We start from the raw sequence: 144179 nt of genomic DNA on the forward strand, positions 1-144179 counted from the left end.
ATTAAGGAGAGGAATATGGTGTCTGGAGCATAGGGCCAGATAGAGATGTAGCTCTGTGCTGGTTAGTTTGTATATCAAATGCATGCTCCTTTCTTCAGCCTTCTGGCCACCCTCGTGTCTTCCCCATGTGGTCCTGTGTGGCCTGCTGTGCCTGCTGTCTCTGGGACCTAAGAGTATAATAGATTTTGTGTTCCTGAGCACTAAGTCTCCCCTTGTGGCCTCACCTGATTGATCAACTCATAAAAAAATACAAAACCCAAACCAAGAGGAATGTCTGGCTCTCAAGACCGAATTAGAAACCACCTTGAGAAATGAGAAAAAAGGTGAGAAATTTTTTTACTTTGAGTGGAAGATTCTCTGAACATTGCTTATTAACCTACTTAGTGCACACCAAAGAGGTCTCCACTTTCATCATGCCTCTCCACCCAGCATGCTCAGAGTCAAATAAGACCAGGTACTCTCCTGCTGAATATCGTTCGCCTGCAATCCTATGGGATAAAGTTCAAATTTCTTAGCATGGCATGTGAAACTCTCCAGTATCTGGCTACAACCCAGTTCTCCAATTCCAATCCCAGCTCTTGGACCATCTCCAAACTCTCTCTTGCAGTCATTTGGAGCTCCTGGTAGATAGCTAGTCAGGCAGGAGCAGAGCAAGAGAGGGGTACCCCCACCAACAAGGAATGTCAGGCAACCATCAGATGATGGTCAGGCAATTGTCACATTGCCTCTCTAAAAGAATAACTGGTCACAGCCAGCACCAGAGAGAGGCAGCTTCCCAATAGATAAAAACATCTGTAACTGGCAGCTTTCAGGAATTGGGCGAGTGGGCTCAAGCATGCACATTAAGGGGCAAAATGGCAGAGTATGACCTTCCGGAGGCATTCCACCAGGAAACGGAAAAAAGCCTCAAGTGAACATGTATACAGCTCCACTAAACACACTGCCCATGCTCACCTCCCAGGTGCTAGTAGACCACCGTGCATGTGGGCAGCTTACCCTGAGGGAAAAATCAAGGGAAATGGGGCGCAAAATGCTGAAAGTTGGTCAGCATATGAAATCCTGGGTTCAAGGTCAAATGGGGCACTTGCCCTTCAAGTTGCCCACTTGGGCCTCTTCCAAGTGTACTTTCTTTCCTTTTGTTCCCACTCTAAAGCTTTTAAACGAACTTTCACTTCTGCTCTAACACTTGCCTTGGCCTCTCCTTCTGCCTTATGCACCTCAGATTCTTTCTTCTGAGGAGGCAAGAGTTGAGATTGCTGCAGACCTGTAGAGATTTGCCACTGATAACCTAGATAACGTCCACCACTAACACACCTGTGAGGGCTTATAGAAAATTGAGGCCAGGAGTAGAAAATTCCTTTGAAAAGAGTTGTTGGAATGCTATGACATTTCCCCTTCCATACCTGTTTCCCCTCCTTGTGGAGGGGAGAGGAATGAGGTACCTCTCCTTTCTCTCCAGCCACATGAGAAAGACTGCTCAAATCATATACAGGGTTTGACATGTGTCTTCTGAAAGAGCTTGGTGTCTGGAACATCCCTGAGCAATCTCATGGTGAGAGGTGCTGACGGCAACAACATGCCTGGTGGGAGAGCAACAAGAAAGAAGACGGCGCTAGGAGTGAACCTCCAATCCCTGTGTCAGGGCAAGGGCGCAGACACCCTTTTCATGTAGGCAAGTAAGCTGCAGGCAGGGCATAGCCTGGAGCCACTGTAAAACAAGCAGAAGTGATGTGGACCCCAGCAGAGAGAGAGGCAGAGCCTCAGCTCACACAGAGCATGCATTAGGGGGAATCACAAAAAGGCATCCACCTGTAGCTGATGAATTACACAAAGGTGTCCCTTTCTTTCCTGTGCAGCCCATTATTGGGGCACAAAACCATGCCTACCACTCAGCCTCCACTTACTCATTTGTCTGGTACCTTTATTCATGGCACAAATTACATAAACAGATTGGTAGCCCTGGAGGGGCCGAGGAATGGTCTTGTAAGCAGCTGGGCAGAGGCAACATCACTGGGCATGGGTTTGTACTCAGAGATCTTCCGCAGGGGAATTCCTGAGAAAACACAAGATTGTCTCGGAAGAAATAGCCAGCTCAAAATATCTGCTGAGCCCAGGGGGCCCATTGCTGGAGGACTCCAGCTGTAGAGGTGTCAGACAGCCACTGAGTCTGGAGGGCCTGGGTGTGAAGCTGGGTGAGAAAGGAGAAATTGATGGTACTCATTTCTCAGGCTGAAGGTGAAGAGAGCCTAACAATTAGATAAGTCAGAGGGAATCTTAAACTGAAATGGGAATATTCTGGGTGTTCAAAGTTATAAACCAGCCCAAGATTTCATCTGCACGGGCCCAGGGGAAAAAGCATCTGGGCATTGAGTTCAAATGGCATTGGAAAGAAACAAAGTTGTCTTCTGTTTGCACTCTGTTAGGTCCAGCTAATGAGATGCAGTTCAGTGAAGACATCTGTATTCTTGCTGTAAAGCACAGGGCTTGGCGCAGACCAAGGAATGACTCATAAGGCATGAAACCAGGTTCTTTCTTAGAATTTGGCAGTCTTTGCACTTCACTTTCTGCCACATCATTATTTTACAGTTAGTATGTAGAGCTGGAAGTGGAGGGCAGGACATTTATGTTCAAGGGTTTGTGGCAGGCCTTCCTGCCAGCTGAGCAGCTCTCTCCTGTCGAAGCCTATGGATTCTCTCTCCTTGTGGTGTGTGCATGCAGAGCCATGGGCTGGTTGAAGCTGCAAACGGATGAGCAGCCAACAAGTTGATCAATCTATTAATATTTATTGGACATCTGCTGTGTGTCAGGCTCAGGGACCAGGCAGCCGGGGATTCACAACAACATAAATGTATGTCCTTGTGCTCCTTAAATAGTTTTCCACCTCCACTGGGATTTTTACTGGCATTGAAATCTCCACAGTTTATTTTTATAAAGCCTTTTATGTGAAGTGTCTCAAAGCAGGGCAGAGAGAAACACAGAGAGAGGCCCCCACAGCTTCTTCCAAGCTCATGGTCCTCATCAACTCACACTTAATAGGGCTGAGTGTGAAGCATACCATTCCCAAATGAACCAGGCTGCAAAGCACAGGCCTGAAGCAGGGGGTCCCGTGAAGGGTAAAGTCAATGAAGTGATTATTTTTTTCTGTCAATATTGTTCTTAGTTATCTTCTCTTCCTGGGCTCCAAGCCTGAGTTAGAAAACTCTGAACTTGAGCATAGGCCTTGGGATCTCTCCTGAGGTCCTGAGTTCCAGCTATCCACTGAGGTCCTCCTGAATGCATCTGGGGACCCATGGCTTGGAGGGGAGTATGTTTGGCAGTAAGTTCTTATATTTGTAAGGAGTAGATGAGCCCCACCTCAGCAGAGAGCAGACATTGGCATGGCCCTCAAGGTCCACCTCAGAGGGCGTCTGGGTATCCGGATCAAGGCCAAGGACTGCAAAGACAAAAATTCCAAAACCAGCATTGCCTCCACGTGCTGGCCAATTCTCCTCCTCCAGCTGAGCCTTCTCAGTGTGATGATTTGAATGTTTGTTCCCTCCTACACTCATGTATTAATATTAAAAGAAATTTGGTTGCTGCTGTGGCAGTGTTAGGAGGTGGGAGCTTCGGGAGGTGAAAGGACCATGAGGACTCTGTCCTTCTGGGTGAGATTAATGCTATTAGAAGAGAGTGAATTTGGCTTCCTTTTTCCTATTTGCCCTCTGCCTTCTGCCACATGAGGACACAATGTTCCTCTCCTCTGGAGGATGCAGCAAGAAGACCCGCACCAGATGCTGGCACCTGATCTTGGACTTTCCATTCTCCAGAACTGTGAGAAAAAAATGTTTTGTTCTTTACAAATTATCCAGGCTCAGGAATTCTGTCATAGCAGCACAAAACAGACTAAGACACCCAGGGATTAGCATTGAGCCTCGGACCATGCAGGAAATAAGGAGGCGGTGTCTGGGGGCTGTGGTGCAGCAGGCGGGGGACAACCAAGAGACTTCCCAGCCTTGTTGGAAAGCGGATCTGGAGTGATGGACTAAAAGAGGCAGAACTGAGGCCTGGGCTGGAGGACCTGAGAGTGAAACTGGGCCTGCACTGGGGAGTGAGGAGGACCTGAAGCTGCAATGGGAAGCCCTGTGTGGCTGAATCCTAGGACCATGAGGAGAGGCAACATTAGCAACTAGGTCTCTGGCCTCTGCTTTTGGAATCACTTTTGGATTCACTTTTGGACAAGTGGTGCATGAACTCATCCAGACTGATGTGTGAAGGGCATCCAGCCTTACCCCTAAAGTATGGAGACTGTAGTGGTTCTGTTGCTCAGAGAGGAACTCCCAGAAACTCTGGGAGAGTCACAGACCTAGAGAAGCGTATGGCTCAAACCTCTTGAGCAAGAAAAGCAGTGTTCACTGCCAGGCACGGTGATGAATGCTTCTGTTTTTTGTCTCATTAAGCACTTGCAACTGTGCCCCCTTTTTTAAAAAGAGGATAACTGAGACACAAGTTGGGAAGTAACCTGCCAAAGGTCACCAGCTATTCAGTAGCAAGGCAGGGACTTAAGGCCAGGCTCGCAAGGCTCCTAGTGCTACCGGTAATTGGTAAGACTCAAGGGTTTAAAAAGGCCTCCAAAGAAGGGTAGTAAACTGTGATGGGCCCTAAACTTTATAGTTCTTTGAATTTTTCACAGGTAAAAGGACAGAAAGCCAAGAAGAGCCTTCTGGGTCAGTGGCTTCTGGGAATATTGTGTGGTCAAGCAGGAAGTCTGGGGGAGATGGAATGAGACTTCAGGGTCCACTCTTACCAACTGTTCATTTAGCCTCCATGCAAGGATTTCCTGGTGATGTGAGTGGGGGTTATTCCCTCTGTGTGTCTTGGAGCAGCCATGCTGCTCATGTTTGTGAAATGATGACCAGCGCACAATCTTGATGTTAGGCACTATGAAGAAACATTAGACATGGGGTCCATCTTTAAGGGGGAATCTTACCCTGGTGATATAGTTTGGATATTTGTCCCATCTAAATCTAATCTTGGGCTGGGTGCAGTGGCTCACGCTTGTAATTCCAGCACTTTGGGAGGCCAAGGCGGGTGGATCACGTGAGGTCATGAGTTCAAGACCAGCCTGGCCAACACAGTGAAACCTCGTCTCTACTAAAAATACAAAAATTAGCCAGGCATGGTGGCATGCTCCTGTAGTCCCAGCTACTGGGGAGGCTGAGGCAGGAGAATCACTTGAACCAGGGAGGTGGAGGTTACAGTAAGCTGAGATCACGCCACTGCACTCCAGCCTGGGCGACAGAGCGAGACTCCATCTCAAAATAAATAAATAAATAAATAAATAAATAAATAAATAAATAAATAAAATAAATCTAATGTTGAAATCTGATCCCCAATGTTGGAGGTAGGGCCTGGTGGGAAGTGTCTGGGTCATGTGGGTAGATCCTTTATGAATGACTTGGTGCTAGTCTCGTGGAAGTAAGTGAGTTCTTACTCTTTGTTCTCATGAGAACTGGTGGTGGAAAAGAGCCTGGCACCTCCCACCTCTCTCTCTTCCTCTGTCTTGCACACATTGGCTCTCCTTTGTCTTCTGCCATGAGTGGAAACTTCCTGAGGCCCTCATCAAAAGCAGGTGGTGGTGCCATGTTTCTTGTACAGCCTGTGAAACTGAGAAACAAACAAACCTCTTTTCTTCATAAATTACCCAGCCTCAGGTATTGCTTTATAGCAACACAAACAAACTAAGACATGGCAATGGCGTGGATTGCTTGCAGGGTACCTTGGCTGATGCAGAAAGAAAAAGTCTCTCCAGAGACTCACTGTCAGTGACTCATGGAGCAGAAAGCTGGCCTCAGAGCCTGGACAGAGGGTAGCTGTCGCTGCTTAACTGCTGTTCAGCTCAAGCATATGGCTCTCTGTGGGACCAGCACTGAAGGCTGGGGGATAAGTGAGGCAGGTCTTGTCACACCTTCAGGGTATCTGGATTCACCAAAGTGGCTCTGGTCTGGACCAGTGAATAGAGGTGTGTTCCTCAAGATAAAAAGATTCTGGCTTCCTGTTTCAAGGCAATGTCAACGATTGAATTCCCTCTACATTGACCACCACCCTTGCTGAAGTTGTCTTAATTGACCTAGCAGCCAACTGACCTCATATTCTGGCACAGGCTCTGACTCCTTTTGCAATAGACTATCTGCCCTGCTCTGATAGTACAAAGAGACCCCCCACCCCAGCCCTCTGGGGCCTCATTAGGGGCTTAGGGGGCAGGTGTGGGTCAGGCGAGCATTCCTGGAGAACACAGTCCTCAGTGGTTCAGGATATGAGCATAGCTCAGAGAGCTGTTAGCATTATCAGCCTGGCCTGGGAGAGGGGGACGCGCACAGGGTGGTGCACAGGGCCCGCAGGGAATTTACAGCGGCGTCCGCGGCGATGGGCTCTCAGTGCCTTGGAAGACCGGTAGAGGCAGGTTCTGTCTCTCCCGGCCTGGCAGGCACAGGGCCGCGGCGCAGGGCAAAGCTCCAGTGCGCAGGCTCGCGGGCGCAGGTGGGATTGGATAGCGACGAAGGCCGGCAGGGTCGGCGTGGACCCAACTGGCGAGGCTGCTGGGGTTGCAGCGGGGCAGTTGGGGCGGCCCCGCAGGCCCAGGTGAGGAAAGGTGGCTGGGGGCCAGGAGGGCAGGGGGCGTGAGGGAGTCCGCCGCGCCGGGCTGTGGGAGGGCGGGCGTGAGGAAGGAAGATGCCGTTGACGTGCAGGGGGCCCAAGGCGTGGGTTGTGGGCCTGAGCTGTGAGGTAGTGTCGCTGCAGCCCGAGGGCAGGACCCGATTCTGGCCGTGTGATGCCAGCTGCACTGTGACGCGTGTTGGGGCGCTTATGCGTGACGGGACCGGGACAGGAACCCTGTGGCTCTGTGGTAGGGGAAGGCCACCAACTCCCTGAGGAGCAGCCGTGTGGTATTATGATTGGTAAGAAGCCATCATCAGGCGCTAAGACAGCCCAGAACTTCCCAATGACTCAAGAGCCGGTGGAGGTCGAGGGACCTAGAAAGAAAGAACATGAATTCATCAATCCATTCAGCAGCTATTTTGAACGCCTCCTGTGTGCCAGACGCTGTTCTAGAAGCTCAGAATATCAATGAACGCGATAGCCAAGGCCACCATATGCCAAGGCCCTCATATGCTAGCCTTGACTCAAGGAAAACTGTAGGATGGGGTAGGTTTCATTTTTGGAAGTTGTGGAATCAGTACTTATGTTTTGAATGTGTTAGGTTTGAGATGCCTAGTAGGTTTTTCCCAATAGAAGACATAAGCATAGCTGGGAACAATTTTGCAGAGGACTCTAACCACCTACCACCTACAGGTGCCATGAACATTTAGCACATTTGATTTTTCACATTACCTATTCACCTTCTCTCCATTTATCAGTCACCTGGTAGTTTTTTTTTAGTATAGTGAAATATACACACATAAATTATCTAGTAGATATTTGGGTTGAGATATCAAATGTACTTTTTAGAAATTTAAATCTGAAGTCCTGGAGGATGTCGAGCTAGAGTTAACCTTTGGAATCGGCATCATATACTGTACATAGTATTTAAAATACATGGGACTGGTGAAGACATCTAGTTTAATAGTGTACACAAAGAAGAGGAGGCGAAGCCAAAAAAGGGAGGGAGGTAGTGGTCAACCATGTTAAATGTTACTGTATAAGATGACTTTGGTAATTAGGAGGATTTTAATCATTTTGACAAGAACAACTTTAATGGCGAAGAGGGGCCTTAAGTTTGGGTAGAGTTTTTTTTTCCAGATAGAAGAAAGCAGAATGTTTATATGGCAATGTGATTAAACTCGTAGAAAGGAAAAACTGCTGCAGATGAAAGAGGGGAACGTTGTAAAGGGTGGTTGTTGAATACCTGAGAAAGGAGGAGACCCTAAGCAGGTGAGTAGTTGGTTTTGAAATGAGCAGGGACACTTACTCTGTTGTAACTAGAGGGGAAGCTGAGATAACAGGTGCAGATACAGTGGGTGGTGGGAAAATAGTCTATTGGTACAGGCATCCATCAGCTGAGAGGGAGGGCAGCAGGGGACAGGAAAGGTGTGGGAACTTGGAGGAGAGATATGTGACAGAGTCCTAGAGAGGGTGAAAGTGAACGTACTAGAGAAATAGAATTGGATTCCCAGGCAGTGCTCAGGGCCCATTTGAGATGTGTAGTCATGCATTTAAAGTGATACAAACCAGTGTGGTTGTATCATGTTCAACTTTGGAAGGGTGTTGTGAGGATTAAAGAAGGTAATGCATGAAAAACATTTAATAGAGTGTCAGGCATTTAATGAATGTTAACGCTTTTTATTTGAGCCCTCATTTTGTTTTTCTTTTCTGTTTATACATATGTGACTGAGGAGGGCTGGCAATTACCACCCGACAGGCTGTTCTGGGGCATGTTCTCCCATCACAGAGAACTGCAGTTTGCAGCTACTCAGAAGTCTGGTTCCTGTTGTGTTTACATGTACACAGCCTGATAATTGAAGGTGTTTGCTTTTTAGAGCCATTGTCCTGGACTGTTTGGGCTGGGGTTTGTCACAGTGACAGTCCTTAAGTTTTTGTGAAAATCTTTTATGATTGCATTTCATATTGGATCTGATGTACTAGTAATCTATAGAATCTACAAATCTAACATTGGCAGGAAAATTTTCAGTTTAATAGATTTTCATTTCTCCCTGACCACTTGAGCTGTTTTAAAATACAAATAATAATAATGGCTGACAGAAAGCTCTTAAAAGTGCCAAGCACTTTTCTAAGCACATCACATGCCTAATCTTGTTTAATCGTCACCTCAACTCTACAAGGCAGGTACAATTATTATCCTGATTTTTCAGATGCAAAAATAGGCTCCAAGAGGTTAAGTAATTTGCCCAAGGTACCCATACCCTGACCTCCAGTTTCTACTGCAGGCAGTAACTTTTTTTTTTTAAACTGCTTGGCCATCACTCATCTGCATTGCAGTGGACTCCAAAGATGTTGGACTCCAAAGCCAGATTGCCTGGTTTCAGAAAACTGCCACTTAGTAGCTATGGGACTTTGGGTAAATAATCTAACTTCTGTGTGCCTTTGTTTCTTTTTTGACAAAATGGAAATAATAATAGTACCTGCCTGATAGGGCTATTATCATTGCAATTGAGAATCACATGAGTTAATATATTTAATATGCCTAATATAGTGCCTGGTTGTTTAAATGCTACTATTATCACCTGCCTGGTAGTACCACCATGGTGCTGTATATACTGATTGGTTTGATCTATCAAAGTAAGATTCCAAGTGTCCTGTTATTGTCTAAGCAGAGTTTTAAAATTGTAGCCCACTATATTATTCCCACCTCAGGGATCACTCCTGTTTCCTCTGAGTTTATCTTTCTGAGGGAAACAAATAGATAACGGTTTGCTTCTAGGAGCAGACAACAACTCAGATTTCATTCAGACTCATTTGACCAATAGAGTTCATTTCATTAATCCTGGCATTACATACCACTTAGCAAAGGGGAATAAGGCTTGGGGAGTAATGTGATTCCATGTTGCTTTTCCCAGATCAGCAGCCCATTTAGAGGAATTTGGTTAGAAATACCAGTGGGCTACATAGCCAGTATTTGGCACAGCATAGGGTAGGTGATGTGGGTCAGTGAGCTGGACATAAAAGTGTTCTGAAAAGATCTGTAAAGTCTTTGGAGTTACTGTGATGTATTGTGTCAGTTACTGATTAAAAGTAACTGGCAGGCTTGGCATTTGAGACCACTGAAAGTTTTAAATGATCTTTGCGGATATACAACACGTAGAGTAAATGTATGATACAAAGCAGTGGTTCTCAGTGCGTTTGCATCAGAATCACCAGTGGGGAGCTTTATGAAGATTTGCACAATGACAGGCTCCACTTCCACAGATTCTGAATCAGTAAGTCTCGGTAGGGTTCTGGAATCAATCAACTTTTTTAAGAGCTCCCCTAGTGACCGTGATGTGCAGTTAGCATGGGATATCGTTAGTACAAATCAGTGCTTTTAAGCCCTGACTGTGTTTTACAATTACCTTTCTATCAGCTTTTTAAAAAAATACTGATGTTCTGGAGCCACCCCAGGGATTCTGATTTAATTTGGCCTGGTGAGGTCTGGACATTCGTGTGTTTCTTTAAAAAAATTTCTCAGGTGATTCTAATGTACAGCTAGGTTTGAGAATCACTGGCATTGTCAGCTAGATTTCCCGCCATAGTTTATTTACTCTTGAAAATTTAAACATAGCTTCAGGCAGCATCTTACCACCAGGAAACTGGAAAAATGAGCATTTCTGAATTTCCCCAATGTAAATGTTCAATAAAATAATCAGGTAATAATGAAAAATGTGAATTGCTGACAGAATTAGCATTTCTTACCCTAAGCTGTGAAGATTTGATCAAGTTTCCCCTGGGGATGAGAATTTACATTTCCTGAGGCTTTGTATAGAATCTCAATATTTCAGCAGCTCTGGGAGGTATATATAATTCCCATTTTGTAGATGAGAATTTTGAGGCTAAGGGAGGTTAAGTAGCTTGCACACTCAGTTGTGTACATTTCCAAGGTCTAGGTTCCATTTTCTCAGTGATTTTCAACTTTGAGTGCACACTGGGATCACCTGGGGAACTTTAAAATTACCAGTGCTTGGCTGGGTGTGGTGGCTCACGCCTGTAGTCCCAGCACTTTGGGAGGCCGAGGTGGGCAGATCACGAGATCAAGAGATCAAGACGATCCTGGCCAGCATGGTGAAACCCCATCTCTACTAAAAATACAAAAATTAGCTGGGTGTGGTGGCATGCACCTGTAGTTCCAGCTACTTGGGAGGCTGAGGCAGGAGAATCACTGGAATCTGGGAGATGGGGGTTGTAGTGAGCCAAGATGGCGCCACTGCACTCCAGCCTGGCAACAGAGTGAGACTGTTTAAAAAAAAAAAAAATGACCAGTGCTGGTGTTCCATTCTCAGAGATTCAGATTTTGTTGGTCTGGTGTGGCCTGGAATTGGGATTTTGCAAAGCTCTCCAGCTAGTTCTAATGTGCAGCTGAAATTGGGAATCATGCATTACACCATGCAGCTTCCTGGTGGTCTAAATTAATTTTCTCTTATGCCCCTCTGTAGACTGCTGTGACTGGGTTCCTTGCCTTCATACATTCACTTATAGATATCTTAGTGTCTTTTCTTTCCACTCCTTCCTCACTTTTAATAAATATGTAAAGATTGCCAGATACTGTTCTTGGTGCCAGAATGACACAGTGATGACAGGACAGACCAAGTTGCCAGCCTCACAGTACTTATACTGGGGGAGATAGACAATAAACATGTGAGAAGATACATATGGACTTACATAGGTAAGCAAACTTTAAGGTAATAAAAAGTGCTTTTGGGAAAAATAAAGCAGGATGATGAGTAGAGATCCCAGCAGCAATGCATGAGATTCCATTTGCTCCACATCCTCACCAGAATCACTTTGTATTGGATTGTGTGTGTGTGCTTGATTTTCGCATTTCTAGTAGGTATGTAGCAGTATTTCGTTATGGTTTTCCTTTGCATTTTTATGTTGGCCAGTTGTATTAATCATCTTTTCATATATTTATTTGCCATCTATGTTTCTTCTTTGGTGAAGTATCTGTTCACATCTTTCGACTGTTTAAAATTGGGTCGTCCTCTTTTTGAGTTATAAGGGTCTATGTATTTAGGATATAAGTCCTTTCTCAGATGTGTGTTTTGCAAATATCTTCTCCCAGACTGTGACTTGACTTTGCATTTTCTTAATGCTGTTTTCTGAAGAGCAGAAGCTTTTGATTTTTTTGAAGTCAAGTTATCAATTATTTCTTTTGTGGTTTGTGCTTAGTGTCTTAAGAAATCTTTGTGTAATCCAGTGTCACAAAAGTTTTCCCTGAAGCTTTCATCCAGAAGTTTTAAAGGTTTAGAGTTTGCATTTAGGTCTGTCATCTATTTTGAGTTGATTTTTGTACATAATATGAGTATGGTGTGAAGTTCATAATTCTGTATGTGGATGTCTCATTTTCCCAACACACTTGTTGAAAGCACTATCCTATCCCCATTATATTATCTTGGCACCTTTCCCCTCCTAAATCAATTGTTGCTATGTGTGAATTATTCCTAATCTCTCTGTTCTTTCCTGCTGAGGTATATGTCTATTCTTATACCAGCACCACATTGGATGTTCCATTCACAATTTCTGTTCATTATAGGGAGGTCCTAGTCAGTGAAATAAAGGAAGGAAAAGATATAAATGTACACAGATTAAAAAGGGAGAAATAAAATTATCTTTATTTGCAGACAACATGATTGTTTATGTAGGAGCCCGAGGAATCTACAAAAAAGCAACTAGAAATAACATGACTTTGGCAAAGACACAGGATGTGAGGCCAATATACAAAAATCAATTGTATTTAGCACTGGCAATGAACAATTGGAAATTAAAACTTAAAAATACAATAGTATCAAAAACATGAAAAACTGAGGGATAAATCTAATGATGTTCTGTAATATTTGAATACTAAAAACTATAACACATTGAAGAGAGAAAGAAAACCAAATAAATGGAGAAATAAATCTATTCTACTTGATAATATTTTGTTAAGGGTTTTTTTGCATATATATTCATGAGAGATATTGGTGTATAAAGATATTGGTCTGTAATATTCTTGATTTTGGTATCAAGGTTAATGGTGGTCTCATAAATTAGTTTCAAGTGTTCTCTTTTCTATTTTCTGGAACATTTTGTATAGGATTGTTATTCTTCCTTAAAGGTTTGGTAGAGTTCAACAGAGAGGTATCTGGGCCTAGAGTTTCCCTGTATTAGTTTTATACCATGGACTCAAGTTTTTAAAACTATATATGGCTGTTCAGATTTTATATGCTACTCAGTTCTTTTTGAGTGAACTTTAGTACTTTGTGTCTTTCAAGGAATTAGTTCTTTTCATCTGTGTTATCGACTTTGGCATACAGTTGTTTGCAATACTTTCTTATTATCCTTTTAATGGCACTAACATTAGGATCTGTAGTGAAGTCCTCTTTTTCATTTAATTTCTGATTTTGGTTATTTGTGTATCTCATCTTCTCTGCCTCCCTCCTTCTCTCCCTCCTTTATCTTTTCCTCTTCCTCTTTCCTTCCCACCCCTTCCTTTCTTTCAATAGTCAATTCTAGAGCTGCACTGTTCAATAGTTATCCCTAGTCACATCTGTCTATTTAAATGTAAATTAATTTCAATAAAATTACATTAAAAATTGAGTTCCTCAGTCACACTGGCCACATTTTAAGTGATCAGTAGTCACAAGTGGCTTCCACATTGGAGGGTGCTGCTATATAGAATGTTTTCATCATTATAGAAAGTTCTACTGGACATTGAGGGTCTAGAGGTTAGTAATTTTTTAAAAAATCTTTTCACAGACCTCTTTTGGGTTTCATTGATTTTTCTCTGTTATTTTTTTGTTTTCCATTTCATTGATTTTTTTTTCTCTTTATTATTGCCCTCTTTTTGCTTGCCTTGGATTTAATTTCTTTTTTAATTTCTTAAGGTAGGAACTTAGATTACTCATTTGAGGCCTCTATTGTTTCCCAATATAAATATTTAATGCTATAAATTTCTCTATCAGCACTGTTTTAGCTGCATCCACTAATTTTGATGTTGTATTTTTACCTTCATTCAATTCAGAATATTGTATAATTTCCTTTGTCACTTCTTTGAATTGGGGTTGTTTAGAAATATATTGTTTAATTTCCAAATATTTGAGAACTTTAAAGATTTATTTCTGTTGATTTCTATTTTAATTCCATTTTTAAAAACGTATTTTGTATTTCAGTTTAATGTTTTATGGTTTGTTTTTAGGCCCAGAATATGGACTATCCTTGTGAATGTTCCATGTCCACTTTAATACTTATTTTGTTGTTGGCTGGGATGCCCTATAAAAGTTAGGCCAAATTGCTTCATGGTGTTGTTCAGATTTTCTGTGTCCTTATTATCTGTCTGCTTGTCTCCAACGTTGTTGTAGATTTTTCTGTTTTTTTTTTATTTCAGTTTTTATTTTATCACTTTGGAAGCTATGTTGTTGGATACACACACATTTAGAATTCCTATGTATTATGTAATGCCCCTTTTTATTTCTGGAAATGTTTATCATTTATTAAAGTCTATGTCGTCGATGTTAATATGGCCATTCTACCTTTCTTTTGATTAGTGTTTACATGGGTTATCTTTTTTCCATTTTTTTAGTTTATCAATGTCTTCATCTGTAAGGTGGGTTTCTTGTAGACAGTATATAATTGGATCTCACTTTTTTAATCCAGTCAGACAATCCCTGACTTTTAATTTGGATGGCCAGACCATTTACATTTAATATAATTATTGATATGATTAGATCTTAATCTATCATCTTGCCAGGTTTGCACTTGCCTTACCTGTTCTTTAATCTATTCCCTTCTTTTCCCATACCCTTTTGGCTTAAATGAGGCTTTCTTTAATTACTGAATTTTTTACTCCATTTTATCTCCACTCTGCCCTTATGTTGCTTCTGCTTTTTCTCCTCCATGCTTCTTCTCCTTCTTTTTATTCTTTTTTTTAGTGGTTACTCTAGGCTATGTAAGTTTGTCACAGTCTACCTTCAAATAATATATCATTTCACATATAGTATAATACATATACCGTACAATAGTATGCTTCCATTATTTCCCACCCATACTTTGTGTTATGATTGCCATACATTTTACGTCTACATATCTTATGAACTCTACCATATAATTGTCATTATTTTTCCTTTAGACAGTTATCTTTTAAAATTCTTGTTCTCTTTGCTCTTAAAAATCTTATTTTATAGACTACTTTTAGAACAGTTTTAGATTTATAAAAAAATTGAGTATATAGTACAGAAAGTTACCCTATACCCCCTCAGCCCCACGGTTTTCCCTGTTATTAATATATTGCATTTGTTTGGTACATTTGTTATAGTTAATAAGCCAATATCTATAGATTAGTATTAACTGAAGTCTCTAGTTTACATTAAGATTCACTAGTTATATTGTACATTTCTATGGGTTTTGACAAATGTATGTCATGTGTCCACAATTATAGTATCATACAAAATAGTTTCATTGCCCTAAAAGTCTTCTGTGCTTCATCTATTCATCATTCCAGCTCAACCCCTGAACTCCTGCTAACCACTGATCTTTTTGCTGTCTCAAAAGCTTTGCTTTTCCTACAGTGTCATATAGTTGGAATTATATAGTATGCAGCCTTTCAAATTGGCCTCTTTTCTTCAGAAACATTGATTTAAGCTTTCTCCATATCTCATTATAGCTTGATAGCTTATTGTTTATCATTATATAGATAGATATTCCTTGAAAGGGCCATATGTGCAAAATAACCTCCAAATACAGAAGGAGCCGAGAAATCAAAGAATGAGGCAGGCATATCCAGTTTATTGGCAGAGGGTGATTTTTAGGGGGAACTTATGGGCAGAAATGTGTTCTTGTAAGACAGGTAGATGTTCACACCATTACTCCCCGACTCAGGGCTTATATACCATAGGGAAAGAGTATATACATGCTCCATAGACAATTAAAGACAACCCTCCAGAGCAGAGGGTGCTGGGGGCAGGGTTCAGGGGATAAAGCTCCCCAGAGTTTCTATGTTTTGTGTTCTCCTACCGGGGCAGGTAGGGAAATGCCATCAGGTGGCAGCAGGGTTAGGCAGGTCTGGTTTCAGACTCTCCTTGGGTGGGGCTTGCTGAGGCCACTGGGGGGACTGGGGGTTGGTTCTCCAGCCAATGGGGTTATGTTCCATAGGGCACCTTGGCCGCCTCTACTGTATTATGTAGTTTGCCAGGGAAGTCAGGGATAGCCAGTAGCAAGAGGCCTGATTCATCTCCCATGTAGTTGGCAAGCCCACATATCCTGCAATGCCCCGCCCAGACCTTGCCCCTGCTCTGTTGGTGGCAGTTCTTGTACTCCTGCACTTGCTTGTATCTGCAATAGCTCCTGCTCCTTCCTCAGACTCCACCCCAGAAAATTTGTGCCCAGTCGAAATCACTACCAATTTCATCTAGGAGCTTTCTTCACCCCACAACACTTCTGCAGTTCTGCTGGTTGTCTTCTCTCAAGGGTCCCAGTGAGATATAGTCAGGGATGGCTTCCCTGTGCTAGAGCTGGAGACTGGGAGTGCATACAAGGCACTTCCTGCTGCTACTTCTACTTTCCTATTTTGTGTGACTCTCTAAATCCTTTCCATCTCTAGGTAAGGTTAAATTCTCTTGTGATCTGGATTTTCAGATTCCCAGTAGGGATGTGTGTTTGGAGGTTGGTTTTCTCCCTCTTACACTTTGGGAACTCACAGTTTTTCTCCTGTTTCACGGAATTTGCAGTGGCTTGCCTATTTTGCCAATTTTTAAATGTTGTTTGTTTTCTCATTGTTGAGCTTTAAGAGTTCTTTGTTTATTTTTTATCAGAAATTTTTTATCAGATATGTGCTTTCTCAAACATTTTCTCCTGGTCTGTAGCTTGTCTTTGTAGTCTCTTAACAGTGTATTTTGCAGAAAAGAAGTTTTTAATTTTAATAAAGTCCAACTTATCAACTTTGTTTCCTGGGTTATCCTTTTGGTGTTGTATTTAAAATCTCATTGCCAAAACCAAGGTCATGTAGATTTTCTCTTTTATTATTGTTGTGTGGTTGAATTTTATATCCCAAGAGAATATTTTGAAGTCCTAACCCCAGATACCTGTGAGTCCAACTTTACTTAGAAATAGGATCTTTGCAGATGTTAAACAAGTTCAGCTGTGGTCCTAATGCAATGACTGGTGTCCCTGTAAAACAAGGGAAATTTGGACACAGACAGAGGGAGAAATTCATGTAACAGCAGAGGCTGAAATTGGAGTGGGATGTCTATAACCAGGGAACATCAAGGATTACTGAAACCACCAAAAGTTAGGAAGAGACAAGGAAACATCCTTCCCTGGGGCCTAAGAGAGGGCATGGCCTTGCTGCCACCCTCAGACTTCTGCCCCCAGAACTGTGAGAGAATACATTTCTGCGTTTCTAAGCCATCCAATTTGCAACACTTTGTTATGGCAGCCATAGGAAATGAATACATATTTTGATACTAGGAAATCTTTTTCTGTTGGAATAAGTACCTAAAAATCATGGAAGTGGCTTTGGAATTGTGTATAGACTGGAATAATTTTTAGGTGCATAATATAAAAAGCCTAGACTGCTTTGAAAAGACTATTGATAGAAATACAGATATTAAAGGTGATTCTGGTGAAGGCTCAGTAGAGAGGGGAATTTTAGAAAAAGCATCTCTCATAGATTCTTTGCATGTTAGAGAATACATATATTGTCATGAACAGAATGTTACTAGAAATGTGAACTTTAAAGGTGCTTCTTGTGAGGCCTTAAAAAGGAAGTGGTGAATACATTATCAGACACTGGAGGAAAAGTGATCCTTATTACAGAGTGGCAGAAATTTGGCTAAACTGTGTTTTACCTGTGGGTGGAAAGCAGAACTTGTAGGCAATGAGCTGAGGAGATTTCTAAGTAAAGCGGGAAAGATGGGGCCATGGTTTCTCCTTGCTGCTTATAGTGAAATGCAAAAGGAAAGAGATAACTTGAGGAAGGAATTGTTAAGCAAAGGAACCAGCACTTGATGGGTCTGAAAGTTCTCAACCAATCCAGGAAACGTACTCCCAAAACAGGACTAAGGGTGTGGCTGAACAACCATTCACTGAAAAGATTACATGTGTGACTCATGGATCCAGACAGCCCTCTCAGGCCCTGGAAACCTAACGAAAATTTCCCTGCCATGTTTTGGACTTGTTTGAGACCTGTGACCCATTTTTTCTTTCCAGTTTCTCCATTTTGGAAGGGGACTGTCTGTCCTATGCCTGTTGTATTTTGGAAGCAGATAACTTGTTTTGTGGATTTCAGTGTCTATAGGAGAGAAATTTTGCCTCAGGATGGACCATACCCAGGATCTCACACATACTTGATTTAGATGATTTAGGAGATGAGATTTGGGACATTACAGTTGATATTTGGAGGCGATTTTGACTTAAGAGTTGATGCTGGAATGGGTCAAGTCTCCTGGAGATGTTGAAATGGGGTGAATGTATTTTGCACACAGTAAGGATATGACTTTTGGGGGATTGGAGAGAAGACTGTTGTGGTTTAAACTGTGTGAGACAGTTGAATCATGCTGTCCAAGGATTTCTGGCAATCACCAAAAGACAGGAAGAGACAAGGAAGTATACTCCCCTAGAGCCTTCGGATAGAGTGCAGCCCTGCTGACACCTTGATTTAAGGCTTCTAATTTCCAGATTTGTTTTCCCTTCTTTTAAGCCACCCAATTTGTGGTACCGTGTTACAGCAGCCCTTGGGCACCAATACAGTTATCTTCTAGAATTTTGAGAGTTTTTGTGTTTTACATTTAGGTCTGTGATTCATTTTGAGTTTTTTTTTGTGAAAGGTGTAAGGTCTGTTCCATTATCATTTGTTGAAAAAGAATATTCTTTCTTCATTGAGTTTTCTTTGCTTCTTTACTAAAGATCAGTTGACTACATTTGTGTGGATATATTTATATGGATATTCTATTGTGTTCCATTGATCTATTTGTCTATTCTTTCAACAGTACCTTGTGGTCTTGATTATTGTAGCTTTATAGTAAGTCTTGAAATCTTGTATTATCTGTCTTCCAACTTTGTTCTTCTTTAGTATTTTGTTGATTATTTTGGGTTTTCTGCCTTTTCATATAGACTTCAGAATGAATTTGTTGATATCCATGAAACAATTTGCTGGTATTTTTGTTGGAATTACATTGGCTTTATAAACCATATTGAGAAGAATTGAGGTCTTAAAAATATTGAGTGTTTCTATCCATGAACATGAAATATCTCTCTATTTGTTTAGATATTTGCTTTCCTTTGTCAAAGTTTGGTAGAGTTTCTCATATAGATCCTGTATATATTTTGTTATATTTATACCTATATATTTCAGTTTTGGGGAGCAGCTAATGTAAATGATATTGTGTTTTAAATTTCCAATTCCAATTGTTAATTGCTGGTTTATAGAAAAGGAATTGACTTTTGCATATTAACTTTGTATTCTGCAGCCTTGCTATAATTGCTTATTAAGTTCCAGGAGCTTTTATTTATTAATTTATTTCGAGATGGAGTCTCGTTCTGTTGCCCAGGCTGGAGTGCAGTGGTGCGATCTCAGGTCACTGCAACCTCTGCCTCCCGGGTTCAAGAGAATCTCCTGCCTCAGCCTCTCGAGTAGCTGAGATTATAGGCGCACAGCACCATGCCCAGCTAATTTTTTGTAGTTTTAGTAGAGATAGCGCTTCACCGTCTTGGTCAGGCTGGTCTCAAACTCCTGACCTCAAGTGATCTGCATGCCTCGGCCTCCCAAGGTGCTGGGATTACAGGTGTGAGCCACTGCGCCCAGCTAAGTTCCAGATCGTCGGTGTTTTAAGGAGAAAGTTTATGGACTTAAATAATTTTGTATCTGCAAAAGATCCATATTGCCCATAGCCCTTTTCTAAATCTTTTATTTTATAGATTAAGTGGCTAATTGTTTTTATTTATTCTTTGAGATATTTTATATAGACATTCATGTCATCTGAGAAGTAAGGCAGTTTTATTTTTTCCTTTCCAACTGTATGCCTTTTCTTATTGAATTAGTCAGAAGTTGTATATGATGTTGAATAGGAGTGGTGAAAAAGAACATCCTTACCTTGTTACCTATCTTAGAGGAAAGCCTCTAGTTTCTTCCTGTAGATTTTTTTTGTAGATATTTTTTTATCAAGTTGAGAAAGTTTGCCTCTAGTCCTAGTTTTCTAAGAATCGTTTTTTAAATCAAGGATGGAATTTGGATTTTGTCAAATGCTTTTTTGCATCTATTGATATGATTATATGAATTGTCAAGAATCAGTGAGTACTTTGCCAGATGTCCATTAAACTGTGAGCTCCTTGGAGGCAGAAGTTATTGCATCATCCCTGGATCCACATCTCTGATACAGTGACTAGCACATTGTAGACACTCAAAGCCTGCTGAATTGATTTAGCGTTTTACTTTTCACAGTCAAGAGATCACACACCTGAAAGACATATTTGTGACATACTCAGTAAGTGGAAGGTGTGGTTGCCAGGCAACCATACCCCAGCCTGGGTTGTTTGGTGACTGGATAAGGTATGGGGCTGGTGGTCTCCGAACCATCCTAATCACTTTCTTAGAACTACCTGATTGAGGCTAAGGGCATGCCACTTTCTGTTTATTTTTCTGTTTGTCCTTTTCTTCTGTTTGTTCTTGAATTAGTCACTGTGCAACTTTAGCCACTCACTTCTAAGTAGCATAGAGTCCCCCAAAACATGAGTACCATTTGCTATTCTTTAGGAACAGCTTTATTACCAGAAGTGGGTGGTTCAGGCATCACTGCCTTATCACAGGGAAGTATTTTCCACCTATTACTTCATATCTGACTGTGAGGACCACAAAGGAGTGAGAAGGTGGGGAAGGTGAGCTAGGAGAGGGAAGAATTTCAAATGAGGAGAACTTGCTGCTGCTGCTGCTGCTTCCTCTTTTTTTTTTTTTCCAGGCTGCAGAAACTCAGGGTCCAAACCATTAAATGATGAGAGGGCTAGAAGGTTGGTTTTCTCTTCTCATTATTAACTTATCATGGAGAAGATGTCTACAGAGGATAGAGGAGCAGGAACATGCCTTTTCTTTTTTCTCTGTTCGTGGCAGGGCTTCTAAAAGGAGCCTGACTATAGCTCTCAGTTCAGACAAGAATATTATAACCATCACTAATGGTCTTCAGTGTTTTAAGGAGAAAGTTTATGGACTTAAAAAATTTTGTACCTGCTAAAGATCCATATTGCCCATAGCCCTTTTCTAAATCTTTTCTAGATTAAGTGACTAAAGATTAAGGACAAGGTTGGCCTTTAGGCATATGTGGGCCCATGGATATAATCTGAGTAAGTCAGGAAGTTCTCTCTCTGACTTCTTTTCATTTTCTTAGTGCAGATGCCTTCCTTGTCCTTTAGGTGGCATATTGTTTTTTCTGGAATCCGTTGCGAAACTGTTCTTATCTACTTAATGGGAACTCATTTGAAGTCTGAGTCTTGAGGGAATAGGCAGAACAGGCATGTTGGAAGGAAAGTATGAGTCTCAGGTGAGTCTCAGGTGGGAGGGACAACTGTGTATTATAATTTTACTTGGAGTTTTCTCTGGTTTGATGATCTTTTATTGAGCTGTAATTTTAGTCCTTACTTATATAAGCCCATTGACTGCACATTATGAGACATTAGTCTGGAATTCCTCTTTTCATGATAGCAGAACAAATTAAATTTTGTTGGACACATATATTTTTATATTAAGAACATATTAGCTTGTTACTTTAAATAAATTTAGTGCAAATATGGTCAGATGTAGGTAAGCCTTGTATGCAAAATTATTTGCAGTTAAAAATATTGCAATATTACACAGTTCGTTTTTCCTTCTTTTGCAGAGATGGCTGTTCTGTGATTACCCTGGGATGATATTCAGGTAATGCTGTGTAGTTTTTTCTCTCCTAGGAAGTGGAAGGCAGGAACTTAGAAAGTGAGATGTAACTAAGAAGGGTCTGTTAATGAGGATGACAACGTATTTTCCCATGCTAGCCTTTGTCAGAGCTCTCTAAGACTACTCCCAGGTTCAGCGATTGGATAGAAGGATTCATAGGGTTCAGCAGGTAGTCACATTCCTGGCTAAGATATGGTAGACTGAAAAGGTACAAAGCAAAATCAACGAAAGGAAATCAGATACAAGCTCCCCAGAGTATTCTCCTTGTGGAGTCACATAGGATGCATTAATTTTCTGAATAACAAGGTATGGAAACTTGTGTGAAGTGCTGTCTCTCAGGGAAGCTTATCTGAGCTTAAGAGTTTAGGGTCTTTATCAAGGGTTAGTCATGAGCACAGACTGTCAGTGCGACTAATAGCAGTCACTGAAATTCCAGATACCTAGAAGGAAAGCAGATGTTTTAGGAGAAATGAGCTACTTTTCTCATTTAGAAAAAAATTTATATTAGTGTAGACACTGATTTTACCAGCCAAGTTTCCAGACACCAGCCAAGGGCCAGGCTTGTATGCAGGCATTCCTAAGGAGACTCGTCTTGGACCTGGTAGGTGAAGTCATGAATTTTTGTCTGCACACATATGTAATGTGTATACATTCCTGACTTACATGATCTCAGTTATGGAAATGGTTCAGCTGCACCCAGTAAATAAGTAGTTCTTTGGAGTATGGAAGCCAAGGTCCACGAATGAAACCGTGCCCCAAAGAGTTAACCAGTGGCAAAGAGAAATTCTTGAATTTATAGGATTGGTTGATAAAAATAAAAAACAAAAACAACTTTCTGAAACACTGAAATTCTCTCTGCTTTTAAGATAACAAAACTGGCTGAAATCAGTTGGAACCAGTACAGCAAACTAGAGTCTACACAGAATGAGCTTGCTGATGCCACAGCCCAAATTTCCACTGCGTTTCGTACTAACTCCCCCTGAATTTACATATGTGACCCATGAGATAACATGAAGAGATAACTGCACTTGCCCAAAGCCTTTTCAGTCCCCCCTTTCCTTCTGCCAATCTCCTACTATCCCCAAATTCTCTCTCTAAACATTTTCTAACAAAAATACTGCCTTAAAAACAGTACAGGAAGACAGATTTGAGCTAGACTCCTCTCTCCTTGTTGGTTGACCTACAAAAAAGTCTTTTCTCAAAAACCCAGTGCCGTAGTATTGGCTTCTAACACTTTGAACAGTGAACTCTTTTGCTTGGCAACAGTGATTGGAGGTACAAGAATTGTGTCTTTTGAAATAAAGCACCCTCTTGTAATTACTGATACACTTCCAAAAGAGAGGGAGAGGAATGTAGGCAGGAGGGAAGAAAAGAAGTTTAAACAGACAGATGGACAAACAGATGGACCTGAGCTTCAGGAGGTTGGAGGGAATATGCCAAAGCAATTTATATGGTGAATGAAACAAACAGTAGAAGGTTGTTTGCCTTGCACCTTAATAGCAGAGGCATCCAGGTAACAGAGTCATTTTGGAAAGATGTCTTAAGTCATTCATTACTTTTACTTGAACCATTCTAATAATTGATAAAGTATTTGCTCAGAATGTAGCTCGTGGCAACTGTATCATCAGTCCCTGGGTTTCAAGGGTGAAGCATTGTTGACATAGGGTTCCAGTGCCTTTGAAACCTTAAGTCTTCCATTGTTCCAATGGATGCTCACAGTAATCCTTAATGAGCTTGCTGCTAACACAGACGGTGACAGTTTGTTCTCATGTCTATGATGGGTGGGTAGCAACTATTTTTTAATGTTTAAACTTGCATTAATAATGATATTATCTTTATACAAGTGTTTCTATATTTTATTTTAATTGAAGTACATTATCTTTTTGTGGCTTTTTAAAAATCAACCTTATTGAGGTATAATTACGTATAAAGCTTTTAACCTTGCAAGTAAAGACGGTTTTATTTCTTCCTTCCCAATATGAATCCTTTTATTTTATTTTTCTTGTTTTGCCTGACTGCATTGGGCAGAACTGTCGGTGGCTCTGGAGGTAGCACTTTAGCACTTCACTTCTCCCTGCTTCCCTCTGAGCCCCCAGCCCTCACACTCACATACTACAGGGAATGATTGATTAAGAAACCATGGAATGACATTTCTTAATGGTTATGTTTATAATCAGAAAAAGCAGTAACACCATTCCTTATAAAAAACTAAGAACCATTATTAAAAGACATAAAACATGCCAAATAATTACTAGTAGTCTAAGAGCTTGTACTGAGAATTTAGTCACAGGAAATACAGATTTCAGAGGAAGGAACTCTTATCCCTGGGGTGCCTACAGGTTGAGACTTCTTTCATTCCCTTCTCTTCAGGCTAGTATAGGTCTCAGGGAGTAGTGTATGATAGAACTTTCACAAGAATTAGAAGTAACCCCAGCCCTGGTGCTGAGCATGTCATTTTACATTGTGTATTTTGGCATCTTGCACCCAACCCAAAGTCCACTGTGAAGAAATAATCTTTGTTAGCACCTGCTTCAGTTTTGAGAAAGTTTGAGATAGACTGAAAATAGTGTCCCAGCTGAGAATTTGAGAATATGTACAGTATTCAGTGACTCTCCAGTTATTTTACCCTGCCACCTGAGGAAAGGTGTTTTGCTTTTGTTTCCTGAGCAAACCAAACACTTGTAGTTTTTCTTTTTTTTATGATTAGATGGGATCGCTTTGTTTCATATTGGAGCTTTTCTTCCTCTATCCTCAGTGCTCTATCACAGAATAAGTAATCTTTTTTTAAGGATTTCCCTTTTATCAGGGCTAATTCTCTATTTTCTGTACTATTACACCTTCCCCAGGAGTTGGAGGGAAACCTTTATCTTGTGGACCTGGCCACTGGTCCCTCAATATCTTTCACAATCTTTCCCTCAGGGACCGAGTGCCTATCACTCAAGTGATACCTTTGTGACTTCTCAGAGTTCTTAATGTGGACATGCAGATTAGTTACCTGGTGATACGTACACATTCTTTATGGAGTTAACTAATTAGTACCTCAAACATTTCTTGCCATGTCTCCAATGTGTTAGTCTAGTGGCTGGAGATTCAAAAGTGAAAATGTTACAGTTTCTGTCCTCAAGATGCTTATGGTCCAACCCGAGGAGATGAGTCCAGAAATCATTATAAAACATGGAGCTTATAGGGGAAGCGCTTGCACAGGGGCTTACTTAGCCAAGCTTGAGGGGAGGTGGGAAATATGGTAAAAGCTTGCACTATATTTTCTGAAAAGTTTTCTTCTGCAAATGAAGATTTTTTTTTATCATATAGTTTACTTTTCTAGGCTACCTAAAATTTCAGTACACATGTGTTGATGTTGACTTGTATGATCTTATTACTGATTTACTACAGTAGCTGCAACTCAAAATTGAATTAAATGTTAATCATTTTAATATTGCTTTGTTTTGCCTATTTTAAGATATACTAGAAAACATGTCAGGAAAGGGAAATTTATCCAGTTTAATTCTTGTGTTTCTGTAGGGTTATCTGTGACTCACTGCACTGTTGTTTATTAAAATACTAGGATTAGGCATGCAGATGATCAAAGCTGTTCTGATGGAAAGTTTGAACAACTGACTGTTGGTATGGTTTGATATGAATTTTAGTCTATTCATCTGTGCACTAGAGAGGTCTTACTAATATGTGTGTGTATTTATATAAAGAGGATAAGTCATTGGGGTAAAGGACCATTCACATATTTATTTGTGGAATGCAAGGTATAGCATGTTTAAACCCTAGTATTTGAATTAGTAAGAGTGTCTCCAGTTATCAAGGGGTGTCTTGAAATTACTTGATAAAATTTGAAACAAAATTTATTTTGTCTTTAATTAAAATTGACTATTTTGTATCTTTTCAATAACATAGTTGATAGGCAGAAGCTTAGGTGTCATTCTTGGAGGTTCTTAGTTGATTCTGAGGTCCTTAAGATCTCATGTCTGCTTCCAGGGAAGGCTCCTCACTGAAATCTATTACCTCACTACCAGTCACGAGACCACTGCCATCCTTTTGTTTTTGTTTTTAATTGAGACAGAGTCTTGCTCTGTTGTGAAGGCTGGAGTACAGTGGCACAATGATAGCTTATTGCAGCCTCCATCTCGCAGGCTCAAGTGATCCTCTTGAGGATCCACTGCTTAGCCACCCAAGTAGCTGGGTGAGTGCCACCACACCTGGCTATCTTTTTCTTTTTTTTAATTTTTGGTAGAGATGAGGTCTCACTGGGTTGCTCAGGCTGGCCTCGAACTCTTGAGCTCAAGTGATCTTCCCACTTCGGCCTCCCAAAGTGCTGGTATTATGGGTGTGAGCCACTGTGCCTAGCCCTCCTCCAATTTAAAAAAGATATTCTTCCCCTTGTCAAAGTAGAGTTTTTTTAAAAATTAAAAATGTGACTCATACAAATTTGAAATGAAACTAGGTTAAACATTTTACTCAGTGTATTAATTAGTGAAGAAACCAGGAAGATGGCAAAAATAGTTCAAAGAACAGTTTGAGGATCTAGGTCTTTCACTGGCGTTTTGAACCAATGTTAGAGTAAGAATGCTAGATTAGATTAAGAAAACCTGGTTAATGCCAGACAGAAATAAATTATAATCTTTAGTGTTACCTTATCAGACAGAAATTATTTGTATCACTGCTGGACAAAAATCTATAGGTTACCTTGTAATTGCATTAAGTCTAGGACTTTTAATCAGTAGTAAACAATGAACTGAATAAATTAGTACAATTTCCCCACATAAGTAATCTTTGGGATGGCCTGTCATTATTTTATGACATTGAAGTGACATTCCACTTATCTTTTTGCCTTACTTTCACATTTTAATTTAATTTAATTTAATTTTTTTTTTTTGCCACAGGGTCTGGCTCTGTTGCCCAGGCTGGACTGCAGTGGCATGATCTCGGCTCACTGTATCCTCCTCCCAGGCTCAAGCCATTCTCCTACCTCAGCTTTTCAAGTAGCTAGGACCACAGGTGTGTGCCACCACGCCCATCTAATTTTTGTAGAGACAGGGTTTCACCCAGTTGCCCCAGCTGGTCTCAAATTCCTGAGCTCAAGCGATCCTCCTGCCTCGGCCTCCCAAAGTGCTAGGATTGTAGGCATGAGCCACCACACCTAGCCTTAAATAATTTTTTAACACCTATATCTCAAAGTTTTTAAAATAAATCTGTTTCACACATTAACTTTAGATTCAGATTACAATAATACCATTTTATTTGCAGATAGTTAATGGAAAGGTCTTCAGACAAAAAGTCTTCTTGGTTTTAACCAATGGGAGCAATGCAACATGGCCTTACAGGCCCCTTATAGCAAGAATTAGAAAAGAAAAAATATTTATTCTGTGTGAGAACTTTTTATAGATTGAACGAACAAGAACTTCTTGAAGACGGGCTCTGTAATTAATTCTTATTTATTCAGTACTGAATTCCCAGCACCTAATTTAGCCTAGGTGTGGCATTTAAATAATTGAGTTTCCATTGAGTGACATTGATTGAATTTGTGTGTGTGTGTGTGTGTGTGTGTCTGTGTGTGTTTATATAAAGAGATCCATCATTGGAGTGGAGGGGCCATTCACATATTTATTTGTGGAATGCAAGGTATAGCATATTTAAGCTCTGGTATTTGAATAAATAAGCGTATCTCCAGTTCTCAAGGAATATCCTGAAATTATTTGATAAAATTTCAAATGAAATTTATTTTGTCTTTAATTAAAATTGCACTGTTTTAAATATTTTGAATTGATGAGTAATAATATGTCAAAGCTGTGACAGCTCCAGTTGTCTAACAGAAAAATCTTTGGCTTTGTGTGTTTTACCAGGTGAAGAAAAATTGTTTGCTGGCCCCCAGGATACTAATTAGACCTTTGGCCTGACTCACAGGACACTAAGGCTCCTTTTCTGAAGAAGCTTTTACCAGTCTCATTTAGGGGATGGGAACAACATGTCTTCACCTAGGGACTTTAGAGCAGAGTCTGGTAGGTGCATCATCTACTTTTGTGGGTATGGGATCAGGAGGAGCTACAGCAGTGCCTCTCAGACTGTAGATTTTCATAGGGACCACTGGTGGATTATTATCCTGCATATTCTGATCCCCTGGGTCTTGGTGGGGTGGGGTAGGGGAGCAAGACTCTGCATTTCTAGTAAGCCATCACACTTAGAGTAACAACAATTAAACTCTAGTGTTTTACTTTACCCTTTTCAAATGGCATTTTTTTTTCCCTGATTATAAATGTAATATAGGTTTATTGTGAAGAATTTGGGAAGTACAAAAAAGCACCAAAACACAAAGAAAACAACAAGACAATAAAAACAACCTGTAATCTGCCACAAAGCTGTTTGTTTCCATAATTTTGTTAGATGTGAACTCAGGGCATATACATTTCTAAGGTTTTTGATACATCTACTAATGCAGTGTTTTAGTTAAATGTCAGCTGTCTCCCAGCTGACCCATATTGCCATTGTCTTGCTTAAAACGTTAGTAGCTTGCCATCATTTTTCAGTATGTCTTTTATGCCTTTTCTCATTCCTTCCACCTTCAGCCCAGCTTCTATTCCCTCTTCTACCCGCCCTCCTTGTCATTATTATTGCTTCCTCCCTAGAAGTGTTTTTCCAATCCTTATCTGGTATAATTGACAAAAATTGTGTATATGTAAGGTGTGCAAGTTGATGTTTTGATTTGTCTATATACTGTGAAATTATTACCACAATTAAGCTAACATACCCACCACCTCACAGTTACCATTTTCTTTCTTTGTGTGTGTATTACAAACATAAGATCTACCCTCTTAGCAAGTATCATTACAATACAGTATTGTATGTATTATGCTATACGTCAGATCTTCAGAACGTATTCATCTTGTGTAACTGATACTTGATACCATCTGACCAACAACTCCCCATTTCCTCCTTCCCCTATCCCCTGGCAACCACCATTCTGCTATCTGCTTTTGTGAGCCTGGATTTCATCTGTAAGTCAGATTATGCAATATTTGTGTAAGGTGAGGGATAGGAGTCTAAGTTTATTCTGCATAGGAATATGCAGTTTTTTCCAGGACCATTTATAGAAGATACTATCTTGTCCCCAATATATGTTCTTCGTGCCTTGTCATAAAACAGTTGGCTATAAACATATGGAATTATTTCTGGGTTCTCTATTCTATTCCACTGATATATGTGTCTGTTTTTATGCCAGTATCATGATTTTGTGGTTACTATAGATTTGTAGTATATTTTGAAGTCAGGTAGTGTAATACCCCAAGCTTTGTTCTTGTTTTTTTTGTTGTTGTTTGTTTGTTTTTATTTTGTTTTTGTTTTTCTTGGCTCAGAATTGCTTTGGCTATTTGGAGTATTTTTTGTACTTCCATATGAATTTTAGGATTTTAAAATTTCTCTGAAGAATGTCATTGGTATTTTGATAGGAATTGCATTGAGCTCTCAGATTCTTTGGTTATATTGTCATTTTAAAAATATTTATTCTTTCATTCCATGAACATACGATGTCTTTCCATTGGTTTGTGTTGTCTTCAATTTATTTCATCAATTTTTTATAGTTTTTATTGTAGAGATCTTTAATCTCTGGTTAAATTTATTCCTAGGTATTATTTTTTGTAGTTATTGTAAATGAGATTGCTTACTTGATTTCTTTTTCAGGTAGTTATTGTTGTATAGAAATGCTACTGATTTTTGCATGTTGATTTTGTATCCTGCAACTTTACTTAATTTGTTTATCAGTTCTAAGAGTTTTTTGGTGGATTCTTCAGGTTTTTGCATTTGTAAGAGCATGTCATCTGCAAACAGGGACGAATTTGACTTCCTCCTTTTCAATTTGGATGCCTTTTATTTGTTTCTCTTGCCTAATTGCTCTGGCAAGGACTTCCTGTATGGTATAGTTTGGATGTTTATCTCTTCTAATATTTTGAAAGGTAATCCCCAACCTGGTGGGAGATGTTGGATCATAGGGGCAGATCCTTCGTGAATGGCTTGGTGTTATCCCCCTGGTGATGAGTGAGTGTTCGCTCAGCTCACGTGAGATCTGGTTGTTCAAAGGAGTCTGGAACCTCCCCTTCTCTCTTGCTTTGTCTCTCACCATGTGATATGCTGGCTCCTCATTCACTTTTTGCCATGACTATAAGCCTCCTGAGGTTAGATACTAGAAGCAGATACCAGCACCATGCTTCCTGTACAGCCTGCAGAACCACAAGCCAGAACAAACCTCTTTTCTTTATAAATTACCCAGCCTTAGACATTCCTATATAGTGATGCTAACAGACTAACACACAGTATTATGGGTTTTTTAAAAAAAAAATTTTAAAAATAACATCTGCCTGATTCCCTCACTGATTAATGAATATAATAAAGGAACATGTTCATTTATATATCTGTATGAGAGCCGTGATTTTCTTTTTCTGAAAACTATCCTTTAACAGTTGCAAACTTTTATGAAAAAGCTAATTTTAATGCTAAATCAGTTATGTTAGAATATGGGAAAACATGGAAAGCTACCCAAACTTTTTTGTAGACTATTTTTTTCCAACTTTTATTTTAGGCTTGGGGGTACATAGGAAGGTTTGTTACATGGGCAAATTGCTTGTTGCTGTGGTTTGGTGAACAAATGATTTCATCACCCAGGTAGTGATTCACTTAAGATAATGGCCTCCAGCTGCATCCATGTTGCAGCAAAGGACATGATTTCATTCTGTTTTTGTTGTTGTTGTTGTTGTTGTTGTTTGTTTGAGACAGAGTCTCGCTCTGTCAGTCAGATTGGAGTGCAGTGGCATGATCTCGGCTCACTGCAACCTCCATCTCCCAGGCTCAAGCAATTCTTCTGCTTCAGCCTCCCGAGTAGCTGGGATTACAGGCGTGTGCCACCATGCCCAGCTAATTTTTGTATTTTTAGTAGAGACAGGGTTTCATCATGTTGGCCAGGCTGGTCTCAAACTCCTGACCTCAGGTAATTCATCTGCCTTGGCCTCCCAAACTGCTGGGATTACAGGCATGAGCCACTGCACCCGGCCATGATTTCATTCTTTTTATGGTTGTGTAATATTCCATGGTGTTTTTGTGCCACATTTTCTTTATCCATTCCACTGTTGACAGGCATGTAGGTTGATTCCATGTCTTTGCTATTGTGAAAAGTTCTGTGATGAACATAATGTGCATATGTCTTTATGATGGAACAATTTATATCCCTTCATATACCCAGTAATGTGATTACTGAATCAAATGGTAGTTCTGTTTTAAGTTCTTTGAGAAATCTCCAAACTGCTTTCCACAGTGGTTGAACTTACATTCCCATCAGCAGTGTATAAGTGTTCCCTTTTCTCTCTAACCTCACAAACAATTTTGTTTTTTTTTGTTTTTTTTTTTTGTTGTTGTTGTGTTTTTTTTACTTTTTAATGATAGCCATTCTGGCTTGTGTAAGATGGTATCTCATTGTGGTTTTGATTTGCATTTCTCTGATGATTAGTGATATTGAGCATTTTTTCATGCTTCTTGGCTATGTTTATGTCTCTTTTGAAAAGTGTCTGTTTATGTCCTTTGCCCATTTTTTAATGGGGTTGTTTGATTCTTGCTTGTTCATTTATAAGTTCATTATAAGTTCTGGATATTAGACCTTGTGTTCTGCCAGGTTTTGGTATCAGAACGATGCTGGCCTTATGGAATGAGTTAGGGAGGAGTCCCTCTTCCTAATTATTTGGAATAGTTTCAGTAGGATTGGTACCACCTCTTGTTTATACATCTGGTAGAATTTGACTGTGAATCTTTCTGGCCTGGGCTCTTTCTGACTGGTAGGTTTTTTTTAATTACTGATTTAGTTCCTGATTTAGTATCTATTCCATAGCCTAGAAATCATTGAGTAATTTTGAGTTTCATGTCTCATTATTTAAGAAACATTTTGTAAGGCTGTAGCTGCCATAGACAGTGATTCTTCTGATGGCTCTGGGCAAAGCAAATTGAAAACCTTTTGGAAATAACTCACCATTCTAGATGCCATTAAGAACATTTGTGATTTACAGGAGGAGGTCAAAATGTCAACATTAACGGGAGTTTGGGAGAAATTGATTTTAACCCTCATGGATGACTTTGAGGGATTTAAGACTTCAGTGCAGGAAGTACTATCCTAAGTTTTAGGCATCCGCTGGGGATCTTGGAACTAGGCATTCCCTGTGGGTAAGTGGGAACTGCTTTACCATTTCACATATAGTTGTAGGAACATAAGATACTTCCATTTCCTCCCATTTGCCTTTCATGCTATTATTGATACCAATTTTATTGTGAGTGTTGCATACCCTACAATAGGTTATTATTTTTCCTTAAAATTGAGTTGTCTTTTAAAGAAATTAGAACGTGTGAAAGAGTATGTTTTATGTGCTCATGTATTTTCCAGTTTTGCCACTCTTCATTCCTTTGGATAGGTCTACATTTTCATATTTTATCCTTTTCCTTCTGCCTGAAAAACTTCCTTTAACTTTTTGTTGTTGTTTAGTGCAGGCTGGATATTATCTTAGTTTTTATTGGTCTACAGAAGTCTTATTTTTTGAAGTATATATTTTCAGGGTATAGAATTCTATATTGACATTCTATAAGAATTCTATATTCTTTCAATACTTTAAAATGTCTCACCATTATCTTCTAGCATGCATGATTTGTGATGAGAAATCCATCATTCTTATCTTTGTTTTTCTATATTTAATGTGTCTGTTTTCTCTGGCGTTTTTTCTTTTCAGTAATTTGAATATGACATACATGAATGTGATTTTTCTATAAGCTCATATATTACACTTGTATTTTATTGACCTTCTTTGGTCTGTTGGTTTGTAGTTTTCATCTAGTTTGGTAACATTTCAGCTATTATTTCTTCATATTTGTTTTGGCATTCCAGTTACAGGAATTTTAGTTCACTTGATGTTGTCCCAGTTTGCTGAGCCTGTTCAGTCTCTTTTTTTCACTGCTGTGCGCTGATTCAAGCCCTATCCTCAATGCCCCCTGTATTACAGGGTCTCTTCATTCTGGCTAATATGAACTGTTCCTAGGAATTGTGTGGCTTGCTACTTTCCGGTGGTCCTTCCTGAGTGTCAGAGATTGTCCTCTTTCATATAAGCATATCCATATTCTGCAAAGGACTTGAGAGGGTTTCTTTGCAGCTACTTAGACTTCTCTTGTTCTGTATAGCTCCCTCCTCCCTGGTACTCTGCCCTACAAATTCTGGCTGCCTCAAGCCTCTCCTAACTTTCATCTTTTTCTTCTCAACTCAGTGAATCATTGGACTCTTTGATTCCTTTCCTGAGCTATAGCCTGCAAACTCCTGGAGGCCATAATCTGGGTCAACCAGAAGGCTCACCCCCTTCTCTCTGGGATCACAGTCTGTTGTTTAAGGTCTGAAAAGTATTGTTTTATATATTTTGTCCTATTTTCTGGTTGGTTGTGGTTAAGTCCTATTACAGTAAATCTCTCATAAGCATAAATGAAAGTCAATTGTAGGTTGTTTTACTTTTCATTTTTTGTTTGTCAGGTGAGGCTAGACTTTTTAAAAATACATTATTGGCCTGTAAGTCGCCTTCTATGAGTTGCCCATTTGTAATTCTTATAGACTTTTTTTTCTGTTAATTTTTTTTTCTAGCACTTGAAGCTCCTTCCTAGGTTTGCGGAATTTCAAAACCATTTGCATGAGAGATTTTTGTTCATTGAAAGTCTGATAAAATCCCATCTGGAAACCTGTTTGGGCCCAGATGCTTTTTCCTCTTGGGAGTGATATTTTTGATTATTGGTTTGACTTTTTAAATGGTTATTACATTATTTAGGCTTTCTACATCTTCTGGAGTAAATTTTCACAACTTATAATTCTCTTATAAAAGTTTCCATTTCATCAGATTTCCCTAAAGTTTCTCATAGTATTTGCTTATTACGTTTAAAAATGAGAATTGCATCTGTAGCTGTGCCCTTTCTCATTTTCACACTTGATCTTAGCCAAAAGTCCGAGAAGTGATCCTTTTTCATTTTTAATATTATTTGTGCACTTACTCTCCATTGATTTGTAGTGAAAGAGGGTTGTGTATTTTTAAGTTTTTTTTTTCAAAGAACTAGTTTATTGGATTTTGCTGATTATTCTTTAGGCTTATTTTCTGTTATTATATTTTTCTCTATGATTTTCTCCTTTGTAGTTTCTCTGGGTTTCCTCGGTTTTTCTTTGTCTTCTATGATTGAATACAAAACTTGTTTATATCAGCTTTTTTTTCTGCCTTTTTTATAAACACATTTAAACCTATACATTTTCCCTCTATCTAAATACTCATTTAGCTACTTCACATTAGTTTTGATATGCCATCCCTTCATTGATATTTCTTAATGTTTTAATTTATAAAATTAATTCATGTGTTATAAAGGTTCATAATTTCTATTAGATTTCCTTTTTAACACACATTCAGGAACACACTTTTTTATTTCCATAGTACTTGTCTACTATATTTTTATTGATTTTTTAATATGCCGTGCCACAGAATTTCTAAATCATAATATTTAAGGCTCCCATGGTATGAGAAACAGTACTCTGAGTGCTTAATACTGAGATCAGAGAAAATTTTCTCTCTTGGCTTCTTATCTGAAAGAGTCTGTGCAGTAAAATTAACACAGTAATTAGGAATAATCATATAAGAAACCCAGAGTTTCCTTGGGATGATTCATATTACATTATTCAACAAAGCCAAAAACAATTTTCTATGTAATTTAACATATTGCTAACTTATGAATTATAAATAATACAAGAAGTTAAAGTGTGACTTTTGTAACACAGTATTCTTTATTCAAGAAATAGACTCTGAAACACAGAAGACTGTATTCTGTAGATCCCAATGCATAGGTTCTGCAGGTTGTAAATATCTAGGATTTACTTTAGAGTACTTTCTTGAATAATATGGCAATGAGGAACAAAGGAACTGCTCAAAAGTCAACTCTCTGAGGATAATCCTAGAAGAAGGATCAGCTTTGCTATGTTGATTTTTTCAAAGCAGTGGGGAAAGAGATGATTACCATAGGAGATAAAGATGGGGTGTTTGGAAAACAGGAAAAGTAGATGAAAATTCCCCTCATGTAGCTTGTTTTTTCTCATTAAGGCTCCATTTTTCCTTCTGTGTAGTGTTTTCTATTTGATCAGTTTTTCCCCCCGCCTTTGTTCAGTAAAAGATTATGAGAGAAATGACTCTGAAGCAGAAGACCTGAATTTCAGGGAGACTGTGCCTTCATCAAGTCAGAAAAACACACCTAGATCAAAGGTAAGACTAAAAGGAGAGGGATCTCTACTAATTTTGGCTAATACCTAAATTGCTGACTATGGTCTCTGGGAAATGGGTATCTATTTGGTTCTCACCAAAATGATTTCTTAATTCTTTGTCACTGTAGTGTTGACAATGACCAAAATGGGGATTTGAAAGAGTGGAACTTTTTGCAAAGTTTCTAATGAATAGCATTTTCTAATGCTACTCTGGAAATTTTACAGGCACTAGTTTTGTGTTACTAATGAAGATACAAAATAAATGTCACATGAAGTATGAAGCACCTTTAGATGTATTGATTGTGGACTTTTTCATTGTTTGAGACAGCATGATTGTGTGTCTCCAAACTGTGGAAAAGTAGAGGGCTGTGAAAAGTCTGTGACAAAACCTCCTTACTTCAACACATTACCCCATTTGTGGAGATAGTGCTAGAGTTACAGCACAAAAAAAGGAAAATGCATTTTAGTCTGGTGAGTGCTTTGCATTTTTTTTCTCTTACCTAGTCAACTGGAGCTTTGGAACTGCCATGATGATGCTGGCCTTGTGCTCATTTCCTGTGAGTTACAGGAGTAATAGAGATAAAGTCAGTACATAGACCAAAAACTGCTTCTACCCTTCCCCCGTTCAATTGCCACCTCCACCTCAGGTGGGCAGGAGTGCAGCTTTTAAGAATAGCATTGTAACTTGGTTATTATCTCCTGTCCATTCTCTGCTGTACTTAAGTTGGCCACATCAAGGCTACCATCACATCTTTGGCTGGGAATCTCTGGCTGTTAGTGCCGTGTTGGGCTCTCCGCTCACTCTTGATTCTTTTCTCTGATCAGAATAGTTTTCTCTTTGAAGCAGAGACGATTTGAAAGGGAGCACCTTCACAGAATGGCCCAAGTATATCCTTTATATAGTCTTACAGTCTTATTTGACTTCTTCTAGAACTGAGCACATTTTGTGATTTTGTTTATGTTTTTACTTTGGGTTTTTTTTTTTTTTTTTTTGCTAAGTTACAGCTTGGCCTATCTAGGATGAATTCTGATATGCTTTAAAGTTTCCTTTCAGAAAAAAGGATCTTAGAACATTCCTGGATGGTTTTTAGAGTGTTGGGAAAATTACCTGATTTTATTAGAACTTGCTTTTCTTATATTTCATGAAACAATTTGATACTGTAGCCATTTTTATGTCCTTTCAGATATGATGCTGTCCCCTAGAAATTGTCTAGACTCATAGACTTGAAGTTGGTTAGATTTGGAGAATAAATAAATTTTTTTTTTTGAGACAGGCTAATTTATTTTTTGGATTTTTGGTAGAGACAGGGTTTTACCACGTTGGCCAGGCTGGTCTTGAGCTCCTGGCCTCAAGTGATCCCCCGTCTTGGCCTCTCAAAGTGCTGGGATTATAGGCATAAGCCACTACGCCTGGCCTGTTAAAGACATTTTTATGCCAGCACTCATTTTAGAGGTGAAAGCTGAAGCAATTTTTCTATGATCATAACTCTTGAATCACAGACTAGAAACCAGGCTCCTATCTGTGTTAGTGTTTTCACTTTGTCCTCATAAATCCTTGCTGCATGGAGTACGGAAAAGCTAACTTAGGCTCCTCAGAAAACATTTTCTAACATTTAAAAAAATTGATATTAATTTGATTCTGTGAGCAATCTCCAAAAGTCCTGCCATCTTGATAATTTATTATATCTCTCCTTGTTAGTTCTTGGTATTGTTAGCAAAATCACATTTCACTCAATCAGACATATGTTAGTCAGCCTTAAATTTGAATTGCAGCCATCTGGAACAGTTTGCTTCTTTAAAAAATAAATATAATCAATTTTATTTTGAACCATGACTTGAAACATGTCTCAGGTTTAAATTGTGTTAGGACTTCCAGATGTCACTTTTTCTAAGTAAATGAATTATATTCAAATGACTTTTAAGCATGTCTCATAGGATGGAAGTGGGATCATGTTGTGTAATAGCATGTGTCCCACTTCTTTTCCTCCATCCCACTGGAGCCACACTTTCTACATTTCAATTTTAATTATCCTGAAATTAATTTTTAGGGATTTACCAATCAGTGCTGATTTCAAAACTAGTTCAACTCTGTGAAGCTCATTTCATTTCATGTATTGTAGCTACATAGTTTAATGAGAAGGAATCTTAGGTGGACGTTTTCCTGTGATTTTAAAGTAAAAATTAAATATACACCAAGCAAACACTAACAAACTCATTAGTCAAAGAAGAAATCATAATGGAAGTTTAAAGTATTTAGAATGGAATGTACACAAAAATACTAGATGTAAAAACATGTGGTTTGTGGATTGAGCAGTGTGTAGCAAATAAAAGGTCTAATCTATGACATTACATTTACAATTGTGCCACTTAAAGTGTTTAGGAGTAAATCTAAGAAAAGGTATACATTGTCTTTATTGAGAATATTTTATAATGTTTTTTGCTGGATAGCTATATCATATTAGTGGATAATGATACTTACTATATAAATATATCACTTATTTCCAATTTAAATTAAAAAATTCATATTACTTAATTTCAATAATAGTCCTAAAGTTATTTCTGTGTGTGAATGAGATTTGATCAGCTGATTCAAAAGATGTTCTCGAGAAAATAGAAGGCCAAGTATGGCAAGACAGTATTAGACAAGGAAGGAAGGAAACGTGTATATGGTGGCTGGGGCACTGGCACTGCGAGTTATCAAGACTGAAGTCTCTCCAGTGCTAAATTGGGCAGTGGAATGTGGAGAAATACTTAGAATTAGTAGATTAGATGGTGCAAGTACTAAAGTAAAGATAGATATAGTGGCAGGAATTTTATATTCACAGTAAACAAAACATGGTAAACACTTATAAGAAAATTTCTTCTGGGCTGAAGTAATAAATCTATTTTTTCTCAAATGAAGCTTTTTAAAAATTTAGTTTTGAAAAATCACTTGAGCAATTCAATATAAATAACTTCTCTTTACATAGTACTCTACACTGTTTTGACAGATTGGAAAATATTTAATAGGGAGATATACAATTAAGTGATTTTCTAGGAGCAGACATTATACTCTGTGATTGTGGTTATAATTCCATTATTGCAAATCTTTTTGCTCTTCTTAAGTAGCTATAGAAATCACATTTCTTTTAAACTATATTTTTCTAAAACCAGGGCTATAATTTGTTTCCTTTCTTATGTCTGTAGGTTTTTGAAAATAAAGTTAACTCAGAGAAGGTAAAACTTTGTCTTCGGAATTTCCCACGTAATGATTATGAGGATGTTTTTGAAGAGCCTTCAGAAAGGTATAACTAATATGCTTATTTAGTGAGTTTTCTGTTTATGCTGCTTATATTCATAGCTAGCCCTCTGCATGGAGACAGTGAATAATGGCCCTCAAATGTTTAATTTTTCAAGATATAGCTTTTTGTAAACTTGATTTAGCTTTCTTAGAAATATGTTTATGATCTCTTAAATATGGTAATTAACATAAGAGAAAAGTATTCTTGAAGGATTCGATTTCTCTGTCTTCTCAATAGTTACATGGCGTCAAAGCTTTTGCAAATATGCTTGGAGCTTTTGAAGTGGTCAGTGTACTTGAGGTAGCATGAAGCTCACGGTACAGCACTAAATTTTATTAGAAATGTAATCTATTTTCAGAAAGAAAATTATATGGTATAAACAATAGGATTGTTAGTATGGTGAATTTCTGATAGTATATATTTTAAAAATTTAAAGTATCTGAAGAACAGTAAATTTCCATTAGGAAAACAAAGAAACACGTTTTCATGCTTATAAAATGTTCAAATTTAGGTGTTACAAGCAAAAACATCAAATGAGGAAACATTTTGTTAAGCCATATTTTCTTAGAGGTTTATCAGTAATATTAGCTACCCTCACTGGAATAGCACTGTATAAGAATATGTATATTCTTTATATTATGTGTTTTTGTATGCGTATTGTATGAAATTTATATGTACAACTTTCAGAAGTGCATTAAACAAATAATAGTAATTCCAAAGACATTTTGAGATTCTATGATATGCTAAGCACTGTACACAAATACAAACTACTATATATTTTTTGCTCTTTAGTTCACAGTTTAATTAGGGAAACAGACATATAAAAGACAAATTAATGTACAATGTAGTAAATATTATTTTAGAGTAAAAATCCAAAGATTGTGGGTACAGAAGATTGACTGTGCATGACGGAGGTTTCCCACAAGCTTCTTTGAAGAAAAGATATTTTGGTTGAATTTAGGATTTAATTAAATAGAAACCTAGCAGGTGAAAAAGAGAAGAACATTTCAGGCAAGAAGAAGAAGTTTGAGCGAGGGTAAGGAGTTGTGAAAATATCTTACTAATGGGGAGAAATATTAGGTGCCAAGAGTCGTAGGGTGTGTGTGAGGTGGAATGCCAGGAAGCTGGAGAAGTTGAGAGGTGGAGCCCAAAATACAGCATGGGCTGGAGTGGGAAGTAATGCCATATATGTGAAGCTGAGTATACATTTTATTCAGTCTGTTAAAATGAAAAGGATGCATACGGAGGGTCTTTTTTTTTTTTTATTCATGCAACTGTCTATTTATCCATCTAGAAGGAGGAATGCTGGTGGCAAGGTGAGGATAGCTGGAAGTGGCAGTCAGTGGAGATTAATTAAATGTTTACAGTAATCCAAGAAAAAAATGAGAAGGAGAAAAGAGTAAGGAACCCGAAATTCCTTACAGAAGTAAAAGAAAAAGGCATTTATTTTGCTAAGGTTAAAGCATACAGTGCATGTAGGAAATCAGTGGAGATGGTGATGAAAAAGTAGACAGAGGCCACCTGGCCATTATCCTAAACTTGGGTGTCTGATAAGGGGCCTTGATTTATCCTGATATTGGTGGGCAGGTGTAATTAAGTTTGTATTTTAGGAAGAATTTTCTCTAAACATTGAAGGTTAGATGCAGAAGTCAAATTAGGAGGATTTTGCTAGGTAGGGTTGCAAATGAAAGTGCAGCAAGAGCCAAGTTAATAGCATTAGCAAGTCAGTTGAGTATGGAGATGTTGCAAAGGAAACAGAAAGTGGGTATGGGCTAGTATTTGAAAAATCTGTTAACAATTAGTAGCTAGACAGAGTTTAAAGCATTTCCTATTTTTAAGATACAGAAAATTGAGTATTCTTATGATATGAAAGAATTTGTACATAGGGAGAGATTCATGATATGTTAAAAAAAAAAGTTATAGAAAAGTACCTTAGAGGAGGCAGAAGGAATCAGTTTAGAACATGGAAGGATGAATTTTGAACAGGCAGAAAGCAAGGAATAAGAAAGACATTGATCCATCTAAGTAAATGTTTTAAAAGATAATAAATTGAAAGAATTTCTATTTTCTGGCTTGCATTTTCTAGAAGAAGTTACATTTTTACTAAGTCAGAGAGAGTATTAAGATAAGGACTATAACAAGATGATGGCTTGGAATTAGCTGCCATGGAAGAGTGGTACAGGAAGCCAACCAGGGACATGCTGGTGTTTTCCAAACGGCTCTCTGCCGATATTAGAAAGCCCAGTGACCCGAGTACTTCCCTCCCACAGCCTAGGTAAAGGAGGGGAGAAGGTAAATAAGCGGATGGATCTGAGGCGACTAGTTTGCAAGGTAAAAGTAGTGGGAGGAGATGGAGTTTGTGATCAGACATTGGGATTTGGGAATTATCTCACAAGTGGACCAGTTTCAGGTGATGACAATGGGAGTGGGTGGCTGAATTGAAATGGAAGTGAATGTCAATTAAATAATCAATAAAAATGATTAGAAAGTATTTCTCAAATGTATATATTCTTTGAAACCATGGGCAAATATATACATTTCTTTTCTAGTAGCAGTGATCCCAGCGTGTGGACAGCCAGAGGCCCCTTCAGAAGAGACAGGTGGAGCAGTGAGGATGAGGAGCCTGCAGGGCCCTCACAGGCTCTCTCCCCTCTACTTTCTGGTATGACATCATCCTATTTGTAGTAGCAAGTTGAGGCTCTATTTTAGAGATATGCACAAAAATATTTCTAATACAAATGAAGGAAAGAGCTAGGGAAAACTTCAAAAAATAGGAAAATATGGTTTTCTAGGATTTTCTTTTAAAAATAAAAAAATGCAATTAAAAAAATGCTCCACACCCCATATTCAAAATGGCTAATTTCTATCCTTTCTTCAAGTATTTTAAAGTATTAAATATGTCAGTTTAGTAAAATCCGTTTTTTTAAAGCTAGGTATTTTATAGATTTGAAAAATAACAATCTGCTTCCTTATTTCCTTTTTAAAAATTTGTTGCACAATATATGCTTTGTAAGTAAAATAATAACATTTTTGGATTACAAATTATCACGTTTATAGTGGGAAAAAAGAAAATAACAAATATGTATAATAAATTATAACACTGAAGAATATTTCAGAACTTTTTGTGTATACGTATTTACATGTATATATAATATAAACATAATTAGAACTATGAATATATACTTAACATATATGTGTATGTGTATATATATATATATAATTTGTGCTTGTAAACTTGGGGGATCACAGGCACACCTCAAAAACCTTGGAGTTGGAGAGGATCTTAGAGGTGACCCATAACCAACATCCCATCAAATGTTGGAAACATCTTCTCTAATGACTTTATTTGAAAAATATCAAACCCAATTAAGAAAATATTACATTATGCAATTATTAAAATGCAGATCTCATACAAAAATAGTTTATAAGAATATGCTTTTATAAAATGAGGCATAATTTTTAATTAATTAAAACATGCTTAATTAAACAGGCATACAGTAAAATTTACCCTTTTAGCATACGGTTCTATGAGGTTTGACCAAGCTTTACCACCACAATCAAGGTATGGTACATTTCTATCTCCCCCCAAATTTCTCTTGTATTTTTTTGTACTTAACCCTTAACCCTACCACCAGTGCCTCGCAACCAGTAATCTATTTTCATTCTCTTTACTTTTGTCTTTTTCAAGGTATTATATAAATGGAATAATAAATATGTAGCATTTTGAGTCCAATTTCTTTCACTTAGCATAATTCTTTTGATATTCATCTGTGTCATTGCATTTATCAGTATTTAATTTCTTTTTTATTGAATAGTATTCCATTCACCAGTTGAAGGACACTGGGTTGTTTCCAGATTTTGGCAATTATGGATAAAAGTACTACAGATATTCACAAACTTTGTGTAAACATAAGTTTCCATTACTTTAAGGTAAATATCTAGGAGTGGGATTGCTGGGTCATAAATGTATAACAGACAAACTGTATTCCAAAGAAGCTGTGCTAACGTTACTGGTTGCTTTTTACTTTTTTTTCTCCTACTCTTTTTACTCTTTGTATTTCAGTTAGGTAATTTCTGTCAACCTGTCTTCAAGTTTACTGATTCCTTTCTTGGTTGTGTCGAGTCTACTAATGAACCCATTGAAGGCTTACAGTGTTTTTTATGTACAACATTTCCATTTGACACTTTCTTACAGATTCCGTCTCTGTTGTTAATGGGTTTTGTTTGCATTTTTCATAGAGCTTAACATGTTAATGATAATTATTTAAAATTCCCTGTTGGATAACTCTGACAGATGGGTTGTTGCTGATATTTTTTTCTGTGATTGCTTTGCTTTTTGACACTGGCTTCTGTTGTTGCAGCTGCTGTAGCTTCATTATGTGTCTTTATATCTGACTGAGTGTTGGTACTGGGTGTAGAAAAAAAGAGACTAAAGTAAATATAATTTATGCCTAGAAATAGTCATTCCTATTCCTCTGGTAGGCCATTTAGGACATGAGCTGGGTTTCGGTTTTGTGTTTCTCTCATTACCTATAGCGAACCATTGGCTTAGAATTCCTTAGGATTTAGCTTGTGCGCAGGGTGGCAGCTGGGGTGCTAAGGAGTTTTTATTTTTGGCCTCTTCCTGTTTTGTCCTCAGCTTTAGGCCTTCCTTGTGTGCCTGTGCTTTAGAAGGGCTCTCTCTCCTTCTCCTGCCCATCTTCCAGTAGTAGACTGGTGCTTGCTTGCCTGGGGAGGGAGGGCCAAGTCATTCTTTGTTGTCCTATTCCATTCTCAGCCTTGGGCAGGTCCTCTGTCCCTGGCTCTCAGTGACAGGCTTGGTCAGTGATACTACCCCTTCTCATGGCATCCAGATTCTGCCTGACACCTTTGGCAAAGTCTACAGTGGAAAAGGTTTCCTCCCCTTCACTTAGAGTAGTGGTAGGAGTTTTGTAATAATAATGGCATCAAATCCTGGGCTTAGGACTGTTTTCTGCACCTTCTCTAGGAATAGATGGGTTTTGTTTGCTCTGTTCCCAACTGCAGTGGATCTACACTTATACACAGCAGGCATTGCTGCTCCTCCTTCTGCAGTGTAAGGCTTTTGTTCTGGGAGAAATAGGTATAAGTGGGGCTTTACGCATTTTCGACCATGACAGTAGCTCCCCTCCTCCAAGCCTACCCTTCGAGGGAATGGTTCTTTCCGTTTCCTGCTCTGCTCTCAGTCTTTCTTATGAGCACCTGTTGGAGGTCTGTGAATTTGAGTCTGTGAATGTGTGCAAGTTCTTTTTGTGTCTGTGGCTTTATGCTGTTCTGTACTGTCACACTGGCCCACATCCAGCTATCAGCAGTGCATTACATTTTATGTCTGAATACTTCTTTCCCACTTGTATAGTGCCTGGTATCTCTTTCTCCCTTGAACTGCCACAGGAAGCCAGTGTTCATGTCCTGTCACTCCTTAGGAGAGTCTGTCTTTCCTTAGATTTCAGACTACTTGGTTGCCCTGCAACCTCAGCTGTCTGATGGGTTCAATAAAATTTTGATTTAGTGTTTTTTTTTCAACTTGTATATATTGTTAGGGTATGAGTGATGCTCATACTAGCTTTCTGTATTTAGGCAGAAGTGGAATTTTGAATATAAATATATTTTTAAAATAAAAATAAGAACACATTCCTTTGCAAACAGGAAATACCATGTCTTAGCTGTTAGAGTAAGGCCAGTTCCTAGAGAAAAGTAGATAGACACTGCTTTTTTCTTTCTTAGTACCCTCCTTTTCGGTTTCAGTTTAGGACTATGGTTAGGCTCCTCCTAGGGTCTGTTACAGAGGTCTATGCTCACAAAGGATTAATGCCTAGAAAATATAAAAAACTGCATATTAGTAAGTAAAAGATAAACAAATAGAAAAATGGGCAAAACACATTAACAAACATTTCACAGAAGAGAAAATCTGAAAAAGTGGTCCAACCTAATTTTGAATCAGGGAAGTGAAAATTAAATCATAGTGAAATAATAATTTACATTGACTAGATTGTTTCCATTTTTTAAAATGTGATAATAGTTGATATTGGTGAGTATGTGGCTTGATGGAAACCATTTTGGAAAATAATTTGGTATTTTTTTAGTGTGCACATGCCGTATGTCCTAGCAATTCCCCTCCTGGTTATTTAGCTTAGAGAAACGCTTTCCCTTTTGTACCAGAAGACATATGCAAGAATGCCCATACTAGGCTTGTTTGTAATAGACTTCAACTGTAAACAACTCAGATATCTGTCAACACCAGCACATATGAATTAGATATTGTATTTAATGTGAAGATGAATAAACCCAGATGCAGTCTTAGCAAAAAAGTCAAGATTTAAAACAAAATAATGTAATCTATATAAATTTGTGAAATATGCAAAACAGCATAAAGGGTAAACAAAACAAACAAAAGGAATGATAGTACAATTCAGAATAGTGATTATTCCCTGAGGGAGGAGGACAAGGAATGAGGTCTGGGCAGGGGACACAGGAGCATCAGGGGCTAATGTTCTGTTTTAAATTGGGTATGTATTGTTCTTTTTCTTAAAGATATTTTACTTAACTATTATTTTGTACCTATTTAACATTTAATAAAATATTTTAAAAGCCAGAATTTTAAAAAATTATAAAGTTAATGTATGCTAATATTTTAATGAAAGTCAATATAGAATGATACAGAGAAAAAATTAATAATTTCCTCCCATCATCTTGAATCCTGATTCAGAAGCAACCAATATAATAGTTTATCTAAGAATACACAAAGATATAAAAACAGATTTTCTGTTTAAAGTTTAAATAAAAATTGATGTGTGCTCTACAACTCTACAATTACTCTGCAACCGTAGTTTTTAAAATTTAAACTATATTATTACATAGGTTAAGACATATTCTAACATAGGATTAATAGTTGTCTAATATTTCATTGTATGGAAATACCATAATATATTCACCCATTCTCCAACTGACTTTTTCTGCAATATATATATTTACACGTATTTCCTAAGTACTGGTACTTTGATTTTGGTTAGATTCCCTAAGGTAAGATAGTTAAGTCAAAGTTTATGTTTGTTTTATATTTTAATGGACAATACCAGATTCCTTTCCAAAAGCTTAGCCACCATGCCCGGCTAATTTTTGTATATTTAGTAGAGTCTGGGTTTTGCCATGTTGGCCAGGCTGGTCTCGAACTCCTGACATTGTGATCCATGCCCCCCTTGGCCTCCCAAAGTGCTGGGATTACAGGCGTGAGCCACCGTGCCCAGCCATGATCGGCCCAGGATCAAGTATCTTAATATATGTTTATTTACTTCTTCTTGGATTTGCATATTTATAAACTTTGTTCATTGTTTTTCTTTTCTTATTAATTTGTAGGAACTCTTCACATGTTGGAAATCTTAACATGTTGTCTGTCTGACAAATGTGCTATAAATTGTAACCCTCAATTCTATACCTTAAGAAGGGAGACTTTCATGAACATTCTTAATTTCTAAAATGTTTAAAAAGGTCTTCTTTACAGGAGAAACATACAAATTTTCTCCTAAATTTTCTTCAGAATTTTTATTCATTTATTTTGCTTTGATCATGAATCTATCTGCAGTTTATTGCTAAATATTATAGGAGTATAGAAAACTATATTTTCTTTCATATGACTGGACAGTTATACCAGCACTATTCACTAAGTAAACCACATTTCCCAAATGAATTTATATATACTTTTATCACATACTAAGTTTCCAAAAATGTTTGATCCTTTTGTATTCTCTAAATTTTTTTACTAATTGACTTGTTTGTTCCTGTGGACGTATATTATTCTGTTTTGATTCTACTCATTCTAAATATATCTGGAAAGGAAAATCCTCCCTCTAATTTTTTAAAAAATACATTTTGGTAGCTATTTGGGCAAGTTTTTGCTACGTCAGTGATTTTAAATTATTTTGTTCATTCCTGCGTAAACTTGTTTGAAATTTAGATAGAATGACATGCCAGTTGTATTCATTCAGGTAGGATTGGCACTGTTGTGATTTTAAGTTCTTCCCTCCACATATAGAATGAGGGGAGTCAGGAGATCATCCACGGCACATCTGAGCACAGAATAGCTGCTGCCCCGTGTTCACCTTCCAGATTTGACATGAGAACCTTGCTTGTGCCCTGTTTTAGCTGGAAACATTCAGGGAACAGAATTCTGGGAAAAGTGGTCCAGCCTAGCCCTGTCAACATATTTTAAAGCTATCACAGTCCACCCTGTATCAGCCTGGCACCTATATACACCCTTTTAGTTACTTAATATCCAAATAAAGACAACCTTATGCTTGCATCTACAGTGATAAAACTAATCTGTGTACAACTGTACAACTGAAAACATTCTCTCCCCTTCTCCAAAAGTGCCTCTTTTTTGTCTTTAGTGATATTCTTTCTTTTCTAACTGATTCACATTCCCTTTAATATTTTTAAAAGAAAACAAAAATATATATATATAATATGCATATCAATAAAGAAAAGAATTCACAATATTTAATCCCTGTTTATGCAGCTGGTCACGTGGTTGTATCTGGTTTTGATCACTGCCGTCTTACACCTGTATGGTATTCTCTTTCAGCTCAGCAAACATCCCGTTTGGTTGTGGTTCCTTGTCTGATAGGGTGACCAAAACATTCATTCCTCAAGATCTAAGTCATTAGTAGTTCTGCCTAGATTGGGTGGTTGTAGTTTTTCGTTTACTTAATCACCTTGACACACCCTAGAGGGTCACCTGCATTGCAAACATATTCCTCCTTACTCCATTGGATAGCAGCAGCCCAGTTTCCCCTTAATACTTAGAATCCAGCACACTAGGCAGTGTAGTAATCCCCCTTTCCCTGATGATTCAGTAGCATATGAGGAGCCCAAAATGGCCTGGTGGCGTTCTCAAATTCCAGTTCAACGGATTTGTTGTTGTTTCTCCTGATGGAAGCATTCCTCACTCTGTTTAGGTCTGCATTGATTTCTTTCATCAGTGTTTGTTTGTTTTGCAGTCTTAACATATAGATTGTATATATGTTTTGTTAGATTTATATCTAATATTTCATATGTTTTGGTGCTATTGTAAATGAGACTTATGAAAAATATTTTAACTTTTTTGTTCATTGACAGTAGATAGAAATACGATTGATTTTTGTGTATTACCAATGTGTCCTTCAACCTTCCTAAATGCTCATTAATTCTAGGGCCTTTTAAATATATTTTTTGGAACTTTTTTATGTAGATACTCATGTTGGTGAATAAATACAGTTTTATTTTTCTACCTTTCCAATGTATATGCCTTTCATTTCTTTTCTTTCTTCTTTTTTTTTTTTTTTTTTTTGACTTATTGACTTATTGCATTAGCTAGGACCTTTGGTTCAATGTTGAAAGAGAGTGGACATCCTTTCCAGATTCTCCATTTTAGGGAGAAAGCATTCTGTTTTTCATCATAAAGTATAATGTTAGCTGTAGTATTTTTGTGAATGCCATTTATCAGATTAAGGGAGCCTTCCTCTTATTCTAGTTTCCCGGAGTTATTATGAATGGACTCTTACTTTTGTTAAATGCTTTTTCTGCATCTACTGAGATGATCATATAGTTTTTCTTTTTTTTGCCTGTTGATATATCATGAGTTACTTTGGTTGATTTCCAAATACCTTACCTGCTTTGCATTCCTGGGATAAGCCCAACTTTGTCATGGTGTAATATTGTTTTTATGTTTTACGATTTGATTTGCTAGTATTTTCCTGAAGACTTTTTTTGTGTTTATGTTCGTGACAGATATTAATCTGTAATTTTCTTTTTTTTGTGATATCTATTACTGGTTTTAGTATCAGAGTAATGCTTCCCTTATAAAATTATTTGGGAAGTGTTTTCTCTTCTTCAATATTCTGGAAAAGTTTGTATAAAATTGGTAGTATTGCTTCCTTAAATGTTTGCTAAAATTCACCAGTGAGGCCAACTGGACCTAGAATTTGTGAGGTTTCTAAATACATATTTGTGTTGGTTTTTAGTTTTTTTTTTGTGGGGGGGGCTTTTATAACAAAATATCCAAGAATGGATCTTATGGTTCTGTGGGCTATCAGTCAACACCAAGATGTGAGCAAAGTTGATTTCTTCTGAAGCCTCTCTCCTTGATTTGCAGATGGTCGTCTTTCCTCTGTGTCTTCACATGGTCTTCCCACTGTGTATATCTGTGTCTTAATCTCTTCTTATAAGGATACCAGTTATATTACATTAAGGGCTATTCTAATGACTTCATTTTAACTTAATCACCTCTTTATAGACCCTATCTCCAAATACGGCCACATTTAGAGTTACTGGGAGTTAGGACTTAGTACATATGTATTTTTTGGGGGGTGACACAATTCAGCCCATAACAATATTCAGTTTATTTAATTGATATAGGACTATTTAGGTGTCTCTCTTTTTTTTAATGAGTTTTGGCAGTTTGTATTTTTCAGTGAATTTGTCCCATTCATGTAAATTGTCTAACTTATGGGACTAGAGTTGTTTGTAATATTCCCTCATTAACTTTTTAATGTCTTATCTTAATTGATCACCTCTCTTTTTTTTCATTTCATAAAGTGTGTCCTTGTTCTGTGTTTCTTGATCAGTTTGGCTAGAGACTGTATCAAATCTATTGATATTTTCCAAGAACTAGCTTTTAGTTTCCCTTACTTTCTCATTGTTTTCAATTTCATTGATTTCTGCTCTTTATTATTTCCTTTTTCCTTCTTGCTTTGGATTTTGTTTTTTCTTAATTTATTAAGGTGGAAACTTAGATTATTGATGTATTTCTTTTTCATAAATACAACTGGCCCTCCATATCTGTAGATTCTGCATCTACAAATTCAACCAACTATAGATCAAAGATATTTTAGAACAAAGATAACAATACAACAACAAAAAATTACAAATTTAAAAAATATAGTATAACAACTATTTACATGGCATTTATGTTGTATTAGGTATTATAAGTAATCTAGACATGATTTAAAGTATTTGAGAGAGAGGATGTGCTTAGATTATATGCAAATACTATGCTATTTTGTGTAAAGGACTTGAGCATCTGAGGATTTTGGTATCCGTGGGAGGTCCTGGAACCAATCCCTTGCAAATACAGAGGGACAACAGTAGTACAAGCATTTAATACAACAAATCTTCCTATAAGTACTGCTTTAGTTGCATCCCACACATTTGGAGTTTTTTTTATTTTCATTCAATTTATAATGTTTTCTCATTCTAAGTAGCAAAAGGTGGAACAATTTAAACAACAATCTAATGTAGCAGTGGATTATGGTATGAAGTATAAAATCATCATCCATGGGTTCATACTGATATAAATAAATGATTAAATATGTTAATAAATGGGGAAGAAGAGACAAATCTCCCATGCAGAAGAATTCCTGATAAATTATGTTGATAATCAATTTTAAAGGAAGTGGATCATAATTTCCCACCTCTTAAGTGTGGGTTGCACATATTGACTTTCTTTCAAAGAGTACAGTATGGCCAGAGGAGTACAAAGAATAACTGCATAGTAGAGAAACCTAATAAACACTACTGCAGCCATGTGATCAAGGTCACCATCAACTGTCATACATCATGTTAATAGAATATACCCTTGATACTATGGATAAATATGGCATTCTACCTCTGTGATCTTATTCCTGAAAACCCATAACCCCAGTCTTAATCATGAGAAAAAAATTAGACAAATTTCAATAGTAAGGCATTGAAGAATACACCTGGCCAGTACTCTTCAAACCTAACAAGGTCATCAAAAACAAGGAAAATCTCAGAAGCCATCGTAGCCAAAAGTTGCCCAAGGAGACTTGACAACTAATTGTAATGTTTTATCCTAGATGGGCTCCTGAAGCAGTAAAAAGATATTAAGGAAATCTAAGAAAACCAAAATACAGTATGGACTTTAGTTAAAAAAAATGTATCAATAGTGGTTCAATATTAATGAATATACCATCCAAATGTAAAACATTAATAAGAAGTGAAACTTTGGCAGGGGATATATGGGAATTCTAAGTGCTCATTTTTTTCATATAAAACTTTGCTTAAAAATACAATCTATACATTTTTAACAAAATGTCTTCCTATTTCTCTTGTGACTTCCCCTTTGATCTGTGGGTTACTTAGAGGTATTTTCTCCAAATTATTTTTATGGTTGTAAACCTTACGTAACATAAAATTTACTATCTTAACCATTTTAAGTGTATATTTCAGTATTATTAATTATATTTTTTAAAATTTGTTTGTACCTTTGGAATCATTGCCAGATCCAATGTCTTGAAGTTATTGCCGTGATTTCTTGTAAGAGTTTTATAGTTTTAGCTTTTACATTTAGGTAATGGATCCATTTTGAGTTAATTTTTGTATATGGCATTAGGTAAAGATCCAATTTTATTATTTTGCATGTGGATATCCAGCTTCCCAGCACCGTTTGTTGTAAAGACTGTGTTTTTCCCATTAAATGGCCTTGACAATTTTTTTTGAAAATCACTGGGTTTTATTTCTGGACTCTTTCTTCTATTCCTTTGGCCTATATGTCTGTCTATGCCCGTACCAGACTGTTTTGATTACTGTAGTATTGTAGTAAGTTTTGAAATCAAGAAGCGTGAGTCTTTTTTGCCCCATATTTTTCAGGATTGTTTTAGCTATTTGTGGTCCTTTGAAATCCCTATGAATTTTAGGATGGGTTTGTCTATTTCTGCAGAAGGAGTCATTGGGATTTTGATAAGGATTGCATTGAATATGTAGATCATTTTGGGTAGTACTGATATCTTAATGATATTAAATCTCCCAAACCATGAACATGAGATATATTTGTTTAATTCTTTTTTCAGCAATGTTTTGTAGGTCTCTTTATACAAATCTTTCCCTTCCCCTTCTTGGCTAAGTTAATTTCAAAGTATTTCATTTCTTTTTATATGTTACTGTAAATGAAATTGTTTTCTTAATTTCATTTTCAGATTGTTCATGTGAGTATATATAAATGCAACTGACTTTTGTGTGTGACTTTGTATCCTGCTACTTTACTGAATTTTTTTAACTCTGTGTGTGTGTGTGTAAAATCCAATAATCTTTAGGATTTTCTACATAAATATCATATCATTTGCAAACAGAGATGTTTACTTTTTGCTTTCCCCAATTTGGATGGCTTTTATTTCTTTTTTTTTCCTAATTTCTCTGACTAGGACTTCCAATACTATGTCAAATAGAAGTGGCAAAAGTGGCATCCATGCCTTGTTTCTGATCTTAGGGGAAAAGCTTTTACTCTTTCAACACTGAGTATGTTTGCTGTGGGTTTTCCATATATAACTTTTATTACGTTTAGGTATCTTTCTTATGTTCCTAGTTTGTTGAATTTTTTTCTTCAAACAAATAGGCCAGGCATGGTGGCTCATGCCTGTAATCTCAGCACTTTGGGAGGCCAAGGAAGGCAGATCACCTGAGGTTGGGGAGTTCACGACCACCCTAGGCAACATGTCTCTACTAAATAAAAAGTACAAAAATTAGCCAGAGGTGGTAGCAGGTGCCTGTAATCCCAGCTACTTGGGAGGCTGAGGCAGAGCAGGAGAGTCACTTGAACCCAGGAGGCAGAGGTGGCAGTAAGCTGGGATCACACCACTGTACTTCAGCCTGTGCAACAGTGAAACTCTGTCTCAAAGAAAAAGAAAAAAGAATATATTCTTGAAAGGATGTTGAATTTTGTCAAATACTCTTTCTGCATCAATTGAGATAAGCATGCCTTTTTTTCTGTTAGCATATTGTATTACCTTGATTTTTATATGTTAAGTCATCTTTGCATTCTGGTAATAAATCCCACATAGTCATGGTGTATGATCTTTTTAATATGCCGCTAAATATTTGCTTTGCTACTATTTTGTTGAGGATTTTTACATCAATGTTTAAGATGGATATTGACCTTTAATTTTCTTTTCATGTAAGATAATTGTCTGGCTTTGATATTGGGATAATGCTGGCCTCATAGAATAAGTTAGGGAGTGTTCCCTACTCTTTAATTTTTTTAAGCAGTTTGAGAAGTATTGGTGTTAGTTCTCCTTTAAATGTTTGGTAGAATTTACCAGTGAAGCCATTGGATCCAGGGCTTACTTTTTTGGGATAGTTTTGATAACTTATTCAATCACCTTACTAGTTATAGGTCTGTTCAGATTTTCTATTTCTTTATGGTTTGGTTTTGGTAAGTTTTGTGTTTCTATAAATTTGTCTATTTCATTGAGGTTATCCAGTTTTTTTGCATACAATTGCTCATAGTACTCCCTTATAATCTTTTTTATTTCTTTAGAATTGGTAGTAATGTCCTCATTTTTATTTCTGATTTTAGTAATTTGAGTCTTTTTTCATCTTAGTTTATCTAATTAAAGGTTCATCACATTATTTTGTTGATATTTTTGAAGAACTTGCTTTTGGTTTTATTGATTTTTCTCTTTTTTATATTTTATATTTTGATCTCTGCTCTAATCTTTACTATTTCCCTCCTTTTGTTAGCTTTAGGTTTAGTTTGTTCTTCTTTTTGTAAATCCTTACGTTGTAAAGCTAGTTTGTTTATTCGAGGCCTTGTTTTTTTCATGTAAGCATTTATAGCTATAAATTTCCCCCTTAACCCTGCTTTTGCTATGTCCAATAGTTTTGATATGTTGTGTTATGTTTTCACTCATTTCTAAATGTTTCTAATTTCCCTTGTAATTTCTTCTTTGATCCATTGGTGTTTTAAAATTATGTTGTTTAATTTTCACAAATTTGTAAGTTTATCAGTTTTTCTTATATTTGATTTCTAACTTTATCTCTTGTATTTGGAGAAGATACTTTTTGTGATATCAGTCTTTTAAAATTGACTGATACTTAGTTTATAGCCTAACACATGCAAAATAGTCCGTGTGTTCTTGAATATGTGGTCTGTTGTTGCACAGAGGATTCTGTATGTATCCATTAGATACACTTCGTTTATTATATTGTTCAAGTCCTCCCTTTTCTTTCTTCTGTCTGATTGTTCTATCCACTAATGAAAATGGGATATTGAAGTCTTCAATTATTATTGTAAAACTGTTTCTCTCTTCATTTCTGCCAATTTTTGCTTTGTGTATTTTGATTGTTACTAGGCGCATAAATGTTTATCACTGTTACATGCTCTTGCTGTATTGAACCTTTCATGATATATAATGTCCTTCTTTGTCATTTTTAACTTTTTAAAATTAAAATCTATTTTATCTGATATTAATATAGCTATTCATGCTCTGTTTTTGTTCCTGTTTGCATAGAATATTACTTTTAACCTATTCATGTCTTTGGATCTAAAGTGAGTCCTCTGTAGACAGTGTATAGTTGGATCATGTTTTTATTTTTTAATCCATTCTGCCAATCTTTCTTTCAATTGGAGAGTTTAATTCATTTACATCTAAAGTAATTACTGATAAGGAGAGACTTCTGTCATTTTGCCATTTTAAAAAAGTATTTCTTGTAGCTTTTTTGTTCCTTATTTTTTTTTTTTGCCTTACTGTCTCCTTTTGTATTTAGTTGCCTTTTGTAATGAAATATTTAAATTCTTTAAAAATTTCCTTTATGTATTTTTAAGCTATTTTCTTTGGGGTTACTGTGGGCATTATATTTAACATCCTAAACTTATCACTCTAATTTGAATTTATGCCAGCCTAATTCAGTAAAATACAAAAAATTCTGTGCTCCTTCAACAGTTTTGACTCCATCTTTTTCATTTGTTATCACAAAATTACATTTTTATATATTATGTGTTCCAAAACATAAAATAATGTTTTTATTGCTTTAGTTTCTTATGTAGAAAATGAAATGTGGATTTACAATCTAAAGTTATGGTAATTTTTTAATTTTTAGACTAATAAATTTAGGAAAAAGTTCTCTCTTAAATCATGTAGAAAAGAAAAAGTGAAGTTACACATTATTGTTACAAGAATACTAGCTTTTATAATTAGTCATGTATTTACTGAAATCTTAATTTCTTTATGTTGGTTTTTCCTTTGATTACATTAAAGTTGTCACTCAATTGTCTTCTGGCTTATATTGTTTTTGATGAGCTTTTGGATCTGAGGCTCGGTGTCTTTCATTCATTTTGGAAAAAATTCTCAGTTATTATCTTTTCAAATATTTCTTCTGCCCAATTCTCCTTCTCTTCTATTTTGGGATTCCATTTACAGGTATAATATATTAGTCTGTTTGATACTGGCTTGTAGTTCTTGGATGGTCTCCTCTTCTCTGCGTCTGCCCCTCATCTACCTTTTTTCTCTGTGTTCTAATTTGGATAATTCCTCTTGATCTATTTTGTAATTCATGAATTCTTTCCTTGCCTCTGTGAAATCTACTGATGAGCTTATCAATAACATGCTTAATTTCTTACAATTTTTTTTACTTTAAGCATTTCCACTTTATTCTTTTTATGGCTTCCATCTCTCCATTGAAATTCTCCATTTGTTCATGTATGTTGTTTACTTTTCCCACTGCCTTTTCACACATTGATTATCACTATTTTAAATTCATCACTTGACAGTTTTAATGTATGTTATATCTCTGTCTGGTTCTGTTGATTGTTTTGTCTCTTGGCAACTTTTTTCTCTTTTTCTTACTTCTGTGTGTACTTGATAATTTTTTGGTCGAAAACTGGATATTGTATAGTCTGGAGATAGAAGTAAAAATGTCTTATCCGTGGTTTCACTCTTCATAGTTTCAGTTACCTGCAGTCAACCACAGACTAAAAATGTTAAGTGGACAATTCCAGATATAAACAGTAAGTTTTAAATTGCACGCTGTTCTGAGTAGTGTGATGAAACCTCACACTGTCCTGCTCTGTCCTGCCTGGGAGTGAATCATTGCTCTGTCCAGCATATTCATGCCCTATATGCTGCCTGCCTATTAGTCAACTAGTAGTCATCTTGGTTATCAGATCTACTGTTTTGGCCTCACAGTGCTTGTGTTCAAGTAACCCTTATTTTACTTAGTAATGGCCCCAAAGAGTAGTGATGCTAGCAATTTGGATATGCCAAAGGGAAGCTGTAAAGTGCTTTCTTTACATGAAAAGGTGAAAGTTCTTGACTTAATAAGGAAAGAAAAAAATCATATGCTAAAGTTGCTTAGACCTATGGTAAGAATGAATCTTCTATCCACGTTTTGCTGTTGCACATCAGAGTGCCAAAGTTATGGCCACATTGCATGATACGTGCTTACTTAAGATGGAAAAGGCATTAAAATTGTGGGTGGAAGACATGAACAAAAATATGTTTCAGTTGGTGACGATCAGATTCAGTACTATCCAGAGTTTCAGGCATCCACTGGGGGTCTTGGAACATATCCCCTGCAGATAAGGAGGAGCTATTGTAGTAATTCTTACCTAAGTTCTAGACACTGAGGTAAATAGGGATGGATATGACTCTTTTGTTGGTACGCGTTCAGTGTGAGGAGTTGCATCAGTTTACTCAGTAATGCAGCAGGGCTTGGGTTTGATGTTGCTATGGTTACCCTTAGTGCACCACCAGCTTCAAATTCGTCCAGTGTTACCTTACATGTAGAGGATTTGCCTCAGTGTTTACTCCACCCTCTGCCTTAGCTCTTCCCATTGTATGTGCACCTCGGAGAAGGTCTTCTCCATGATCTTGTCTAATTCCCAGCAGTAGAGAGCTCTTACTTAGGATTACCTTGCTGGCCAACCTGGTTGGGGGTGACATTGTCTGATGTCCTTGTTCAGCCTCAGTCTTAGGAAGGCCTCAGGTGGTACCTCCTTTGTTATTTTGTCCATTCTGCAGGGGTAGGGAATATCTTATGGCCTGGGTCCGGGATGCTCTTCTCTCTTCCCTACCCCCAATGTTAATGAGTCTTCATTTGTGCCTTGAGGATGACAGAGTTTCATGCCTTTTCCCAGCTTTGTATGCTTTTGGTCCATTAGGGAAATAGGGAAAAAGCATTCTGGGCATGCTTTGTGCCATTCCTTTGGATGCTGTTTTTCCCCTTCCCAAGCTTGCCCCACGAAAGAGGATTTCTCAATTTCCTCACCCTGTCTGCAGCTTTTCTCCTGAGCCTCTGATGAGGTCCTCACATGCATTATCTTTTCACTGTTTGTTTTTAAACCTTTCTTGTCTTCATTAATGTATGTATACATGCCTTTGTCCTATGGCAATAAGTCGATTTTCAACTGTCTGCTTTGTTTCTTGCAGAATTCGATTTAATTATAAATTATTGCTATAATTATGTACTTTTGAGTTTTACTTTTATTTTCTTAGGTTTATAAACTATTTTTTTTTTTTACCTAATTCTATTGTTTTCTTATCTCCTTGTGAACTCTTATTTAAAATAATTTATTTTCCTTTTCTTTCAACATGTTGCATACACAGTTCATTTTCCTTTTTAAGCCTATCTTCCATTTTAGAATAGATTTTAAAAATTATTCTGCATGCTATATTATATTATATTTTTTTTTCTGTGTTTCACGTTTTATTCTATTTTGTTATGAACATGTATAGCTTTTTCTATCTCTTCAGTTTTGTTGATTGAGCAGGAATGAATTCTTCCTGATTTCCATTTTTATTTGGATCTCATTATCTTCCCTTGTAAACTATGTTTTGGAGGGCTGCATTTTTTATTTTGCCTAAGGACAATGATAAGTGTGCTGAAGGGGTAGGGGCCAAGGAGCAGGATACTCAAAGGGCATGGTGTGGCTGAAATGTTAAGCAGATAGCACGGATGCCCTTATTCGATATGAATCACACCCTTCTCCTAGTTTACCTTCCTGTATGGCCCAGGCAGAAAAATGAAAAATTACATTTTCAAGACTTCCTGGTAGCTTATTTGGGCTTTGCCAATCATATGCACTTAGCCAAGATGTAAATGTGTAGAGAAGCATCCATTTTATTGCTATGCATCATAGCATGCTTGGTGTTCCTGGTCCTCATTATAGGTAAGGTGATGTGTTACTAGAGCCAACAGTTGTGGTAGTGACTTTCTCATTTCTCCATTGTTGCTCAAGTGGTGTCATCCAGGAGCCAGTGGCTAGAAAAAATGGTCTCCAACTTTCTCAGTTTCCTAATTGTGGCAAAGACAGAACTTTTCTTGGCAGACCATTATGCAGTGTTGTTCTTGGATCATAACGAAAGAGGCATCTGCTCTTCAAGCCCACCCAATGGTGATACAAGCACCAAATAGCTACATCAAATCCCTTTCAGTAAACTGGCTGAAATGATTCTCATGATCCACTGCTGAAACCCCACCTTTATACTTTGATTGGAATTCTTGGATCAGGCTACAAGAAAAAGAGACCAAATTCAGAATGATGTTAATGATAAAGGTATATATTTTCTACCATAATGGAAGTCCAGAGATAGGAAGGATTCCAGGTTCAATATGATCAGTTGCTAATGTCATCAAGAACATAGGTTCTTTATTTTTTTCACATTTGCTATACTCCTTCCTTTTATGGCCATAAGAGGGCAGACTATGATAATAGGTCCTTATGCTTCTTTATTTATGTCTGTACAGAGGGATGAGGGTAGAAGAGAACTTTGCTTCTCTTTTTTACAAGACCAGCCTATTTCTATGGTTGGCGCAAATCACCTACCTATTTCTGAATTATTCACTGGAAGGATCTTACTGTGGAATGATCACAAATGGCTTTAACTAACCAGAGGGGTAGAATCAGTGTTGGGGAGTCAACACCAGTGTTTGTTACAGTCATTCTACATTTTCATTTTTTTTCTCTCTTCATTCTCCCAGCTTTTGTACTAGCAAAGGTGGAACACAATGGGAAGGTCTAAGGGTTTTGCTGTTGGGGATCAAAGATGATCAAAATGGCTTCTACTCTTGTGGGAATTTTATCTCCCCTTCTAGCCTGCTCAGACCTCCTCTCATACTAAGGTTAGGGATATTTGTGAGAAATTTTAGGATTTCTATACCTGTCTATCCCAACCAAGAGCCCGCACTTCCAACCCTACAAAGAGCCTCTGGATATAGTGGAGTACCAAGGTAAGATGTGCTTCCCAGGAATGTGCAGATTCTTAGAAATTTCCACCTCTTTCTTTTGCTGTGTTGTTTTGTATATATCTTTTTTCTGGTATTAACTTGATTATTCACATTATTTGGCTTTGCAAAGAGATTATGAGAACTTGTTTTACTTGAACATGCTACCTCAAAATTTTGAAGCTTTTAAAATATTCTTTTACTGTTGACTTCTAGATCTATTGCATTTTGGCCAGTGGACTTGATGTATAAAATTTCAGATATTTGGAACCTTGACTGTCAACATGACCTAAAAGATCATAATTAAAAATAAAAAGATTGTATATGTGCTATTAAATATTAATAGAATGTTCTCCCCAATTATTGGTTACAAGTGTCCCTATGTATCCATTATTTAGTCTTATTAATTATATTGCATAGATCCTCTCCATCCTTGGTGTGTGTGCACGTGTGTGTGTTCGTGTTCAATCTGTTTCAGAGTAATGAAACAGGACATGAACTCTCCACATCCCCACATCTCAGACTCTAGGAACTTCCAAACACTTGGTCCCAGGGAGGGCAAAAGTTCTCTCTTTTTCCTAATCCAAGCCTTGTACGTTCTTACCTTGGCATAACTGTCAATCCATATACCCAATTCACATTATAAAACTGAACACTTCTCCATGTGCCATGTTGATTTCCTGCACCCATTAACTCGTCATTTAGCATTAGGTGTATCTCCTTGGCACATGGATACATATGTAACAAACCTGCACATTGTGCACATGTACCCTAAAACCCTAAAGTATAATAAAAATAAATAAATAAATAAAAAAAAACTGAACACTTCCCAATCCACAGCATCCGTTATGTTTATAGCACTGAACAGTTTTCTCCAAGGACAGTGGATTTTGTATAATTTCAAGGTATAAATAGCCATGATTTTTTCCAAAGGAAGCCTCTTTCAAAGTAGTAGACTCTTCACCCGTGGAAAAATAAACTTCTGTTTACTCTTAAATGGCTGTGCCTTTAAGAGAAACAGAAACAAAAATAAAATCTCCCTTCACATATATACCAGTAACTTACACATGTGAATTTTTCTCTTCCTTAGATACACACAAAATTGTTTCTGAAGGAGAACTAGATCAGTTGGCTCAGATTCAGCCATTAATATTCAATTTTCATGAGCAGACAGCCATCAAGGATTGTTTGAAAATGCTTGAGAAAAAAACAGCAGCGTATGATATCATGCAGGAATTTGTGGTAAATATTTTTCTTATCAAAGTCTATATGTGATTTCTTTTTTTATATCATTGCCAGAGGGTTTCTTTTCTTTTCTTTCTTTATTTGGTTTTAGTACATTGTTTTTACTTTAAAATATTATATATATTTTAAAGTAATAGATGTACATGGTTAAAAGAAAAAAAGCCAAATAGCATAGTCTTTCTTTCAAGACTTTCTAGGGCCCCTTTACACTATTCATTTTGTTGTTTTGTCATGCAAACTTTTAAAAAAATTTGTTGGAATGCACTTTACATCCTTAAATTTGTTTTCCTCCTAGATACAATTTCCAAATATATTATCAGCATGTATAGCAGTATCTCATTTTTTTAAGTGTTGCATGGTAATTATATGGATAAGTACCTTAATTTAATATTTAGTTTCTGAAATTAAGGTACTTATCCATATAATTAACTACCATGGAACACTTGGACATTTAGGTTGTTCTAGTCTTTGCTATTATGAACAGCAGTCATCTCTCTTCATATACTGTATGCATATATTTAAATATTTTTAGAACAAATTCCTAGAAAGACAATATTAATATTTTGGACTATCAATTATTTGGATCTCTTCTCATCTCTTAAATGACAAATTATTTCTTATTGATTATTTAATTGGTATTTATTTGAGAACAAAAGAATATCTTTCCATATGTTTTTAAGCCTTTTATATTTTCAGTGAACTGCTAGTTTCAATTCTTTGCCCCATTTTCTATTTTTTGTTTTCTTATTGGTTACTAACTCTTTTTTTTTTTGAGACGAGTCTTGCTCTTGTCCCCCAGGCTGGAGTGCAGTGGTGCGATCTTGGCTCACTGCAACCTCTGCCTCCCGGGTTCAAGCAATTCTCCTGCCTCAGCCTCCCAAGTAGCTGGGATTACAGGCGCCTGCCACCACACCTGGCTAATTTTTGTATTTTTAGTAGAGACAAGGTTTCACCATGTTGGCCTGGCAGGTCCTGGACTCCTGACCTAAGGTGATCTGCCCACCTCGGCCTCCCAAAGTGCTGGGATTACAGGCGTGAGCCACCGTGCCTGGCTGATTACTAACTCTTTAAGGAAAAAATTATGCCTTTGTGTGTCTTACACGTAGTATTTTTTCTGCTGCTGTTTGTGTTACACACAGGTGCACATGCACGTGCACACACATGCCTATTTACCATGAAGAAATAGCTGATTTTTAGTGGTCAAATATGGCAGTCTTTTCTTTTGGGGCTTCTGGGTTTGGGGCTTTCTGTGCTCTTTAGGAATGCTTCTTTTACTCTAGGATTGTAATAATTCATGTTTTTTTCTAGTACGTTTATGATTTTTTAAGCATTTAAATCTTTGATGCAGCTAGAATTTAATTTGGTATAAGATGTTTGATAGGGACTCAGCATTATATAGCTATCCAGTTGTCCCAAGAGTCTCCTGGAACTTCTCTTGAGTGGTGTAAAATGCCACTTTTATCATATACTAGAGCCTTACATGTATTTTAATTTATTCTTGGACTTTTTCTACTGATTTTCTTATTCCTTTATTGGTATTGTTCTGTTCATTAGCATAGCTTCATGTTATCTTTTAACATCTAATGAGACTCATCTGCCATCGTTATTCATTCATAAATGAATTTTTTCTCATTCTTCCTACAGATATTTTTCCAGATTTATTTTAGAATTGATTTTCAGAAAGACTTGATCATTTTATTGTACTACTTAAAACCTTCACAGGCTCCTTGTTCCTCATGGCAGTGGTTGCTAGGTTGGCTACACAAGAGTTACCCCAGAGCTTTGAAAATGTATAGATTCTCAGGCTTTCTCCACAAATATGCTAATAAAGTATGACTAGCTACCTCCTAATTTCATTTATATATGCAACAAGATCGTTTATAATTTTAGTCTGTTGTTGGACTAGATCATGTGCTCTGTGCTCTTATTACCATATTAGTCACAGTTTCCCAAAGAGACACGTATGCCTCCATTATTTCCGCCCCTTCACCTTCTCTCCTCTTTACTTCTAAGTACACACTGTTTTTCATATGCTAACTTCCAATGACTCACTAAGGCCCAGTTCAAGGGCTATTTCCCCTTGAGGAGCTTTTCTTCTTGACTTTTAGGTGCAATCTAGTGCTGTCATTTATACTAGTGTCTCCGTACATTGGTCACGTGGTATTTGATTACATGTCCTCGAACTACTGTGTTCACTCCTTAAGGATGAGGCCATTATCCAATTCATCTCTGTATTCCAGTATCTGAAACAGGGCCGGGTACCTATTAAATGCTTAATAAGTGTTTGTTGAATTCACACTTGATAAAGAAATTTTTTGAAAGGAAGGATTCTTAGCATCCTAACTATAATTTCTTCAAAGGGGAAGGATAAATTGTGAGACTGTTTGTATATATTTTTTGTTTATATGTTTTTGTTGTTGTTATTTTGTTATTTTTATTTATAAAATGATAGATCTGTGGGTAGGTTCTGAGAAGTGAATAGCCTGTATTTCCTTTTTTTTTGAAAGAAGAACAAAATGAAGTTCAAGTGGAAAGTATTTCCAGAAAGTTTAACATTTTCTTATTAACCAACTCATTGATTGGCATGTGAAACTTGAGATATTTTATATAGCACTTTTTAAATGGGGATCTAGCTTCACTTATCATACAACACATTAAATAGCAGGTCGTGTCATATAGGGGTTTAAGGATCATGAGCATTAAACAAAGGCATATTTTTTTCTTTTTTATTGGTTATAGTAAACACACAATTTATTTATTTATTTATTTGTTTATTTATTTATTTATTTATTTTTAACCTTTTAAAGGCTTTAGAACTTAAGAATCTGCCTGGTGAGTTCAACTCTGGGAATCAACCAAGCAACAGAGAAAAAAACAGATACCGAGATATTCTTCCATGTAAGCTAAAAATGGTTTTGATTATTTTCCTGTTTACATTTAGAAAAATGCAAAGGGCACTGTATGGCTTTTCGTATGAGACATTTTGGCCTGTGACCATGATAAAGAGTTCTGGTACATAGCACTGGGTGATCTGGGCATATTATAAGATATGTGCAAGATATGAGAGAGTCAGGTCCTCTGTTTTCTGGTACATCCTTCAGCCACTGTCACAGGGTCCTTTACAGCAGTCCTTCAGCCTTGTTCTCATATATTGCTGCTTCTCAGAGCATGAGCCTTCCAAAACATAAAATCCAATAATCTGAGTCATACACCACTTTTGGTACCCGAAGCCTTAACCACCTTCTCTGGGTATTTTGTTTAGATACACGAAAAAAGAGCTATTTGCATCCTTCGTCCTGGACAATAAAGCTATTAATCCGCTCTCCAACAGGAGGCTGCCTTTTCATTGCCTCCACATTGTCTCCAATGTTAATTGCTTTAACATTGCTTCCCTGTGTTGGATGGGAGGGTAGTGGCACCTTCTGTCCTCCCCACTCAGTTACTCTTAGGAGTTATCCATCTCAGCCCATTCAAAGAGCAGAATCAAAACACAAACAATGCAATTTTAATCTTAGGCAGGATATCTCATTCTATAATTCATATTCCTTTCAAAGTCAAAGTTTTTCAAAACTAAATTTACTATTTTACTTCCTCCACCTTGACCCTCTTCTTATATTCTATACCTTATGTAATCACCAAGTACAAACCAGAAAACAGGGAGTCAGTTGATTCTACCTCCATAATACCTCCGGGGTCCTCCCCCATCTCTAAGTTCCCACTGCTGCTGACTTAGACTGAGCCCATTTTACCTCTCAGCTGGTTACTGTCTTCTTTACTGCTTCCCTTTCTGATCATTCACAAAAGCTACTGAGATTTTCTTAAAATGCAAGTCAGAACATGTAGCTCTTATTTTAAAGCTCTTTCTTGGCTCTTTGTTACTATCACGGCACAGTTGTTTAACATGGCATATGAATTTCACCTGTTTGCCTCTCTAGCCTTAGCTCTCCCACAAAACTTCTTTTGGTATCTAGAATTCATAATTCTTGTGTTTTGTTTGTTGGTTTTTATGCCTCTTAACCTGCAGTTCTTGAAAGAACTACTGATCCCTTCTTTGCTGAGGCAGTTCCTGCTGTCTTTCTTTTTTCTTTTTTCCTTTTTTTTTTTTTGAGACGGAGTCCCTCTTTGTCGCCCAGGCTGGAGTGCAGTGGCGCAATCTTGGCTCACTGCAAGCTCCGCCTCCTGGGTTCATGCCATTCTCCTGCCTCAGCCTCCCGAGTAGCTGGGACTACAGGCGCCCACCACCGTGACCAGCTAATTTTTTGTATTTTTAGTAGAGACGGGGTTTCACCATGGTCTCGATCTCCTGACCTCGTGATCTGCCCGCCTCGGCCTCCAAAAGTGCTGGGATTACAGGCGTGAGCCACCGCACCCGGCCCTGCTGTTTTTCTTAACCAGCTCCAATAGGCTTTTCTTATTTTCCTCAAAGCTAGGTTTGGTGTTTTTCCAGTAGTCTCATAGCATCTTGTAACCACTCTCCCCTTCTACCAAACCATATTTTAATTATTTTTCACTTTTGTTTCTCCTACTAGACTTGAGATAGTTATTATAAAAACCAGAGTGAAACACAGTGACTGCTGTCACTAGATAAATACCTTCATAGTTGGTTTATTAAAATTGAAACTAACTTTATGATTATAAAAAACAAATATATTTCCAACATGGTTGAAATAATCTATTCTGTTATCTTCTGTGGGGAGAGTGTGGAGAAGTGCATTGATGAATACTTCTGAAATCAGAGTAATGAACCATGATTAGACACTTTAATAAATAATGCTAATAATTTGTTGCTTCTCCAAAATGTCAAAGGTCCAAATTTTATAATTTCTATTCCTGCATGTGCAGTTTTCCCTCAAGGAGACTAAAAGCAAACATGCCTTAAAAATTAGCCTCTCGGGATTGTAAGAAGCTCATTTTACAATAGAGGGTACATATAATATTTGATCTGACTTGAAGTTTTTATTCTGGATATCAAAAGAGTTACAACTAAGAAATTCAAAGATAATAAAAATAATGTTAAATCATTAAAGTAAGGGAAGTTATGTTAAACTTTCGGCTTTTCACAAAAGAAAAGAAACTATAGTTCAACCATATTCTATTTAAAGGCCCATTGGTACATCTACCTCATAACACAGTGTAATCTAATCTGAAACTCGGCCAACTTAAGTGGCCATCATAGAAAGCTCTTTGGTTTTTTTAATCACACATTTCTTGGCTTTATAGAAAAGGTTCCTGAAGACTCACATCAAGAAAGCTAAAGAAGTAATTTATTTGTCGTCTTCAAATGCTGAGAACACTAAATAGATGAATTCACACATCTTTGAACACTGCAAATATAGGGAGCCTTCACTTTGCATGGCCCCAATATGGTCAAATATCAATTACTGTGTTTAGCTAAATAACACCAGTCCCACAACAATACAATTCACATTTTAGTTACCATAATATATTCACTGCAAGTAATTGCCTAAAGCAGTAAGCGTCTTTGCTAGCACTTTAGTCCACAAGTCCCTATGTAAATAACAGATGTGCATCATGACCAATGACTAATAAATGTTACTTCTTTCGAAATATGTCAGTGATAGGTAACTGTGAGCCTCTTATTCAGTTCACACACAGCAAAGCATGTGATTGTGTTGTCTCCTTGTCTCTCAATGGTAAACCCCTATGACCTTTTACCAAAATATATAATCAAGAGAGAGATTTGGCTGAGAGAGATGAAACTGCAATAAAGAAACAAAAAGTGATAATGTTGGAAATGAAATTTGAATGGAGTTATAGAAGAACTAGCTGACCAGGGACATGCTGACACTGCTACTGCTCAAAAGACTCTAGAGCTGCAGCCTAAAGCACCTGTGGAAGGGGAACTTACCGACATGAATGACTTTGGGAGGCCGAGGCGGGCAGATCACGAGGTCAGGAGATCGAGACCATCCTGGCTAACACAGTGAAACCCTGTCTCTACTAAAAATACAAAAAAATTAGCTGGGCATGGTGGCAGGTGCCTGTAGTCCCAGCTACTCAGGAGGCTGAGGCAGGAGAATGGCGTGAACCCAGGAGACAGAGCTTGCAGTGAGTTGAGCTGAGATAGCACCATTGGACTCTAGCCCAGGCGACAGAACGAGACTCCGTCTCAACAAAAAAAAAAAAAAAAAAAAAAAGATCCTTTTGCATGGTTTCAACTTGCGTGGTCATATTTATGGCCCTGTACCATCATGCCAAGCAAGAGTGGCCTTTATTATGTAGTATAGGAATTTTTAGGTATAAAGACAATATCTTCCATTTCTTTACCATTTCACAACTTACAAAGCATTTTGAAGGCTAATAAAAGAGCGAGTCACACAGGTTCTCCAACTCTTGGCCTAATACTTTTTCTGTTACTTGTCTATCAGGGACCTACTCAGAACTAATAAAGGTAGTGACTTAGGTTTCTGTTAGCTTCTCACTTTTCAGAGCATGTTTACATATTTCTCATTGAGTGTTCTGTACGATCATGTGAGAAGAACAGAGAAGATGATAATATCTAAATTTAATGCAAGACAATAAGGAAGGGATAATCTTTCAACAAATCATCTGGACAGTTGCATATTCATGTACCAAAAATGAACTTTGATTCTTACCTCACAACTTACATAAAAATTAACTCAAAATAGATTATAGACCTATCATTAGAATTAAAAACATAAAACTCCTGAAAGAAACCATAGGAGAAAATGTTACTGCCCTTAGGTTTGGCAAATTTTTCCTAAATAGGACACAAAACCCTCAAATTGTAAAAGAAAAAAAATAACTTGGACTTCATCAAATTTAAAAAAAATCCTGCTCTTCAAGGCATATTATTATAAAACCAAAAAGGAAAGCAACAGGCTAGAAGAAAAATACATGCAAAACATTTATCTCACAAAAACTTATATTTATAATCTATAATTACTACAAATCAAGAAGAGGACAAATAACCCAACACTAAATGAGCAAAAAATTAGAGCAGACACTTCTCAAGGAAGATACAAGGTTGGCAAATAAATGCATGAAATGATATTTACCATTATAAATCATTCGGAAAATGCAAATTAAAACCATAATGAGATACCATTTTACACTCACTGCAATGAAATGGAGTTTGTTTCTAATAAAGTTAAACATATACCTACCATATGATTTAGCAGTTCTATTCATATGTTTTACCTAAGAGAAATTAATGCATATGTCTGTGTAAAGACTTATATATTAATGTTCATGTCAGCTTTACTTATATAGCCCAAAACTGGAAACAGTGCAAATGTCCATCAATGGGAGAGTGAATAAACAAATTGTGGTATGTCTACATAATAGAATGCAACTAGGCAATAAAAAATGACTAACAATGCATTGAACAACATGTGTGAATCTTAAAATAATTTTACTCAGTGAAATAAGCCAGTCAGAAGAGTATATACTGTATGTTATGAACCAAATTAAATTCTCCCAAAATTCATATGTTGAAGTTCCAACCCTTTGTACCTCAGAATGTGACCAGATTTGGAGATAGGGCCTTTAAAGTGGTAATTAATATAAAATGAGGCTCTTAGAGTGTGCCCAATCCAATCCATCGGGTGTCCTTATATAAAGAAGAAATTGGAACATGCAAGAGACATCAGGGATCCGAAGACACAGAGAAAGGTCCATGTGAAGACACAGCAAGAAGGCAGCCATTGGCAGGCCAAGGAGAGAGGCCTCAGGAAAAACCAAGCCTGCTGCCACCTTGATGTTTGTCTTAGTTTGTTTGTGTTCCTATAAAGGAATAATTTATAAAGGAAAGGGATTTATTTAGCTCATAGTTCTGCAGACCGGAAGGTTCAAGAGTGGGCATCTGGTAAGAGCTACAGGCTGCTTCCACTCATGGTGGAAAGTGAAGTAAAACCAGCATATGCAGAGATCACATGGTGAGAGAGGAAGCAGGAGAGAAAGGGGGAGGTACCAGGCTCTTGCAGAACGAATAGAGTGAGAGCTCACTCATGCCATTAATCTATTAATGAGGGATCTGCCCTTGGGACTCAAACACCTCCCATTAGGCTCCACTTCCAACATTGGGAATCAAGTTTCAACATGAGGTTTAGAAGGGCCAAACATCTAAATCATAGCATTTTGCCCCTGGCCCTTTAAAACTTATGTTCTTACCACATTGCAAAATACAATTATTCCTTCCCAATAGTCCCTAAAAGTCAACTTGTTTCAGCACCAACTTAAAAGTTCAAAGTCACATCTGAGACTCAAAGTAAGTTCTTTCCAGTTGTAAGCCTGTAAAATCAAAAAAGAGGTTATTTACCTCCAAGGTACAATGGTGGTACAGGCACTGGGTAAACATTTCCATTCCAAAAAGGAAAAATTGGTCAAAAGAAAGGGATAATAGGCCCCATGCAAGTCCAAAACACAGCAGGGCACACATTAAATCTTAAAGCTCCAAAATAATCTCCTTTGACTCCATCTCCTGCATATTGGTCACAGTGGTTTGTGGGGTGGGCTCCCAAGGCCTTGAATAGCCCTTCCCCCCATAGCTTTGCTGGGCGTAGACCACTGGCTGCTTCCATGGGTTGTAATAATGCTGCAGCTTTTTCAGGCTGAGGTGGAATGCTGTGGATAGTTCTGCTATTGTGGGGTTCCAGCACCTTTGTGGCTCCACTAAGAGTTGCCCCGGTGGGGACTCTAAGGAAACTCCAACCCAACATTTCCACTAAAGATTGCCTTGGTAGGGGCTGTCTGTGGTGGCTCCACCCCGCAATAGGCATCTGCCTGCTCTCCCAGGCTTTTTGACATATTATCTGAAATTTAGGTTAAAGCTGCCAAGCCTCCATGTCCCTTGCATTCTGGATGCCTGCAGACTTAACACCACATGAATGCCACGAAGGCTTACCACTTGGCCCCTCAGGAGCAGTGGCCCAAACCCTACCTGGGGCCATTTGACCCATTGCTGGAGCCAGAGCAGCCAGGATGTGGGGAGTAGCATCCTGAGGTGGCCAAGGGCAGTGGTGCTCCAGGTCTGTCCTCAAAAGGCCTTGGGGCCTATTAGGGAAGGGGTGACCCCAAATATTTCTGAAGTGCCTTTGGGCACTTTTTTCAGACACTCCTTCATATTCTTGTCTTTCTCTGAGCCTTCCACACACTTCCAGCCTCCGCTCATCGCCCAGTTCCAAAACTGCTTCCACATTTTCAGGTATCTTTATAGCAACACCCCAATTCTCAGTACCAATTCTCTTAGTCCATTTTGTATTGCTATAAAGGAATACTTGAGGCTGGTTAATTTATAAATAAAAGAGGTTAAGCTCCCAGTTCTGCTGTCCGGAAGGTTCAACATTGGGCCTTTAGTGAGGGCCTCAGGCTGCTACCACTCATGGTAGAAGGTGAAGTGGAATCAGGATGTGCAGAGATTACATGGTGAAAGAGGACACAAGAGGGAGAGAGAGAGGTGCCTGGTCCTTTTTAATAATCAGTTTTTGCAGCAGTGAATAGAGTGAGAACTCAGTCAACCCCGAGGAAGGGCATCAATCTATTCATGAGTGATTTGTCTCCATGACTCAAAACCTCCCATTAGGCCCCACTTCCAATGTTGGGGATCAGTTTTCAACATAAGGTTTGGAGAGGACAAACATCTAAACCATAACAATACTGGACTTCCAGCCTCCAGAATGTGAAAATAAATTTCAAACCTAGAAAACTAATATACTGTATGCTTCCACATATGTAAAATGTCAGAAAATTTAAACTAATTTGTATTGACAGAACTTATCAGTGGTTGCCTTGGGGAAAGACGAGAGCAAGAAGGATAGATTATAAAGAGGCATGGGGATAGTTTTGCACTGACGGAGATGTTTAATTATCTTTATTGTGGTGGTGGTCTCATGGGTGCACATGTATGACAGTTATACCTCCATAAACTGTTAAAAAGATGGTTTGTGAGTGCAAAAGTTATATTACACTTTAAAAAAATTTTTCATACACTTCAGCGTTATAATGTAGATAGATGGGAAAACAAGCTCTTTCAGGCAGAGATTTAACAAGCTTCTTTCTGTACTTCTTGAGGTTGCTGTATGTTTGTCTCTGTTACTACCACCCACTAATAGTAATAGTAGTAGTAGTAACACTAATATGTTTATTACTATTGCTTATTACTAATTTAAGTCTGTTATAGGTAGTAATATTTAATCCCCACAACAGCCTACCTCTGAGGTGTCAGTATGTTAGTGTCCTTGTTTTACAGAAAGGCTAAAAGAGATTAAGTAATTTTCTCACATTCACACTGCAAATAGCAGAGAGAGCTGGGATTCAAACCCAGGCCTAACCACCACTGTATTTATTGTCCTTTTTTTTTTTTCTATTTCAAGAAACCTTTTTTTTTTTTCTCCTTTTGAGATGGAGTCTTGCTGTTGCCCAGGCTGGAGTGCAGTGGCACAGTCTCAGCTCACCTCAACCTCTGCCCCCTGGGTTCAAGCGATTTTCCTGCCTCGGCCTCCCGAGTAGCTGGGATTACAGGCATGTGCCACCACACCCGGCTAATTTTGTATTTTTAGTAGAGATAGGTTTTCTCCATGTTGGTCAGGCTGGTCTCGAACTCCTGACCTCAGGTGATCCGCCCACCTCGGCCTCCCAAAGTGCTGGGATTACATGTGGGAGCCACTGCACCCAGCTGTTTTGTTTCTCTAAGAATCAGAGTCTACTCGGGGGTCAGGGACCCACTTTAGGAGGCAGTCTGTCCGTTCTCAGATCTCTGGCTGCGTGCTGGGAGAACCACTACTCTCTTCAAAGCTGTCAGTCAGACAGGGACATTTAAGTCTGCAGAGGTTCCTGCTGAATTTTTGTTCGTCTGTGCCCTGCCCCCAGAGGTGGAGCCTACAGAGGCAGGCAGGCCTCCTTGGGCTGTGGTGGGCTCCACCCAGTTCGAGCTTCCTGGCTGCTTTGTTTACCTAAGCAAGCCTGGGCAATGGCGGGTGCCCCTCCCCCAGCCTCACTGCCGCCTTTCAGTTTGATCTCAGACTGCTGTGCTAGCAATCAGCAAGACTCCATGGGCATAGGACCCTCCGAGCCAGGTGCGGGACACAATCTCCTGGTGTGCCGTTTTCCAGGCCCATTGGAAAAGCGCAGTATTAGGGTGGGACTGACCCGATTTTCCAGGCGCCGTCTGTTACCCCTTTCTTTGACTAGGAAAGGGAACTCCCTGACCCCTTGCGCTTCCCGAGTGAGGCAATGCATCGCCCTGCTTCGGCTCGTGCACAGTGCGCTGCACCGACTGTCCTGCACCCACTGTTTGGCACTCCCTAGTGAGATGAGCCCAGTACCTCAGGCACCCCCCAGTAGGGACAGACTGACACCTCACTCGGCCGGGTACTCCTCTGAGACAAAACTTCCAGAGGAACTATCAGACAGCTGAATTTGTGGTCTCACGAACATCCGCTGTTCTGCAGCCACCGCTGCTGACACCCAGCCAAGCAGGGTCTGGAGTGGACCTCTAGTAAACTCCAACAGACCTGCAGCTGAGGGTCCTGTCTGGTAGAAGGAAAACTAACAAACAGAAAGGACATCCACACCAAAAACCCATCTGTACATCACCATCATCAAAGACAAAAAGTAGATAAAACCACAAAGATGGGGAAAAAACAGAGCAGAAAAACTGGAAACTCTAAAAAGCAGAGCACCTCTCCTCCTCCAAAGGAACGCAGTTCCTCACCAGCAACAGAACAAAGCTGGACAGAGAATGACTTTGACAAGTTGAAAAAAGAAGGCTTCAGATGATCAAACTACTCCAAGCTACGGGAGGAAATTCAAAACAATAGGAAAGAAGTTAAAAACTTTGAAAAAAAATTAGACAAATGGATAACTAGAATAACCAATGGAGAGAAGGGCTTAAAGGAGCTGATGGAGCTGAAAGCCAAGTATCGAGAACTATGCGAAGATTGCAGAAGCCTCGGGAGCCGATGCGATCAACTGGAAGAAAGGGTAACAGTGATGGAAGATGAAATGAATGAAATGAAGCGAGAAGGGAAGTTTAGAGAAAAAAGAATAAAAAGAAACGAACAAAGCCTCCAAGAAATTTGGGACTATGTGAAAAGACCAAACCTACGTCTGATTGGTGTACCTGAAAATGACGAGGAGAATGGAACCAAGTTGGAAAACACTCTGCAAGATATTATCCAGGAGAACTTCCCCAATCTAGCAAGGCAGGCCAACATTCAAATTCAGGAAATACAGAGAATGCCACAAAGATACTCCTTGAGAAGAGCAACTCCAAGACACATAATTGTCAGATTCACCAAAGTTGAAATGAAGGAGAAAATGTTAAGGGCAGCCAGAGAGAAAGGTTGGGTTACCCACAAAGGGAAGCCCATCAGACTAACAGCTGATCTCTCGGCAGAAACTCTACAAGCCAGAAGAGAGTGGGGGCCGATATTCAACATTCTTAAAGAAAAGAATTTTCAACCCAGAATTTCATATCCAGCCAAACTAAGTTTCATAAGTGAAGGAGAAATAAAATACTTTACAGACAAGCAAATGCTGAGTGATTTTGTCACCACTAGGCCTGCCCTAAAAGAGCTCCTGAAGGAAGCCCTAAACATGGAAAGGAACAACTGGTACGAGCCACTGCAAAAACATGCCAAATTGTAAAGACCATCGAGGCTAGGAAGAAACTGCATCAACTAACGAGCAAAATAACCAACTAACATCATAATGACAGGATCAAATTCACACATAACAATATTAACTTTAAATGTAAATGGGCTAAATGCTCCAATTAAAAGACACAGACTGGCAAACTGGATAAGGAGTCAAGACCCATCAGTGTGCTGTATTCAGGAAACCCATCTCACGTGCAGAGACACACATAGACTCAAAATAAAGGGATAGAGGAAGATCTATCAAGCAAATGGAAAACAAAAAAAGGCAGGAGTTGCAATCCTAGTCTCTGATAAAATACACTTTAAACCAACAAAGATCAGAAGAGACAAAGAAGGCCTTTACATAATGGTAAAGGGATCAACTCAACAAGAAGAGCTAACTATCCTGAATATATATGCACCCAACACAGGAGCACCCAGATTCGTAAAGCAAGTCCTGAGTGGCCTACAAAGGGACTTAAACTCCCACACAATAATAATGGGAGATTCTAACACCCCACTATCAACATTAGACAGATCAACGAGACAGAAAGTGAACAAGGATATACAGGAATTGAACTCAGCTCAGCACAAAGTGGACCTAATAGACATCTACAGAACTCTCCACCCCAAATCAACAGAATATACATTTTTTTCAGCACCACACCACACCTATTCCAAAATTGACCACATAGTTGGAAGTAAAGCTCTCCTCAGCAAATGTAAAAGAAGAGAAATTATAACAAACTGTCTCTCAGACCACAGTGCAATCAAACTAGAACTCAGGATTAAGAAACTCACTCAAAACCGCTCAACTACATGGAAACTGAACAACCTGCTCCTGAATGACTACTGGGTACATAACAAAATGAAGGCAGAAATAAAGATGTTCTTTGAAACCAACGAGAACAAAGACACAACATACCAGAATCTCTGGGACACATTCAAAGCAGTGTGTAGAGGGAAATTTATAGCACTAAATGCCCACAAGAGAAAGCAGGAAAGATCCCAAATTGACACCCTAACATCACAATTAAAAGAACTAGAAAAGCAAGAGCAAACACATTCAAAAGCTAGCAGAAGGCTAGAAATAACTAAAATCAGAGCAGAACTGAAGGACATAGAGACACAAAAAACCCTTCAAAAAATTAATGAATCCAGGAGCTGGTTTTTTGAAAAGATCAACAAAATTGATAGACCACTATCAAGACTAATAAAGAAGAAAAGAGAGAAGAATCAAATAGATGCAATAAAACATGGAAAAGGGGATATCACCACCGATCCCACAGAAATACGATCTACCATCAGAGAATACTACAAACACCTCTATGCAAATAAACTAGAAAATCTAGAAGAAATGGATAAATTCCTCGACAAATACACCCTCCCAAGACTAAACCAGGAGGAAGTTGAATCTCTGAATAGACCGAAAATAGGCTCTGAAGTTGTGGCAATAATAATAGCTTACCAACCAAAAAGAGTCCAGGACCTGATGGATTCACAGCCGAATTCTACCAGAGGTACAAGGAGGAACTGGTACCATTCCTTCTGAAACTATTCCAATCAATAGAAAAAGAGGGAATCCTCCCTAGCACATTTTATGAAGCCAGCATTGTCCTGATACCAAAGCCTGGCAGAGACATAACCAAAAAAGAGAATTTCAGACCAATATCCTTGATGAACATTGATGTAAAAATCCTCAATAAAATACTGGCAAACCGAATCCAGCAGCACATCAAAAAGCTTATCCACCATGGTCAAGTGGGCTTCATCCCTGGGATGCAAGGCTGGTTCAACATATGCAAATCAATAAATGTAATCCAGCATATAAACAGAACCAAAGACAAAAACCACATGATTATCTCAATAGATGCAGAAAAGGCCTTTCACAAAATTCAATAACCCTTCATGCTAAAAACTCTCAATAAATTAGGTATTGATGGGATGTATCTCAAAATAATAAGAGCTATCTATGACCAACCCACAGCCAATATCACACTGAATGGGCAAAAACTGGAAGCATTCCTTTTGAAAACTGGCACAAGACAGGGATGCCCTCTCTCACCACTCCTATTCAACATAGTGCTGGAAGTTCTGGCCAGGGCAATCAGGCAGGAGAAGGAAATAAAGGGTATTCAATTAGGAAAAGAGGAAGTCAAATTGTCCCTGTTTGCAGATGACACGATTTTTTATCTAGAAAACCCCATCTTCTCAGCCCAAAATCTCCTTAAGCTGATTAGCAACTTCAGCAAAGTCTCAGGATACAAAATCAATGTACAAAAATCACAAGCATTCTTGTACACCAATCACAGACAAACAGAGAGCCAAATCATGAGTGAAGTCCCATTCACAATTGCTTCAAAGAGAATCAAATACCTAGGAATCCAACTTACAAGGGATGTGAAGGACCTCTTCAAGGAGAACTACAAACCACTGCTCAATGAAATAAAAGGGGATACAAACAAATGGAAGAACATTCCATGCTCATGGGTTGGAAGAATCGATATCGTGAAAATGGCCATACTGCCCAAGGTAATTTATAGATTCAATGCCATCCCCATCAAGCTACCAATGACTTTCTTCACAGAATTGGAAAAAACTACTTTAAAGTTCATATGGAACCAAAAAAGAGCCCGCATCGCCAAGTCAATCCTAAGCCAAAAGAACCAAGCTGGAGGCATCACGCTACCTGACTTCAAACTATACTACAAGGCTACAGTAACCAAAACAGCATGGTACTGGTACCACAACAGAGACATAGATCAATGGAACAGAACAGAGCCCTCAGAAATAATGCCGCATATCTACAACTATCTGATCTTTGACAAACCTGACAAAAACAAGAAATGGGGAAAGGATTCCCTATTTAATAAATGGTGCTGGGAAAACTGGCTAGTCATATGTAGAAAGCTGAAACTGGATCCCTTCCTTACACCTTATACAAAAATTCATTCAAGATGGATTAAAGACTTAAATGTTAGACCTAAAACCATTAAAATCCTACAAGAAAACCTAGGCAATACCATTCAGGACATAGGCATGGGCAAGGACTTCATGTCTAAAACACCAAAAGCAATGGCAACAAAAGCCAAAATTGACAAATGGGATCTAATTAAACTAAAGAGCTTCTGCACAGCAAAAGAAACTACCATCAGAGTGAACAGGTAACCTACAGAATGGGAGAAAATTTTTGCAACCTACTCATCTGACAAAGGGCTAATATCCAGAATCTACAATGAACTCAAACAAATTTACAAGAAAAAAACAAACGACCCCATCAAAAAGTGGGCAAAGGACGTGAACAGACGCTTCTCAAAAGAAGACATTTATGCAGCCAAAAAACACATGAAAAAATGCTCATCATCACTGGCCATCAGAGAAATGCAAATCAAAACCACAATGAGATACCATCTCACACCAGTTAGGATGGCTATCATTAAAAAGTCAGGAAACAACAGGTGCTGGAGAGGATGTGGAGAAATAGGAACACTTTTACACTGTTAGTGGGACTGTAAACTAGTTCAACCATTGTGGAAGTCTGTGTGGCGATTCCTCAGGGATCTAGAACTAGAAATACCATTTGACCCAGCCATCCCATTACTGGGTATATACCCAAAGGACTATAAATCATGCTGCTATAAAGACACATGCACACGTATGTTTATTGCGGCACTATTCACAATAGCAAAGCGTTGGAACCAACCCAAATGTGCAACAGCGATAGACTGGATTAAGAAAATGTGGCACATATACACCATGGAATACTATGCAGCCATAAAAAATGATGAGTTCATGTCCTTTGTAGGGACATGGATGAAACTGGAAAACATCATTCTCAGTAAACTGTCACAAGGACAAAAAACCAAACACCACATGTTCTCACTCATAGGTGGGAATTGAACAATGAGAACTCATGGACACAGGAAGGGGAACATCACACTCCGGGGACTGTTGTGGGGTTGGGGGGTGTGGAGGGACAGTATTAGGAGATATACCTAATGCTAAATGACGAGTTAGTGGGTGCAGCAAAACAACATGGCACATGGATGCATATGTAACAAACCTGCATATTGTGCACATGTACCCTAAAACCTAAAGTATAATAATAATAAAAAAATTAACTAGATGGAGCATAAGATTTAAATGTAAGAACAAAACTATAAATTTCTAGAAAAAAACACCTGTAAATATATCACCAAAGCATGATCCATAATAGGAAAATTGTATTGGTAGACCATTTTGTTTATTCCCCAGCTGATAGACATTTGGATTATTTCTAGTTTTTACAATTATAAATAATGCTGCTGTGAAAAAAAAAAAAAAAACAGAATCAGAGTCTACTTGGAGTGCAGTAGCACAATCATAGCTCACTGAAACCTCAAACTCCTGAGCTCAAGCAATCCTCCCACCTCAGCTTCCCAAGTAGCTGGGACTATGGGGATGGGCATGTGCCACCATACCCAGCTAATTTTTTATTCATTTAGTTTTTTTTAGAAACAGGGACTCTCGCTTTTGCTTAGGCTGGTCTCAAACTCTTGGCTTCAAGTGATCTTTCTGCCTCAGCCTCCCAAGTAGCTGAAATGCCTGGCTCTTGTCATTCTTCTTATAGATATGAAACTATGTTTTGTAGTATTTGTTGCTATTACTTCATTTTATTTCTCTTTTCCCTTAATTTGAAATCACTGTTCTGGTGAATTAATTGTTTGATTGGAGATGGCTATAAGTAGTTGATGCAGTCTCAAACTCTACCTTTATCTTTCTTTTTTTTTTTTTTTTTTTTTTTTTTTTTTTTATCCTGATAAATGAATATCCTTGTTGGTTTTAGGAATCTTGGGTTTTAGTTCTTTTTTTTCTCGTTTTTTTTCCCTGAGTGTTACTTCACTGTCCTCTTCCTTCCAGTGTTTTAGATGAGAACTGTAATGGCCATGTGACTCCTTTTCTTCATGAGAAATATGTTCTTTTATTTCAAAATCTTTAACTATTTTCCTGGAATTAAATAATGTTACCAGGTGTGCTTCATTTCCATCATTCTTACCTAGACAAACCCTTTAATAGATCTTCCTTTAGCTGTAATTTCTACTCTTCAGTGTACTCTTTTTTTTTTTTTTTTTTTTTTTTAGTTTCTGTGCATTTTAGGGTTGCCTCTTGGTTCTATCTTGTAAAACCTTTTCTCTTGTTACTTCTTCTACCTCTGTAGTTTTGCATGTACTTTCTCTATCTCTCTCTCTCATTTTTCTTCTTTCACTTGGTCTTATAGGAAACTAATTTCAGTTTTTAAAAAACTTTCCTCCTTCAAATCATCTACTAAAATTTTTAGCTTGTTTAATGGTTAATTTCATGTGTCAACTAGGCTAGGCTATGACACTGAGCTGTTTGGTCAAATATTAGTCTACATGTTGGTGTGAAGGTATTTTTTAAAGATGTAATTAACATTTAGATTAGCAGACTTTGAGTAAAGCTGATTAGCCTCCATAATGAGAGTGGGCCTCATTCAGTCAGTTGAAGTCATTAAGAAAAAAAGGCTCAAATTTCCAGAGGAAGAAGGAATTCTACCTCCAGACTGCCTTTTCACTCAAGACTACAATGTCAACTTTTCCCTGGGTTTCTAACCTGCTGGCCTGCCCTGCAGGTATTGACTTGCCAGTCCCCACAATCATGAGTCAGTTCTTTAAAATAAATCTTTCTCAGTGTATATATACAGCCCACTGATTCTATTTATCTAGAGAATCTAGAGTAACAGAATTTGGTACTGAGAGCAATTCTAGAGGAACAGAACTTTAAGGATGAGTTTTATGAATTACTTCCCTAATCTGATAAGATCTAAAGGCATTAATGACTTTTCAGTAGTGAATAGAGTATTAATATTTCATAGTGTAATGTGACAGTAGAGATATGCAAAGTATTGCCATTAGGTAATCCTATTCAGACACTTAGAAGAAGCAAGGTTTTGGGTGTCCATATTTGATACCTTAGAACATTTGTGAGTTCTCATGAGAACAATGAGATTGGCTAGTTACTCCTAATGTAGAGAAGGAAAGGATGATCTTAGGGATTAAATTTCCCAGCTCAAGTGCTGCATAAATAACCCAAAAGTTTCTCTTTCTGTTGTTATATATTTTATAATAACAAAACTGAGATTATTGAAAACTAAACCCAAAATCTCATCCTGAAAATGGCTGAATTACAGTGCAGATTGAATCCCCACCCTTTTAGGGTGTCTGCTGTTAAAATGAGGGCATTGACTGAGAAGGAATGGGATCTTGAAAATTGGAGTGGAGACATATGTGAAGAGCCTTATAAAGCTGGGTGTATCGAACCCCTTGACCCTGGTGAGTCTTCCTTGCCAGTAAAAGCAGCCATGCCACCCCCATCTGAGGAGATTAATGCTACTTTACCTGAGGAAACTTTTATTACCTCCCCTGAGTTTGTTGCCTTGCAAGACATTGCTGATTCTTCTCAAGACTCACAGCCACCATCCTTCATTGCTTCTAGACCTATAACTAGACTCAAGTCCCAGCAGGCCCTTAAAGGTAAGGTACAAAGTGTGACCCATGGGGAGGTATGTTACACTACAAAAAAGCTACATGATTTTTCCAATTTATACTGACAGAAATCTGGGAAATATTTGTGGGGAGGGATTTTAAGGGTGTGGGACAATGGTGGAAGGAACTTAATGTTTGATCAGGCTGAATTTATTGAAATGGGACCACAAAGAAGAGATTCTGGACTTAATATGTGGCTTAGGGAGTTAGAGCTCTTACAGTTTATTTTGTTGGTTGTATTAAATGGACCAAAAGGTAGCCCAGTCTAAATGAAGATAAAATGCCAGAACTGCCTCGATATACTATATATTGTGAAGGAAGGGATGCAAAGGATTAGGGAGATTGGAACATTAGATTGGGTTTATCGTTTAAGACCTGCCCACCCACCCCAGGAGGTCCAGAGGATATACTTTTCTCTTAACTGTGAGAAATATATTTATGAGGCGAGTCCCAGCATCCTTGAAGAATACTGTGATTGTTCTTCTCTGTAGCTCAGATATTGCAGTGGAAATTGCTGCCACTGAGTTGGGAAACCTGAATGCAGTGGGTATAACTGGATCCCAGAGAGATAAGGGCCAGGTGGTGGCGCTTGATAGCCAAAGGCAAGGTGAGTGTGGTATGGTAATAGACAGCAGAGTCAAAGCAGCAATCAGAACAGTCTGACTTGTAGAGACCAGTGGTGTTGATTAGTTGATCATGGTGTTCCTAGAAGTGAACTACATGGGACATCTACTAAATTCTTCCTTGATATGTGTAAGCAGAAGAGTTCTAGGTCAAGTGAGCAAAATTCTAACCTGAACCATAGGAACAGAGAATCACAACCAGTCAATAACTTCCCAGACTTGAGCCAATTTACACACAGAGAACACCTTGAATCAAAGGGAGGACCCTGGCACACTGCCAAAAATGTATACTGTTAATCTTTCAGCCTTCCCTAAAGGGACCTATAGCCTTTTGCCAGGGTGACTGTACATTTGGAAAAAGAAAATAGACCTTTCAGAAACTGCTGGACACTGGCTCTGAATTGACACCAATTCCAGGAGACCCAAAACATCACTGCAGTCTACAAATCAAAGCAGGGGCTTATGGAGGTCAGATATTCAATGGAGCTTTAGTTCAAGTTCATTTCACAGTGGACTCAATAGGTCCCTAAAACCATCTTGTGATTATTTTCCAAGCCCTGGAATGAATAATTGGAATAAATATACTCAGCAACTAGTAGAATCCCCACATTGCTTCTCTGACCTGTGGAGTGAGGAATATTATGGCAGGAAAGGGCAAATGGAAGCCAGTAGAACTGATTCTACCCAGGAAAATAGTAAAAAAGCAAAAGCAATACTACATTCCTGAAGAGATTGCTGATATTAATGCCTCCATCAAGGACTTTAAGGATGAAGTGATGTTGATATCTATCACATCCCATTCAACTCACCTATTTGGCCTACACAAAAAAGAAATGGAATTTGGAGAATGACAGTGGATTATTGTAAGCTTCCTCAGATGGTGACTCTAGTTGCAGCTGCTATACCAGATATAGTTTCACTGCCTTAGAAAATCAGCACATCTCTTCATACCTGCTATGTAGCTATTGATCTGGGAAATGCTTTTTTCCCTATACCTATTAATCAAGAACACCAAAAGTAGTTTACTTTCAGCTGGCAGGGCCAGCAATACACCCTCACTGTCCTACCTCGGGGTGTATTAACTCTTCAGCCCTATGTTGTAATTAGTTCTCAGGGATCTCAATCGCTTTTCCCTTCCACAGGATATTAAGAGGTTTATTACATTGATGACATTGTGCTGATTGGACCTAGTGAACAAGAAGTAGCAAATGCTTTAGTCTTATTTGTCTGTCAGAGGGTAGGAGATATATCCAACAAAAATTCAGTGGCCTTCTACTTGTGAAATTTCTAGAGGTCCAGTGGTGTGGGACATGTTGAGATAATCATAAGGCGAAGGATAAATTGTATCTGGCTCTTCCTACAAGCAAAAAAGAGGCACGATGGCTAGTGAACCTAGGCGTTTTGGAGGAAACATTCCTTATTTGGATGTGCTACTCTGGTCCATTTACTAAGTGATGTGAAAAACTGCTAGTTTTGAGTGGGGCCCAAAACAAGAGAAGGCTCTGAAACAGGTTCAGTCTGCCATGCAAGCCTCTCTGCCACGTGGGCTGTATGATCTAGCAGATCCAATGGTGCTTGAAGTGTCATTGGCAGATAAGGGTGCTGTTTGGACCTTTGGCAGACCCCTTTAGATGAGTCACAGTGCAGGCACATAGGATTTTAGAGCAAATTCTTGCCACCCTCTGTGGACTCTTTTTGAGAAACAGCTTTTGGCCTACTACTGGGCCTTAGTAGAGACTGCTTCATAGAGAACTAAGTAGACAATGCTTAACTATGGGCCACCAAGCCATAAAGTTGGGCATACACAGCAGCACTCCACTATCAAATGAAAGTGGTAAATACAACATTGGGCTTCAGCAGATCCTGAAGGCACAAATAAGTTACACGAAGAAGCTGCCCAAATGCTCACTGTTCCTACCCCTGCTACATTACCTGCTCTCTTCAGCCTGCACCTATTGCCTCATGAGGAGTTGCCTGTGATCAGCTGACAGAAGAAAAGACTTGGACCTGGTCTACAGAAGGTTCTGCATGATATAAAGGTACCACGCAGAAGAGGACAGCTACAGCACTACAGCCCCTTTTTGGAGACATCTCTGAAGGACAGTGGTGAAGAGAAGTACTCCCAGTGGGCAAAACACTGGGTAGGGCACTTGGTGGTTTTATTTTTTTTGTGCTTGGAGAAATGGCCAGAGGTATAAATGTGTACTGATTCATGGGCTATGTTTAATGGCTTAGCCGGATGGTCAGGGACTTTGAAGGAATATGATTGGAAAAATTGGTAACAATAAGGTCTGGGGAAGAGGCATGTGAATAGACCTTGCTAGATAGGCACAAACACAAAGATATTTGTATCCCATGTGAATGCTCACCAACGGTTGATCTCAGCAGAGGAAGACTTTAATAATCAAGTGAATAGAGTGACTTGCTTTATGAATATCAGCTAGACTATTCCCCCAGCCACCCCTGTCATTTTGTCATTGCCCATAGGTCTCATGAACAAAGTGGCCATAGTGGCAGGGATGGAGGTTATGTATGAGCTCAGCAACATGGACTTCCACTCACCAAGGCTGACCTGGCTACAGCTACTACTGAGTGTCCAATCTGCCAGCAACAGAGACCAACACTGAGTACCTAATGGGCACTATTCCATGGGATGATCAGCCAGCTAGCTGATGGCAGGTTGATTACATTGAGACCACTTCCATAATGGAAGTAGCAGTGCTTTTTTCTTACTAGAATAGACAGTAACTCTGGGTATGGATTTGCCTTCCCTGCACACAGTGCTCCCACCAATTTACCATCTGTGGACCTACAGAATGCCTTATCCACCATCATGGTATTCCATACAGCATTGCTGTAATCAAGGAACTCACTTTGTGGCAAATACCTCGTGTCAATGGCCTCACTGCCACTATGTTACCATATTCCTTATGCTCTCAAAGCAGCTGGCTTGATAGAATGGATGAATGGCCTTTTGAAGACTCAATTACAGTGAAAGCTAGGTGGCAGTACCTTACAGGGCTGGGGTAATGTTCTTCAGGAGATTATATATGCCCCATGTCAGCATCTAATATATGATGCTGTTTCTACCACAGCCAGGATTCAAGAATCAAGGGGTGGAAATGGGAGTGGCACCAGTCGCCATTACCCCTAGTCATCCATTAGCATAATTTTTGCTTCTTGTTCCTGTGGCCTTATGCTCTGCTGGTCTAGGGGTCTTAGTGGCTCTCTTCATTAATGTTGTCTGACACTTAGGCCTTTCTGTCTGCAAACTTGAGTCTTCCTTGATAGACAACAGAGCATGGAATTATTTTTGGACCAGAGTCTAGATTTACCTAGTCTGTGGAGTCTAGAAGATTGCTGCATAATATGGAACAAGTTACTTTGTACAGATTCTTTATTTGAAAAGTATGAATATAATAGCACCTCCCTCAAAGGTTTGTTTTGGAGTTCACAAGGTGATACATGTAGCATATCATGCTGCTTGAACCTGGTATGAATGTTTCACTGCATTCTGTTAGTACTTTTGCTTCTGTTAGGGAGCTTTCCTATGATCACTTGAATTATTTCTTTTCTGCAGTGAATTCCACAGTTTGCTTCTGAAATTCCTTTTTTATATTCCCCTTGTATGTGCTGCGTCTTTTAGCATTTTAATCATTATTGTAGGTTTTTTAAATCTTTTTTTCTGAGTTTTGGGAAAATTTTTTAAGCTGGTTTTCTAAACATAAATTTGTTTTTCTGTTCAATTCCTGCTTTAGGAGTTTGAGTTGAATGATTGTGACTTTTGTATGAAATCAAGCTTTTATTATTTTAGATTATTTAATTTTCACGTATTTAATCTCATTTCAAAATTTAAAAAATGCTTTTTTTACTCTGAAGTAATTTATACGGTTTAGATACTGTAATAACTACTGCTAACATTGTGATGAACACTTGCCACGCTTATTACTATTATATGACATATATCATCATATATCTACATAAATATGATGAAAGATCTCCCTACAAAGCCATTGTTATCGCTTTTATAATTTAGTAATATAACATATTTTTTAGTAAACATAGATATAAAGTATTGTTTTAAATAATTAATGCTCTCTTGAATTTTATTTAATATACAAATAGGAGTTTTTAAGGTGTTATCACCTTTTATAGAAAGGAGAATATTTGTTGTGATTTTTTAGAATGGGCTCCCTTTTTGAAATACTTGGGTATCTTTATATATCTAGCAATTTTTTTTGTTTTTTTGAGAGAGAGTCTCACTCATTCTGCCACCCAGGCTGGAGTACAGTGGCACGGTCTCAGATCACTGCAGCCTCCGCCTCCCTGGTTCAAGTGATTCTCCTGCCTCAGCCTCCTGAGTAGCTGGGATTATAGGTGTGAGCCACCGCGCCTGGCTGTTTTTTCTGTTCATTCATATTTACAAGGGAAAGTTTCTGTGTGCTATGTTAAAATTTGAGAAGAGTTCTGCCAGATATTATATAAATGCCTGTTCAGGTCTTGTCAGCATATTTACTAGATAAGTGGTCCATGTGATTCTGAGTAGTAAGGAGAGGTTATTGGTGAGAGAGCTGCATAGCAGAGAAGGGCCTCCTTTGCAGTGTGTGTTTCTGCTCTCAATGTGGGGATGGTGGTGGAACCAGAGCTTCAGATGTCTGTGTCAGGTGAAGAAGGAACTCCTGGAGCAGTGAAGCTTAGTAGGCCAAATAGCTTGTTTTCCCTCTTGTATTTGTTATAACAGTCCATGTTAGATGAGTCCCATATTACTTGGAGCAAATCCTCTTGGTAGCATCCTTTTGCCACAATATCTTTGCTTTGAATAACATGTCCCATCACCAGATGAAGGCTGAGAATGGACATAAAATATAGCTGTCTGGTTTGGGGACACTGGTGGAATTCCATTAATCCTAGAATTTGTCTGCAGTCAACTATCAGATTTTTTTTCCCCTGGCCCCTGCTGCTCTGGGTTTGCAGGTTTCAGATTTGCAGGAGAATATCATTCATTTACTCCCACAAAGAGTTTCTCCTCTGTTGTGTTCAGTCGCAAACTAGAGGATACTTCCCTTGACTTAATCTTGCCCATGCCACTTCTAGCAGAAATTTCCAAAAGTACCTGGATGCTAATGATATCATTCTGTATTTATTAAAAACTGATCTGAAAAATAAACATCCCATAATTGTATATTTCTTAGGTCATGCCAATAGTTTTCAGGGAGGAAATAATTTAAACTCATGGATTCAACCCTTTTGAAAAGAAACTCCTAGGCCATCTTCTGTATTGGTCAAAGAGTTATATGGATTTACGTGTGTGAAATCCTTTCGTGAAGTCTGGGTGTGATGTATCTCCAACCTTTATCTACCAGATGTTTCTATTTCTGTAATAGATGATTCAACACGCGTTCCTCTTGGAAAAAGCAAGGACTACATCAATGCTAGTTATATTAGAATAGTCAATTGTGGAGAAGAGTATTTTTATATCGCTACTCAAGGACCACTGCTGAGCACCATAGATGACTTTTGGCAAATGGTGTTGGAAAATAATTCTAATGTTATTGCCATGATAACCAGAGAGATAGAAGGTGGAATTATCAAATGCTACCATTACTGGCCCATTTCTCCGAAGAAGCCATTGGAATTGAAACACTTCCGTGTATTCCTGGAGAACTACCAGATACTTCAATATTTCATCATTCGAATGTTTCAAGTTGTGGAGAAGTCCGTAAGTTTTTAAACATCAGTATTAGATATATGTTTCACCACATAAGCAGATGTCTTAGAACTAGAAGTTAGGAGTAGGATGGAAAATAGATCGATGATACTTCTTAAGTAACTTTTTACTTGTCCCTGGTACCAGAAGCCACCACCACTTCTACTTCTCCTTAACCAGATTCTGTGGGGAAGAAAAAATTGGAAACGAGAGGTGGGGCAGGGAGAGTGACTGTTGAAGTTGTCTGATTCTGGGTTATACCTGCCTCTGCCAAGTGTGGCAGATACGTATTGAGTCCTTAAGGTATGGTAATCACTGGGCCAGGCACTATCAGTACTTACCGAGTAGTGGAGAGGTTGGTACACTCACTGATACATACCTAACTTACCGTGTTCAGTGATAATGTTGAGATCTGTCTTGGGCACTTTGGGGCTCAGAAGGTAAATACTTAGCTTTACTTGGGGTTTTGAGACAGGTTTACTGGAGGAGGTGGCATTTGTTTTGAGAATTATGCAAATGAGAAAGATGGAGGGAGAAAGTAGATGATCAAAATATAAAATAGCATAAGGTGTGTTTAGAGACAAATATAAGTAGTTAAGTGTTTCTGAAATGTAAAAGTTCAGTGCCAGGGAGTAATAAAAGATGAGATGAGGTTATCAAAAGTAAACAGGGCCCAGCTAGAATGTGAAATGTCTTAAATTTCAGCTAAGTAGCATGAACTTTATTATGAAGATAACTGGGAAACATTGAAGACTTTTAGTAAGTGACGTGATCAACTACGGCTGTTGGCATGGGGGTAGAAAGCACAGACGCAAGTGTTTTGCAGATAAAATTGGGAGACTTATACGTCACTTATGATTTATGATTTATAAGTAACAGAGGAGGGGTTGAAAATATGTTCAATACAGTAACCACATGTGGATATTTAAGTTTAAATTTAAGTTATTTAAATTTATGTAAAATAACCAAATTGAGTTCCTCACCTGCAGTAGCCACATTTCTAGGGCTTATTAGTCACATGTTGATAGTGGCTACTATATTGCCACTATTTAAGACATTTGCTTCAGTTTAGAAAGTTCTGTTGAGAAGCATTGGTCTAGAATAATTCATGGATTTCTTGGTCTAATAGAAAACACAAAAGGAATGGTCTATAGGAGAAAGCAATGAGTTAGATTGCTCTAGTGGATTCAGTTGGCAGGTAGGTGATACATGTGTTAACAGGAGTGAAGGGAATAGGAGTTGAACAGGAAACTTGTAGAGAATGGTGAGTTTTGGAGTCATCACCAAAGAAGTTGACTGGAGCACAATCACCAGGAAAAGGGTTGCTGAGTGATGCTGAGGTTTGACCCATACATTTGCAGTAGCAACAAAATATGTGATTATGTATTTTTTTCTAGCAGTATAACATTGAGATCCCTGAATACAGGCTATGGGACTGATCCAGAGAGAGATATTAATTTTAAGGAGTTGGTTCAAGTGATTGTGGAGGGTTGGCAAATCTGCAGAGTGGGAAAGTAGGCTGAAGACCCAGAGAAGAATTGCAGTTTGAGTCCAAAAGCAATCTGCTGGTAGAATTCCTTCTTGCTCATGGGAGGTTAGTTTTTGTTCTCTTAAGGCCTTCAGCTGATTAGATGAAGCCAACTCACTTTATGGAGAATAACCTGCTTTACTCAAATTCTACCAATTTAAATGTTAATCTCACCTAAAAAATACCTTCACAGAGACACAAAATAATATTTGGCCTAGTATCTGGATACCAGGGCTCAACTAAGTTGACACATAAAATTAACTATCACAAATTTCAGTCGACACTGGATTAGAATAGAGCTCTGAGCACTAGCATCTTTATTGAGGAAGCTTAGGAAAAAGAGGTGCATTTGGGACAAGCAGAGGAGAAGTGAGAAACTCATTTTGAGTTCTTCCATTAGGGTCCCATGTGTGGTAAAATAAGGGCCCCACACTGAGGAAAGGGTCATGATCCCTTTGGATGAGATATAGGTAAATTCAAAGTGCTTTATCTGACAATGCTGGTAAGAGTTTCATGACCCACTTCAAGGGGGCTCAGCACAACAGTGGGACCCACAATCTACTCTTATGGTCATTGACTACCCTATCTTCATCGCTGGAAGAGATTGGTGCCTCTCTTGTCAGACACCTATATGTCTTAATTAAATTTCATATGTCATTTCTAAACTAAGATACATTGCCTTTTGGTCTTATTCCTAACATGACAGTCCATCTCTCACTCTAAGCATTTTGAAATCTTGGTTTTCCTGCAGCCTCATGGTACAGAAGAATGATGGTAGATTAGAATTCAAGACACCTACATTACAGTTCTAGCTCTAAACGTGTGAACCTTCTGACCTAGCATACATCTCTCATCCCCCTCATCCTTAAATTTTCATCTGTAAAATGGAGATAAAATGGTGCCTACCTCACATGGTTGATGTGAAGATTAAAGGAGAGAATTCATGTGAAGCCCCTAGCATAGGACCTGCCACACAGCAAGTGCTTAATTTTTGTTACCTGTTAATACTGGTATTTTTATTGTTGTTACTGTGCTCTCCTTTGTAAAATGGAGAAAACCTCTCTTCCTAGCAACTTCCAGAATTCTTATAAACATCAAAAAGAGGTTTGAGTACTTTTTGAAAGTTCTATATAATACCAAGGTAATACCATATAGCCATTATTATTATCATTTGAATATTAGAAGTTGGTGTGAGGTCTCTAATATAAGAAATCAATAAATATCTTTCTCGCTCTGTTTCTTTCTCTAACAGACGGGAACTAGTCATTCTGTAAAACAGTTGCAGTTCACCAAGTGGCCAGACCATGGCACTCCTGCCTCAGCAGATAGCTTCATAAAATATATTCGTTATGCAAGGAAGAGCCACCTTACAGGACCCATGGTTGTTCACTGCAGTGCCGGCATAGGCCGGACAGGGGTGTTCCTATGTGTGGATGTCGTGTTCTGTGCCATCGTAAAGAACTGTTCAGTAAGTGTGTGAATCAAGCAGATAAACTGATGCTGTTGGTAAACACACTACATTTAACAGCCTGATCGTTTGGAAGACTAATATTTGGTCTTCAAAAGCAACTTAGTAAATTAAAAGCATATGAGCTTTGGATACCTGATTCTCACTGAACTTGCTGCAGGTTCCTGGGGGTGTTTGTGAGGATTAAAGTATGTAATGTAAATAATGGCTTAGGACAGTGTCTGGAACATAATAGATACACAGAAAATGTGAGTTCCATTTCCTTTTCCTTCCCTGTATCTTACACAGGGTGTTTAGACTCTTACTAGAGAATGTTGATGGAATGTGCCTGTTTTTAATGAATATAAGTGACAAGCACACATAAGAATGTGAGAAAAAAAATGTAGACTTCTGAGTTAATGAGGGGTCCCTGTTTGACTGCCTGTTTTGCCACATACTTTAGATTTTGGTGACTTTGGGTAAATTGCTCATCCTCCCTCAAATCTAGTTTTCTCATTTGCAAAATAAATATAATAATATAATTGAGTTTGAGTCAATAATTCACAGTCCTTTACTTTTCTTTTTAATTTGGAACCAGCTAAGAGATAGACACAGAAATCAGATGTGATGATTACAGTATTTCCTTTATGATTATTTTTATTCTCAAGTTTTATTTGTTAAAATGATTCCGTCTGTGTTGTTTTTCCTTTTATTTTTAGTTGACATGTAATAATTGTACATATTTGTGGGGTACAGAGAGTGATATTTAGGTACCTGTATACAATGTGTAGTGATCAGATCAAGGTAGGTAACATATCCATCACCTCAAGCATTTATCATTTCTTTGTGTTGTGAACATCAAAAATCTTCTCTCCTAGCTCTTTAAATATATACAATAAATTATAGTTAACCATATTTGCCCTACAGTGGTGCAGAACACCAGAGCTCATTCCTCCTATCTAGCTGTAATTTTATATTTGTTAGCCAACCTTTCCTCATCATCTTTAATACCCACAGTTCTACTCTCGGCTTCCATGAGCTCGATTTTTTAGCTTTCATATATAAATGAGAACATGCAGTATTTATCTTTCTGTGCCTGCTTTGTTTTGCTTAATACAATGTTCTCCAGACTTGTCCATATTGCTGTGAATGACAGGATGTCACTCATTTTATGGCTGCATAGTATTCCATTTTTCAATTCATTAGCATAGGATTATCTCCATTTGTTTCTGTCCTCTTTGTTTCTTTCATCAGTGTTTTATAGTTTTCCTCATAGAGGTCTTAAACTTTTTTGGTTAAATTTATCCTAGGTGGTTTTTTTATAGCTATTGTAAATAAGATCACCTTCTTTATTTCCTTTCAGTTATGGACGTCTAGAAATATCACTGATTTTTGTATGTCGACTTTGTATCCTGCAACTGTACTGAATTAGTTTATTGGTTCTTAGAGTGTTTTGGTAGAGTCATTAGTTTTGGGGGATATATATATATATATATATACATATATATGAATATATAGTCATGTTACATGCAAGGAAGGACAATTTAATTTCCCCTTTACCAATTTGGATGCCCCTTATTTCTTTCTCTTGACTAATGGCAATGGCTAGGACATCCAACATTATACTGAATAAGAATTGTAAAAGTGGGCATTCTTGACTTGTTTTCCAGTTCTTAGAAGAAAGGCTTTGAGCTTTTCTCCATTCAGTATGATCTTAGCTGTGTGTTTGTCATATATCGTCTTTATTGTGTTTAGATATGTTCCTTCTATGCCTCATTTGTTCAGAGTTTTTTTTTTTAATCATGAAAGTATGTTGAATTTTATCGAATGCTTCTTCCACATCTATTAAGATTCTCCTATGGTTTTTGTCATTCATTCTGTTGATGTGATGTATCACATTTATTGATTTGCATATGTCAAGTTATACTTGCATTCTGGGGATAAATCTCACTTGGTCATAGTGCATTATCTTTTTGATGTGTTGTTACATTTGTTTTGCCAGTACTTTGTTGAGGATTTTTTTTTTGCATCTATGTTCATCAGGGATATTGGCTTGAACTTTTTTTCATTGTGTCTCTGTCAGATTTTGGTATCAAGATGATAATGGCTTCATATAATGAGTTAGGGAGGAGTCCCTCCTCCTTGAATTTTTTGGAATGGTTTCAGTAGGATTGGTACCAGTTCTTCTTTGTACATGTGGTAGAATTTAGCTGTGAATCTGTCTGGTCCAGGGCTTTTTTTGGTTGGTAGGATTTTTATTACTTATTCACTTTTGGAATACATTATTGGTCTGTTCAGGTTTTCTTGAACAGTAATTTCTTCCTGGTTCAATCTTGGGAGTTTTCAGGAATTTACTCATTTCTTCTAGATTTTCTAATTTTCATTTGCATAGATATTTATAATAATCTCTGAGGATCTTTTATATTTCTGTGGGATTAGTTGTAATGTCATCTTTGTCATTTCTGATTGGGCTTAGATTTTCTTTTTTTGTTGTTTAGCTAGCAGTCTATCAATTTTGTTTATTCTTTCAAAAAACAGATCAGGCGCAGTGGCTGACGCCTGTGATCCCAGCACTTTGGGAGGCCGAGGTGGGTGGATCACCTGAGGTCAGGAGTTCGAGACCAACCTGACCAATATGGCGAAACCCCGTCTCTACTAAAAGTACAAAAATTAGCCAGGTGTGGTGGCATGCACCTGCAGTCCCAGCTACTTGGGAAGCTGAGACAGGAGAATTGCTTGAACCCAAGAGGTAGAGGTTGCAGTGAGCTGAGATTGGGTCACTGCACTCCAGCCTGGGAGACAGAGCGAGACTCCATCTCAAAAAAAAAAAAAAAAAAGTTGTTTTGTTGATCTTTTGTATGCATTTTTCCATCTTAATTTCATTCAGTGCTGCTCTGATTTTGGTTATTTGTTTTCTTCTGCTAGTTTGGGATTGATTTGTTCTTTTTTTCTAGTTTCTCTAGGTGTGACATCAGGTTGTTCATTTAAGATCTTCCTAACTTCTTTGATGCAGACATTTAGCACTATAAACTATACTCTTAGCACTGCTTTAGCTGCATCCCAAAGATTTTGATTTGTTTTGTCTCTGTTTTCATTAATTTCAAAGAATTTTTTTGATTTCTGAATTCATTTGTTTACCCAAAAGTCATTTAGGAGCAAGTTGTTTAATTTTCAAGTAATTGTGTAGTTTTGTGAGATCTTCTTGGTAGTAATTTCTATTTTTATTGTACTATGGTCTGAGAGTATGCTTGAGATGATTTCAGTGTTTTTAAATTTTTTCAGATTTGCTTTATGGCTGAGCATATAGTCGATCTTAGAGTATATTCCATGTGCAGATAAGAAGACGGTATATCCTATGGTTTTGGAGTGGAGTAGTCTGTAGATATTTATTGAGTCCAGTTGGTCAAGTGTTGAATTTAAGACCAGAATTTCTTTATTAATTTTTCACTTTGATGATCTCTCTAATCCTGTCAGTTGGGTGTTGAAGGCTACCAATATTATTGTGTGACTAAGTCTTTTCATAGGTCCAGAGGAACTTGTTTTATGAATCTGGGTGCTCCAATGTTAGGTGTGTGTATATTTAAGATAGTTAAATCTTCTTTTTGAATTTTTCCCTTTGTCATTGTGTAATGCCCTTCTTTGTCCTTTTAGATCATTGTTGGTTTAAAGTCTGTTTTATCTGATATAAGAATAGTGACCCCTGCTTTCTTTTTGTTTTCCATTTGCATGGTAGATCTTTCTCCATCCCTTTACTTTGAGCCTGTGGGTGTTCTTACATGTGAGATGGGTCTCTTGAAGACAGAAGGTGGTTGGGCCTTGTTTTTTTAATCCAATTTGCCATGCTAAGCCTTTTAAGTTGGGTATTTAGACCATTTGCCTTCAAGGTTTATATCAATATGTGAGATTTTGATGCTGCCATAATGTTGTTGGCTGGCTGCTTTGTAGACTTGATTTTGTATTTGCTTTATGGTGTCTGTGGGCCATGTACTTGTGTTTTTGTGGTGCCAGGTACTGTTCTTTCATTTCCACGTTTAGCACTTCCTTCTTGTAAGACTGGTCTAGTGCTCATGAATTTCCTTAGCTTCAGTTGTCTGAAAAGGATTTTATTTCTCCTTTGCTTATGAAGCTTTCTTTGGCAGAATATCAAATTATTGTTTGAGTTTCTTTTATTTAATAATGCTGAAAATAGGTCCACAGTTTCTTCTCACTTGTAAGTTTCTGCTGAGAGGTCTACTCCTAGCTTGATGGGATTCCCTTTGTAAGTAAGCTGACCTTTCTCTCTAGCTGCCTTTAAGATTTTTTTTTTTTGCATTGACCTCGGTGAGTCTGTTAACTATATGTCTTGAGGATGGTCATCTTGTATGGTATCTCACAAGACTTTGCTGAATTTCTTAAATTTGCCTATTGACTTCTCTAGTAAGATTGGGAAAAGTTTTGTGCACTATATTTTCAAATATGTTTTCCAAATTGTTTACTCTTTCTCTTTCAGAAATGCCAGTGAGTCATAGGTTTGATCTCTTTACATAATCTCTTATTTCTTGGAGGTTTTGTTCATTTTCAATTTTTTTTTTTTTTTTTTTTTTTTTTTTTGAGACAGAGTCTTGCTCTGTCACCCAGGCTGGAGTGCAGTGGTGTGATCTCAGCTCACTACATCCTCCACCTCTCAGGTTCAAGCAATTTTCATGCCTCAGCCTCCTGTGTAACTGAAACTACAGGCGCATGCCACCATGCCTCACTAGTTTTTGTATTTTTAGTAGAGTTGGGGTTTCACCATGTTGGCCAGGCAGATCTCGAACTCCTGGCCCCAAGTGATCCTCCCACCTCAGCCTCCCAAAGTGCTGGGATCATAGGCGTGAGCCACCACCCCCAGCCCGAAATTCTTTTTTCTTTATTTTTGTCTGACTGAATTGATTTGAAGGACCAATCTTTGACCTCTGAGATTCTTTCCTCATCTTGGTCTATTCTGTTGTTAATGTTTCCAACTGTATTATGAAATTTCTATAGTGAATTTTTCAATTCCAGAAGGTCAGTTTGTTTGTTTCTTAAAATGGCTTTGTCAACTTTTTAACTCTTGGATCATTTTACCGAATTCCTTGGATTAGGTTTCAGCTGTCTCCTGAATCTCATTAAGCTTCCTTACTACCCAGATTCTGAGTTCTATGTTTGTCATTTCAGTCATCTCCATTTAGTTAAGAACAATTTCTGGCGAGCTAGTATAATTATTTGGAGATAAGGAGGCACTGACTTTTTGAATTGCCAAAGTTCTTGCATTAAATCTTTCTCTTCTGAGGGGGCAGGTGTTCTTTTATCTTGTTGAATTTACTATCATTTCGATGATGCTTTTTGTTTTTATATTCTTTATATCCCTTGAGGGTTTGACTGTAGCGTAAGCTGAGTATAGTCAGTTGGCTTTATTTCTGGGTGCTTTCAGAGGGCCAACGCTCTGTATGGGATATTTATTAATACTTGTGGCTAGATTCTGGCACTGGATTTCACAGGCAGTGTATACTGGAAGAGTTTTGGGTGTTTAATTTAGGCTTCAATCCAGTAGATGGTGCTTGAGAGTAATGGCCGGCAAATAGACTCTTAGTCACATCTTTACTGGAGAGCTGACATCTTTACTGTATTGAATCTTCCAATCCATGAACATGGTAAGTATCTCTATTTATTTAGGTCTTCTTTGAATTCTTTCATCAGCATTTTGTCATTTTCAGTGTATAGATCTTGTATATGTTTTGTTAAATTTACCCTATTCATTTTCTTTGGAGCAATTGTAAATGGTATTGTGTTTGTACTTTCAGATTCCACATATTCATTGCTAGTATGTAGAAATTTAATTGATTTTCATTTGTTGATCTTGTACCCTGTGATCTTGTTGAACTTACTTATTAGCTTTTAGAGGTTTTGTAGGTTTTTTTTTTTTTTTTTTTAGATTCTTTGGTGTGTTCTACATAGACAGTCATGCCATGTGCATATAGATTTGTCTCTTCCTTTTTGATCTGTATACATCTTACTTATTTTCTGGTCTTATTGCTGTACTAAAATGTCAAGTGCTATGTTGAATAAGAGTGGTGAGAGCAGGCATTGTTGCCATCACTGATCTCAGAGGGAAAGCAAACTAAAATTTTATGTTTTGTGAAAGACCCAATGAAGAGGATTAAAAAAAAAAAAACAAGCTAGAGAGTAACTATATGCAGGGCACATATCCAACAACGGCCTTGGATCTAGAATTTATAAGGAACCCTCAAAAATCAATAGTTAAAAAAAGAAAAACAGAAATGGGTAAAAGACATGAACAGACAGTTCACCAAAGAGAATATACAGATGACAAGTATGTGAAAAGACGCTCAGCTTCATTAGCCCTTGGGGGAATGCTAATTAAAACCAGGATGGAGTAGCATTATACACTTATCAGAAAGGCTTATGTAAAAATAGTGACAGCACCCCATGCTGATGAAGATTTGGAGAAATGCTGGTGAGGATTTGGAGAATTACGTGAAGATTTGGAGAAACTGTATTGCTCATACATTACCCATATGTATGAGACATTGGGAATGCAGACTGGTACCAGCCACTGCGGAAAACAATTGAGCAGTTTCTTGGGAAAAAAAAAAAAAAAAACCTAGCTAAACTAAAGTTGACATATAACCCAGAAATAGCACTCTTGGGGCATTTATCCCAGATTAATCAAAATTTATGTTCATACAGAAACCTATATGTAAATGTTCATAGCAGATTATATTCACAATAGTCAAAAACCAGAACAACCCAGATGTCCTTCAACAAATTGATGGTTAAATAAAGTGGCCCATATCCACATCATGGGATATTATTTAGCAATAAAAGGAAGCAAACTATTGTTACACCAACAACTTGGATGGATCTCCAAGTTATTCCGGGTGGGAAAAAACTCAGTCACAAAAGGTTAGCTATTGTGAGATTTTATTCATATAGTGAATTTTGCTATTTCTTCTTGAAATAGCAAAAGCATAGAGAAGGAGAACAGATTACTATTTGCCAAGGGTTAGAGACTGGGGTGGGTGAGTGTGACTCTATAGGCATAGCAGGAGGAAGTCTTGTGGTGGAACAGCTCTGTATCTGAACTGTGGTTATAGTTACATGGATCTTCACATATGATACAATTGCATGGAGCTGTGTGCGTGCACACATGCACACATACACACACACACTCACTAACAGTTGCATGTAAAACTGGTGAAATCTGAATTAAGCTTTGTGGATTGTCCCAATGTCAGTTTCCTGGTTTTGATATTATATCTGGTTAAACAAGATGACACCATCTGGGAAACTGGGTGAAAGATACACAGGGCCACCCTGTACAACTTCCTGCATATCTATATTATAAAATAAAATGTTTTTTATGGCAGACATGGTGGCTGATGCCTATAATCCCAGCACCTTAGGAGGCCAAGGCTGAGGATCACTTTAGGCCAGGAGTTTGAAACCAGCCTGGGCAACATAGTGACACCCCATCTCTACAAAAATAAAAGTAAAAAAGTTAGCTGGGCATGGTGGCACGCACCTATAGTTCTTGCTACTCAGGAGGTTGAGGAGGGAGGACTGTAGTTTGAGATTGCAGTGAAATATGATGACACCACTGTACTCCAGCAGCCGAGACAACAGAGCAAGACCCTGTCTCTAAAAAACAAAAAGTTTTTTAAAAGAGTTAATTAAAAATTTTAATTATAAAAATGATAAGCTATGAAAATAAAGGAATGCTTATTGTTTTCTATGTTTATATGCTTTGGCGTTACAGTTGACAAAATTTACATGTGTCCACAATGTCTTGCTGAAACAACTCATACTCAGCTTGTCCCACATGTGACTCTCCAGGCAAGTTCAGCAACACCTGAGCTGGTCTATATTCTGTTCAGCTGAGCACACTTCTCAGTGCTGTGCCAGTGTCAAATTGCCATAAGAGTTTCTGAGCACTTACTCCCAGTTTCTTGACTCATTGTGGACCAGCAACAGACCTTTGTAGGCCTGCACCAACTCAGTGACCACACCCAGCTGTACTGGTGTCCACACGCAGTCTGGAATCTAGTGTTGGGTCAACTGTTGCTCCGGGTCTCTGTGTGAGTTGACAGGGATCTTCATATAAGAAACAGATATGCTATTGTTGGGGCCAGAGAAAGTCTTCTGTGCCTTTCCAGAATTACAGTGCTGCTTTAAGTTCTGCCTTTGGATAACAAACATGGACACACAAGGGCAAATTTATTACTTATTTTGGAGAGCATTTCTTATTATGAATGATTGCTTCCTACTTTCTCCTGAAAACCTATTAAAATAGTCTCCCTTATCCATTGGGCTAAGTTAAAAATAGTATATTTTCTTGTGAGTGAAAATGAGATCTTTCTGATTAAATCTTGACATCTCTTTTAGTCTTTTTGGCAATCTGTGAATTTGTGTTTTTCCCCCTATGTGGATCATACAAAATTACTGTCATCTTATTACAGTTCAACATCATGGATATAGTGGCCCAAATGAGAGAACAACGTTCTGGCATGGTTCAAACGAAGGTAAGCTTTCACCTATAAGAATAATGAATATAAAGATTAACATTGCATAACACTTTACCACTTATAAAGCTCTTTTATTGGCATAATCTCATTGAATTCCTACTGTTTGTGGTAGACATTAGTTTTGCTCTGGTGCTGTGGTATTCCTGACCAAGTACTTCAAATTCAGAGCAATAAAGCCTGCTCCATGGGGTCACTCAGATAGAAGGGGAGGAGCCAAGCCTGAAGTCGAGGTCTCCTCGTGTCCAAACACATGCCTCGTCCATAATGCCGTGCTATTTAAGTAACATCTAAAGTTATTTTTAAAACATTTCTGGATAGCAGTTTGAGATATTTACTTGCCACTAAACTGTCAAGGTTATTGGGATGTCATAAAAAGACATCATTTACGTCACAGATTTGTTAGTAGTCATTGGGAGAGTAGATTAATAGAATATGGATAATGATCAAATAAAAACAGTTATGTTAAGCCTTAAGGTAACTAGTTCTAGGCCAAGAGCTATATTTTGATCATTTATCTTCCTCATAGTTTTAAAAATGTATTCGCATAAAGTTCTTAAGTGTTTATAGTTAAATGTTTGCTCTTTTTAGGAACTTTCCAGTGTGGCTGAAAATTACAAATGTGTTTTCTGAAAGTGGATTCTGATATTCAATTACTTAACATTCTGTTGTTTTTTATATATATGTATATAGGAGCAGTATCACTTTTGTTATGATATTGTGCTTGAAGTTCTTCGGAAACTTCTGACTTTGGATTAAGAAAGACTTCTGTTGCCTCTCACAAGTGGCTTTGCGCCTCCTCATAAAGAACATATTCGCACTGTGCTGAAGGGCTTTGCTATGCATACAGTCTGCTTTCTTGGTTTATCAATTTATTTTCTTTCTAAAAGGTCCCTGAAGGGCAACATTATTTGGCTTGGGGTGAACAGTGTTTACTCATTGATCTTGCTAGACAATATCAAAATACCTTCCCACATTTTCCAGTGAAACAGATGTTACATAAAACGATTGCAGCTTGGCTATTTGGTTGAAGGGATTACAGAGCCCAATAAAGGATTTAAAATATATTCATTAAGATTTTATTTGGAAAGGTGGCTGGAGAGAGCTGAGGATTTCCAGGATTTTATAAGTTCTTATTCTGGGAGAACATAAAGCCAATAATCACGACCTCTTCCAGGCATTTTTAAGACAGATACCTATTCATGTTCTTTAGCTAGAGCCTGTACTTCTAGCTGGCATTTGAATAACCCAGTTTAAAAAGAGTCCAGTTAGGGTGGACTAACTTTGGACACAAATTGGCTTCCATTTCCTACATTTTCACACTGCTGCCTTCCTACAGCAGCTAGACCAAGACCTGTTGGTCTGGGAAGTATTTCATGGATAGGGAGAGCTCCTCTCGGTGAACAGTCCAAAACTAAAATAGATGTTTATATAGAAAGTCCAAGAGGAGATTTTTGCCAGGCCTGAGTTCTTTCCTATCCCACCCTAACACGTAACATATTACTTTGTCTGCTTTGTTGAAAGCAAGTATTACATTTAACTTGCCTCTAACTCTTTGCCCTTTAGCTAACTAATAAAGTTTGATATAGGCATTATTATATAATTCTGAGTCATTCATGGTATCTCTCATGTTTGATGTATTTTTCAAACTAAGATCTATGACAGTTTTTTTTCCAGAGTTCCATTAAATCATTTATTTCCATTACTTTCTCACCTCTGTTGAAACATTTAGAAACTGGATTTGGGAACCAGATTTTGGAAAACCAGATTCATAGTCATGAAAGTGGAAACCTCCATATTCTGTTTTTGAAAAGCTGTGGCCATTATTACAGTAATTTTATTGTAGGACTTTGCCTCGTACAATTAATAGTGATATTTTGGACAAGGAGTTCTGGTGACCACCTATACCTAATTATAAGCCATAAAACAATAGATATGAGAGTTTGTACAGTTTAACTCAGTGGAGATCAGAATATTCTATGTATTGAGAAAATGTTTAATATCAATCTATAAATCTTGAATTTCTAAGAGGCTTATTTTGTTCTTTTGGCTGAATGAGTATATTTGAATTGGTTGAATAATTAATAATTCTCATTGTAAAAATAATTATATGCCAAAAATATATTTGATGTTAAATCAAATAGATGATTCTGTTTACATTGTTCATATGAATAATAATCTGTGTTAATTTCATTTTGATAATTGGCCTTTAATATTTGTATCTCTAATTTCATTTTCTGTCTGTTACTGTAAAATAATAGCTATAATGTATAACAATTTTCTTCAGAAGAATTCTATGCTATTAATAAAATAAAATTACTATGTATTGCCTGAAGTATTTTTATTTATCTGGGCCTTGAAATCATCTTGTAAAGAAAAATTCCACAATGCTTGATGTTAAACATGTCTCTTCTTTAATGTGTGCCTCATATTTTTACAGCTAGACTAATTTTTAGTTTTCCAGGGAAATTAAAGGAGTGAATATGGAAATACTAATTGCATTTGTTTTCACTTCATTCTTGGAAGGTGAATGCCAAAGTGAAAACTTTTGACTGATTGAAATAATTTTATATCAATAATGAATCAATTTCTGCCTACAATATGAATATGAAATTCTCATTGACACCTTTGTGAGTATATGAATGCTAATTTAAAGGAAGTTTTAAAATATTTAAATATAAGCATATATACATTTATTGACTTTCAATTTTAAATACATATTTTTAAAGTTGTATGTTCTTGAGGCTTACATGTTAGACCAAAGCTTTTCAGAAATAAACATCTTAGATTTTTTTCTTCCATATTATTGTTAGTAATTTATCTTCCTTTGGACCTTTTATCCCCAATCTCCTTAGAACATTATTGAATTTTCAGCTAAGTTTACCTTTAGCACTCAAAAGTTATTTTAGTGATTTATTTTTATTGAAAAACCTCAAAGGAAAACACCTTTAAAAAGTCTAAAACAAAAAACTTTTATTTCCTACTTAATTTTTTTCTAATTCCTGGGATGAATTCGTTTTCTTCTATGTTGTCTTGAGGTTCACGTAATTGAACAAGAAGATTCAGAAGGTCTCTATTAAGTAAAAACAAGTCATTGGTATTCAATGGGGGTGATGGATTGCTCACTGGAACACCCATTTGTCTATAGCCTCAATCAAAAACCGATAATTACTTCATAATTAAACAATTTGAATTAGAAGGGATCTTAAAAGATTGAATACAAACATCATATCTGAAACCTGAACGTGATAAAGAACATTTTTTAGAAACCAATAGCAACATCAAATTTGTAGGTGAAAAAATAGAGCCCCCCTATTAACAAAACAATACCTCCTGTTAGCACAGTAGCTGAGTATTGCTCCAGAGTTATCTAACCAATGCAGTAAGACTACGAAAGTGGAATAACTGCTGTAAATATTAGAAAGCTAGAACAAAATGATCTTTTGTTCGTATGTTGTTCACATAGAAATAATAGACTCAACTCAAAAATAGTATTAGCAAACTTATTATGAAGTTAAGATACAAGATAACTATGTAAAAATTAATCTTTCTCTATATCTATTAGTCTGTCTCTTTATCTACAACCAGCAAACTATGGCCCACAGGCCATATCTGACTTCTTGCCTTTTTTTGTAAATAAAGTTTTATGCCCATTTGTTTACATATTGTCTATGGCTGCTTTTGTATTATGGCAATGGCTGTGTGAATAGTATCATCAGAGATCACATGTCTTATAAAGCCTACAATTTTTACCACCTGGCCCTTTAAAAAAACTTTTGCCAACCCCTGTACTGTATCTTCAACAGGAAAAATATCTCTGAGCAACAGGCATACATAAAATGTATATTTTGTAAAATATGTGAAATACTTAAGATTAAACTTAACAAGAACATGCCCAGATGATGCTTACATTTTAAATGAACAGTAAATGTATGAAAAGAGCTAAGATATTTTTGAGAAAGAAAAATTAACTGGAGGAAAGGGAAAAGGTTTGCCTTAGCAATAGTCAAAGTATTGTCTAAAGTCACAGTAATTAAAACACTCTGATTCTGGCACATGGATATATAGATAGATAAATGGAACAAAATAGAGTTGAGCATTACAGACTCATTTATATTTGTGAATTTACTATATGCTAAGGATAGCATTTCAAATACAGAGCTTCAAATACATGAAACAAAAATGGATAAGATCAAACTGGAAAAATATGCAAATCCATAATTAGAGTTTGAGGTTTCAGCATTTGTCTCTAAGTAATTGATAGAACAAGTAAACAGAAAATAAGATGTAAAAGATTTGAATAACCCTGCCAACCTACTTGACCTAACTGATACTTATAGAACACTAAACTACAGCAGAATACACATTCTTTTCAAGTGGACATAGAACATTCACCAAAAGAGACTATATTTTGGGTCATTAGTCTCACTATATTTCAGAAGAATGTAACTATATAAAGTATGCTTATGGAATTAACTAGAAATCAATAATGTGAAGATATTTTTAAAATTCCAAAATATTTGGAAATTAAACAGCATACTTCTAAATAACTTATGAGTCAGAGAAAAAATTAGAAGTTACAAAATATTTGGAACTGAACGAAAATAAAAACGCAACAAAACTTTTGAGATTCATTGACAAAACTTGGGGAGAAAGTCATGCACTTGTTTGGTTCATGCTGAATTCATTATACCTATGCAAGTGTCTCTACAAGTTTCATGTTAAAAAAGATTTCTGACCTGAAAACTCAGATCTGGAGGAATGCTTGCCTTGAAAGTGATGTTTGAGGGCATGGGAATGGATGAGCTCCACAAAGAAAGTGAGATGGAGGCCAAGGGCAGAGCACTGGGAAACTTCAACATTCACTTTGACCCTGATTGCCCTCCAGGGCCTGGCCTAAGAACTTTCTCTTCCATGAAGCCTTCTAACACTCATCTCTCCCTCTGCTGATTCCTTCAGCAATGCTTCTCAAACTCTGGTGAAGACCAGTTTTATTTACCAACTGATAGACCTGAACACAGCCTAAAGATCCAACAGATATTTACTAGAAGGTGTGGTGGGGCTAAGCTGAGGATGGCGTCGAAACTGGATGGGCATTGCTCACTTTCAAAGTGGAAAAGTGCGAGGAGCACATGGTAGGGCCTGAAGGGGTTAGAGCAGTGGAGCTCTTATTTGCTCTAAAAGGTTACCAGCCAAGGCTCCTTTCCAGAACAGAGTCACACTGAGGAGTAACCTTAAAATCAAAATTGAGGAGAGAATGGGCTGAAGAAAAGAGAAAGTCCTATAAAAGTGATTGAGGAGAATAGAGCCAGAAAACCTCAGAAAGCAAGCTCAGTGAACTTATAAGAGCTGTCTGTCCAAGTCAAGTTTAGTTCAGGAAAACCAAATTCACATGGAAACGTGCACTAGAAAATATTATGATAAAATCCTGTACAAGTTACCATAAGAAAAAAAAAAGACTGAGGAGCTGAATAGCATCCCTTACAAACAATGAAGGTACACCGGAAAGATACACTCAAAACACAGTTCTCAAGGGCGAGCAGCTTGGGAAGTCACAGAAAACGATATCCTACTATTTCAAAATGAGCTTAAAGACAATAGGAAAATTGCATAAAACAGGATGGAACAACAAAAATCAGAAGTAGAAAAATTTAAAGCAGTATGAAAATCAAGAAAGAGTTAGAAACAAAAATTAGAAATAAAATCTAAAAACTAGAAGGAACACAAAAAATTGATAACTGATGCTTTACAATAAATAGAAAGCTTAAGAGGAATAATTTCAAAACAAAATGGAGAAAGAAAACAGGATTTAAGAGCATAACGAGAATCAATGATAGGTAAAGAAGACTAGTAGATAGATAATAGAAAGTTTAAAGAAGAAAAACCAAAGCAAGGGTTCAGAACAATTTCACTAATTCAAGAAATATTTAGAATAATAATGAAAGAAAATATTCCTGAAATAATTGTTTTTAAAATTATATGTTGAAATATCATAGTACATACCTGAAACCATCAAATTAGTATGACCAATACCAAGGTTTAATAAATTTCTAAGTAAAATTGCTGCAGTTTGAAGAAAGAAAATGGAGGGGGGGGGGATTTATGCAAAAGAATATGAGGAAAAGAAAATTAGATGATTATCAGATTTTTAAGAGTAATGCTTTAATACAAGAGAAGATGGAATAATATAGTTAAGATGTCTAAGGAAAGATTTTTATGAGCCAAATATGTTATGTCTAGAAAAACTGACCTTGATGCACAGGGTGAAAATTGAAATCAACATGCAAGAGCTCAGAAAATATTGCTCCCAAGAGCCATTCCTCAATAGATGCAGAAAAAAAAATCTAATCAAATTTGATATCCATTCTATATTTTAAAAATAAAAAATTTTAGTAAACTTGGAATAGAAGGGAATTATCTTAATCTGCTAGGGCATAGCTACCGCAAACTTACATTTTATGGTAAAACACTGTTTCTCTCCTACAAGTCAAGTACTGTCTTGGACTGGCCTGAAGAATGGATTGGAATGCAACTGGGGAAACTGAGTCCACCACACAGCCAGGCTTGGAGATAATAACCCCAGGGAAACAACTAAACATCCCTTCATGCAAAAGAACCTATCTTCCTCACTGGTAACAGTGCCAGAATTCTTTTTCAGATATGGAGGGGGAGCGGATTTGGTTAATTATACTCCATAGAGCACCTTTAAAATTCTGTCAAGACTTTCTCCTCAGGATCACCACTGAGATGTTAGCGATCAGAACCATCTCTCTTACAAATCAGATGTATAGAAGGCACTTCACAGTCCAAACTGAAATATGTATGTTCACAGTATTTCATTCTCCAAGCATATACATCTCCAGCAGAGCACAAGACTCTACAGTTGCTGAAGGGCTTATTTACCAGTAATTCTGGCTGCATGAAGCAGAAAGTGAGGTAAACATTAAAGCGAATAGCAACAAAGGACTGAATCAAAGAGGCTGGCTTTCCAAGAGCCTGAGCTTTACTGTATGGCCTTACAAAACTAAATGGTGCCTGGGTCCTTTCGGTACTTCCCGAGCTGCTTGCCGTTGAGAACTGGGGCATGCTGGGGCCTCACCAGGATGTCTGGGCTGGCATACCTATGGGGTCGACTTATTTCTATGAGAGTTCTTATGGCCTCTAGGGAAGACAATGACTGGGCCTCTGGCACCAACTGCCACCCCCAGAGCTAGGTGGCATGCCACTTGCTATGACATTAGAGCACAATGGCCATTTCTGACTTCTCAGGTCACATATTGTGTGGGAGAATCATCCAGGCATAAAGAGACTGCCAAGGCTCTGGACAGAGCCAAAGACCATGAATAAGGGGTTTGTAATTATGTTAGAGAGGCCAAGTGTTGAGAAGGGTTGCTCATATTTTTGTCTGGATTTAGACCTTCAGGGAAAGTATGTAAAGTTGAGGCTGGGTAAATGGCATGACAAAGCCAAAGCATTATGAGTGTGATAAGAACAGATAGCCTGGGGATATCCTGTTGTTGGGGGGGGCTCCTCAGGGGTTTCAATGAAAAGAAAAGAGCCCTCCCTCAGCTCTTCGCTGTAATGATGAGAGCACAGGAACCTGTTGCTTTGAGGCTGGGACAGGAGCCATACCTGCAGCCAGGAGGGTGTTCTGCCAGGGGAATCAGAGTTTGAGGAGTCCAGAGACCCTCAGAGCAGCTGCCTCAAGGGGGTGAGGAGGAACTTCAGAGCGCCGCACAACACTTGGAGATGGGCTGGGGACTCCTAAATCAGTGCTGGGGGAGGCACCTCTGGGTTTGGAGGCTGCGGTTTTGCTCTAGCCTGGCTCTATTGGGACTATTGGTTCAGGAAAGTCACAGAAGTAGCCCTTCTCATGCTCATGTGCACTCTGGTTGCCCACACCCAGATACATGGACATTCGTGCAGGTGTGTATCTCCTTGCAGTATGCCACTTGCCCTGTGACATACTTGCCCTTTGACACACCTGTATAATAAGTAGGACAGGCAGGAACATGGTCATATTCCAATTGTTGACAAAAACAAACACTACAAAATATTTGAAGAGATTTAAGCATATTAGCACCTGAAGAGCCTGGAGAAGAACTTACATGGATAAAATGGCATCACTTCAGCTTCTGGTTATGAAATTAGGAATATAAGGATAAGGAGGGGTGAATTAAATATCCAAAGAGCATAATGTAGTGACAAATTTGTTTTGTCTCTTTAGCTAGTGTATAGAAATTTCATTATGCATAACTTGGCTGATAACAGTTCATCCTCCAAAAGGTTTTCCAAGATGGGCTCACAAGTTCTATTGTCCTTGATTTCTGGCATTCTTTCAATTAATTGAAGTTCTTTGGGCTCTGTATAAAATTTATGTGTCATTTTTTTCTCACTTGGAGGGCTTGTAGACATTGTTTCACTTACTTTCTCTTAACATTCAATGTTGTTATGGAGGAATCTATTGTGTTGGAAACATAATTCTTATACACAGAGGGAGTGAGCACATTTTATTGTTTCATTTAACTGTTTAATGACTAGCCAGCTGGAAGGCAAAAGAGCTGGGTTGGAAGGCATTAAGAAACAAGAATTGTTTTCCCCAAGCACCGTTGTCAACTCATTTATCTTTTATTTTTGAAAGTTTTAAATTGTATTACGTAAAAGTGAAGAAAATAGGCATATATTCCACTAGAGTTTGTCGTTAATATAAAGTCTTTCATTGACATGCTAAGTCATTTCTTTCTTTTTTAAAAAATTTCAACTTTTATTTTAGATTCAGGGGATACACGTGCAGATTTGTTACATGGGTATATTACGTGATGCTGAGGTTTGGCATGTGACTGATCCTACCACCCAGGTAATCAGCATAGTACTCAATAGGTAATTTTTGAATTCTTTCCTCCTTCCCTCTCTCTCCACTGTAGGAGTCCCCAGTGTTTATTGTTTCCATCTTTATGTCCATGAGTACCCAATATTTAGCTCCCACTTATAAGTGAGAACATGCAGTATTTGTTTTTTTTTTTTTTTGTTCCTGCATTAATTCGTTTAGGATAATGGCATCCAGCTGCATCCATGTTGCTGCAAAGGACATGATTTCGTTCTCTTTATATGGCTGTGTAGTATTCCCTGGTGTATATGTACCGCATTTTCTTTATCCAATGTACCACTGATGGAAACCCAGGTTGATTCCATGTCTTCACTATTGTAAATTGTGCTGAGATGCACATACAAGTGCATGTGTCTTTTTGGTAGAATAATTTATTTTTCTTTGGATATATACCCAGTAATGGGATTGCTGGGTTCAATGGTAGCTCTGTTTTAAGTTCTTTGAGAAATATCCAAACTGCTTTCTACAGTAGCTGAACTAATTACACTCCCACCAATAATGTATGAGCATTCCCTATTCTCCACATCCTCATCAGCATCTGTTGTTTTTTGACTTTTTAATAATAGCCATTCTGATTGGTGTGAGATGGTATCTCATTGTGGTTGCATTTCTCTGATGATTAGTAATGTGGAGCATTTTCTCATATGTTTGTTGGTTGCATGTGTGTCTTGTTTTGGGAAGTGACTGTTCATGCCCAAACCCATTAACTTCTCTTCAACATAGTCCTGGAAGTCCTAGCCAGAGAAATCAGGCAAGAAAAAGAGATAATACGATTCTAAACAAACAAACAAAAAAAACCCTAAAGACCCCACCAGAAGGCTCCTAGAAATGGTAAACAACTTCTGTAAAGTTTCATCAGACAAAATCAATGTACAAAAATCAGTAGCATTTCCATACACCAATAATGTTCAATCTGAGAGTCAAATCAAGAATAAAATCCTATTGACAACAGCCACAAAAAATATCTAAGAATACATCTAACCAAGGAGGTGAAAGATCTCTATAAGGAGAATTAATTACACGCTGAAAGAAATCACAGATGATGCAAACAAATGGAAGAACATTTCATGCTCATGATTGGAAGAATCAATATCATTAAAATGGTCAACTCACTTTTAAACTCTTCTTGTTGTCTTTTTTTGAGGGCCTCTCTCCTTTAGCTCTTCCTGTGTGGAAGCCGTAGTTTTCATCTACTGTGTATTCTTGAGCTGCCTGTTGCTTTCTTTTCTACGATCTTCGAATGGCTTCCTTGATTGTTCTTTTCCTCTTTGGAAGCCACTTTTCCTCCTCTCTGCCAGCTGTCGTTGACAGCTGGTGTTGAATCAGGGCAGAGGGCAACTCGGATTTTGCTCTGTTGTCTTCAAATCCATCCTCACCAACACTGTCCTGTAGGGGCAGGGGATGTCTCTGCTCCTCAGTTTCCAGCAGTACATAGTTTCTAAGGAGTGAATGAATGCAAATACCTGACTTTCACTGTGTAAACTCCTAGCATTTGGGTGAAGTAGGCCACCATAATGTCCTTTCGCTTTTAGAGAAACTGAGTGCCACCACAGGACCAAGAATAAGTAGCATAAGTATTGTCACAGAGAACCCTCAGGAGTTTTCCTTTTTCTTGGAATGAGAAGAGACACATTTGAGTTTTGATTCTGCAGTGCCAACTAGGATGATTACATAGATCACATTTGACAGATAGAACAGCACCTCTGGCTCATTCTCTCCCAGGCCATTTTTTGAGAGAGGCAAGCTAGTCATGGTGAATGCACAGTGGTGATGGGGGTCACATTTTAACTCATGCTGCTGTCCAAGGTGTTTGGGAAATCTGTCAAGCTAATCCTCCTGAATTTTGGAATTCCTGATTTGCTTAGAAGCTTCTGCTAATAACAGATAGACTCAAGACTTACTGGTTAAAAATGAAATAAGTCATAGTATATGTCAGCTGTGTCTAGGATTCAGCCCTCTATGTGTATAGTTGCTCAAAGACTTTAAAGCCCCCTGCCCTGACGGTCTCAGGGAGCTGGAGAAGCTGCCAATGATGATCAAAGGTGACATGAGACTCAGGCCCTGCTGACCCTGGTAGCAGGCCAGGGACAGTTCACTCACCGAGCACAATCTCAACCAAGGAAACAAAGGGACAAAGGGAGGACAAAAAGAAATAGACAGTCTTTGAATCAAAACAATGACTCAGCTGTGCAAGGCTCCCTTCACAATACTGTGGCTGGGCTAAGACACTTTTCCTCTTTGGCCTGACTTGATTTTATGTTGGCCTTGCACCACCCTGCACACAGGGTCCTCTGCGGGGTGCAGTTCATGTGCATGTTCTGCCCATGATGGGAAGTGGGATTGTGGGCATTTCTTTTTTTTTTTTTTTTTTTTTTTTTTGAGACGGAGTCTTGCTCTGTCGCCCAGGCTGGAGTGCAGTGGCGCAATCTCGGCTCACTGCAAGCTCCGCCTCCCGGGTTCACGCCATTCTCCTGCCTCAGCCTCTCCGAGTAGCTGGGACTACAGGCGCCCGCCACCACGCCCGGCTAATTTTTTGTATTTTTAGTAGAGACGGGGTTTCACCGTGGTCTCGATCTCCTGACCTCGTGATCCGCCCGCCTCGGCCTCCCAAAGTGCTGGGATTACAAGCGTGAGCCACCGCGCCCGGCCGGGCATTTCTTTAAGTAGAAGTGGCTGTCTGTCCTTTCCCAGATACCAGTAAGAATCTGAAACCCATTCGGTGTAATGTCTTTCCTAGGCCAGAATCATTCTGCTCCATCTGGAACACACGCTATTCTTGTGTTCCAGGCTGTGAGAACAAGCCTCAACCCTGCAGGGCTGCTGGGAAGGCAAGGTGTGGGTACCCAGATGGGTCCTGGTTGCTGAGATCAACTTTCACTTGTTTCTTTCTCGAGGGAAAGACACTGGGGAGACCAGCACCAGGCTGGGCTTAGAACAGCCACGTCTCCTCTCAGAACTGTTATTCTCCAATAATTCATGTAGAACTTCCTCTTACCAGCACCCTCGCAAAAATAATCCAACCCCCCCTTGAAAAAAAAGATAAAAAAGGAAAGAAAACAGACCGCTGTTTTACAAGCTGATTGTTGGGTTGATACTTTCAATACCTACGTCTGATATTAACCTTGGTTCAAACGTATTTCAATCTTTGCCATATTCATTTTGTATTATCAGTATCTAAGGTATTTTCTAGTCCCCAGAAACTTTGTTAAATGAGTGAATAAATAAATATTATGCAAGGTGGTAGCAGAGTGAGCTCATCCTGACTCTGAATATTAGCTACATGCCTGTTTCATGCACAACTTGGGCTTGGAGACAGCTCCAGCATGCTGGAAACCGCGAACCCACAAAGGAGGCAGCTCCACCCGGAGTGCCTCAACAGCCCTGGCCCTGCAGCACTCCGGACAGGCGCCCCTCTCACAGAGCCCAGCATGCGGCTCATGCCCAGAGATTATAAATCAAATCCCTGGAACGCCTTCAGATGGGATCACACCACAGCTGGAGGAATTTTCTTTTTTCCCCCAAACTTAGCACATCATAAAACATAGCCATTTGGGGAACGAGAACAGCCAGGAGGTGTTTTCGCCTTGGAAGCTCTATTCTGGGAAGTCCAGGAGGGTGTGGTCAGGACTGTGATACAGTCACACTGCCCAGGCAGCTAGGCCAGCAAGCACCTGGAGGGCCTCGCTCCACATTCTAGACTCCCCCGGACCGATGGGCTGGCTGCTGTGGCCCAGGGCTAGCCCGAACTAGCAGAAAAAGGTCTTGGCTCCCTCTACAGGGCCACCTCAGATTTGTGACATGCAGGCTTGCTGTAAGCGAGTGTAGGTTTGTCCTGGGTTCCACTAATCCCCACATCCATTTCTGAGTCCGTCAGCACCTGTACCTGGCCCAGGTAGGTATAATGCACCTCTGGTCCATGATGCCATAGGTGTCCAATACCTGCTTCCTGGCCTCAGTGAGCAGAATCCCTACCAGGTCCCTGTCCTGGGTCAGGGCAGGCAGTAGATGATCTCCATTGATTCCTCCCTTCCCTATGCAGGAACACTGCTCTACTTTCAAGAAGTGGAGTCTTTTCCTGCCCCTTGAATTGGGGGCAAACCTTTGACACTCCCTGACCAATAAAATGTAGACAAAGTGATGATTTTTAAGCCAGTCCTGATTCTGGCCCTTAAGAAGACCAGCAGCTTCTGCTACCCTGGGGAAGCCACCATCATGCTCTAAAGAAGCTAGGGCTAGACTAATGCCAAGAGGCCAGGTGAAGAGAAGCCACACGGATGAGCACCCAGGTGTGAAACAGTGATGATATCTGCCCAAGCAGGTTGCTGGCAAGATTGCGTGAGGCCACACGGACAGAGTGCTTAGAGTGAACCAGGCAGGCACTAGCAGTTGAGCCAGTATTCACTTCCTTCCCCACAGTTCTCTTGCCCTTCTGACTCTAGAGAGGCCATCTTTTATTCTGGCAGCCCAAGGGCCAAGAGGACAAACTTGAGTGAGTAACACTTTGCTGTTCTTCCAGCATGCTGAAGGAGAACACAGTGTTTGTTTAGTGCTGATACAGCACTTCAAATCTAGGCTGACTTGTAAAGCACACATTACATTTAAGAATTGCCTTCTGGCCCTTTCTGGAAGGCTTCCTCAGAGAGCCCAGTGGGCAGTACACCCATGTTACAAATGTGATGGTGACAACCTACAATGCCTAAGATTTGTCCAAAGCAGCCAAGTGAAACCCAGAATGGGTCTATATATGTACGCATTCACAGCCTGTCAAGAAGAAATTGCACTGGACAGTTGTTAAAAATGGCAAGAAAGGTTTCTGCAGTAGGGGAGAGAGGCAAGTATAGAACTGAGTTCAACTCTGCATACAGCAAAGACAGCTGAGGATTTATAGCCAAGGTGCAGGGGTATAGTCAGGTGTCAGTGGGTGGAAAATCACTGAGAGGAGCCTAATTAGATATCAAGGGTTGGGGGAGTCTCCATAAACTGAGTTCAACAGGCCAAGGCCTAGTCAAGAAGCGAGCTCAAAGGAGACTGACTAAAGTCTGGCAAGGAAGGAGTCCTTGTCAAGCCACACCTTCTATTTATTATCAGATTAAAATTCTCCAATATGTGTAATACAAATTCTACTTCCATCCATGCATCCTTCCACCCATCCATCCATCCATTTCACTTACTTTCTAGTTTAATTTTCCTTTCTTCATTTAGTGAATATTTCTATTTATGTCCTAAGTAAAAGGAGCAGCCTAATAAGCAATCTCTCCTATCATCTATCTATCTATCATCTATCTAATCTATCATCTATATCTATCATCTATAATCTACCTATTATCTCTCTATTATCTACCTATTGATCTAGCTACTATCTATCCATCATCTATCATCTATATCATCTATCATGTATCTGTCATCTTTCTAGCCTAGCATATACACATGCATGTCCAACTTCACGCATATGTACATATGTGTTTATTATATTTATGTCTGTATATATGGTGATATATACATTAGGTGATGTATGTGAGAGAGAGAGATTTGCGGTTGAAGCAGGCAATGTGAGAAAGGCACAGAGGTGAGAAGCAGCGTGGTGCATTCAGGGGACTGAAAGCTGATTAGCTTGACTGGAGCCAAGGGCAAGGGGATGGGCTGGCTTAGTTTATGTCCCTTGGGGGACCAAAGAGAAGGAGCAGATGGGACATATTAGCTTCACCAGGCAAAGGTCACCTTAATTGGAGGTTTAGGATCGTCACTGAAATAGGTGATAGTCCAGCCTAAGTGACCTGCAGTCTGTGGGAGGAGCCACCTGCTTAAGCGTGGCCCTACAGTCTCCCGAATGCACCTTTCTTAGACATTTATGTTTTTCAAGACCACCAGTCCCATGAGTCTCAGAAAAAAGACGGCAAGTACATAAATTACAAAAAAAAAAAAAGGTTTTCAAATGCCCTAGGGAGAATCGCTTCATCACAGGCTCCTCAGCATCTAAGCTGTTAGAAGTTTTGCAGTGCAGCAAACCCCAGGAAGAGCACATGCCCTGTAACCTACTATGGGAAGCACTAGGCTAAGACAGCGTGTTTCCTAGAGGCTTCTGCTCCCATTTACCATGCTGCCAGGGAGTAAGGCACTGGCACATCGGCAAGCATGCCTTACTCTGGAGATGAGCAGCATCGTTCATTCTAAGAGTGTCTACACCTCTCTCTGCCCCAGAGGAGCTGCTTAGGAAGCGCACACTGATAGGAGAGGTGGACATGGCGGAAGGCAGGCTGGGGCGCTGGGAGGGAGTGTAAACTGCTGCCGGGACTCAGGCAGGGAGAGAGGCCTAAGCTGAGTTTCCAGGAAACGGCCTTGTAGCGGGGCCTTGAGAGAGCTGGGTCTTTGACAGGTGGAGGGGGGGGCGTTCCAGGTGATGGAGAAAACAGGAGTCACTGCAGCACCAGGCAGGAGGTGGGATCCAGTCCAGCAGGCGAAGGACACAAACTTAGACTTGAGGCATTAGATGTGTCAAGTCATCAGTATAAGTCGGGGCGGGGGTGGGGGGCGGCAGGCAAAGCCCTGGCTCCCAATCTCTCCCTTTCCACATGCACCTGGTGTGTGCACGTGCACATGGGTAGCTCTGGCTCACTCAGGCAGTCATTCTTACCTGGGGGAGGGGGTGGGAAGGGAGCACGGACTTAACTCTGGGGGTGGGAAGGGAGCATGGACTTTATGAAAAAGCCTCTTGGGTGACTCTGATAGTCCCTATACTAGCCATCCCTTTTATTTTCTGTATTCTGCTGCTCTGACAGTTTGGGGCCTTGCTGCCCCTCCCAGGGCTGCTAATTCCTAAGGACAGTGAATAAGTCACCCAAGCGCATGCTTTTCAGACACAGACCAACCAGACCAGAGCTTACACCCTGAGTGACCCCCTCCAGGGGACTCTCACTCATAATCACTACTCACCTGCCCTAATCACCCAGGGCCAGGTGCCAGACACCTGGGCAGCCCCTGTGCCCCAGAGCCCTCTCCTATTATTCAAATTAGCTCATCTTAGGCCTGTTTACCTTGCCTTGCCTGTTGCTTTTCACAGAAACCTCAATAAAGGCTCTTGCCCACAGACTCCCACTCTCCTTGCCCCCTGACCAAACCCAGTGCTTCCCTGTTGGGATCTGACTGGGGCACCATGCCTCCTGTTTCTAGGCACCTGTGTGGAGGCCTCTTCCTTCATGACAGTCATTTTAATCCCTGCGTGTCTTACTACACCCGATTAAAACAAATCCCAAATATCCTTATGACAAGCCTGGGGCTAGGGTGATCAGGACAGTCCACTTGATGCCTATTGACCTGCGTAATTATTAATGACACCTCCTTCACTTTCAAAGGTGTCCCAGTTCAAAATTCTTCAGGACATTGGTATGGGCAAAGATTGTTCCTAGGTAATACCTTAAAAGTGGAGGAAACTCAAGCAAAAATGGACAAATGGGATTTACATCAAGCTAAAAAAATTCTACACAGCAAAGGAAACAATTAACAAAGCAAAGAGACAACCAACCTACAGAATGACAGAAAATATTTGCAAAATATCCATCTGACAAGAGATTAATAACCAGAATAGGTAAGGAACTCAAACCACTCAATAGCAAATAATAATAATAATAATCCAATGAGAAAAATATCTGAATAGACATTTCTCAAAAGAAGACATACAAATGGCCAACAGATATATGAAAAAAATGCTAAATGTCACTAATCATCAGAGAAATGCAAATCAAAATAATGCAATATCATCTTGCCACGGTTAAAATGGCTGTTATCAAGAAGACAAAAAATAGCATGCTGGCAAAGATGTGAAGAAAGGGGAATATTCTTACACTGTTGGTGGGAATGTAAATTACTACAGTCATTATGGAAAACAGCATGGCAGTTCCTCAAAAAACTAAAAATAGTACTGTATGACCCAGCCATTCCACGGCTGGGTATCTACCCAAAATAAAAGAAGTTGGCATATCAAACAGATATCTGCACTCCCACATTTATTGCAGCACTATTCACAATAGCCAAGATATGAAATCAACCTATGTCTATCAATGGATGCATGAAGAAACTACCATGCATATAAACAATGGAATATTGTTCAGCCTTTGAAAAGAAGGAAATCCTGCCATTTGCAAAAAAAGGATAAGCCTAGAAGACATACTAAGTAAAATAAGCCAGTCACAGAAGGACAAATACTGCATGATGTCACTTATATAAGGCATCTAAGTCAAACTCATAAAAACAGTAGAATGGTAGCTGCTAGGGTCTGGCAGGGGGAAGAAATGGGGAATTGTTTTTCAAGGTATAAAGTTTCTGTTATGCAAGATGAGTAAGTTCTGGAGATCTGCTGTACAGCAAAGTACCCATGGTTAACAATATAGCATTGTGCATTTTAAAATACATTAAGAGGACAGAGTTCATGTTAAGTGTTCTTACAAAAAAACTGTGACTTACAAAAGTACACAAATTTTTGGAGGTGATGAATATGTTTAGTTCCTTAGTTGTGGTGGTGGTGTGTGCATATGTCCAAACTCATCAAGAGGTATACATTAAATGTGTGCAATTTTCTGTATATCAATTCTATTTCAATACAGCTAAAAAATAAAAATTTAAGAAGTTAGAAGACAGAAAACTGGAGGAAGTTAGAAGACAGAAAAATGGAAGGAGGTCAGGAAGGAATCAGGAAGCTGAGAGATTTAGAGTCCAGAGGGAAATGTTTGTTTCAAAAAGAGGAAGGGTATTTCTCAGAAAAAGACACACTGGGGGAAGATAAGACACATTCTGAGGAGAAGGGGAGAGAAGGTGAGAATGTCATTATAGGGTGAAATTCTCAATAAATTATGAAGTGAATTCATCTGGTATGAGTTTGGGACGTGGGGGTGGGTTTGTGGACTGGGGAAAAAGAAGGAGATTGGGAACAGCTGTTGGGACGCTAGCAAGGGATGAAGAGCTGGGCTGTGCAGCAGCCTGAGGGGCTGGTGGAGGTTGCCCGGCTCATCAAGGAGCCAAGGCACACAGTTGCACAGCTTCCCCTCCATGTCGCACTGGCCAGGAGATAGAGGAAGGCAGGTGGTGGCTTATCCATGGTTTGTTCCTGACAAGGCAGCCATAGAAAGGGGGACTTTGCAGGGGTTTGGTCTGTGTGTGAGGATATAGCTGAAAATGGTTTCAGGAGGGACTTGCAGGATAAAAGAATGGGGTGTTCTTTATGGAAATAAAAAGCAGGTGAACCAGGCCTGGGGAGAAGTGGAAGGGGAGGCAGATCATGGCCAATGACGGCAATGTCAGAGGGCTTGGCCTGGGAGCTGGTTTGATTTTTGAGGGATGAAGAAACCCAAGATGAGGATGTTTCTGTGTGTGGCTGAGAAGAGTGGAGTCAGAGGCCACCAGAGAGGGCCTGGGAGCAGGGTTTCAGTAGAGTCAGAGCATGGAGGTTGGTGTCCTCTCCCATCCTGGAGACAATGGCAGGGGGCAGAGTGAAGAGGGTGTTGAGGGTCTGGGCCCCCAACCTCTGAGAAGATGGAACTTTGTGGGGGTGTGCTGTCAGGGAGTGGCATTATTTTCCAGTGATGTGGTGAACACGCCACCATGGAGTGGACACAGATAATGTGGTGGGGTTGTAGCGCAGTTAAGATGATTAGTAAGGAAATGGAGCGTCAAAATCACATGTTTCTTCTTGATATGATCAGTAAATACACAACCTTGCAATTATCATACAGTTTTTTTTTTTAACAATCTGTTGCATATCTAGGCCAGTGCTTCTTTCTGAAGGGGATAACTTTAGTGGTGATAGAAAACAAAGATCATTGTCCTTAAAAACCTGGAAAGTAATTGTAGAGACATAAAGTAACTAGGAACCCTCTAGGTTTGCATTCAAAGCCTGCCATTCCATGCTGAGGGCTCTGGGCCTCAGGCTTCTCATTTCAAAGACAGACATGGGAACTCCTGTGTTGTCTGCCTTCTAGAGTGTGGCCAAGAACTGGGGTGAGAAGAGGAGGCGAAGGGGCGTCAGGCACACTCAGCCCCACCTGCACAGCAGTGTAAGCGTGTGCTGTAAGAGTGTGGCTGGGTTTCAGAGAAGGTAAGAGATGGGAAAGGCTGGGGTTGCACAGGGAGAAGATTGAATAAACTGTGCGAAGAGTCTTGGGCTGGTTCTTTAGGAGGAAAGTCTGGTATGAACAGAGAACTATTATTGTCCTAGAAATGAGGAAATTGGGAGAATACAGATCATCAGAGTCCACCTAATTAAGGCTGGGCTTAGTCACCCTAACAGGAAATCTGGGAGCCTGATCATTGGAGGCATCCCCTGGACTCAGAAACTCAGCCAGTCCAGACTGGGAAGGCTCTGCCAGGCCATGGAGGCCTAGCTAGTGCACGCTCAGGCTTTCCACTGTGGGCCCACACTCAGCCCTCAGCTATGGGTGGAAACACTACTCCCAAGGGCTGGCCCAGGGGCCTTGGCCAAGGCTGTAGACCCACGCTGCAGCCACAGCTTGAAGATCTACACGTCACCCCATTTACAAGGTCTGCAATGAAAAAAAGAAGGACATTTTTGGAGAAGGAAGAGTCTGGAAACAAAAAGAATGGGGTCGTATTAATTTTGCTATTCCTATGTAACAAATTACAAAGTTAGCAACTTAAAACAACTCATTTATCTCACAGTTCTGTAGGTCAGAGGTCCCGGTGGGCTCAACTGGGTTGTCTGCCCAGAATCCCACAACTGAAATTGAGTTGTTGGTAGGACTGCATTCTTTTCTGGACAATTTGGGGAAAAAAATTGTTTCTAAGCTCATTCCGGTTGTGGGCAGAATTCATGTCCTTGTGGTTGTTGGACTGAGGTCCTCACTTCCTTGCTGGCTGATATCTGAGGACCACCCAAACTCCTAGAGGCTCCTCTCAGGGTGTGGCCCCATGGCACCTCTGTCTCAGGAGAAGAGAACCTCCCTAGTGTACAAGCCCCTTTAAGCATCAAAGCTCTCTGACTACCTCATCTCCCACTACCAGAAAAAAATGTTCTACTCTTAAAGGTCTCCTGTGATTAGGTTAGACCCACGCAGAAAATATCTCCTTAAGGCCAACTGACTGACTAGCAACCTTCATAACATTTGCAAAGTCCTTGCACCAAATAAGTAACATAATCTTGAGAGTGATAGATTTTCATAATCACGTTTACTCACTCAAGGAATATTACAAAAAAGACAAGAGTCATTAGGGGTCATCTAAGAATTCTACCCCTGCCGCAGGGCTAGAGATGAAATGCAGTGAGGACAGCCCTGAAAGGAATTTCCTGGTGGGGGCTGTCCCTGGGGGGAAGGGGAATTCAGTTTGAGGGTCTTTTCAAGGCCTCTGTTCCTCCCTTAATAAGCTCTTCAGACGAATACAGTGAGAATCAGGGAGGCAGCCATGGTTGGGAATCAAAACGACCACGGACTTGGAGATCATCTGAACTGTGTTCGTCACTTCTTGCTGTATCAGTTACTTAAAATTACCCTGAAACCTAGTGGTTTAAAAAAACACATTTATTTAGCTCATGACATTGTAGTGTGGGGTCAGGCTTCATGGGGATGGCTCCCCATGGCATCGCCTGGGCAACTCAAAGTGGGGTGGAGGGTCCGCTTTCAAGAAGGCACACTGCATGTCTGTCAGCAGGGGACCAAGCCACGTTCTTCTCCTTGGGCCACTTGGGCACCCTCAGAGAAGGGTGATTGGGTTCCAAGATAACCCAGGTTTCTTACAGCCTGAGCCCAGAAACTGGCCCAGCATCATGTCCACAGTGTTTCCTTGGCCAAGCAGCCACAGAACCTAGGCTCAAAGAGAGGGCATAAACCCCACCCCTCAGTGGAAGGAAAGTCAAGGGATTCTGGGGCCACGTTTAAGACTGCCACCCTTGCTGTGTGACTTGCCAAAAACTCTGAGCCTTAGAGTCTGACTTTCCTCATCTAGAAAGTAGGAAGAACATCTTATCAGGGTTGCTGTTAGGGTGGCTCATGCGAGAAGCCTGGTTTTAGAGCTTCAAAGGTGGAGGGGTCTCAGAGGTGAGGTCTTTGTACTTTCCCAGAGCAGGGGGCTGCTATGCCTGATGGGAGGGAAAGCAGGAGAAGACGGGCTTGGCCAGCCTCCCCTGGGAGACAGCAGCTCTGAAACTCCTCCCAGGGCCCACCCCAGAGAGACAGGGTCCTGGGGTCCCTGCCATGGGACTGCAGATGGAGCTCACTGGGCTAGCCTGGGCAGCAGCCAGAGTTGTTGGGGTGGGAGGCTGCCTCCTGCCCCTTAGGAAGATGGAAGGAGTGTTAGGAGGTGCCTGGAGTGAGGCTAGGGAATCAGGAGCTGGCTAGGCGTGTCTCCCATAGTTGTGGGTGGTGGCTAGGTGCCTCTTCCTGGACTCACCATGCCAAAGGCTGGGTGTCAGCTTTCCATCGGGGCTGTCAGCCCTGGCCTAGGGAGCACTCGCAGATGGTCTGAGTGCAGGTGCCCTGGCCCGTCCTGGAGAAGGGCCTGTTCCCACCAGGGAGGTCAGAGATCAACGAGCTTGTGTGGCTGGGAGTGATAGCCACACTCCAGCCCGGCATGGATGGAGCAAGCCCGAGCTGATGCCATCAGATCTGCTCTCCAGCCCTGCTGCTGGCGACCTCCTTCTCCAGCTGCCGTGGCTGGCAAGGGGGTGCTGTTTGTCAGCTCTCAGCTGTGGGACAGAGCCTGACTTTGGGTTTTTCATCACACCAGGCTGGGTGAGCAGGATTCAAGCCTGCCTCTGAGTGTGGACAGGACAAAGGGGACTTTTGTTGAGTCTCTCTTTGGTCCCAAGCACTGTATTAAGCAAGCATGACCTGTGACCCAATCCCTACTTTATAGCAGGGAGTGTGGGGCTCAGAAAGGGACAGTAAGGTCCATTGAGTTAGTTCTTTCTGGCAGTGTCAGAAACTGCCCTCCCTTTGGTGGCTTCCAACAACAGTTATCCTCGTACAGTTCCTATGGGGCAGGGATTGGGGTGGCTTCGCTGGGTCTTCTGCCTCAGGGCATCCCACAGGCTCCCTTCACGCAGAGGCTCTGCTTCCAAGCACACTTAGGCAGTTGCTGGCGGATCCCTTGGGGACTGTTGGCTGAGGGCAGGCTCAGTTCTCTGCTGCGTGGTCCTCTCCAGGCCATAGCCTGGCCACCGGCTTTCCCTGAAACAGGCAAGTGAGCAGGCAGGAGGCACCCAGGGCAGAACCTGAGGGGTTTTTTTGTAACCTAATCTTGGAAGTGGTGGCCGATGACTTCTGCCTTGTTCTGTTCATTAGAAACAAGGCACCAGGAGCAGCCTGCAGTCCAGGCACGGGTTCCACAGGAGCACACCCAGGACGTCTGGTCCAGAGCAGGTATTTAACCACACTCTGAGCGCCTGTTGGTGCCACGAACCCCACTCACCACAAACGCACTCACACCACACACACCACACACACTATACCACACACCACACATTACACACACCACACACCACACATTACACACACCACACACTCCACAAACCCCACACCACACACTCCACCAACACACCACACACTCCACAAACCCCACACCACACACTCCACCAACATACCACACACGCCAAACACACCACATGCACCACACACATCACACACCAAACATTACACACACCACGCATGCACAGCACACCACACACATACACCACACACACCACACACTCCACACCCACCACACACACCACATGCATGCCACACACACCACACATACCACACATTACACACACATCACACACACCACACCACATACTTGCCACACACACCACACATTACACCCACCACACCCACCACACACATGCACACAACACACGCATACGTCACACACACCACACACATGCACACCACACACTGCCCACAGTCCACGTACACACATCACACCACACACACCACACATTACACACACCACACATGCACGGCACACCACATATATGACACACATCGCACCACACATCACACATACCATGTACACGTACACACCATGCCATACACACCATGCACACTTCACACTCCACACATTCCACACACCACACACACACTCCACACCATAAACACCACATACACCACGTATTACACACACCACACACACCGCACATATACCACAAACACACACCACACATTCACTCCACAAGTACTCCACACTCCACACACACACACCACACACACTATACCACACACACTATACCACACACACTATACCACACACACACACCACACACACACACCACACACACTATACCACACACACTATACCACACACACACACCACACACACTATACCACACACACACACCACACACACTATACCACACACACTATACCACACACACTATACCACACACACACTATACCACACACACACACCACACACACTATACCACACACACTATACCACACACACACACCACACACACTATACCACACACACACACCACACACACTATACCACACACACACCACACACACTATACCACACACACACCACACACACTATACCACACACACTATACCACACACACTATACCACACACACTATACCACACACACACCACACACACACTATACCACACACACACACCACACACACTATACCACACACACTATACCACACACACACACCACACACACTATACCACACACACACTATACCACACACACACACCACACACACTATACCACACACACTATACCACACACACACACCACACACACTATACCACACACACACACCACACACACTATACCACACACACACCACACACACTATACCACACACACACCACACACACTATACCACACACACTATACCACACACACTATACCACACACACACCACACACACACTATACCACACACACACACCACACACACTATACCACACACACTATACCACACACACACACCACACACACTATACCACACACACACTATACCACACACACACACCACACACACTATACCACACACACTATACCACACACACACACCACACACACTATACCACACACACTATACCACACACACCACACACACTATACCACACACACTATACCACACACACACCACACACACTATACCACACACACTATACCACACACACACCACACACACTATACCACACACACACCACACACACTATACCACACACACTATACCACACACACTATACCACACACACTATACCACACACACACACCACACACACTATACCACACACACACACCACACACACTATACCACACACACACCACACACACTATACCACACACACACCACACACACTATACCACACACACTATACCACACACACTATACCACACACACTATACCACACACACACACCACACACACTATACCACACACACTATACCACACACACACACCACACACACTATACCACACACACACTATACCACACACACACACCACACACACTATACCACACACACACTATACCACACACACACACCACACACACTATACCACACACACTATACCACACACACACACCACACACACTATACCACACACACTATACCACACACACACCACACACACTATACCACACACACTATACCACACACACTATACCACACACACACCACACACACTATACCACACACACTATACCACACACACTATACCACACACACACACCACACACACTATACCACACACACTATACCACACACACACCACACACACACACCACACACACTATACCACACACACACACCACACACACTATACCACACACACTATACCACACACACACACCACACACACTATACCACACACACTATACCACACACACCACACACACTATACCACACACACTATACCACACACACACCACACACACTATACCACACACACTATACCACACACACCACACACACTATACCACACACACACCACACACACTATACCACACACACTATACCACACACACTATACCACACACACTATACCACACACACACACCACACACACTATACCACACACACACACCACACACACTATACCACACACACACCACACACACTATACCACACACACACCACACACACTATACCACACACACTATACCACACACACTATACCACACACACTATACCACACACACACACCACACACACTATACCACACACACTATACCACACACACACACCACACACACTATACCACACACACACTATACCACACACACACACCACACACACTATACCACACACACACTATACCACACACACACACCACACACACTATACCACACACACTATACCACACACACACACCACACACACTATACCACACACACTATACCACACACACACCACACACACTATACCACACACACTATACCACACACACTATACCACACACACACCACACACACTATACCACACACACTATACCACACACACTATACCACACACACACACCACACACACTATACCACACACACTATACCACACACACACCACACACACACACCACACACACTATACCACACACACTATACCACACACACTATACCACACACACACCACACACACACCACACACACACCACACACACTATACCACACACACTATACCACACACACACACCACACACACACCACACACACTATACCACACACACTATACCACACACACTATACCACACACACTATACCACACACACACCACACACACACTATACCACACACACACACCACACACACTATACCACACACACTATACCACACACACACACCACACACACTATACCACACACACACTATACCACACACACACACCACACACACTATACCACACACACACTATACCACACACACACACCACACACACTATACCACACACACTATACCACACACACACACCACACACACTATACCACACACACTATACCACACACACCACACACACTATACCACACACACTATACCACACACACACCACACACACTATACCACACACACTATACCACACACACACCACACACACTATACCACACACACTATACCACACACACTATACCACACACACTATACCACACACACACACCACACACACTATACCACACACACTATACCACACACACACCACACACACTATACCACACACACACCACACACACTATACCACACACACTATACCACACACACTATACCACACACACCACACACACTATACCACACACACTATACCACACACACACCACACACACTATACCACACACACTATACCACACACACACCACACACACTATACCACACACACTATACCACACACACTATACCACACACACTATACCACACACACACACCACACACACTATACCACACACACTATACCACACACACACCACACACACTATACCACACACACACCACACACACTATACCACACACACACCACACACACTATACCACACACACTATACCACACACACTATACCACACACACTATACCACACACACACACCACACACTATACCACACACACACCACACACACTATACCACACACACACCACACACACTATACCACACACACTATACCACACACACTATACCACACACACTATACCACACACACACACCACACACACTATACCACACACACTATACCACACACACTATACCACACACACACCACACACACACCACACACACACCACACACACTATACCACACACACTATACCACACACACTATACCACACACACACCACACACACACCACACACACACCACACACACTATACCACACACACTATACCACACACACTATACCACACACACACACCACACACACACCACACACACTATACCACACACACTATACCACACACATCACACACACCACACACACCACACACGCTACACACCACACACACACATCACACCATACATCACCATACACACCACATATACACACACAACCACACACACATTTGTGCACACACAAACCACACAGTCACACACACACACCGTTGCTGGGAGGAGAAGGAGGAGGAGGACAGCATAGGTTAGACAATGGCTGCTGAGAATGCAGCTTCTGCTGTCACTTAGAAAATCATCTCGGGACCCTAAATAGAATTATGAGCCAAGTTGATTCCATTTCAAATAAAACCTAGTTCAAGAAGGAAGTTACAGGATCCAGAAAAACTCTCTTTTATGATGGAATAATGTGTGGAGCTTGGAGGAACCAGGCTGGCCAGCTGCACAGCCTAAGGCTTGCAGTCTCGTGTTCTGGGTGGGCTTCGGCATGCTCTTAACCTTTCAGTGCGACGGTGACACCGCCCTCATGGCTTGGAGCCTGGCACGCACTGCACTATATGCCCTTAGCAAATGTGACCTCACCCCCTTTCCATTTCAGACTACCTGGCTGTCCTCACACAATCCCCAAATTAGCTTTTCGAAAGAAGAAGGATGCATGGTTTCATGGCTGCTGATGCTCACCTCCAAGATAGGATCCAAGGGGTAGGAAGCTGGGAGATGTTTGTGTACGGGTGAAGGTGTGGGTAGGAGCCTGAGGTGTGTTCACGGCTCTGTGCGTGTGTATGTGCGTGTGTGAGGACAAGCAATACCCTGAGTCATGGCACTATGAATGCCCACTAGGTGGCGCTGCCCACCTGCACAGCAATCAAGACCGTGCCAGAGGCAGGTTCTGGGAAGCAGGTTCCCCTGACTCCCCACCCACACGCTCAGCTGCTGAACCTGTGTCTCCTCCTCTGTTCTGGGTCAGAAGTTCACGGCTAACAGATGAGCCCCAGCTGGAAACCTCTGCCATCAGACCCACATCCTATTTGGGCATGGACTTAATATTATGCCTGACTCCCACTTCCCAGCGCTGTACTTGTTAATTTCAGGGAGGAAAGGAAGGCTTCATCTGCTCCATGCCAAGCACTTGACACACATTATTGCTTTGGATCTTCACAACTACCTGTCAAGTGACAACACTGAAGCTCAGAGAGGTTAAGCACCTGCCCAGGGTCACACGGCAGGGAGGTGGAGTGAGCCAGGCCTAACTCCACAGCCCCTCACTTCCATAGCCTGCTGCCTGCTCCCTGCTCTCAGAGGCAGTCTGGTGGAGGAGGGTGTGCTGGGCACAGAGCAGGGAATGTGTGAGGGCCTCAGGACCAGAGACAGAAAGAAGACTGAAGCCAGATGGGGTGGGGCTTCTGCAGTCAGGGGCCTTTGCTCCCTCCCCTATGTGGTGCCGCAGGGTAGCTGTAAGGCTTTGTGAGCCCAGACCTGTGTGAGCAGGGGCTCATCTGACCCTGTCCATATGAGGCTGTAGCCTGGTAGCCCACAGATGCACAGTCAGTGGCTGTGACTTTCTTAGAGGCTGGTGCTTGTTGGGTGGCCAGAGCCTCCACCAGGCCCCATCCTCAGCTCTTTACTCATCCTTCCTGGCCCCTTGCAGGAATCCAAGTCTGTGGTCCTTGGACAGGATGGACTCTGGGCCCCACCTCCTCTGGGACGACTCCCAGAAGCCTGGGAGAGAGGAGTCCAGGCTGGGTGGAGGCCTGTGAGCTCCAGTCACCCTTAGCTTCCTGAGGAGGGGCACGGAGGTCTGTCTGCCACTCTGGCCCCTCCTAGGGATGACAGCGCCTACAGCTGGATAGGATCAGGTGCCCACAGGTGCTCCAGCGCTAAGACGGCAGATTCCCTGCAGGACCATGAGGCAGAGACCCCATCTGCCCTCTGCCTCCCTGCAGGAAATACTACAGAAAGCCAGAGCTATACTATTGCCTGCAAATGTCATCGACCCCCAAGGTCACCTCCGATCACTGTGCCCATCTCCACATGGTTCTGCAGGGCAGCGTGGGTGGTGCATTCACCCAGGGTCCCCGGCCCCATCCAACCTGGTTTAATCCCAGCTCTGCCCCCAGCTATGTGAGCGTAGGGAACTAACCCTCCTCGAGCCTGTTTCATCTCCTGTAAAATAGGGCTCATGAGAGTGACCACCGCCCCTCCCGTGAAGAGGGTGAGGATTTGGCGGAATTGGACCTGCACCCAGCACATATTGGCTCCAGCCTCCCTGACCCCTCACTCCCAGAGCCCAGCCCCTGTGACCTGGACTCCTCATGGGGTCCAGCTGCCTCCATCCACACACATGAAGAAGGTCAGGGCCTCCCACTCGCCATTCCCTTCTTGGAGTTCCCAGCGGGACTCTGCCGGAAGCCAGGAGCCCGGCTACTGCCCCTGAGTGCAAAATCAGGCCTCACAGCAGTTTCCAGAAGGGGCTGCTGCCATGGGCCCTTGGGCTCTGTGGCACGCTCGCCCACAAGGTGTTGGTGGGTGGAGCAAGTGGGGAGTTGGGCTCCTGGGCTATCCAGTGAGCCCTCTGCCCAGCCTTGGGCCTTCCTTCTGGGCATCCCACAGGGACCGGAGTGAGGATGTCAACTTGGATAGGAGGGGTGGGGAGGGGGAGGGCAGAGGGGAGTCCTGCACTGAATGCTCACTGGTGCCAGTGGAAGCTGGGTGCCAGGCAAAGGTCCCATCTCCTCGAAGCTTCACCCCACCAGAGGAGGGGGTCACTCATGGCCTCTTTCTTTGCAGAGAAGGGAACGGTGGCCACCCAGGGGTCATGGGGCTGGTCAGAAGCTGCCAGCCTGATGCCACACCTGCCAGGTTCTCCCCATCGATTGCGTCAGTGCCCCAACACACTTGGGTTAACCTTTTGAGGGTGTTCTGCCAGGGTGGGGCATGCCAGAGCCCTAGGAAGAAGGCAGGAGCCTCCCAGCCTCAGATGGAGCTTCAGATGCAGAGGTATTGGAGGTGGAAGGGAAGCACTTGGGGGGTTTGACGGGGCCCAGTGGGACAGGCTTGTCACCCTGCACTTCTGGAAGGCTCCACAGTTGGCTAATCAGAAGAGCACGGCACAAGTCTCCACAAGCCAGGCAACCCGGATCCTGAGGCCAATGGGGAAGGCATAACCAGTGCCCACCCCAGCCAGGGCGTGGCAGAGGAGTGCACGGACCTGTGGGCCAGGTGCTTCACAGGGCGGCCTCGCCCAATCCTTGGAGAAGCCTGCTGGTGGGGCTGTCTTAGCCCCAACAAGGAACAGCACAGTGAGAGCGTTACAGATGCTGCCAGGCTTGCACCACCAATATTTCATGGGATTGGCTTTTCTTTCCTGGGAAGCTGTGCCCTGGGGAGAGGGAGAGAGCCAGGGGTGGGAGGTCGGGGACAGGGCTGTACAGGAGACTTCTCCATCACAGCCCCAGCATGCCCTCCCCAGCAGCCATGGCATGGCTAGCCCCAAATCTGTACCTCTTACCCTGACTTCTGAGTTTCAGACACAGGTGTCCTCATGTCCCATGGCTATCCCTGCCCAGGCTCCCATGTCCTCATTTTCAGCGCGTCTGCAATGAAGCTGCGACTCCACACTCTTTCCTGCTCCCCTGCCCTGTATCCACAAGGTCGCTCACAGCACAGACAGAAGCCTGAAGCCCCTGCTCTGCCCACCCAGCCGGCTGGTCACCAAGTTAGTCCTGCTCTTAGGTCTCAGACACATGGAGTCTCCCCTTAACCCACCTGCTTCAGCCCCGCCCCCAGTTCCATTCAAGGACTATTTAGTGAGAGCTTTCCCAAGGCCGTACACTGTGATCCCCTGTATGGCGCTCCACGTGGACAGCAAAACAGCCTTTCTTCATGGGTGCCACCACCGCCTCACTCTCCCTGTCACTTAGAAGATAGGGCAGGGGTGCCCTACCACCACTCTCGGGGCCCCTGCCTGCCTCTGCAGCCCCTCACCCAGCATCCCAGCAGCCTGGTGGCAGTATGGGAGCAGCATGACTCTGGGCAGGGTCTCCTCCTCTGGGTCTAGACACCTTCGGCAGTGGGAGGAGAAGTGGGGCCTGCAGGCTGAGGGTGGTCCCCTCACCCAGGAACCCTAGGGGGTCACTCGGGAGAGAGGGGAGGAAAATGGATGGAATGTTTATGTCCCCCCAAATTCGTATGCCAAAATCTTCATCCCCAGGGTAATGGGATTAGGATTGGGGCCTTTGGGAGGTGATTTGGCTCATGAAGGTGGAGCCTTCTGGAATGGGTTTAGTGCCTTATAAAAGGGACCCCCAGAATATTTCTTACCCACTTTCTGCCACATGAAAATGCAGAGAAGCCGGTGGTCTCTATCCCAGAGGAGGGCCCTCATCAGAGCTCTCTACACCTGAGTGGGATGAGGCAGGGGTGGGCATCAGAGAACCCAAGCACTTGATTACAGGACTGATGCTTTCAGCCCTGCCCACCTCTGACCTCCATGGAGGCACAGGGGCTGGAGATTGTGTTCTGTCACATGGCCAGCAATTGCATCTATTATGTCAGTGTAATGAAACCCCAACAAAGCCACTGCAACAGGGGGCTCAGGGAGCTTTCTGATGCTGAAACACATGGGTATGCTGGAAGGGGAGCCCAGAGGGCATGGGCCCTGCCCCAGATCTGGCCCCAAGGACCTCTTCATATGGCCATCTATCTGTAGCCTTTATCATAAACTGTAATAGTAGGGGCAGCTCTTTTCTGAGTTTTGTGAGTTATTCTAGCAAATTATCAAGGGGCGGTCTGTGGGAGCCCCCAGATGTGTACTCTGCCAGGCAGAAGTGCAGGTGGCTTGGGGCCCCTGAGATTTGAGTCTGGCCTCTTGCAGTGGGTGCAGTCTTGCAGGGCAGAGTCCCTAGCTTGTGGGGTCTGTGCTAGCTCCAGGCAGTTGTGCTAGAATTGAATTGAATTGTGGGTCCCTGGTTGGTGTCAGAGAATTGTCACCCACCCCTTCTCTTAGCTCACCTCCTTCCTTCTCCCCTACATGGCAGTATCTCCAGCTACAGATGTGTGGTTCAGATCCCACCCAGAGGCAAGATGGCTTCCAGATCCTCATGGAAGAAGCAGGAAATTAAAGGGAAGCATACCCCTCTGGGGGTAGGAGGCAGGACCCCCTTGGGGAGAGGGCTAATGCTCAGGCCAGAGAGAAAAGGGCTGTATGGCACCGAGGATCAGCTCCGGGTAACAGCCCCACATCCTCTGCACAGCCCCAGGGGAATAGGCCGTGCCTGGGGGATGGGGCCCAAAGCGCTGCTGTCTGGGGCTTAGTCAAGTGAACATTGCCTGGAAACCCGGCTCAAGCCCCCCTTTCTCAATGAGCACATCTGCATTTCAAGCAGTTCACCCTGTGGGGATGGGAAGCCAGGGTGGGGCTGAAATGCCTGGGGCAGACAGAGCTGAAGGGCCCTCCCCAGGGGGAAGACAGAGCAGGCAGTGGGCACAGGCCTCAGGGACATCCCTGAACCCCTTCACGAGGCACGCTAAGCTTGGTTCCTCACCCAGCAGAGAGGCCTGCATTGGCCAGGGCTCTGGAGCATCTGTCTTAGATGGCTTGAACTACAGAAACAAAGAATTACAGACTAGGGGGCTTAACCACAGAAAGCCATTTTCCCACAGTTTCCCATATAGTTCCCACAGGGCTAGAAGTCCAATATCAGGGTGTCGGCAGGGCTGGGTTCTCCTGAGGCCTCTCTCCCTGCCTTGCAGACGTCGCCTTCTGCCATGTCCTCACATGGTCCTCCCTCTGAGTGTCTGTGTCCTCATCTCCTCTTCTTATACAGACACCAGTCATGCTGGATTAGGGCCCATCCTAATGATTTCATTTTAACTCGGTCATGTCTTTAAAGACTCTATCTTCAAATATAGTCACATTCGGAGGTACTGGGGGTTGAGACATCAACATCTGAATTTTTCATAAACACAGTTTAGCCCCAAGAGAGCAGTGGATCTCAAGGACTTAGGGAGAACTCCCTTTCTGAAGGAGGGTTGGAATTTGCCCTTTCAGCCTGGTGGGCCTGAGGGGGAAAGTGATCTGGCCACAGACCGTCAGCTTCCCTGGATGTCCTGACCACCACCGGGTTTCCTAGTCCAGATACAGTGAGGAGCAGGATCACGAGCCCTACCCCGGCGAGTTCCATGGGGCCCAGGCCCTCGGTGGCTGATGCAGTGGACTGTGCTTTTGATCATGGCTGTGCTGGGCCCCAGGGGCTTCTTCATGCTGATCACGACTCTGGAAACTCACGGAGTCTCCACAGTTACGGTCTGGCTGGGCAGGCTGGCCTCACCCTCACCCCTTCTCTGCAGCCTCACAGGGCCCTTTCTGGATCTTTCACACCCAGTGTTCCATTTTCCAAAGCTCCCCACCCATGAGAAGGGACATGCTGTGTGCATTTGAGAGCTTAGATGCTTGCTGGCATCTGTCTGCTGTGCTCAGTGGTGGCCTGGGAACAGGACATGGTAGCAGGAATCAAGGCTATTGGAAAATCACAAAAACATGTGTTTTGATGATGTGGTAAACTCTCCAGTCTATAAAGAAATCCAAATGATGTAACGGGAAAGCATTCAGAGGTCCCAGGCCCAGGGCCTCCAATTCCCACCTCCGTGTCTGGGAAAGATCCTGACCCTTAGGGCGCACAGCAGGACCTGACCTCAAAGAGAAACTCACAGGGGTCCCCCTAACCCTGACAAAAGCAACATGTAGCTCTGTCTTTTTTAACTTATTCAGAAATTCCACCCAAGATTACTCACATACGTGAGATCCAGTCAACAAAGTCCTAAGGAGTGGCTGCAAAACTTTGGCTGGCCAGAGTGTATCCCACTCATTCATTCATTCATTCATTCGGCTAACAGTTTTGGGTCCCTTTGAGCGCTTATTGGAGGCTTTTAGTGGTGGTGCTGTCTCTCAAAGTGTGGCCACCAGGTTAGCGGCATCACCATCATATGAACTTGACATTGGAAATGCAGATTCTCAGGCCTCACCCCAAACTCACCAGTCAGAAACCCTGAGGGGATCCCAGTGTTCTATGTGCCTGTACAAGCCCCTACAGTGATTTCGATGCACACTTAGGTTTGAGAGCCACTGCCCAGGGATGAGGATGGAGGACAAGGGAGTCCAAATACAAGGGTCAAAGTGAGAGAAAAGCAGTGTTGAATGTGCAGGGGAGAGAAAGGCTCCCAGGTCGGGGAGCAGGCCTGAGCCAGGTCATGATGTTCTCCCTTGCTGTGTCAAGACATTTGAGTTCTTGAAATGTAGGGGGAGGCCTTGAGGGATTTAGAGCTGGAATGACACACCATGTTGGACCTTTATAAAGATCGTCTTGAGACCTGTGCTAGGGGAGGTCTGGCAGGGAGCCAGCTTAGAATCAGAAAGACAGTGAGGGCGCTGGTGCAGTAACAGCCCTGGCAAAAGATGAGAGCCTGAGCCAGGGAATGACAGTGGGCAAGGGGGTGGGCTGGGCTCAGGAAACCTCAGGCCAGTGCACCCGCAATGCTGACTGATTGCTGGGGGTGGAGATGAGGGCCAGAGACACCTCAAATGATTCCCAGGTTTCTGGCATGGGGACCGGCTGGTGATGATGTCATTCTTTGGAGCACGGGATGGAGGAGGAGTGAGTTTGGAGGGATCCATAATGAGTTCCATTTGGGATCTGAGTTTGAGCTGCCTGTAGAGCTTTCAGATTGCAATGGAGCCTGGAGCCAGGGGAGACGGGGCTGAGGATGTTGGGGAGGTGGGGGGACTCCCCTGAGAGCAGCAGGGAAGAGCAGACGGCAGACCCAGGTGGGTCTCAAGTAAGCACAGCCCTCAGATCATCGCACTTCGCTGAATCCACTCTGGTTTGAGGACAAGGATGCAAGAGAATCAGGGACATAGTGTGTAAAGCTCCTCACATGGTGAGAGACTTGGGTTGGAAGAGTGAAGGCCTCGGCTGGGTGTGAGTCAGAGCCGTGGAAGATTCCAGAGGGCACTCTCTGACTCTCTGAGCCGCTGTCTTACATAGAGGCAGAACTGCCCGAATGGAGTGAGGCCTCCTCGGTACTGCGCAGACCCCACCAAGGTCCTCTGAAGAGGCGCTGTGGCCGAGCAGGAAAAAGATGGGCCTGGAAACATGTCCAGAAGGGACTGCTCCATCTGAGGGGTGGGGAAGGGAGCATTTGCTTCCAGAGTGGCTCTGTAGCTCCCCGACAGAGACAGGAGGATGTCAGCAAGATTTAGAGGGGGCTTTCTCATCTCTAAGCTGTTGCTCATCACAAAACCCCTTCCCTGGGGTGTCTTGGGGGAAGTTGGACTACAACTTTTTTTTATTGAGACATAATAGGTGAACATATTTTAAGGGTATGTGTGAGAATTTGAAATATTCATATAATGTGTAGATTAAATCAAAGTAATTGGGATACTCATCACCTTAAACATTTGTCTTTTCTTTATGCTAGAAACATTCTAATTATTCTCTTCTGGTTACTTTGAAGTGTACAATAGATTTTTTTTTTTAACTATTGTCACCCTATTGATCTATTGAACATGAGGTCTTGTTTCTTTTATCTAACTGTATATTTGTACCCATCAATGAACCTCTCTTTATCCTTTGCTCTCCCTAATCTTCCTGGTCCCTGGTGGCCACCAACTCACTCTCTATCTTCTTGAGACCCACTTTTTAAGCTTCCACATATGAGTGAGGACATGCGATATTTTTCATTCTGTGCTTGGCTTATTGCACTTATCATGATGTCCTCCAGGCTCATCCATGTGGCCATGAATGACAGAATTCCATTCTTTTTATGGATGAATAGTATTTCATTGTCCACTCATTTCTTTATCCATTCAGTTATTGATGGACACTGAGTATCAGTCAAGCTCAGTGACCACATGTTGGCTATTGTGAATACTGCAGCAGTAAAATGGGGGTGAAGATATTGCTTTGATAAACTGATTTTCCTTCTTTTGAGTATAGACCCAGCAGTGGGGTTGCTGGATCATATGGTAGCTCCATGCTCTCCAACTTTGGGGATAATGCAGAATGGTCCCCTCATATAGGAGCTGGGTCTCATGGACCTCAAGAGTCCCCTTGACACTGAGGTGGGTCACCCTGAGGCTCATTCTCCAGGTGACTGTCTACTCCAGGTGTATTAGCTGGTGAGGGGGACAATCCACAGCCCATCCTCACCAAGTGTCACTTCACTGAAGACTGAGCGGAGAGGGCATTCGAGAGCCTTGCTGGCTGGGCAGGGAGGGTTTCAGGCTTGAGTCTGTTTTCCTTTCATTCATCTGCCTCTTACAGTTCCAGTTCTTGGTTGCGGGGGGCAGTCATTTATGAAATGAAATCACACACTGGGACTGTTTTGAGGATGAAGAGGGTGGGCATAGACCATGTCAATGTCACCCATGCAGCTTTGAGGGAACGCGCTGGCTAGTAAGTGATAGCACATGATACAAGGATAGTCTTGGGCTGGTCCAGTGCCTCCCTGACGCCTCGTGGGGTGCAGGCACCATATGGGATGCAGTCCTGTAGTGTCGCAGTCTGACCTGGGCACCGCAGAGTCTAGCGGGATGGGAGACAGGACACTGGCAGCCGCCTGTGGAGGGTGTGATGTGATGGACAGTGCTGTCTGTGGGATGGGTGGGCACAGGAAGCAGGCGCGGGGCTCAGGACAGCTCTTGGGGCACTATCTGAGAATGTCAGTGAAGAAGGGTGGAAGATCCTTCAGGCCAGGGAGAGAGTATATTAAGAGTGGAGGTGGCAGGGACCCTCCAGGCAGGTGGAAGATTTTCACCATGACTAGAGCAACAAAAGGGAACAGGAGCAGTGGGAGATAAGGCTGTGCCCAGCTTGGGCCAGGCCACGGAGACTTGGGGCTTAGCTCTACTTGGGAGGGAATAGAACTTTCTGCAGGGAGTTGTGTATTCTAGCAAGACTGCGCTGGTAGCAATGGCCTGGATGATACAAGATGAGGGGTGCAGCGGCCATTAAGAATGGGCTGGGAGAGGAAGGGACAGCCAGATTGGAAGACTCTGGCACTGAGTGGGGATCATGAAGGTGGGAAGAGGGGTGTCCAGGCCTCCATGGAGCTGGTGTCCCCTGTAATGCATCATAAGTATCTTAGACATGTGCTGCTTTTCTGACCATCTTATTTTTGAATTGCAAATTTGAAAATAAATAAGCTTAAAAAAAACCCTAAAGTTGATTGTACTTGTTTTTGAAGAGAAACGTAGGAAATTAACTCAGTTTCTGGGTCTCCAAGTTGCCTTCCAATTCCTGTTGAAAACTTGGACAGGGGACCTTGTAACATCCTTGTCGACTGTCCTTATTAACTCCACATTTTATTTCAATTGCGCTGAGCACCTGCCTCCAATTACTCGGCTCTGGCAGAGAGCAGAGCTCTGATTAAATGCTGGGCTCTGTGTTAGTACAGCATCACCCAAGCGCAGGCCATCATCCATCTTCATCAAGCCTGAGGCCTCGGTGGCCTGACAGCCATTCCAGGAGGGACCAAGGATGGTTAGCACCCAGAGGCCACATCACCCAACATAGGCTCTGTGGTGCCCAGAGAACGATTTGTATTCATTACTGTTCTCTCCAATCATTGTCCAGGCTTTTCTTGGGCTGCTGGTGAGCTGGCACAGACAGCCCAGCCAGGATGTAAAAGGGAGGGTGTGGGGCATGGGGAGGTTAATGACAGGGAGGATGCAGATGACAATGACTACAAGATAAGCTGGGGGCGTCAGGGGTTGCCACAGCTGTGGACGAGCCCCGTCACTGCCAGAGCACCTGCCCTGGTGGGGCAGCACCCGCCATGGGACTGATCCTCCCTGTGTGTGCCACATAATGAGGTTATGAGGCCAGCATTCTCAGGTTCTTTTTCCATTTTATAGATGAGGAAGTGGGGATTGCCTCATGACCGCTCACCCAGAAGAAGGAATCTGTGTTCCCAAAGCCCACCACAGAGCATGGCTGCTCCCCTCCAGCCCCCATCCAATGCTTGAGAAATTGACTTTCCCACCCCCACTGCTTCCGGCCAGGAGATGCTCCTGCCCAGTGGGGCCAGGTGACTGTGGTCAGGAGCAGTCACCTCCTCCACTTCCCTGGCAGACAGGCAACTTGATTCAAGCAGGGCTGATGACTGGAGGTGTTAAATGCAGGTAAGTGTGTGTGTAAAGCCGAGTGCTTAGCCCTGGAACACAGGAGGAAATAAGTGTGGAGCCTCCTGATTCCTGGGGTCGGCGAGAGCTGGGTTGGAGGGGCAGCTCGGCTTCAGTGTTCTGCCGTCTTGATCTTGGGCAAGTCTCTCATGGGTGAAAGACTGCCTCAGGGAGCCACACCTCTGAGATGGAGCCCCAGGGTCACCTTTACTACCGGGGAACTAAGGTCTGGAATCTCCCTATTAGCACATTCAGCCATAACAGGGGAGACAGTTGGCCCTGGGCACAGAGTGTGGGGTACTCAGCCACACGCAGTCACAGCAGGGCGGATGCCTGCAGAATGCTCTTCTTCTTCTTCTCCCAACACTCCCACTGGAAGAGCCGCTCACCTTCTGAGGGGACACACACCTGGTGAACACAGCCAACAGCCAAGAGACAGACACTTGGCTGTGAACAGCAAAATCAGGGTCCCAAACTGGGGAGTCTGAACTTCCCCCTGAGTGTCCAGCCCATGTGTGCAGCCAGCCCATGTCTGGAGAGTGCAACTTGGGACGAGGGGAAGGAAGTCAAGTTTACACCATCCTGCCCTGTCCTGTCCACATGTCTTTAGGCTCAGAGAGCAAAGCTTTAGGCATTGTAAAGAAATCTCTGGGATCCCAAGGCCCCAGGTGTGGGGGCTGGCAGATGTGCTGGGAGCCGGCTCTCTGCCCCCTTCCTCAACTGGGCCTTGTCCCCCCAAGGACCTCCTGTGACTGAAGGCTCCTGTGCCCTCCCTTCCTGGGGCCTGACGGGTCAGGCTGCCCACTGCAGGCTAACTGCACTCTCCAAGCCTATCTGCTCCCTTTCTCACTGCTCCTCACACGGCGAAATGCTCCACCTTCATTTCTGGAGCCCACTTGGTCCTCTGCAGATTTGAAGGTGTTTCCCAGGAAGGCAGGTAGTTCAAGAGGCTGACTTGGGAAAATTCATCAGAGAAGCCCTGGCTGGGGAGGAGAGTGAGGGGCAGGTGTCAGGACACTGACACCTGGCGTCTGGGAGGTGGCCCATTTCTGAGGGTCTAGAAAGAGCAGTGCTGCTCCTTGAGAGGGGTGTGGCTAGCGAGAGTGGCCTGTGCTTGTTAGGGTCAGAGGAGCTGCGCTTGAATCCCAGCTCTGCCTTTTCCCATCTGTTATCACTTTGGACAAGGCACCTAAATTGCTCCAACTCCGTTTCTGCACAGGTGTGGGCTGACTTTAGTAGAAAATGAATTTATCGAACAGATGGGGTGGTTGACAGAGAATCCTGGAGCACAGGCTCGGGGAACAGGCAGGTATCAAGGCAAGCTTGACCACCGAGGTCAACCTGGAGGTGGGGGTGGGTGGTGGGGAGGTGTGGGCCACACCCTGCCACCCCACTGTGAGGCCTGGCAGAGCTTACTGCTGGGTGGCAGAGTTCAGGTAACAAGTAGGTGGGTGCAGCAGCAGGAAGATGACTGAGTCTGGACTGCCCTGCTCCGTGTCTGTAGCAGCAGCTGGGTCCTGAATCCTGCAGGACTCATCCATGCTGGGGCCAGTTCTTCAAACACTAAGGGCGTTCAGAGGCTTGACAGCAATAGAGAGAACAAGAGGCACTCTAATGCCCAGTGTGTCTGCTTTCTGGGGAATCCTACAGACTAAAGATGAGGTCTGTTGGGTTCCTGACTCCTGGAGGGCCATCACTGAGCAACCAGAGGTTCTGTCTCTGACAGCTTCTCTGTAGCCACAAAGCAACTCCCTCATCCTGTGTCTCCATTGCCCAGTGAAGAGGCACCTGCCAGTCCCAAAAAGGATCTCGTGAGGCATCCAGGGTCAACTTACCCACCTGGCTCAGGCTCCAAATGCACGCACAATGCCTGGATCAAAGGGAGGAGAAAGAGGCTCACTGGTGGATACACTTTTATGTCACAAACCTAAGGAGAAGAGGAAAGAGCTGTTTGAATGAGTAATTTTGGATCTTGGAGGATAATATGGAGAGGGTCATTTGTCTTTGGATTTTAACCGGGACTTCCATGGAGAAAAGTTGGGGGCTGTTACTAGACATCCTACAGGTTTGGGAGATGTAAAAGCTCTAGCCCTGCTCCAGCAACAGGATGAAGGCAATATTTCACCCTCGGCTTATTCTGCCAAAGATACAACAAGACAAATGCCACAAGGACAGTCTTTAGAGTTAGTACATGTGGGTTTGAGGCCCACCTCCCCTCCCTAACAGCTGGGTTCTATTTAACTTTGCCAAGCCTTAGTGGCTTTCCTTCAAATGAAAGTCAGGGTCTATTGCCCAGGGACATTATGAAGATAAACTAAACTAGTTTTTCTATACCTCCTAGAATAGGAGATAGTAAATTTTCTCTATAAAGAGTCAGAGAGTAAACATTTTAGGCTTTCAGGCCATAAGGTCTCTGTTGCAACCACTCAACTCTGCCATCATAGCCTGAAAGCAGCCATAGACAATGCATAAACAGATGAACCTGGCTGTGTTCCAATAAAACTTCATTGATATACAGGCCTTAGTTTGAGAAGCCTCTCCTGGAAAATAGTAGATACTCCTCCGCCAGAGAAGGCTGCATCGAGTGATAAAGAAATTGAGGATTATGCTCAACAAAAGGGGGCATGGAGAATGGCTGAAGGAAGGGGGAGGGGCTCAGAAGGTGTCCCCAGAGAATTACTGGTTTGCACTTTACAGCATCTGCTTCCGGCACTCCCTGACAGACGTGGCAGACCCCCCTCGAATACCCCCGCACCCAGGCCGAAGCGTGTCCCAGACCCCTAGAGTGGGCTGGCCATGTGGGTGCATTGAGTGGGAGGTGCTGCCCAGTCTTGAGGCTGGATGATCTTTCCAAACTGGATGACATGTGCCATCACTGGGGGTCCTGACCACAGAAGAGTGGGTAAGGCTACTGCAGCACTGCTAGTCCTGGCAGGGATCACACTTGCTTGGGTGGGGGTGTGCTCCTGTGACCCCTTCCCTGGCCCGTGGAAGCTTTGGAGCCAGTCCTCTAGTACAGGATCACCCTCTGTGCAGGAACCCACGGCAAGCGCTCGCATCAGGACCTAAGTCACCAGATGTTGACCCTAGGGGTCGTACATGTGCTGCCTTTACTTCAGATTCAGCAGTGGAGTCTGATCCATCTGCCTGGGGCTGGGAACCGGGGTGAGTGTGGAGGGGGAGAGAGCACTCAAATGGTACCTGGGGATGTTATCTCATCCCATGTGCAAGGGTTTGAGCTCCCATCACTCACTTAGATCACCCCAGCCCCCACCTTGCATGTGAGGGAGCCAAAGCCTTCAAGAAGCTCACAGCCTCCTGGTAAACAGGGAACAACAGCAGAAGCTATTCAAGGTTACATTTTGGTTTTTCCCTGCCTGTCTATTTTCCATTGTTCAAGATTATTCTTGAATTTTAATCTGTTTTGATGATGGAGATGTAGACATTCAGAACTGTCCTAAACTTCCTCCTAGGTCATAAATGTGTTGTCATTAGCATGAGACTCTCCCCCCATGGATCCCCTCCCTCAGGCTCTGGATGGCTGCTGGGGGTGTGCCCCTAGCCTGCCGCCAGGCCCCGCAGCCACACCCTCTGTGACAGGGGTGCTGGGCCCTGATAGGAGCGTCCCCCAATCTGTACTTGGTGAAGCAAGACCTGTCACTCTCACCCTTTATCACACTCTCACCCTTTATCACACTCTCACGGGCTGTTGGCTTTCTCAGCCTTTTTCCTGGTCTGTGCTTGTCAATGTCCCATTAGCAGAAGGACAGGCAGTGGGAGAAATCTGTGTCCTCTCCCTTGTGTATGACCCCGTGGTCTTTAATTAGCTCATGACACCAGTGGTCTATAATTTCCGCCCAAGACCCGCTTTGATTTTTGCAGCACAAACATTGCGCGAGGACCACTGATAAGGTTCACGGGGGACAGAGCAAAGAGCCCAGCACTTCTCGAGCAGATGGCCAAGGGATTGCATGGCCCATATCGCTAATCCCTTAATGAGGGCCTGGGGGCTGCTGAGGGCAGGGGCCAGGGGGAGCGAGGGCTGGAGAAGCACAGCCCAGGCTACGCAGTGGCCCCAGGAATGTCTTACACTAACAAACCAGCCCGCAGGGCAGCTCCTCTGGCCTCATCGTCATGCTCATGGAAACTTGTGCTAATTATGGACAGAGCAACGTGGCTCTGCAAAGGAAGCTCCTTTGAAATCTCATGGCCTCTGATGATAATACTTCAGAGCTGTGACATTATCACAAACAGGCATTGGTAGGTGGGCAGGGTGAGAATGTGCTGGCCCTGCACGGCCTACCCAGCCACGCCTCGTGGAATGATGCTGCAGGGGGGGACAGCTCTGCCATGCACCACAGCCGCTGCTGATATGTCTGTTCACAGCAGTGACCATTTTCTCCCCACTTGCTTTAGCTTGAGGTTTAGATTTCACCATCTCATCAATTCTCAAGACAGCTTTGCAAGGCACCTGTCACTGTTCCCAAATTACAGATGAGGCAGTCTTGCTGAAGGTCACCCAGTTGAGAAGGAGCAGGAGTGTGATTTGATCGTAAGACTGCCTCTGAAAACCCATGTAATAACCACTACGATGGTGCAGTCACCTTAAGTCCCCAAACTAGGCTTGCCGTAGCAGATGGACCAGGCTTGAGGACCACTCCGTGTCCTCATCATTCCTGACTGCTCTGCTGCTCCGCCATCCAATCTCACTGTCCACAAGGCAGCGCCGTAGACAAAGCCCCATCCCAAGTGGCAGGTGTGTTCCTCCGCAAGCCCAAATCCTGGCAGCCCCGCCCACAGGTTCCAGCCTCCATTGCAGGGCCCGTGCTCTGGTGCTGGCATGGTCAAGCTGCCCACCAGGCTGCGACATGAATCTGACCTGGGCCATGTGAATCTGTTCCATCCCCATTCCTGGAGCTGGTCCATCCCCTGAGTCTTGCCTCACAGCCACAGCAGGGTGCCTGCCTGCCTCCACACATGGGATTGGAAGAAGTGTGGCCTGTCCCTCTGCACACTCGCCCTCCCTCATGCCCTCTTTGTGGGTGGATGCTGACCAGACCCAAGCCCGCTTAGCTTGCTTGGACTCTGGACAGGGGCAGTGACCGCTCTCTGCTGAGGCTGCAAGCTGGCGAGACCTTGAGCCACCCCTCCCATTTGATGCCCCCTGGAGCTCTCTGAATGCCCTCACCTGGGCTGGGGTAGAAGGAGAGAAGCCTGCATGCAAAGCAGAGGGGATTGTTTTAAAAGGGGGAAGGGTGGAGCAGCCTGGGACTCAGTTATCTCTGCTTTTATGTTATTTGCATTAAACTTTAGATATCTGTGTGTTCCTTGAACATCTTTCTTCTTGTTCTACATGGTAAGCGCTGTGAGGACAGAGACTTTGCTCACTGTTGTATCACCAAGTCCTAGAGCATTGCCCCTGGCCCGTGCCCACTAGATGCTCCTGCGGAGGTGTGGAGTAAAGGGAGGGAGAAAGGGAAGGAGGGAAGGGCTGTCTTCAGAGGCAGAGCCTGCATGCTGTCACTTAGGATGTGCCATAAGGACCCACACACCTGGGCCTAAATCCTGGCTTGGGGAAGCAAGCACCCACTGTCGGGGGTTCACCTGGAATGTGGGGCAGGGGAAGTGAACAAACAACTCTGAGAGGTAGGTGCTGTAATTCCCAATTTGCAGAGCAAGACACTAAAGATGTCAGGATGTTTCCAGTTTCTGCAAGATTACAGTCCCCCCAGATAAACAGGTGCAGACTTCACATGCATGGAAATTATTTTATGCCAACCTTTAATACATACTACATTTTACATTTTATTTGGATTTTATTAATAAGTTAACTCATTTCTTGTTAACAAAAAAATTGAAAGTACATTTTAAAAATCTGAGCTCACTTGCTGAATCACCACTTACGCTGAGTTTACTGGTACCCAGATGACGCTTGACTTTTTAAGTTCTTTAAGTTCTTTTTATTCACGTTTACCACTGAACTTGACATAGATTATAGGACTGTGTTTATTTTTTAAAAAATTTCCAACAGCAGGTTATTTGCTAAAAGAAATTTCTACTTATCAAGATATTTTGGTTTGTCCCAGTAAAGTGGACATCATATCCCCAGCACCAGCTTCCTTATAAAGGAATGTTGGAAAAAGGTCTTTTTTGTTCTTCTTCCTCTTTTTCTTTTTCCATTGGAACAACATCTGGATCTGAGGTCCTTTACCAAGAAGAGATTCCTCTGTGTTAGTCAAATCCAAAAGTCTTCTGAGTACTGGCTGATGAAATTTCAAAAGGGATTCTCAACAGCCTTTGCATCATCAAAATGGATTTTTATGTTGAAAAACGTTTTAAGTCTTGGCACTGCGTATATGACACCTTGATTTAAGGTAACTGTGGATAAAGTTGTCAAAAATATACCTTCCTCTAATAACATGGTAAGATTTTAGGAACTGAGGCTGACAATAAAAAATAAATAAAAACTGAGACTGGGCAAGGACACTTCTGTGCTCACCACAGAATAGCACTGAGGCCTGGGGAATGGCAGACAGGCTGTTGGAGGCAGTGGCAAGCAGACTTTGAACATAGGGGTTGTCCAGAGACCTTGCTGCTGTCTCCAGGAGAGAGGTTGAAACTGGCCCAGTGGTCCAGGACACAGGCCAAGAGAGTGTGTATGTCAAGGTGTTAGAAAGTTACTTCTCAGGGAGAAACCCTGACCTTGTCAATCCAGAGGTATCTGGAGCTCAGAGAGGTTGGAACACCTGTCCAAGATCACACAGCTTCCAAGTGGGAAGGTGGGATTCAACCCTAGTTCTAATCCTTGAGTTTCTAGTACAGACTGTCTTCTCTTCCATGAGGCTTCTACGGAGGCCTCTGACCTCCACGCTGTGCTGAGAAGGGGATAGAACTGTGGGCAGAAGGACAAAGGGTCAGGAAAATGACTCCAGCGGATGCTCCAATTCTCTGCCTGGTGCTTGGCCCAAAGGCCATGCTCTCTGCACCCGACATTGCTTCCTGGTAGTTTACCCTTACTTGAGGGTATGGGGTGTGCTGCTTTCACAGGCCCCAGAGGCTTCCAACACAGACAGTGGGGACCCTGAGCTGAAACGCCATGTGATTCAGTGCATCCGAGATGACAAAGTTCTCGCACTGTAATGCCTGTGGGTTGGGGTGTTGCAGACTCAGTGTCAGGAGGGCTGGGTCTACATTCATTCATTTCACAAACATATTTATGAAGATCTCATTATGTGCCACCCACTGTTTTCGGCTCTGGGAACATTGCAACTGCAAAAATCCCAGGCCTTAGATAATGTTACCATTTTAGATTCTATGGCCCAGGGGTTAACCATGCAGAGTCAGGAAGCCTGGATGGAGTCCTTGCTCTGCCACGCGCCAGCTGGTTGCCTTGGACAAGTCACTTAGTCTCTCTGGGCCTATGTTTCCCCACCCGTAAAATGGGAAGGTGCTGAATGAACCAAAATGAATGAGCACTGTGCATGGGAGGCACTCAGGGCACAGCTCGAGACTGTGAGCCCGGTGAAAGCAAGGTGCTGCCCTGGAGGGGCTGACGGTCCCCACAAATGGGTGGAGCCCACACTGTGCGATGATCAGGCTTCGGAGCGGGAACAGAAGGGAAGCGAAATGGGGAGTGGGTGTGGGGGAGTCAGGGAAGGCCTCAGCAAGAGGGAGACTGCTGTCGGGACCAGAGCGTTCCTCCACCCAGGGTGCCACAGGCAGGTTCCTTGAGCCTCTGCCCAATGTGATCTGGATGGTAAAGCTGAGTGGGACTTCTTCTTTCTTCTTTTTAGCCAATAAATAAGTAAATACATGAATAAAAGAAGCTGCATCCCACCGTCGACTCATGCCCCTCCATGGAAATCCCCTTCTTGCAGGTGATCACTTGAGGCTCAGCTGAGCTGCCATCTCCTCTGGGGGCTCTTCTGCCTTGGTTCCCTGAGGCTACCAGCTGACAGGATGGCCAGTGCCATAGTCACTCTCTCCAGATGGGGTGCCCTTAGGGCAGGCAGACTCTCCTTGCTTCATGCTGCAGTGCATTGGGTGGGGCCTCTGTGCAGGCTCCTGGTGGTTTCCCCCAGAGATGCCCAGCCTGCAGTGCTTCCCGTGGAGGAGGCATTCCAATGTGGGCAGGCACAGATCTCCCATGCCCTCTTCCCTGGGACACCTGCAGCAGGCCCCAGGCTGTCCTCAAGGCTCCACCACTGTGTGGCTGTGTCAGGGGGACCCAGACCTAGGGCCGTGAGCCTGCCTCTCCCCTTGTCCCTGATGAATATACTCAGAAGTGCAGGACTGCGGCCCCGGGGAGAAGCGCCCTTGGGCTGAGTCAAGACCTGCCCTTCCTGCCATGTCATCAGCATGCATCGTCCACTGTGGCCTCCATCCTGTGCAACTTTCAGGGCACCGTGAGCGCCGCGGTGTCTCCTGCAAGCTGCTGCCACTGGACTTCAGAGAATCCATGCTGCACTTTCCCTTCTAAATCAGGAGCCTGCGCTGTGGTCTGTTTGCTCCATCTCCACTCGCCCTGCCCTGGGAATTGACGACAGGTGCCTCTGAGTGGTTCCCCCAGAACTCATCATCTGCATCCCATGGACAAGAAGGAAAATAATTTGTTCCCTCTTCCCAAAAAATGTGTGTAAACAACATAGGCCTTGTCTTCGATGCGAGCCAACTCTCTCCAATTTGATCTGCCTCTAAAGAAGTGAGACAGTGCAGGGTCCCCCTGGGTGGGAGTGATGCCTGACGGGAGCCTGGAAACTTGGCAGGGATGTCCTGGATCGCGGCTCTGGCGTTGGGCCCACCTGGCAGGGGAACGGGGAGAAGCTTTCCCACTGTCCTGATGAGATTCTCCCAGCTGAAACAAGGCTGGTGCACATGTGGGCCGACACTGATGGGATCTAGCTTGCAAGAGAGGTGCACTCCCCCATATGAGTTCTGGTCAGCAGGCACTTACCAGCATTCGCTGAGTGCCCACTGGGTGCCAGGCACTCAAGGGTGGCACTGGAGGAGGGCACTGGAGGCCTTCATGTTTCCAGGGCTAAGAGGAGGGTGGGAGCCTGTGACCCCCATCCCTCCTGGGGACCCTGATGCTGCCTGATGTGATCCTGAGTCCTGGAAATGAATCCAGATGTGCACACTCGCTCACCTGTGAGTGACGGCCATCCCTCTGACGGCCTCCAGGACCCTTCCCAAGTGAGGATCTTAGTCCCTAAGTTGGGTTCCCTGGCGCCTGACATCTGAATATTAGGAGCCACCCCAATGACTGGAGGCATGTCTACTGCTGACCCAGGTGTTCAGCATTAGGAAAGTGCCCTCCAGATGTCACTCCATGTTGTTTGAAAAGAGTTGAGATATCACATTAAATATATCTCATAATCCAGAGGAAGGTGGGAGAGATGTCTTGGGCTCCAGCCCCAGTGCCAGGGGTCTCCTGTGCTTTCTGTGAGTCAGGGTGAGCCTGGGATGGGGTGGGGGCCAGAGCCTTCCACAGGTTTCTCTGTGGGCCAACCTCACCTTTGCTGCCTGGGTCTGGCCATAGTGTTCCACGGGGTGTGGACCCCCAGCTCACAGACTATGGTAAAGACAAGACCCAGGGAGGAGGCAGCCAGTGGTTCCAGGCAGCAATGGGCTCAGGGCCGGCCTTTCCAGGCACCAGCATCCTGCATGTCTCAACTCCCCTCTCCACCAGATTCTTCTCTGTCCACAGCACCAACCGCCAAAGGAAATAAGCTCTGAGAGGCCCAAAGTGGCTCTGGGTGGCCCACCTGAGCATGGACTGGGCCAAGTCCAAGGCACAGTCTGGGGCAAGTTGGAGGTCAAGGCCAGATCCCAAATCCCAGAACTGAGTCCAATGTGGGAGCTGGGCTGTAAGAAGGAGGAATCAAAGG

General features: G+C 41.2%; 1 protein-coding gene across 17 annotated transcripts; it reads left to right on the forward strand.

Moving 5' to 3' along the window:
- The first annotated feature begins 6525 nt into the window (after positions 1-6525).
- On the forward strand, positions 6526-115301 carry PTPN20 (protein tyrosine phosphatase non-receptor type 20). Of its 17 annotated transcripts, XR_010120517.1 has the most exons (16): positions 7699-7908; positions 20610-20658; positions 21058-21185; positions 21522-21559; positions 27427-27582; positions 34781-34875; positions 38061-38158; positions 40705-40817; positions 59253-59404; positions 62215-62305; positions 78375-78557; positions 84577-84911; positions 87680-87895; positions 96352-96414; positions 113899-114106; positions 115270-115301. XR_010120517.1 is itself a non-coding variant. In XM_063638052.1 (15 exons), the coding sequence occupies exons 5-15, from the start codon at positions 27549-27551 to the stop codon at positions 97171-97173; spliced, it is 1446 nt and encodes a 481-aa protein (XP_063494122.1). In that variant the 5' UTR covers positions 6602-6618; positions 20610-20658; positions 21058-21185; positions 21522-21559; positions 27427-27548; the 3' UTR covers positions 97174-97481. The 17 variants fall into 17 exon arrangements, 15 of the variants coding, with proteins under 15 accessions (XP_063494123.1, XP_063494126.1, XP_055131397.1 ...); XM_063638052.1 differs by lacking the exons at positions 7699-7908; positions 113899-114106; positions 115270-115301 and adding exons at positions 6602-6618; positions 97108-97481; XM_063638058.1 differs by lacking the exons at positions 113899-114106; positions 115270-115301 and adding an exon at positions 97006-97481.
- The last annotated feature ends 28878 nt before the right edge of the window (positions 115302-144179 follow it).

This window comes from Symphalangus syndactylus, chromosome 4 (assembly GCF_028878055.3).
Source record: "Symphalangus syndactylus isolate Jambi chromosome 4, NHGRI_mSymSyn1-v2.1_pri, whole genome shotgun sequence".
Classification (NCBI taxonomy): Eukaryota; Metazoa; Chordata; class Mammalia; order Primates; family Hylobatidae; genus Symphalangus; species Symphalangus syndactylus.

Excerpts from the sequence above, each read along its gene's own strand:
- PTPN20 (XM_063638053.1), top strand. The coding sequence starts at position 27,549 with ATGTCTTCACCTAGGGACTTTAGAGCAGAGTCTG. Across the intron at positions 59,405-62,214 it reads ATATCATGCAGGAATTTGTG|GCTTTAGAACTTAAGAATCT; the intron begins GTAAATATTTTT and ends AACCTTTTAAAG. Across the intron at positions 96,415-97,107 it reads CTGGCATGGTTCAAACGAAG|GAGCAGTATCACTTTTGTTA; the intron begins GTAAGCTTTCAC and ends ATATGTATATAG.